This window comes from Aethalodelphis obliquidens, unplaced genomic scaffold (assembly GCF_003676395.1).
Source record: "Aethalodelphis obliquidens isolate GAN/ISIS:26980383/991018 unplaced genomic scaffold, ASM367639v1 scaffold45, whole genome shotgun sequence".
Classification (NCBI taxonomy): Eukaryota; Metazoa; Chordata; class Mammalia; order Artiodactyla; family Delphinidae; genus Aethalodelphis; species Aethalodelphis obliquidens.
The window spans coordinates 4744410-4888588 of NW_020837989.1; the positions used below are offsets into that span (position 1 = coordinate 4744410).

At 43.2% G+C, this 144179-nt stretch overlaps 2 protein-coding genes, 2 long non-coding RNA genes and 1 pseudogene across 5 annotated transcripts; 3 read left to right on the top strand and 2 right to left on the bottom strand.

Moving 5' to 3' along the window:
• Positions 1-14050: 14050 nt before the first annotated feature.
• LOC113606822 (uncharacterized) lies at positions 14051-53661 on the bottom strand. Its single transcript, XR_003427704.1, has 3 exons — positions 53615-53661; positions 44548-44609; positions 14051-14270 (listed from the first exon to the last, which is right to left on the bottom strand). It is a non-coding gene; the product is annotated as an uncharacterized LOC113606822 (long non-coding RNA).
• Positions 53662-58118: 4457 nt separating this feature from the next.
• MFAP3 (microfibril associated protein 3) lies at positions 58119-75776 on the bottom strand. Its single transcript, XM_027081478.1, has 3 exons — positions 75731-75776; positions 64839-65302; positions 58119-61938 (listed from the first exon to the last, which is right to left on the bottom strand). The coding sequence occupies exons 2-3, from the start codon at positions 65131-65133 to the stop codon at positions 61145-61147; spliced, it is 1089 nt and encodes a 362-aa protein (XP_026937279.1). The 5' UTR covers positions 65134-65302; positions 75731-75776; the 3' UTR covers positions 58119-61144.
• On the top strand, positions 67819-68601 carry LOC113606821 (60S ribosomal protein L7 pseudogene; annotated as a pseudogene).
• Positions 75777-75832: 56 nt separating the features above from the next.
• FAM114A2 (family with sequence similarity 114 member A2) lies at positions 75833-114043 on the top strand. 2 transcript variants are annotated; one of them, XM_027081479.1, is made up of 14 exons: positions 75833-75886; positions 79361-79605; positions 79951-80050; positions 80462-80554; positions 83170-83261; positions 84659-84793; positions 85283-85441; positions 86262-86385; positions 89922-90001; positions 97441-97563; positions 98051-98190; positions 101106-101178; positions 110363-110416; positions 112711-114043. In XM_027081479.1, the coding sequence occupies exons 2-14, from the start codon at positions 79375-79377 to the stop codon at positions 112810-112812; spliced, it is 1506 nt and encodes a 501-aa protein (XP_026937280.1). In that variant the 5' UTR covers positions 75833-75886; positions 79361-79374; the 3' UTR covers positions 112813-114043. The 2 variants fall into 2 exon arrangements, with proteins under 2 accessions (XP_026937280.1, XP_026937281.1); XM_027081480.1 differs by lacking the exon at positions 75833-75886 and adding an exon at positions 76056-76211.
• A 12146-nt stretch (positions 114044-126189) lies between these two features.
• On the top strand, positions 126190-131032 carry LOC113606824 (uncharacterized). The gene is made up of 2 exons (XR_003427705.1): positions 126190-126332; positions 130544-131032. It is a non-coding gene; the product is annotated as an uncharacterized LOC113606824 (long non-coding RNA).
• Positions 131033-144179: the final 13147 nt, after the last annotated feature.

Genomic DNA, 144179 nt, shown 5'->3' on the forward strand with positions numbered 1-144179 from the left:
TTAAATTTGCATATGAATGGGTCTTTCTCTGACTTTCCTGTTCTGTTTTATTTTAATTATAGAGGCTTCATAGCATGTTTTAGTATTCAGTAGGGTTAAGCTCCCGCTCTTTGTTCTTCTTTTTCAGGATTTTTCTCACTATTATTTGTTGTTCTTCCAAATGAACTTTATAATCAACTTGTTTAGCTGCAGGAATAATCTGAAGATATTTTTATTGGGACTACCAAATTTTTATACATTAACTTTAGGGAGAATTGTCATCTTTATGACACTGAGTCTTCCCAGTCAAAAACACAGTATCAAGTGACATTTCTGATTACATTTCAGATTAAGGAGTTGATGAAATTCTCTGTATGATCATGTGGCTGGGGACCACTGGGTTTCATAAGTCTTCCTGAGCCCAGCCCATGCCACCTCTTCCAAGAAGCCTGTCTTCTTTTCTAGGGAAATGATCTCTCCATTCTCTACAGATATCTTGTGGTTCACATGAACATTTTCGACTATAGCTCCTACCTTTACATATGTATACCCCATTTCCCCTTCTGGGCTAAGAGCTCTCTGGGAACTGGGTATGTATTATATATTTATTTGTTTTTTTGGCTGTCTTGGGTCTTCGTTTCTGTGCGAGGACTTTCTCTAGTTGCTGCAAGCGGGGGCCACTCTTCATCACGGTGTGCGGGCCTCTCACTATGGCGGCCTCTCTTGTTGCAGAGCACAGGCTCCAGACGCACAGGCTCAGTAGTTGTGGCTCACAGCCCTAGATGCTCCGCGGCATGTGGGATCTTCCCAGACCAGGGCTTGAACCCATGTCCCCTGCATTGGCAGGCAGATTCTCAACCACTGCGCCACCAGGGAAGCCCTGAGTATGTATTATAAATCACAGGTATACTGATAAAAGCTAAGCTAAAGCAAGAGACTCTGAGCTGGCTGCATCACATCAGTTACTTCATAGCCTTTCCCGAGGGGTCACCAGCTAGCATCTAGCAAGCCAAATCTAGCCCATGTGTTTGACCTGCATGGAAATCTTTAAAATCTTGAATTAGTTGCCAACATTGAAAAATTATAAGATTTTCACATAAAAATACAGGTTTTCAGATTTTCTAAAAGTAATGGAAGTTCCTGGCAACAGCCAGCTGGAGCTGAGTATCTGCTGTCCCTTTAGACCAGGCAGGCACACCACAGTTTTCCCCCTACCTCTTCATTTCCATTATCTGTCTAGGCCCTGGAAGCATTTGAGTCAGTAGTTCGTCTCCTTAAAACCACTGGAAAATGGAAAGAGTGAAATCTCTGTCTGGCCCTGGCACACAGTGGGTGCTCAGCAGATATTTGTGGAATGAATGAATCCCTGTTTGCTGATCAGGTTCTGAGAGCTTCCCTGACTTAGCAAAGGTCACATGACCAGAGGGTGGCCAAGGAAGAGATTTAAAAGGAGGATCTACTTTGCTGCATGGCCCAGCGGTGTCTGACAGCCATCCAAGTGCTGGCCCACGCGTTCTTTCTCACCCATTAGCTGGTTAATGGCCGCAGACTTGGTCCCAAGCCCTTAACCAACTTGGTTGTTCTCAGATGGAACGTTAGTTAGTAACTGCCTCATTAACACAGACAGGAGGGAGGGAGGCCTGAAACCTTAGGGGAGAAATGGGCCCTGGTGACCTTTTAGCTTCATAGAGTTAGGTTTGAGACTCTTTCTTTTTCTTTCTCTTTCCACATAGCTCCCCTAGGCCTCATCAAATCTGCTGACAGCGAGCACCCTGGGGGAGAGTTGCAGAAAGGCAGGGCGAGGGGGAGCCTGTGTCCTCTGCTCAGGGGTTTCCTTGCCTCTTTAAAGGGAAGAGCAGAGGGCTTCAAGTTGTTCAGGCCTTAGGTCTCCCAACCCCCCAGGACATGGGAGCTTTACCAGTAAATTGCCTTAAAAAAGAACAGCTAATTATTTTTTTTTCCATTCAACAAACAGGTATTGAGCAGTTTTCTGTACCAGCCACTGTGCTAGCAGTAAAGGCCTTGGAGAACTCAGTAGACATGTTCCTCATTCTAGTAGCAGAAACTGAAAAATAAGCCTGTGAGAAAAATGCATTTTCTTTAAACTTTTTATCTTATACTGGAGTATAGTTGATTAACAATGTTGTGATAGTTTCAGGTGTACCACAAAGTATTTCAGTTACACATATACATGTATCTATTCTTTTTCAGATTCTTTTCCCATTTAGGTTGTCACATAATATTGAGCAGAGCTCCCTGTGCTATACGGTAGGTCCTTGTTGGTTATCCATTTTAAATAGAGCAGTGTGTACATGTCAATCCCACACTCTCTAACTATCCCTTCTCCCCATCCTTCCCCCTGTGCCCCGCCCCCCAACCATAAATTTGTTCTCCAAGTCTGTGAGTCTGTAGTCTGTTTCTGCTTTGTAAATAAGTTTGTTTGTACCATTTCTTTTTAGATTCCTCAAAAAAGCTCTCTTTCTCTGGAAAAAATGCATTCTAACAGGACAGGACGGGTATGGGAATACCTAGTAGGGGTGCCTCATGCAGGGATGGTCAGGAAGGGCTTCCCTGAGGGTGCCACCCTCCAGCTGAGTCCTAACTGACGAGAAGGAGTGAGCTAGGGGAGGAGGGAGAGGGGGTGGAATGTGGGAGGACCCAGAGGCAGGTCTGAAGAGCGGGAGGAAGCTCGGTAGACTGGAGCATGTGGACAAGGGGCCCAGGAGAAGGCAGTCAGAGGAGGGTGGAGCAGCTAACACTGGGATTGAGGTGAGCACTTGCTATCTGCTGCGGTAAACTCTTCTCCGCGTAACAGGATGTTGAGGGAACTTGTCCTTTCCCCCTTGAACTGACGCCTAGAGTTCAGAGTAGAGAAGCCAGAAGTGCTGCTTTCTCCCTGTTCTGATGAGGACTGCCAGCAGCAGTGTCCAGACTCCCACCCCCTAGGGCCCACTGGAAGGCAGCAGATTAGTCCAGCCACCCCCCGCCAGCCCCGTATTCCCCTTCTGGTTTGTAATCGAAAACCAAGGAGTGGGGCAGAATTGCGGCCTCAGCCTCGTGGGGAGCAGTGCTCCCCTGAGAGCTCCCCCGGCTCCCCCTCCCTTGTACCACACACCCCAGAGGCCAGTCAAAGGGCGGAGGGTGGGAGGACTCCCAGGGAATCCCTCCTGCAGTATGGGGGCGGGCCTGCAAGAAGGCAAGAGTGACAGGTCACTCTGATGGACAGAGTTTCACAGGTGGACATTTGCTGAGCGGCAGAGTCTACGCCACCGTGAACGTGGTGAGCCAGTGTGGGTGCACTCAGCCTGGGTCCCTGGATTCTGGGGGCGGTCATGAACGTGGAGACTGGTGCTGAGGAAGGCAGGGAGGACAGGTGGAGCAGCCTGGCCCAACTGAGTGATGAGGGGGGTTCAGGACACCTACCCCCATAGAGAGCACCTTGGCATGCTGAACAGTTTAGGCCGAAGGAGTTTGAGAAGACAGCAGAAGCAGGAAGGTCACTCTGATCCCATCCTCCCTCCCCTGAGATGGGTCACAAGGCACTCATATGAGAGCCCTTCTCCTCTCAGGGTGCCCCGAGCCCCTCACCTGCTGGCTGCAGCCCCTCGCAGAAGTGCTGCTACAGTTTACAACAGACAAGGTGCTGAGTGCTCGTGGCAATTTAGCTGTTTGCCACTGACCTGGTCTCTGCCTGCCTGCACCCTGAGGAAAGGGGCATCCTCATCTCTGAAGACAAAGGATCATGGAGAAGAATCCAAATGCACTGGCCTTGCTAAGTTTCCTCCAGTTCCCTACACTGGCTTCGTACTCCTCGACCTGCCATATTCCTCCACGATGTCCACTCTTTATCAAACCTAGCATGAAAAGATACGGGTTTAGGGCTTCCCTGGTGGCACAGTGGTTGAGAGTCCACCTGCCGATGCAGGGGACACGGGTTTGTGCCCCGGTCCAGGAAGATCCCACATGCCGCGGAGCGGCTGGGCCCGTGAGCCATGGCAGCTGGGTCTGCGCGTCCGGAGCCTGTGCTCCGCAGCGGGAGAGGCCACAACAATGAGAGGCCCGCGTACCGTAAAAAATAAATAAATAAATAAAATTTAAAAAGATGCGGGTTGAATCATTTCCTCAGGTCTTCATTTCCTTTGGAAGGCTTGCGTGTAAAACTTACTTAAATATATATGTATGCTTTTCGCCTGTTAATTTGGCTGTCAGTTTAATTTTCAGACCCAGTCAGGGACCTTAAAAGGGTTGAGGAAAAATTTTCCCTCCCCTACAGTGAGTAGGGAGCTGGTGTGTAGTAGATGCTTAAGGACCCAAAGGCCTGGGTCCTGCAGCTCCATGTGAAGGAGCCCGGAGGCTTCCTTCACATGGCAGGGCCTGAAGCTGGCAAGAGAGGAGAAGGGCCATCATGGACTCCTGGCAGGGCTGAGGAAGAGTAGGCTGCTGCCCTCTGGGGGGTCTGCAGAGCTGCCGTTAAGTGAAGTCAAATACCACCCTAAGAAAAGAAGACGCACCACCAAAACAAGGACCACCACATCTGCAGAGACCACCAGCACCTCGTGGAAAGTCACTGACCCTCTGGGAGGCCAGGGACACTTCCCCCCACCCCCAGGAGGTCAGATGGGTGACACATCAGCTACCCACCTTGGACACTAGATGTCACAGGAGGAAGGAAAGACCCAGACTCAGAGAGGGAGAGAGGTGCAGGGAGGAGGGGGCATGAATGAGCAGGCCAAGCCCCTGCCCACTTCTGGTCCTGTTTCTCGAGCCATCGGTCCAACCCACACTAGGAGGAGGGAAGAAATGGGCTTTAAATGACCAGAATGTTTGGCATCTGCTGAAGTGATCATCATCAAGTGGGTAAGATGATGGATCTGACTGGGTACAACTAGAGGCAGAAATAGAAGGAAAAAAAGCCATTTCGTGTTAATGGCCCAATATGTCAGTTACTTGTCCGTTGTATCAAGGAATTTTCCAAACAATCATATAAGGCAGTTACTGTTATTATTGCAGTTTTTGAGGAGAGGGAACCAAGGATCCGGGAGAGGAAGGAACTTAAAACCACACAGCTAACAGGTAGCTGGGCTGGGAGTTGAACTCTCACTGTTGGGCTCTAAAGCCAATTCTCTAAATAGCACTGTCCCCAGAGGGGAGCCTCAGCCGGCACTCTCAGCTGCTCTCGGAGTGAACCCAGTGAGGGGACCTCAGCACCTGCCCAGACATCTTATCGTATTTTCAGATGGCTGTTGTAATAACAACTTAGGTTTTTAAAGGTTTTTACGGTTAACACGCACTATAGTCATTCCATAAGCATTTATTAGGCTGCTACCACTCACTGTGCTGAGCACTCTCTAGCTTCTCTGAGAGGAGGGCCCAGCAGGCAATTCTTTTCAACTGTCTTCTGCATATGAGGGAAGGGGAACACAGAAAGACTATGACTTGCCTAAGGTCACAGAGACCTGGGACCACCACCGCCACCAAGCATTTCCTGAGCGCTCAGTATGTGTCAGACACTGTGCTAAGTGCTCGACATGGTCCTATGGGGCTTGAGGATTCCTCCTGTCCAGTACTCTTTTCACTGCCCCAGCTGGCTTCCCCCATTCCCACTCCTGATCCCCGCTTTCCTGCATGGAGCCAGTGCTTCTCTGGCCAAAGGACTGATTTCCTGGCTTGGGGAAGGCCCTGTAACAGGGAGTCTGCGAGTCTCAGAGAAAAGCAGAGAATTTGGCTTCCTTCCCCGGTGCCAGCTCATCATACCAACTGACCTGCTGCAGGAGAAGAGAAGGCGCTGGTAGTTCAAAGCATGGGCCCTTGATTAATTTCTCATCCTCTATAAATAAGTGAATAAAGGCACATTCTGCACGCACTGCTTCGACGCCTCCTATGGGCCTTTTATTGCTCTCTACACCTTGTTACTCACTGGCCTTGGGACGTCAGACTTACTTCCAGCCAGACTGTCAAACTCCTTAGCTTGGCAGGTGTGCCCCTTATTCACCCCCTACACCCAACCTAGGCTCCTGCTCACCTGACTTCTCTCTGGACTCACCAGTTGCCTACACTGCCCTGCTTTTCTGGCAGTCCATCATGACAGAGCAGCTAAGCATGTCGGCTTGTATGGGTTCAAATCCCAGCTCTGTCACTTCTTGGCTTTGTGACCATATGGGTAAATTATTTAACTTCTGCAGTCCTCGGTTTCTTGATATATAGAATAGGGATGATGAAAATAGTGTGTATCCTGGAATTAACGTCCTAGTTGGGAATCAGACACTAAATAGGCAGACAGTCACACATACAAGAATTTCAGTTAATGATGAGTAGCGTGATGGAGAGTGAGAGAGTGAGGCCAAGGAGGGCTTCTCTGAAGAGGTGACCTTTGAGCTAACACATTAAGGATGAGAAAGAGCTGATTCAAAGAGGATCTGAGGGCAGTTGGTTCCAGGCAGAGAAGGAACAGGGAGTGTGACTCTGGGCAAGTTCTCTGAGGGCTGGGGAGGGGTTGGCTGGAGGGGTCCCTGGTGCTAGAGGATGGGTGGGAAGGTGGGCCAGGCCTCTCACAAGGCACATATTAAGGGGAGATGGGGTCTGAAAGGCTGGGTTAAGTGGCTAAAGCCCAGGGGTGAGAGAAGAGAAAAGAGACATTGGTGGGGGACTCTGATGCCATCACGAGGCCCATACCCAAGTCTCTAGAGGCTGGCTTTTTGAGCGCCTTCCAGCCTCCTGGGCCAGTGAGGAGTGGAGAGGAGGTGGCAGGTCCTGCTTTTGTCACCACAGGTCCCCCATCTTCTCTTCCCCTTTCCTAAAGTGAAACACTGTCCAGAGAAGGTCTGGTGTCAGCCATGTACACAGCGGTATGTGGGCTCTCCAAACAAGGCAACACAAGAGGCACTGACTTGTTGCTCTGGCCAGTAGTGGGGGTATAAATACTCCCACCACGGCTGATTTTTTTTGTGCTTCCAGCATAATGTGTGATTGTGGAGTTGGGAGGTGAGGCACAAGATCGGCTCCCATGTGCAGGTGGGCACTGGCTCCAGCTCACCCCTGCATTCACACCCAAGGAAAAATGAGCAGGGTTTAGGAAGCACTTACCATGTGTCAGGCCCAGTGGTAAGCCCTTTATATATACTAACCCACAGCAACTCTATGAGGCAGGAGCTGTTAATATTCCCATTACACAGATGAGAAATGCAGTCACAGATGAGCTTGGTAACCTGCCCAAAGTCACACAGGCAACGATGGAGCTGAGATTAAACTGCAGTATAACTTATAGGAAAGTGAGCAAATCCTAAGCACACTGCTCAGTGGAGTTTTAGGTATGTATACATATGTAAGCAGATCATGATAGGGAACATTTCCAGTCCCAGCTGGCTCTTTTTATCACTCTTGTCTTTGATACTCTCCCTCCAGGGTAACCACATTTTTGATTTTTATCACCATAGATTTGCTTTGTCTGTGCTTGAATTTTTTTTTTTCTTTTTCTTTTTCTGGCTGCGCCATGCAGCATGTGCGATCTTAGTATCCCAACCAGGGATCGAACCCGTGCCCCCTGCAGTGGAAGAGCAGAATCCTAACCACTGGACCGCCAGGGAAGTCCCCAGTCTGTGCTTGAATTTTATGCAGCTGGAATCATTCATTACATAATCTTTTTGTGTCTTGGCTTCTTTCTCTCCAATGTCATTGCTTCATCCATGTCGTTGCATGTTTCAGAAGTTTGTTCTTTTGAACTGTCGTATGCTTTTCTGCAGTGTGTGAGTATGTACGATGTATCTATCCATTCTCCTGTGGATGGTCTTTGGGCTTGTTTCTGCAGAGTGTGCTCATAATCACTATGACATACTGCCACTCAAGTATGGATGCACTCCCTGACTCTTCCTGTCTCTGGGGGATTTGCAGGATTAGCATGTGGGTTGAGTGGTATCACAGGATGTATTACTTTCTGATTGCAGCCTATAACAAATCACCACAAACTTAGTGTCTTAATGCAACACAGAGTTATTACTTTACAGTTCTGGACGTCAGGAGTCTAAAATAGGCTGGCAGCTATGGTTCTTCTGGAGGCTGTAGGGGGACAATCCCTTGCTTTGCCTTTTCCAACCTCTGGAGGCTGCCTGGGTCCATCTCTGCTTCTGTCATCACATCTCCTCTTATTCTGACCCTCCTGCCTCCCTCTCGTAAGGACACTTGTGATTACACTGGACCTATCCAGATAACCCAGGATAATCTCCCCATCTCAAGATCCTAACTTAATCACATCTGCAAAGTCTTGCCATGTCAGGTAGCATATTCACAGGTTCTGGGGTTAGGACATGGACGTATTTGGGGGGCCATTATTGTGCCTCACACATTGGACTCTCCTGATGTAACGGTAAGACCCTGGTGTGGGAATCAGGAACCCAGGGTCCTGGTCTGGCCCCTGGGTTGACTTACTGTGGGTAGTAAGTCTGACTTACTGGGCTTTTGGCAGATATATTGAATAAAACGAAGGGCTAGGATGTGATCCATTTCACAGGCGCCTCCCAGCCTCCACGTTCTAGGACTCAATACATAAGCTTTAGGCTTGGGGCTCTATCTAGCCACCCCTTTCATCTGTGTGTGCCGATTTCTTCCCACCCCCAGGGCAAAGGGAGCACACCTTCTGAGAAGACCTGGGAGGCCTGCAGCGGATTCCCCACTGTCCCTCCCTTCCCCTTCCTTTCTATCATGTGACCCCTGGGCCTTTTATCCAGAATGACTCTGAAAGCCTGCTATTGATTTTCCTGTCACTTCAGGTCATACACTCCCACCCGTCATCTTCCTTTAAGTGAAAGTTTGAAAACGCAATTTGGAAAAAAAGAAAAAAAAAAGATCACCCACGTGATTTCAGGGGCTGGGCTGATGGAGCGGCCCTTCCAGGAGGCTGGGTGTGAAGTGCTTGGAGGAAGTAATAGAGACGCCCTTAAAGACTCCGTTCTGACATGAGCTGAGCTGTTCCTTCATTTGCAGTGTCTGACGGCTGTTCTAGTCGTGGGCTCCCAGCAGTTACTGAAAAGAGAAAGTGGGAGAGCAAATCATTTTCATGATTGCCATACAGGAAGCCTACTTTGCTGAAAGTGAACCAGCTGCCTGTTGGGTCTTCATATTCTCTACTAGCCGAGTATTTGATCTTTCCTAGCTGGCACCTTGTGGCTGATCATCTCCTCCATCTCTTCTCTCATTGATACAGTCATTAGTGAGCATCTACTTTTTCTGCTTTGCATGGTAACTAGAGCATATATGCTTTAAAGTCAGATGGTCATTCCTTCAAAAAATGTTTACTGGGCGCCTACTTTATGCTGGGCACTTAACCAGGCACTGGGGACAAAATGACAAGCAAAACGGATATGGGGCCTGTCCCCAAGGAGCTTATACTGATGGAGGAGACAGAAGGGAACTGCATAATCCCACAATATATTGAATTACAAAATGTGGCAAATGCCATGAACCAAAAGTCAGGGAAGCTATGAGAGCAAATTCCAAAAGGGCATGATGTAGTTTAAGGGTTAGGAGAGGCTGCACTGGGTGGAAAATGGGGGCATAATGGAGACAAAGGAATCTGTTCAGATGAAGCCCTGAGGCAGAAGGAAGCTGGGTAAGTTTGAGGACTTTGGAGGAGTGTAGACGGTGAAGGGTGAGGGAAGGAGAGCAACACATAATGGGGAGTTTTGAATTTATTAATGCTATAATAAAGTCTGTAAACTGGTTGACTTTCAGTGTCCTAATCCATAAAATGTGTATAGAAATACCATCCTTGCAGAGTGGCTTCGAAGATTCACTGAGATAAAATATGCCATTTTAAGATAAAGTGCTTAGCCCAGAACTTGGTCTATTGCAATCCTGGAATAAATGGCAGCAACTAGTTTTATGACTGGGCAAGGTGCACCGCTGCTGGGAGCTGGGGACAGAAATGAATCAGCTTTGGTCCTTGCCTTCAAGCAGCTTCTAACATCGCTGAGGGGATCAGCAATATCTAGTCTGCAAGTGTGCCATAGCTTCTCCGCCGACAGGGCTCAGAGGAGGGAAGGCTGACTCCAGCGGGGAGTAAGGGAAGGCTGCTTGAGGGGGAGGCATCTAGATGCCCAGCACATAATTCTGGTCAGGCGGGAAAGCAAAGGAAAGCGAGGACCATCTTCACCTCCCTGGGAGCATCTGGGATGTGGAGAGGGAAACAGCTGCGTTTCCTTCCCTCCTGCCAAAGTGAAGGAACTCAGAGGTGCTGCTTCTCTTATTAATCCAGCTGTGAGCATTTTTTAGACCATCGTGAGCCCCTGAGGAATGAGGTGCAGAGCCTCTGAACAACATCATTAAAATGCTTCCCAAGATGAAACTCAAGCCGAGCAGGTGAGAATCTAACGGCAGAACCAGCACCAAGCGATGTAGCTCGGAATGCGAGGCAGGGAATGGTTCCTGTCTAGCTCTGTGCCAACAGTCTTGGACAAGTCCCCTCACCTATGGGTCTTGGTTTTCTCACCTGTAAAATGAAATGATTGTTGTAGATGATGACATTTGTTCTTCTGACATTCTATGTCTCCAAAAGGCTACATTATTGCTTTGGTAAGATTCTGGGGACGATTTCTATCAAGAACAAAGGGGAAAATGGAGGCAACTCCCCAGTAATTCTCACTGCCTCTCAACACATTTGTACTGGAAAATCCACACATTTGCAACCTAAGTGAGTTTGGGAGCCTAAAATACATCTGGCAAGCTAAATAATTTCCTCACTTCATTTTCCTAATCTAGTCCTAGCATTGATATTTCTAAGCAATATGTGACCACAAGCAAGTCACTTAACCTTTCCAAGTGTCTGTTTCCCCTTCTTAAAATGCAGACCTCCGACTGAATCATCTCCTTGGGCCCCTTCAGCTCTCATTTTCTCTGTCTTTTTCATTCATGGCTTTGATCCTTGTGCAGGTCAGTTATCTCTAGCAACAAGTGAGAGGTGGAAAAAGAAACTCAGGTGGGCTACCATCTCCCTGAACCTCAGTGTTGTGATCTGAATAAAGTTAACATGTTTAAGGGTGTCTTTTCTAGACCAGCAGGGTGGCAAAGTAGTTATAAGCATGGGCTTTCAGGCAGGCAGTCTGGAATCAAATCTGGTCTCTATCACTTACTGCCTGTGTGGCCTTGAGCAAGTGCCAATCAACATGAAGCATGGATAGTTCTATTTAGGCAGAAAAGCAAGAAGTCTCAGTTTCCTTATCTGTAAAATGGGAGTGAAGAGAATGCCTGCTGCTTACAGTCATTGTGAGGAATAAATACACAGTGCTTTCCAAATTTCTATCATACAGTAAGATAACACATAGTTTCTCTGATAAATGGGCAAATGACGCTTGGTCCTGAGATTAGGGACACGTGGAGCAGTGGGGATTGAGGCCAAATGGGTCAGTTTACTGCAGCTGACTGTAACACTGCAGGTCTCAGTGTTGCCAGATCTGATTTTTTTCTTTTTCAAGAGAAACCAGAAATCTGGATTTTTATGTGAGATTGCCTAATCTTAAAATACTGGCTCACATTTATTTTTTTAAACATGCAAATAAGACATGGCTGCTGCCAGGATGTGGCCCACAGTTTTTCAGTTGGTAACCTCAGTTTGTAACCATTAAGTGCTCAATGAATGATGGGGAAAACCCCAGTCATCTTATTTAGCGCTCTCAAGCACTCTCAACCACCCAATTTTACAGGTATGGAAACTGAGGCCAAGGCTAAGAAAAGTGAAATGACTTGCCCAATGTTGCATGGCTTTATTATGTTAAAGATGGGACTCTAACTCAGGTCTTTTGACACTTAGTTTGGTGCCCTTTTGCCAAGTCACAGGAATCCTTCTAGAAACTCACAGCCTGGATGGTGAGCTGCCCTGGAGCCACAATCCTTGCTTTTCCTCCCATGTCTTTTCCTGCAGTGCTTACAGATAACTGTGTTTTGAGATGATGCACAGAACCTCTACCTATGTGCCTGCATAACACCCACAGTCCAACAGTGGCTCAGATCGGGGCAGGGGTGATTCTGAGTGTTCGCAGCTGTTCCCCTCACTCCATGCCTCCCGTCTCTGCCCACTTTCCCTGAGATCAGCTACAAAATGAGTTTTAGTTGGAATGTATCTTTTTAAAAGGTTACAGGACAAAATAATCCTTGATGCAATATAATTATAAAATATAATCTCATTTGTGGTTAAATCCTCGAGCTTCAGCACATTTTAAGCTAAAAATGGATAGTTTTATTTTTAATAAAAACAAGATTAGCAAATGAAAATCTACTATAATTCCTATTAGAAAGCTCTAAAGCATTGCTGCCTCTGATTGAGCTTCCAGACGCCCTCCCCACCATCCACATCCCCTGAGGCATCCTCCTCTCTGGGGAGCCTGATAGATGTACCCACATTGCCTTCTGAAACCTCCCTCTTGGGCCCCAGTTCTCAACCTTCATTTCCTTCACTTTAAATTCTAGTGCAAACCAGCTCAGCCCTCCATCAGCATCCCTCGGCTCTGACAGGCTCTCTGCCCATCGGGAAGTCCGCTCCGCTCCATTCTAAGAGTCTTGTTAGGGGTGACTGGGATGTGTACCATTGGCAAATCGCTTCTGGAAACGAGTGTCCCACTTTGACGGGAGATGGAGCAGGGACAATCCCGCTGGGGGACTGCCATGGTTTATCAGCCTTCGTCCCAACTCTGTGTTCTTAACTGGGGTTTTCATAATCTCCTTTCCCTCAGTTGCTTCCTCTCAAAGGTATTTGCATTTAAACAAGAGTTTGCTCCCCTGCTGATTATTTTCCCCCACTTTGATTCCATTGCAAAAGCAGCCAGAGTTGCCCGGGCATGCTGGTGTCTGGATGGGCTGCATGGTAACAGCTGGGTGTAAACTTCGCCTCTTCCTTTTGCAGGTACGGTTGGCAGAGTAAGCACATTTAGGAGAAATTTCCAGGAAGTGAAAAGGGAACTATTTGTCACCTCTGAGTCTCCTGGGCCTGCTTCAAAAGCCTCTGGTAACATTTCTCAGAGAGAAATATTACCCTCTAGGTAATATTTTAAAATATTACCCTCTAGGTAACATTTTAAAGCCAAGAGCACATGATTCTATCCAGGGAGAATGGTGCAAAGAGCAGGAAAAAAGGGTTCCAGGGTCTCCTTGACACTGACCCATGGCATGACCTTGACCAGACAGGTGATCTCTGGTTAACTTGGGTGCTCTTACACTGTGCTGGGTGGAGGAGAAGCCTCTGAGGCTGAACTCCAGGACCCTCTTCCCTGTGGGGCTTAGCTCACCTTGCATTTAGCAGAGTTCAGCATATTAAACACACAAGCTTTGGTGTCAGACATAGCTGGGTCCAAAACCCAGATGCATTCCACACACACTTGTGGCTTTAGACAAATAGCTTAACTGTTTGAAGCCTCGGCTTCACCATGGGGTAAAGTTGGGCTGTAGTAGATGGGATTGCTGTTCTTGATTCTTCACACCCTTGGTCTTCCATGTGACCTTGCAGGGCACACACGTGCACAGGAATATATTTTCTTACCTTATGGATGTTGGGCTTCGCCATATAACTTGCTTGGGCCAATGGAACGATAAGGACTTGGTGTGAGCAGAGGCCATAAATGTGCTTCCAAGGTTTGGCTTGGTTCTTGCATCTATGACCTACCATGGAAAGAACACGAATATTATAGTGTCTTGTCTAAGGAAAATGAGGACACAAGTGGAAAAGACTAGAGACCATCAACAGCCTGGAGACTACCTATGGCTTGAAGCTGAGCCCCTCCCAAACTGGCCTGTAGACTCAGAAACTAGAGCATGAAATGCTCTTTAATATAAACCGTTGGGTTTTGAGGGGTAGTTTGTTATGCACAAACTACCATGGTTGTGGCCATAGCTGACTGATACAGAGAAGTTACAACACTGAGGATTAACTGAGAATATGCATGTGTTACCTGGCTGCTGGCATCTCCGTATACCACTGCTTTGTTCAGTCTGCACTACTCCCAAGGAACTCAACTTCAAACACATGTGTAAGTGCATACAAACGTATAGATGATCTAAAGAGCAAGTCAGTATTTTTTCTTACCATCATAGTTTTTCCTCCTCTTAATGCAGTGCCAAGTAGACAGCGAGCTTTCAATAAATGGTGACCATGATGAAAATGATGATAACTCTGGCGAGGGCCATCTCTGTGCACTTTAGTGGGGGTGCACTTGGCATTGTACCCCAGGAATCTTCTTGGTAGACTCTTCTAGCTTGTTTCTTAAACACCCGAACTCATGGATATCTGTTTCATTTGCAGCTCTTGGTCTGACCTTAAGAGTAATAAAAATCCATAACTTCTAAGGAGCATTTTAGAGCTTACGAAATGAGTTACAATTCATTCATTCAGCATTCATTTATTGAAATTTTATTTTTAAAATGCCCACTAGATGCCAGGCATTGCCTAAAGTGCTGGGAAAACAGCAGTGACCAAGACTGGGGAAGCCTGTGCCCTCATGGGACTTGTGTTCCAGGCAGGAAGGACCACACAACTGAACGATTAATTAACTTAATATTCTAAACAAATATTTAAAAGTACATATTTTACAAGCAAATAATTAAATAAGAGCTTAATTAAACAGACTGTGGTAAGTGCAACAGAGAAAATAGAACAGGATTGAGTGACAGGGAAGGATTGAGGGCACTTTTTAGATGGGTTATCAGGGCCAGTGACCGCAAAGGGAGTAGGTACCCAGGAGTCCAGGTGTTTAGCTAGAGTATGGAGGTGACATATTTTATCTTGGAATCTTATAACAACCTTGCCAGGTACCTATTCTTATTTCTCTCACCCCTCCTCTCCTTTTTTCCAGTGAGGAACCCATGGCTCAGGGAAATCAGATACCATGCCCCACGTAGCAGAGGAAGGAACTGGGACTTAAAATCAGTGGTTTGGAGGTTACCCAGAAGGCACCGGGCAGCAGAAGTCCTCAGATGAGGATGTCAGGAATCCAGGTGATTGCCTTGCCCACCCTAACCCCCAGCTCCCATGTTGGGGATATGACCTTCTTTAAGGCAGTGTCATTGATGACCCCCGACCCACCTGCCCAGTGTTACCAGCCAATACACCCAGCAGGAGGAAGGCAATCCTCACCAGTCCTTCCCTAAGAGAGACAGCTGGGAGCCTGGAGCAGCACACACTGCCTGGTCCACTGTGGCAGCCAAAGATGCCAGCTGTCACCTGGCAGCCTTTGGATGATGCAGGGATTCAGGGGAGCGCCATTGCTAACTCAATCACACCTCCCTGCCGCAGGTGGCAGCCACAGACCCACAGCATGAGCACTGAGGGAGGGCCTTCACTTCCAGACGCAGAACCAGTGATGCGCGGGGGCGCCAGGCAGTCTGGTTCCCACGTGCAGCCTAGCACACATGCTCTTCTCCGTCTTTGGCTTCTGAGCTCAGGATTCCATAGATATAATGTCTCTGAGTTTACCACCACTCAAAATTAATCAGTAGTACCTGCTGTCTAAAATTTTCCTTATGGAAAAATGGAGGCACAGACCAGGCAATGACTTACTCATAGTCACTTGCAATTATGAGTTCTGGCTAGACTAGGGACCCTTCTAAGTCTTGGTCTTCAACCAAGTGTTGAGTATCTGCTATGTGCCGGGTGCTGTACTAAATGCTGATGAGTTCACGTCTTCTGAGAAAGAAAGAAACATGAATAGTTATGAGTGTTATTTACCTTAGAAAGGATATGATAGGAATAGGTGTGGGTGACCTCTGGGGGTCCCCAAAGTAGGGAATCTACACTTCTGCAGTGGTAGAGAGGGGAGGCCGGTGGGTAGGGTCTTGAAGGGCTAATGCAAAGGTCATGCTTGAGCTTTCTCCTGCTCTTTTCTAGTAAAAGATATTCAAATTTTCCATTTGCATAAACTCATTTTATTAAAAGTAAAAAAATTCACTTATTTATTTTTAGCTTCAGTTTTGTTTAAGTTTGAATATGTAGTTATGAAGAAAGCATTATCATCAAAGCTGTGTGAATTTTAGCAGATCCTCAAGCCTCTCTGTGCCTCAGTTTCTTCAAAGGGGGCTTGGGAAGACTGAATGAGTTTAAATATACACAGTGGTCAGAACGAGGCCTTACACTGTATGCTGTGATTCTTGCCTTCCTTCCCAGAGGACACCATTAGGTGGAAATTGGGTATGAGTGAGCCACGGCAGCAACCCAGACGCCTGCAGTTTCCGAATCCTGCCCCTGAAAGCTGCAGGAGCCACGTCCAGCCTCAGTGAGCTGGGGTCTGTGGACGCAGCCCATGCCATGGTTAATCTGCAGCGCTGCTGTGAGGATTGCTGTGGGATATCGTTTGGGTATAGGAACGTGAGGCTTACTATTTCTCAAAAGACAGCCACATGGCCTGTGGGTTTGTTTTCCAACATTTATTTCGTTTGCTAAAACACGCAAACAAAAAGTCCACACTGCAAAGCACTGAGAGGCGAGACGCATGTTTAGGCAAATCAGGAGACAGTAACAATCCATCACAGCCGGTTTCAAAGCCTGCTGCGCTTGTGACTGGGCTTGGGGAGGCTCTGCACAGAAACTCCATGCTTATTTGGGTCTCAGGTCTTTGGTATTTGCCGGCATCACATGGGAGGGGCTGGCAAAGACAGGAACAATTTAGCTGTGATTGGAAGTTTGGATTTCAGAACGGAGCAGTAGCTGGGAACTTAGAGCTGAAATCTCACTCCCAAGGAGGCTCTGGTGCACTAAAAACCCACCAAGAAACATCTGGGGTGGGAGGATCAACAGGCAGTTGATCCCAGGTATTGGGGGTGGCTGCATACAAGGTGATATGGGAAGCAACCCGTGTTTGTCTGGCACTCGGGATACAGAGCGTCTCCAAGTACTCACAGCCTGAGGGAGGCAGGAGGAAGCTCACTATCTGGGATATGCCAAGGCGAAATGAGCTCGAAACTCAGTTGTGGTACCCACTGGAGCACAGTGGACGCTGCAGCTGCTCTGCTTCTGTGCCTTCAAGGATGTCAATGTTCCTCCTCCCTCCCCAGGATTTTGTCTGCCAGAGGAGTCCCCCACCTACAGCTACCCTTCAAAACCCTGCTTTGGACTTGCTAGATGAATCATGTCACTGCTCAAACACCTTCAACAACTGCCCCAAACACACAGAATAGAGTCCAAACCCTAAACTCAGCACCCAAGGCGGCTTACCCTGATATGGCCCATAAGGGCCACTCCTTCCTCTATTCCATGTTTTAACCACAGCATACATGCTCACTGCAAATGAACCCCTATTTACTATCTCTGGGCCTTCGCTGATGCTATTTCCTCTGCCTGAAGGCCTTCCTTGTTCTTTCCTCATCCTAATCACATCACTTATTAGACAAGAGTTTATTTGCTTGGTGTGTCTGTTATGTGGCAGAGACTATTCTGATGCTGTTTGAAATGGCCAGACTGCAAAAAAGGCCACAAATTCTTCCCCTCCTTGAATCCACGTCCCCTCACCTATAACTCTGCGTGCCCTCCCATTCTGACTCTGGGTTCAGCCATGTGATTTGTTTTGGCCAATGGGATATTACCAAATGGGATGCAAGCAAAGGCCTGAAAAGTGCTTGTACTCTTTTTGTTTCTCTTGGAAACCTTCTGCTTCTGTGTGAATGAGCTGGGGCTAGCCTGCTGGAAGCTGAGAGACCTTGTGAATAAGAAATGATGGCTCAACCAAGGGCCCTAGACCGGTCAGCCCCAAGCAGACCGTGTGTCTGTTCACAGATGCATGAGTGAGCCCAAACTGCCAACCACAAAATCCTGTACTAAATAAATAGTCGTTGTTTTAAGTAACACTTTTCAGGTGGTTTCTTAAACACAATAGATACCTAATGCAGCCATCGATGGGTCTTATCAGTCTAATCTCTTATCCCTTCTGTTGGTGCTAGCAACCTGCTTTTATAGTGATAAACATCCTCCTTCATTCTAAGTTAGATGCTTCTGGTGAAGTTAGTCTACCTGCTCCTCTGACTGCAGGACTGTCAATCAGTGTATCTCTGGCCACCAGGATGGGCACATGGCTCAAATGGTCTAATAAGACTCAGATCTGGGATTTCTGTTGAAATTCCTGAAATAATAATGCTCTTTTTCCAGCAGGGTGGCTAAGCCAGGAGAAGGTCAGCCTCGAGTGCTCACACAGCTCCCACAGAAAAGAGAAGGACCAAGAGACGGAGAGTGAGTCCTGCCGACACGGGTCCCTGGATCAGCCTGTGCCTACAGTTCCATCTCTCCCTGGTTTTTTTTTTGGTTACATAAGCCAGAAAAAAAAAAAATCCTCTACTTCTGTTTAAGCCAGTATGAGTGGGATCTCTGTCATTTACAGCCCCAAATTTCTGACTGATGCATTCCTCAAATGCTACCTTCTCCAAAAAAACTTTACTTCATCTCCTGGCAAGAATGGAGGTTCCTGAAGATTTTTGCACATAGTCAAGAACATTAACTTCAAGTCGGACAGATTTGACCTACAGTGACCACAGGGTTTGCATTAGAGACGGGCACGTGACCCATGACAGACCAGTGGGTGTCATTTCTGGGACTTTTACTAGAACTGTTAAGGAAGAGAAGTTCTTTCTCTATTGACATGTGTCTTTCTCTATTGACATTGCCAGACTAGAAGAATGAAGCCAGGAGTTTGTAGCCTCCATCTTGCAACCAAGAGGAAAATCCTATCTGGGGTGACGGCAACACAGAGGGAAAGGAAAAGCCAAGGCAGGAGATGGACAGTGTCATCTTTGAGCCCCTCTATCCAGCTGAACTTGAAGACCAACTTACCCCTAGACCTTTCAGTTACTTGAGCCAATATCGTCCCTTTTTTATTTAAGCTGGTCATAGTTGGGTTTCTGTCACCGAGAGTCCTAAAGAACCTCTCTCAGCCTCAGGTTTGTCCTCTGCTAAATAAGGTTTAACAGCACCTCTCCCACACGTGTAAGATGTCTAACACAGCGCTGGCCCAGAGTGGGAGCTCCACACTGGTAATGGTCCTCCTTCCTCTGAGCTCTGGGAGTGAGGGTAGTGTCCCCCTCTCTCTGCAAGCAGCAGCTTCTCCTCTGTTGGCCAGCTGATTGGAAACTGCCCAGAAGGCCAACAGCCTTCTTTCCTTGTTGCAAATGGTATCATTTCATCTGGGTGGATGCAGGAGCTCAGTGGAGTGTATATTTGTCCCTGATCTCTGGTTTTCGATGGCCACCCGGCTTGTGCCCAGCAGGCAGCCTGCTGTCTTCTACGTACCACAGCCAGATGATAAATCTTTGATTTTTGCTCTTCTCTGCTTCTTGGGAATAATGGGTCCATAATGAATTGCATCCACAAGAATAGCTGTAATTGTAACAGTGCCACAGAGATGGAGCCGGCAGATCAGCCTGTCCCACGAAATGTGCCTACTTGGTTCCAATCACTTTCTTTGAAATGGCTACCAACTTTGTTTTTCCATCTCAAACTTTTAATAAGCAGTGGGTTTTCTGTGGAAAGAGGAGAATGAAAGCTATATATCTGGGAGGTTTTATTCTTGGTTTGTTTGTTTTATTCCCTTGTCTGTACAATTTCCCTTAGAATTTGGTCTCGGGGGTAGGGGGGAAACCTTTGGCTCCCAAATATCTTAGCCACACTGGCATTGTGTCAAAGAATTGACACCTCCCTGATATCTAGAGATGCGGAATCACTTGTACACCATCCGAGGTGTTGATAACTGGTATTCTTATGGAAGTCTCAGAGGAGATCTCAAAGATTGCAATGTGCACAGATCTCACTCTCAAAGAGATGAGTGGTTGGGGGGTGGGGTGCAGGGCTGCAAAGATTGGTAAAGAGGGGACACACCTGTCTATCCTGGGCTGTTTCCTGACAGCATGTCTTCTTGGAAGCTCACAGCCATCTTGACTCTCTGAGATGCTGGGGTCCAAACGGAACCAAATGATGAGCAGTAAAGAGTCAGGATGGTAAATATGACTTTCTAACGTTCAACTGGAATTGTAGGTAAACATAAGAAGAATCAGTATTAATTATATTTAGCAGCTATTAGTACTGTATACTTGCTATATGCCAGGCCAAGTACTCAGTATCAATTTTATCATTTAATTCTTACAACAACCCAGTAAGTTAGGTACTATTATTGCCCTGATATTTTAGTCAAGAAAACTGGAACTTGAAAAGAAAAATGGCTTGACCCAGGGCAGAGGCTGAGTTTTGACCTCATAATCCACCTTTTAGCTACTATGTTAGGCCTAGTGAACGTGCTCAAGACTGCATTCTAGGGGACTTCCCTGGCGGTCCAGCGGTTAAGGCGCAGCACTTCCACTGTAGGGGGCACGGGTTCGATCCCTGGTCGGGGGGGAGAAAAAAAGACTGCATTCTAGAAGACCCAGGAAGGTCAGCCTCCAGCTCACCGGGTGGCTTAGGGCAAGCAAAACTTCTCATCTGGGTTTTGAATTCTCCAGTTAAATGAGTGGATCGGCTCTAAATCCTCCAATGGGCCAGGTAGCCTTGGTTCAGGGGTCGGCCCCCATCATTGGATGTAAGCTTGAGTCATAGCCAGGGAAGTCCACGGCAACAAAGTCACAGAGGGGATTCAATCACGGGACGGCGAGATGGGTCGCCATGACCTTTACGGTTCTCTCTCCTATGAGAGTCTGATGCCAATATGTTTTTTCAGCTATTTTTAAATCTAAGAGGCCAGTATTTGTGTTCCCTGAAGCTCGGCCGTGCCGATTGCAAGGCAGCTCTATTTGCCTGCTGTATTTTGCTCTGGTGGCTCAGCAGGAGGCGGGGAGGAGGCGCCCATCCACTCAGCCCTCCTCCTGAAGCCTTTGCTTGGCCGAGCATGGGAGACTGGGTGGGAGGGCACCAAGATAATTGCTCAGAATACGTTTGCTGCTGATGCTCCCGTTGTCTCTGCAGGCACCACATTTCCCTATCCCTAGCAGGGTTCTCACTGGGTTGAACGCTGAATGCCCATTAGGGAAGCTTGTCACTTTCTCATTTGCGGGAAATGTCCGACACAGAAAGGCAGGTACCACTTAAGATGTCAAGGCAGCAGTGCAACTGGCAGGTAAATTTCTGCGTAAAAATCCTCTTTCTGCTTTAGAGCAAGGAGATTATGTAAGATTCTTTGACAGCCGTCAGACAGGAGGACTGCCTTCATCCAGAGAGGAAGAGGTAAACAATCTCAGGAATCCAGCCAGTTCTTTCACCAGTTGAAGATTCCAGTGCGGGCTGCCTCCACACTCACGCTTCCAGTCTTCGTACAAGGCACCCTGTTCCCCTCCCAAAGCCCCTTTCCATGTCCACCGTTGATCAACACCTCCACTATCACTACCTCTCTTCCACCTCCACTGCCACGTCCTTTTGGAATAATGTCCTAACTTATCTTCCTCCCTCTAACTTCTCTGTATGACAATCCATTCTGTAGGGAGCTGCCATTTGAAGACTACTGAAGGGGAATTCTGAGCAGCAGCGTCCCAGCATATGAAATTTCCAAGGCTTCTTGAGTGTTTACAGAAAACAAGCAACACCTCTACTGCCCAATCTCCACGCCTAACACTTTTTGTGTGCTTACTACGTGATGCCAGGAGCTATGCTAGGCACTTCGTGCATTAATTTGTCTTTCACAACAGCCCTGTGAGGTGGGTATTAACAGCCTCATGTTACAGCTGAGTAAACTGAGGCTGAGAATTAAACAACCTGCCTAAGATCTCCCAGTTTTTAAGTGCCTAACCCAGATCGAAACTGAAGTGGTCTGCATTTCCCCCCTCTTTTATTACTACTTTTAATAGACTTTACTTTTTCGAGTAGTTTTAGACTTATAGAAAAATGGGAGTGCCAAGTATAGAGCGTTCCCATATGCCCCATTATCTTTGTCCCTCCCCCAACAGTTTCGCCTATTATTAGCATCTTGCATTGGTGTGGTACATTTGATGAGCCAATATTGATACATGGTTACTAACTATAGTCCATAGTTTACCTCAGGGTTCACTCTTGGTGTTGTACATTCTATGGGTTTTGACAAACATATAATGACATGTATCCACTATTACAGTATCAAAAGGATAGTTTCACTGCCCCAAGAATCCCCTGCACTCCACCCACTTATTCTCCCCCACCCAGCTCTTGGCAATTACTGATATTTTTACTGTCTCCAACTGCAGACCCAGCTGCCCAGAGGCCCTCAGTAGTTTCTAGCTTCTTTCACTCCCTGGAACAATCATGCAGGGCAGGATTCAACAAAGCCAGACCCCACCATCGCCAGCATTGGTGGGAAGGGCTTCTTCCCCTGATTAGGCCTGGTTCTCATTGGGCTTGTGGGTAAAAACTCAGGATCTGTTTGCCTGTCTCCACAGACCCGGCAGGTGGCTGGGGGTGGAGAGATGGGACTGAGAGTTTCATCAGCAGAGTCAGAGAATTCAGCACATGGGGCAGGTGATGGAATGTGGCAGCAAAGGGCTGTTGGCTCATGGGCTCGCTCATGCTGTGATGGGGTAGCTAATGCTTATTGTACCTGCCTGTGGCAAACATACCTGTAGCCTGTCCTTCAGAAAAGTGCCCCCCCCAACCAATTATGTAGTGCAGCTTTTCTGAATCTTTAGTATGCATGTGGATTTCCTGGGCATCTTGTTAAAATGCAGATTCTAATTCAGTAGGTCTCAGGCGAGGCCTGATAGTCTGCATTTCTAGCAAGTTCCCAGGTGATGCTGAGAGTAGCAAGGATGTAGGAAACAGAAAATGAATTCATATTGGGCTCATTGCCTGTTTTGTCATTGGGCTTGCTGCCTAATTTCCTTAAAACTCTGATTATTTCTTATGCTTCAGAGAAACACTTGTACCTGGCTGAGTTCGATCCTAAGTTCCACCATTAAATAGGGACATTTACAACCTCAGTGTGCTCAGATGAAGGCACCTGGGATGGATAATGAGGCCAATTATTCAATAACCAATTTAGTCTTTCAGTAAATATCTGTCAAGCTCCTAGAATGTGCTAGACACTGTCCTCTTGGGACTTTGGGCTAGCAGCCAAAGGCACCAAAACTAAGCAAACAATCAAAGTAATTTCAAGTTGTGATAAATTCATGGAAGGACACTAACAAAGGCCTAAGCTGGAGACTAATGAGGGGGAAGGGAGTATTTTAGAATAAGTGGTTGTACGGGTTTCCTGTTGCTGATATAACAAATCAACGCAAACAGTGGCTGAAAACAACACAAATGTATTCTCTTACGGTTATGGATGTGAAGTTCTAAATCAGTCGCACAGAGCTAAGGTCAAGGTGTCTGGGGGCTGCTTCTGGAGGTGCTAGGGGAGAATGTTTCCTTGCCTTACCAGCTTCTAGAGGTTACCCACCTTCCTTGGCTCAGGACCCTTTCCTGGAACCAGGCCAACCTCTGTGTGGGCCCACCAAAATAATCCAGGATAATCTCCCCATCTCAAGATCCTTAATCAGGGAATCCCCTGGTGGTCCACTGGTTAGGACCCTGCGCTTTCACTGCCGAGGGCCCAGGTTCAATCCCTGGTCGGGGAACTAAGACCCTGCAAGCCACTCAGCGTGGCCAAAAAAAAAAAAAAAAAATTCCTTAATCACACCTGCAAAGTCCCTTTTGCCGTGTCAGGTAACGTGTTGACGGGTTCCAGGGATTGGGATGTGGACATCTTGTGTGGGGTGGGGGGAGTAAGGCATTATTCTGCCTACCACGGGGTCAAGAAAGCCTCCCTGGGGAAATAACATTCAAGCTAAAGACTGAGCACAAGTCAGAAATGAGAAGAGTAGAAGGAACAGCTTTCTGGATGGAGCCAACAGCGAGGGCAAAGACCCCGAGGAGAGAGCTTTTTAAGTCCAAGCACTGGAGAGAGCCCTGGGGTGTGGGAGCACAGGGAGTAGACAGGATGAGGGCGTAGCAGATGGCAGGGGTTGGGCCCGTGGGCCCCGCGGGCTATTATGAGGACTTTGGATTTTACTCCAAGTGTGGTCAGGAGCCACTGGAAAGTCGAAGCCTGCTGCTAACGTGATCTTATTCGTGTCCGAAGGGGCGATGGTTTCTCAGCTGCAGCCCACGCTTGCCTTGTAGAAATGTGCCACACAGCCCAGTGTGCCCAGCTCTTCTGACTTCTCAGGCAAAGCTGGAAATCTGGATACTTTTAATGTCAAACTCCCTATTTTATATTACTGACAATATATTGGAAAATTAAAAAAACACACATACAAGTAAGGGTTGGCTGAGACCTGCCAGGCCACCATCTCTGAAGAAGTTCTGCTACCTACTCACTGCATGACCTGGAGTGAAATACGGAAACTTCGGGGCTTCAGGTTCCCAGTCTGTACAGTGGACAGAATACTGGTGGCTATTACAGAGGGTTGAATGGATTCAAAGTCTATTAATGAGAGAATCCATATAAAATACTTAGTACCGTGCCTGGAAGCATTCAGTATAGACGTACCCATGTATGTAAGTTTTTTAATTTGAGGGGATTAGATGAAGGTTTGAAATAGATGACCTTTAAAATTGCTTCTGGCTCTGAGATTCTAGGATGATAAAAGAGTCCTGAGTTGCCTTCCTTCACCTGGATTTAATTTCCTTACCCAGTATGCTTCACACAGAATGCATGGTTGATAAGATGACAGCAGGCTCCAAGACAACTATGCTTGACAGCAAAAACCACTGTGTTCAGGAAAAAGGCCCCTGTTGCTGATTATGCACAATACCAAGGAGTAAGAGCCCCAGCAATCAAGCCCCAGCATCTGCTCAATGTTCTCAAGAGTTTTGGAATTAACACTTCCTGAGCTTCTGAAACTCCAAATGTGGTTCCTTTTTTCTTTTTTTTTAAATTGAAGTATAGTTGATTTACACTATTGTGTTAGTTTTAGGTGTACAGCATAGTGATTCAGTATTTTTCAAATTATATTCCATTAAAATTTATTACAAGATAATGGGTATAATTCCCTGTGCTATATAGTATATCTCTGTTGCTTATCTATTTTATATATAGTAGTTTGTACCTGTTAATCCCATACCCTTAATTTGTCCCCTCCTCCTTCTCTCTCCCCTTTGGTAACCACAAGTTTGTTTTCTATATAGGTGAGTCTGTTTCGGTTTTGCATATACATTCATTTGTATTATTTTTTAGATTCCACATGGAAGTGATATCATACATTATTTGTCTTTCTCTGTCTGACTTATTTCACTAAGCATAATATTCTCTAGGTCCATCCATGTGGCTGTAAATGGCAGTATTTCCTTTTCTATGGCTGAGTAACATTCTATTATATATATATATATATATATATATATATATATATATATATATATGCCATATCGTCTTAATCCAATTGTCTGTTGATGGGCACCTGGGATGCTGGGTGCCCTTCTTTCTACTCAGGGGAGTAAAATCTGGGGAGGGTATAGGCGAGTACAGGTCACTGTCTCTAGACAGGTGAACCTGAAGATTGAAGGCTTTTGCTCAGGAGGGCCTCCTCCCAGGACCACATCAAATATCTCCCCACCCTCAGGACTGTACCCAGAAAGGCACAGAGCAGAGTTAGGGCAAGCCTGATGCCAGGCAGAGCTCCAGGGAGGAGCGCTGGTCACCAGAGGATGTGGCAGGTTTGAATTTTATCAGTAAGATCAATGTTTGTAAATGGCAATGACAAATAAATTGCACAGCTTCTTGGAATACTATCCAAGGACACTTCAGCATACATTTACACACTCACACAGAACTTTAATTTCTTTATCAAGTTTCACCAGCAGCTTGGAGTTGGGAAGATAAATAGCCATGCCTTATCACCAACACATCTCTCTCTAATTGAACTCCCCCAACAGGAGGCTGCAGTCACAGTGGTAGGCTGGGAGGTCTACCTGAATCTCTGAATCACAACTTTTAGTGTCTCTAGGGTGGGTAAAATGCTCCAACTGTGCCACTTTAGGGGGACCATGTGAGGGAACTGCCCAGCACTGTACAGATGGAGGGCACGGATTCTGACACTACTCGGGTCCTGGGCTGCAGTTCTTTTGCCTCAGCCTGGTGTTCAAGGCTGTTTGTTAAGGCTCTTTGTTTGCAAGCCCAGACTGACTCAGGCTAACGGCTAACTCAGGCCCAAAGGGGGCCTAATGGAAGACTGTGGGGCTGACAGAATAAAAAACAAAACAAAACAAAACAAAAAAGGGCTGAGACCTTGGACAGGGCCGGCAAAGGCAGCTCTGAGATCCAGGGCAGAAATGAACATGAACTCACTCCCTGGGGACACCATCTGGTGAGTTGGTGCAATGGTTTTCAGTCTCTGTGTCATTCTGCTCATGGATTGAAATCCCTGAGAGACTCTTATGGTGTAGGTCAGCTCTCTCCTGCCCAGTGTGTGTCGGGACTGACAGGCCCGCCAGTCTGCATGCTATGGGGAAGCAGGTTTCCCCAAAGAAATATTGATGTACTGCTACCAGAAAGAAAAGGATGAAGGCAGGCAGAGACAGCAGCTGTCTGCACAAAGGCCCTGCATGAAGAGGTTCCAGCCACCCTACTGGCCTACTTCCCAAGACTCCCAGCACATGCTGTCCCCTCTTCTTTACCATATTCCCCATTTCTTCTGGTTTGTGTCCTGCTCACTCTGGGATGCCCTTCCTGCCTACCTCTGTATGTTCCCCAAGCCCATATCATGGAAAGGGAACCTCTTCCTGGTCCCTGCCTATTGTGCATCAGGGTTTGGGTTCAACTGGCTGTGGGTTAAGAAACAGGCTTTACTGGGGAAATGGAAAACTTACATAGCTAGTGCTTCCATACCCCACAGAGAGAAGCCACTGAGGGGCCCACAGCTAAGGTGTGATTTCCAGCAGGGAAAAACTGCCCCCTGCTCTTCTCCCATTTATAGGGCAAAAGTGAGAAAACAGCCTTGGTAGAGGAACACACAGGCTACTTTGTGCCATTAGTCCACACGTGGAGTGCCAACCACTTATAGGAATAGTCTGGGATACTAGCTACCCTGCACTTGAACTTGGGGTCCGTAGAAAGTTAGAGTTCTCCTTACCAGATGAAGGAAACCATCAGTTCTGTGGGGAGCTGAGTTTGGGTGCAGCCCCTTTGGTTGTGCGAATGGGGAGTGATCCTGGCCCTAATTAGCTTGTTTCTAGGCAACACATGTACCCAACTCCAAAGCCACTCCTTTTATAGTTCTTTCACAGGTCCACACTCTTAACTTCCAAACCCCACAAACTAGACAGCTCTCATTTCTCTAAACCCTTTGATGAGGTTGCCTTGAGGATTTGTCCTCTTTTTCCTGTTTCCATCTTTACTCATCCCTGCCCAGGCTCACTCCCTTGATTTTATTTTGTTTTATTTTATTTTAATTTTTTTGCAGTACGCGGGCCTCTCACTGTTGCGGCCTCTCCCTTTGCGGAGCACAGGCTCCGGACGCGCAGGCTCAGCGGCCATGGCTCACGGGCCCAGCCCCTCCGCGGCACGTGGGATCTTCCCGGACCGGGGCACGAACCCGTGTCGCCTGCATTGGCAGGCGGACTCTCAACCACTGCGCCACCAGGGAAGCCCTCCCTTGATTTTAAATGTCCATATCCCTGTCTCCTCTACCAAACTGTCATCTCTTCAAGGGCCTCTCCCATATGTCTCTTATCTTTGCATTCCTGTCACTAATTGGAAGCTTGACCCAAAGAATCCCTCCACACAAATATAGGGTTGACAAACAAATGGTTTCAACTGCAAGATAGAAAACTACTCAGATATGAGATGAAGATGGATCATTCAGAGCAGCTCCCTAGAAACACAAGGCAGTGGCATGAATGACACCACCACCAGGAATGGACTAATGGGGAGAAAGCCCGTATGGCATTGGTGGGGGGGCGGGTGGTAGAGCTGGTGTTGGTAAAAATGTTGATTCCTTCGACAAATATTTTTTGAGCATCTACCACACCTCAGGTACCAGGAAAATCTGTGGAATACACCAGTGAATAAGGCATTTAGGGTCCCCACCATGATAGAGGTAAACGTATATTCTTCAACTTCCTCTAAACCCTGAGAGTGAATTTTCTTTGCTTCGCTAAATTCTTAATACTCCAAGATAAACTGGGCTCTACTTAGATCCATATTTACTGGTGCATGGCAGTGAATCAGAGGGAAAACTGGACCCAAAAGTTCCCTGTATCTGTTAAGAATTTAAAAAAGAAAGAAAAGAAAAGAAAAAAGAACTCCCTCCCCCTCTCTCCCTCTCTCTCTCTCCTTTTATCCCCATACGTTCAAATGGTCACAGGCAAGCTGAGTCAAGATTTGGCCTGCTCAGCCCTATTATTATGCCAGAGACACAGCAGGGGGTGGCATTGTTTTGACAAACTTAAATGGCTTCAAAACCCGAATGGCTTAAATGTAAAATGCTGTCTCTGTGAGCTGTCACTCAGAAATCGCTCCAAGCATTGATCTGGGGAGAGTGAGGATGAATCAATGGTTGGATAGGGAGAGGTCTGCCTTTCAAGTCCATGCTTCTCTTTCTTGCTATCTCTGGCCTTGGAGAGGGATGGGGGAGAGAAGGCATTGGGTTATTTTGAAAACCTTGCCTTAATCACAAGGAATAAACCTTAGAGATTTAAAAGTACAGGACCCTCATTCTACAGATACTATGAATGAGGAGCCTTATTACTGACTTTCCTGGTCAGTTCCCCACTCACCTCACCTTTTACGCTCACTGGGATTAAGGAGCCCAGAAGGAGAGGAAGCTCCTTTTCCTCCTGGGTCACTGACATATATAGAGGGGAAAACTGAGGGTTATACAAATGTCTGAAACAACTCAATTGGTTAGTTTAGGAATATGGTTCCTGTGTGACAGACAAATGCACATCGAAGTCACAGCTGTTTGAATGAAGACCAAGAACTGCAATTGATTGAATGATTATACTGTTTAAAAGCCTAGACTTAGGGACTTCCCTGGCGGTCCAGTGGTTAAGACTTCGCCAGGGGGGTGTGGGTTCGATCCCGGGTTGGGGAGCTAAGGTTCCACATGGCTCGGGGCCAAAACATAAAACAGAAGCAATGTTGTAACAAATTCAATAAAGACTTTAAAAATGGACCACATCAAAAAATCTTAAAAAAAAAAAAAAGCCTAGACTTAGTCTTCATGTCTCAGGCTCAGGACCGGCTCCTATAGAATAGCTTTCTGTGCCCCACTCAGCCAGAATTTGGCACTTCGTATATACACCCGCCCCACTTATACTTCTGAAAAAGCACTTGCTGAAGCAGCTGAGGTTGTTTGCAAGCACTGTCCATTGTTTGTTAGTCTATCTCCTTGTGGACAAAGAGACCATCTTATTCTCTTCTATATCCTTAGCACTTAGTAAGTATTCAGTAAATGTCTCAAGAATGAAGGAACAAACACCTGATTACATGCACCCCATATTATGGTAGTTATGAGAGAAAGAGACGGAAAGGGGTTGCCTAGTTCTGAGAGTTAGAAGGGAACAGGAAGATTGAAAACGGGAAAAAGAAAAAGGAGAAGATAATAAAAGAGAGGGACAGGGGCTTCCCTGGTGGCACAGCGGTTGAGAGTCCGCCTGCCGATGCAGGGGACACGGGTTCGTGTCCCGGTCCAGGAAGATCCCACATGCTGCGGAGCGGCTGGGCCCGTGAGCCATGGCCGCTGAGCCTGCGCGTCCAGAGCCTGTGCTCCGCAACGGGAGAGGCCGCAACAGTGAGAGGCCTGCGTACTGAAAAGAAAAAAAAAAAAAAAAAAAAGAGAGGGACAGAAGGTAAGTTTCCAGGAGGGAGACACAAACTTAGAAGGCAGGAGCTCAGTGGCTTTGAGTCAGATTCCAGGAAAACATTGATCAGATCCTGCCGTTCCCTGGGGTTTATGGCTGAGAGTGGATTCCTGTTACCAATTCTCTCTGAAGTGCTAATTAGAAGATTAGCCATTGTTTAGAGCTCTTTCGCCACTCTTTATCTTCCCCAGTTGCACTCTGAAGGGGACAGCTTCAGGAGAAGTAATTTTCTGTACTGCAGCCTAAAAGCCAGAATACTATGGGAGCTGGATGAAACCAGATTTGAGCTGGCTCACGGGGGTCTTCTTTGTCTCTCTGGTTGAAAGCAATGTTTTTTGCATCTACTCTGATCATCCACAGAACTGGATTTCATAACCCCTACCCAACCACATCTGTCACACACACAAAAAAACAAAAAAACAAAAAAGAACTGCAGAGAAAGGCAGAGGATGAGAAAGGGAGTTTTGGGGTCCCTATCTCCCATTTATTGAACTCTGACTGTGTGCCAGGCACCAGCCTCAGCAAGTTACATGAATTGTCTCACTTAATCTTCACCTGTGGGGTAGGGAATTTTATTATTCCCATTTACAGATGAGGGAACTGAAGCTGAGAATAAATAACTTGCCCAAGATCAGATATCTGGTCCCCATTACAGCCCAGATTTGAGACTAGGATGGTCTGACTCCAGAACCCACTCCCTTCACCATGATGTTGCTGAACTCCACCCACCAGAAGGCACACAATCACTGGTGGGTATGGCATGATGGTGGTGGTGGTGATGGTGATGACACATGGAAGCTAAGCTGTTATTACTGAGGGTTTATTTTCTGCCCATCATTGTTACTAAGTGATTGTACATACATGGTCCTATTGAAACCTCCTGACAACCCAGTGAGGTAGGTTTTATGATTTATTTGTAGATGAGAAACTTGAAGCCCATAGAGATTTAGACTCACCCACGGTTGCCCAGTGAACTGTGCAGCGGCAGAGCTCAGAATTGAGACCAGGGCTTCCCTGGTGGCGCAGTGGTTGGGAGTCCGCCTGCCGATGCAGGGGGCGCGGGTTCGTGCCCCGGTCCGGGAGGATCCCGCGTGTCGCGGGGTGGCTGGGCCCGTGGGCCGTGGCCGCTGGGCCTGCGTGCCCGGGGCCTGTGCTCCGCGGCGGGGGAGGCCACAGCGGTGAGAGGCCCGCGTACCGCAAAAAAAAACCAAAAAGAAAACACAAAAAAGAATTGAGACCAAGTCTACCTCGCTCTAACAATGATGCTAAGGCTTGGAAGGATTAAACCAGAGGATTTCTTCACTGACTGGACTTCACTCTGACTCACAGAATCCTCCTGGAGAAAGGGATCTTTTAATTCGCCCCTCTGCCTTTGGGTAGATAAACCACTATTTTCTGCTTCTGATAGTTGCAATGGGGTCAGAGAGTTTTAAGGGGCTCGTTCAAGGTCACAGCTTGTTTGACATCATCTCAAGTCCCCCCCACCCCCGCCTCCACCCCACCAAGACCGTTAGGTGATTAAGGATTGTCTGCACCCTCTCCCTACGTTCTCTTGGCCTCTCCATTTCATTCCCCCACCTGGTGGGGGAACAACAACAGTTTATTTCTTGCATATGCTACATGCTCATTTTGGGTTGGCAAAACCCAAAATGAGCAGGTAGCATATGCAAGAAATAAACCGTTGGCTCTCTGCTATCAGAGAGCCTGTAATCTTGCAGGTACCCAGAATGATGGAGGAGCCACCATCTCAACCTGAAGCTTCAGGGTTCACCTTAGTGACGGAAGAGGGCATGGAGAACGGCACACAAGCTCTTAAATACACTGCTCACCTTTCATGGACCCAATGTCCATTTGATGTTCCTGGGGTCCTGGGCACCTTACTACTCCTCTTGCCTTTGCTGCCTTTTTTGAATCCTTTTATCTCACTAGACTTTATCTCGCTGTGTCCCTCCTGACCCTGCCAGGTGGCTAAAGTCAATTTGATCAAACTCATTTGCACTAAAGCATTAATGGCTCATTATAGCAATCCTTCCGGGTAAGTGCTGCATTTTAACACACCTCATTTAAATCTTGGACCAATGCTGTACACTGCAGCATAGTGGCAGGCATCTGAGAGATGTTTTGGTAAGGTTCTCTTTCTGGTTAGGCAAATCACTTGACCTGCACGCGAAGGCAAGCCCTCCCCAGCATTTACCACTTCAGACAGATCTTTCCTGGCAGAGCTTCAATTGCCAAAATGGGGATGGGGATTTTTTTGCCTGCAAGGAGGCAGTTGGGCCTGTCGCAGCATGAAGATCAGCCTAATTTCAGAAATGTAATCCGGGGAGGCAGAGGCTGTCAGGCAGCCAGCAAAATTAATGAGAAAATTGGAGTAAACACGATGTGTGTCTCATCGACTTGAGTTAGGAGAAGGTGACTTGGTGCCAGTCTGCAGAGTCAGGCTCTCCGAGCTGTGTACATGTGGTCTACGTGCCTCTTTGGAAGTGCTATGTTCTCGGAGCTAATGAATTCAAAGGCACGGATAAGGGCTTAGAAAAGAATGCCTATACCTGGATGGCTTCTGGAGAACCTTTCATTTACTTGAATCACATCTTAGATCTGCCCTCTGTGATCAAATTAATGAGGAGTAGCACACACACAAAGCCTCTCAGTGTCAGATAAAAAAGACATCATGCTCAATAGGAATGGCAAGAGGGAAAAAGCAATAAGAGATTGAAGAGCTTCTGTGATTCCCTGCCTGAGTATAAGCTTCACAAAGTGGGGTTTCTTCTTTTCTCTTCACTGGGAGATGCGAACATCAGGAATGAGAAAAAGTTGCCATTTGATTGAGTCCCTTGTAATGGGGTGATTCTTTTATAAAGGATGTACACAGGAGGAGCTGCCATTACCTGACAACCTGTTTGCTTTAATCGATCAAATATTTTTATTCCTGGCTCATTCCTTTGAGGGGAAATTTGCTTGGCAGAAAGCAGGTACAAGAAGGGTAATGGGGACCTAGTCCATGGGTCTGTGCTCACGGGAGGAGAGAGTCAGGGACAAGGGGAGCTTAGGGTGAGAGTGGTTCAGATTGTCTTAATGACTCTAGGGTTTTTGGTGACCTGGAAGGTCATGTGTTATACTTTTAATATTTATTTTAGAGGAACTATAGCATAGTGCAAGGTTGTAAAAGCAATGCCCACAGGGAGAAAACAGGTAACATAAACAAATAAATTGATTCATGTAGGAAACTCAACAGGCCAAGCCCAAGACAAACAGTACTGACCCTCAATGTCTGGGGTATAACAGGTACTGTGTTGAGTGGCAAAGCACTTGGACTGTCAGGGATCAACCTCTGGAGACTAGTTGAAAGTACACTCTACTGAATCAGAAAAACCTGTATTAGAATTCCAGTTTTCCCTCTTATTTGTTTTGTGACCTTGGGAAAATTATTTAGCCTCATAAATTGAAAATAGGAAGTTAAAAAGCAGCATGAGGGCCTTCCCTGGTGGCACAGAGGTTAAGAATCCACCTGCCAATGCAGGGGATGCTGGTTCAATCCCTGGTCCAGGAAGATCCCACATGCCACGGAGCAACTAAGCCCGTGCTCTGCAACAAGAGAAGCCACCGCAACTAGAGAAAGCCCGCATGCAGCAACGAAGACCCAACGTAGCCAAAAAAAAAAAAAAAAGCACAAGAAGGATGAGCTCTACATTGGTCAGTTTAGGCTAAGATACACTGTTGTAACAAACATCCACTGTTATGGGTTGAATTGTGTCTCCCTAAAAATCATATGTTAAAGTCCTACTCCCTAGTACTCAGAATGTAACCTTATAAGAAAGTAGGGTCATTACATATATAATTAGTTAAGATGAGATCATTATGGTGGGCCCTAATCAAATATGACTGGTGTCCTTATTAAAAGGAAGAAATTTGGACACAGATATGTACACTTGCAGGATGCCAGGTGAAGATGAAGGCAGTAATCACGGAGATGCTTCTATAAGCCAAGGAATGCCCAAGATCAGTAGTAAACCACCAGAATCTAGCAGAGAGGCATGAAACAGATTCTCCTTCACAGGCCTCAGAAGGGACCAGGCCACATCAACAACTTGAACTTGAACCTCTAACCTCCAGAACTATGAGACAGTAAACTCTGGTGTTAAGCCACCCAGTTTGTGGTACTTTGTTACAGCAGCACTAGCAAACTAATATATCCACTGAGTTCCAATGGCTTGAAACAACCGTTTATTTCTTGCATATGCTACATGCCCATTTTGGGTTGGCAGGGGGCTCTGCTATCAGAGAGTCTGTAATCTTGCAGGTACCCAGAATGATGGAGGAGTCACCATCTCAACCTGAAGCTTCAGGGTTCACCTTAGTGACGGAAGAGGGCATGGAGAACGGCACACAAGCTCTTAAATACACTGCTCACATTTCATGGACCAAACCAAGTCATATGACCATGCCTAATATCAAGGGGGGAAGGAAGTATAATTGTCCCATGTATTTAGAAGGAGAAGAGAACCAGGTGATGGGCGTGAGTAATGTCTATCACAATTATTTAAGAATATCTGCATAGAAAAAAACAATTGGGTAGAAATTTACCAAAAAGCACTGATTGATGTTAGTATGCTTGAATTATAATATTTTTCTAAATTTAATAAAAATTTTCACAAAGGATATATGTATATTACCTTAAGAATCAGGAGAAAAAAACCTTTTACTTTTAAAAATAAAATAAAGGTCATACCACTTACCAATGGTTAATAAATGAATGGACAAGTTAATAAGTGGATGGATCAAAACCAAAAACTCAACTCTAAATTTCTCACTTTTACACCTGAAACTAACACAACATTGTAAATCAACTATACTCCAATAAAATTTTTTTAAAAAAGAATATTCAGCTTTTAAAAAAAAGGTAAATTTCTCACTTTTCTTTTCTATAAAAGGAATGGGATGAGGTCACCATTATGTGTAGTGAAATTTCCTTATTGAAAAGGCTTTATATATAAGATGGACATGAACACCACCAAGTTGAGTTTATTGTTGCCTAGAAATCTGCTGATAGAGTAGATAACTTTAACAGTGGCATTCCCATTTACCATGTTTACATTCATGAGACACATTTCCATAAGGGAGACTGATGCAGATGATCATGGGGAGGGAATATTTATTCCAGGGAATATAGTCTGTGGGCCTGGAGGAAAAGAAGGTAGATGAAGGATGAGAGATGGTGTCTTAGGGCAGATGGTGTCTCAGGGCAGGTGATAGTGTGCTTGCATGTGGTTTATTAAGGGAGCGCTCCAAGGTGAGGGAGTGTGGGCAGTAAAACATGATGAGGAAGAGGCCAGGCAAAGGTGTGATTTCAGGCTCAATCCGAGCCTGATCCCAGGGGCATCTCTGGTATGTAATTGACACCTTAGAGTTGGCCCTGACTTGCGGCAAGAGAGCTGGGTTTTTAGGCTCCTGCCCTAGCTGGTCACTGGCTCTCAGGCACTTCTGGCTCTCTGAAAGTGAGGGCAGAGCAAATCCGACAGCCTGAGGCAGGCCTCTGCAGAAAGTAGCGGTGTGATTCATCAGAAACAGAGCACACAGAAGCTGGCCGAGGGATCACAGAAATGGTGAAGGGGATCTGAGGACTCTGGGTGGAACACTGACAGTGCCCACTACGGATGGAGACTCCCTGCAGACAGAGGTCCTGGCACTTCAGATAACTTGGGCTTCACAGACTGTGTATGGATGGGGCTTAAGTAATAGCCCGTGGGAAAGAACTTTAGTCAAGACAGACAACATGGCTCTTAACCTGCTCCTTGCTGGCAGTTGGAGGAGGGACTCATGTGGCTTTTGGCCACAGATACCTCCATCAGCTATCATTGGGAAGAACTGATAGATGGTTTCAAATCTGCATGAGTGGCTGGGGGGAAGTGTGCATTGTACTGACCGTGTAGGAATTTTTGACATACATGAGGAATGAAAAATGACAGTGTTGTTGGGTGGGGTTGGTGCCCTTATGAAGACGTGACCGGAGGGGGAAACCCCCTTGCCCTCTCTTACTATCATCTCCACTGGAATCCAGCCTGCCCGCTTCTCCCTCTCCCTCCCTCTCTCCTGCTAAGGGCTAGAAGGCCATAATTCAAAGTTTCCCGAGGCCTGCATGAGAGGAAGCGCAAGGAACAGACTTGAAGAGAGTCGACCCGGGTTCAAAACCTGACTCTGTCACTTACCCTCAATCTCAAGTTCCTTAAATATAAAATAGGGAGTGATAACACCTATACCGATTAGGACTATACTGAAGTTAGAGGGGATTGCAACCTTTCTGAGTCTTAATTTCTTCATCTATACAATATAATGTAATAAAATGAATGATAAATGATGATGATGACACTGGTGATCACTCTTACCTCTCAGAACTGATGTTGCGGGAGGGAGGAGGGGTGTGTTAAAGTACTAAATATAGCAGTGTGCTGTAAATAGGTTATTGTCCCTGGCCCATCCCGGGTGCCCCTCCACCCCTAAGTCTCCTTAAAGGGAAGAAGGATGGGTCTTTCCACTCTCGCCACTACTGATCAGGATATTTTTCATATAGACTTGGAGCCCATTTGAAGTGCTGCATCTTGTATTTTCTAATAGAAATCCTACTCTTTTCCCTCCAGCCATTGTGAGCTTTGTGACCATGGCTGTCTCTGGGTAAGGAGACACAGAGCCCTCCAGAGGGTGAGAAAGCCCATCAGGCCAGGCCTGCTGGGCCCAGGTGGAATAACTATGAATGAGGTAATGTTGAGGGCTTTCTCTTTCTCCTTGTAAATGCCCTGGACGAAGCTGGACCTGTTTAATTTCTAGGCCAGAAGCACAAATTGAATTCTGTACCATATGCATTTGTTGTCTCTCCCTTTTCTGCAAGAATCTAGATGGGGATTAACGGGCTCACTCTAACAGGGAGAGACGTAAGGAGTGCCATCGAGTCCTCTGTGTTTACAGCGCTTGAAAGGATGGAGCTCTAACAAGGCTAATTTAATCTTGGCTCAAGTGAAGGTATGGTGAATTCCAGGCCAGGAAGAATAAACTGGCATGCCATAGAACATTAGAGATAATTTAATTCAACTCCTTCTCTCAGAAGATAAGGAACCTGAGGCTCAGGGGGTGGAGAAGGGGCACTGGTGTGTCCACAGCCACAAACCAAACTACTGCTGGCTGGGACAGGGGCCAGCGCTCTGGGCGCTGTCATTCATTTCTGTGCTGTTGTCATGATTTTTGTCATATCTACACACCATCTGTACATTTATTAACATTGTTTCTTTAATAATTGAATTGACTCTATTTTTTACTCCTAAATAAATTAATTTTGAAAGGAAACTGGTGCAAAGGGAAAGCAAGGATTGTTTGCCACAAATAAAAGGCAACCATAAAAATAAAGGCTATGAAACAAAGCAATACAAATTTTAGCAAGTTACCGTTATATGTGAAGAGACCACTCATTCTTTCTTTTAAAAGGGAGAGTCACAATGTTAAAGAGAATTTAAAAGGGAATACCTTTTAAATAGGAGAGGACTCTTTTTTTTTTTTTTTGGTTGTGCCGCACCGTGGCTTGCAGGATCTTAGTTCCCTGACCAGGGATTAAACCTGGGGCCTTGGCAGTGAAAGCGCAGGGTCCTAACCACTGGACCACCAGGGAATTCGCAGGAGAGGATGTTTTTTAATGTGCTGTGGACCACTTAAAATCCTCTCTCATATGATGAGTGACTAAGTGTATCAGGAAAGAAAATGGGTGTGAAAGTTTCTAAGGAAGTCTAATACTTTACCTAGGTTAGAATTCCAATTGTCATTTGCCTTGAGCAAGTTACTTAATCTCTTTCTGCCTCAGTTTCCTCACACATAAAACGGGAATGAAAGTATGTGTGTGCCATGGGATTGTTGCAAGTATTAAATTAGACAGTACATATAAAGCCTTAGAACAGTACTTGGCACAGAGCAAGTACGTGATAGCAGCAGGTATTACTGTAATTATCATTATTAAAACTTAAGCGGTATTTACTGTCTAGCAGGATTACAAACTTTATTTGTAAAGGTTTACATAGTAAATACTTTGCCTCTACAGTCTGTGTGGTCTCTGTTGCAACCACTCATCTCTGGCACAGCAGAGAAAAAGCAGCCATAGGTAGTACATAAACAAATGGGCATGGCTGTGCTCCAATAGAACTCTATTTACAAAAATAGTCAGCAGGCTATACAGGTTCTCTTAGAGGCTCATAGGTATGGAAAACAAAAACAGGTCAACTTATTCCATGCAAATAGAAATCAAAAGAAAGCTGGAGCAGCAATTCTCATATCAGACAAAATAGACTTTAAAATAAAGACTATTACAAGAGACAAAGAAGGACACTACATAATGATCAAGGGATCGATCCAAGAAGAAGATATAACAATTGTAAATATTTATGCACCCAACATAGGAGCACCTCAATACATAAGGCAAATGCTAACAGCCATAAAAGGGGAAATTGACAGTAACACAATCATAGTAGGGGACTTTAACACCCCACTTTCACCAATGGACAGAACATCCAAAATGAAAATAAATAAGGAAACACAAGCTTTAAATGATACATTAAACAAGATGGACTTGATTGATATTTATAGGACATTCCATCCCAAAACCAACAGAATACACTTTCTTCTCAAGTGCTCATGAAACATTCTCCAGGATAGATCATATCTTGGGTCACAAATCTAGCCTTAGTAAATTTAAGAAAACTGAAATCGTATCAAGTATCTTTTCCAACCACAATGCTATAAGACTAGATATCAATTACAGGAAAAATCTGTAAAAAATACAAACACATGGAGGCTAAACAATACACTACTAAATAACCAAGAGATCACTGAAGAAATCAAGAGGAAATCAAAAAATACCTAGAAGCAAATGACAATGAAAACACGACAACCCAAAACTTATGGGATGCAGCAAAAGCAGTTCTAAGAGGGAAGTTTATAGAAATACAATCCTACCTCAAGAAACAAGAAACATCTTAAAAAATAAACAACCTAACCTTACACCTAAAGCAATTAGAGAAAGAAGAACACAAAACCCCCAAAGTTAGCAGAAGGAAAGAAATCATAAAGATCAGATGAGAAATAAATGAAAAATAAATGAAGGAAACAATAGCAAAGATCAATAAAACTAAAAGCTGGTTCTTTGAGAAGATAAACAAAATTGATAAACCATTAGCCAGACTCATCAAGAAAAAAAGGGAGAAGACTCAAATCAATAGAATTAGAAATGAAAAAGGAGAAGTAACAACTGACACTGCAGAAATACAAAAGATCATGAGAGATTACTACAAGCAACTCTATGCCAATAAAATGGACAAATTCTTAGAAAAGCACAACCTTCCGAGGCTGAACCAGGAAGACACAGAAAATGTAAACAGATCAATCACAAGCACTGAAATTGAGACTGTGATTAAAAATCTTCCAACAAACAAAAGCCCAGGACCACATGGCTTCAGAGCCAAATTCTATAAAACATTTAGAGAAGAGGTAACACTTATCCTTCTCAAACTCTCCCAAAATATAGCAGGGGGAGGAACGCTCCCAAACTCCTTCTATGAGGCCACCATCACCCTGATACCAAAACCAGACAAAGATGTCACAAAGAAAACCACAGGCCAATATCATTGATGAACATAGATGCAAAAATCCTCAACAAAATACTAGCAAACAGAATCCAACAGCACATTAAAAGGATCATACATCATGATCAAGTGGGGCTTATCCCAGGAATGCAAGGATTCTTCAATATACACAAATCAATGTGATAAACCATATTAACAAATTGAAGTAGAAAAACTATATGATCATCTCAATAGATGCAGAATAACATTTGACAAAATTCAACACCAATTTATGATAAAAAAAAAACCTCCAGAAAGAAGGCATAGAGGGAACTTACCTCAACATAATAAAGGCCATAAATGACAAACCCAGAGCCAACATCACTCTCAATGGTGAAAAACTGAAAGCATTTCCTCTAAGATCAAGAACAAGACAAGGTTGTCCACTCTCACCATTATTATTCAACATAGTTTTGGAATTTTTAACCACAGCAATCAGAGAAGAAAAAGAAATAAAAGGAATCCAAATTAGAAAAGAAGAAGTAAAGCTGTCACTGTTTGCAGATGACATGATACTGTACATAGAGAATCCTAAAGATGCTACCAGAAAACTACTAGATCTAATCAATGAATTTGGTAAAGTAGCAGGATACAAAATTAATGCACAGAAATCTCTTGCATTCCTATACACTAAAGATGAAAAATGTGAAAGAGAAATCAAGGAAACACTCCCATTTACCATTGCAACAAAAAGAATAAAATACCTAGGAATGAACCTACCTAAGGGGACAAAAAGACCTGTATGCAGAAAACTATAAGACAATGATGAAAGAAATTATAGATGATACAAATGGATGGAGTGATATACCATGTTCTTGGATTGGAAGAATCAACACTGTGAAAATGACTATACTACCCAAAGCAATCTACAGATGCAATGCAATCCCTATCAAACTATCACTGGCACTTTTCACAGAACTAGAACAAAAAATTTCACAATTCGTATGCAAACACAAAAGACCCTGAATAGCCAAAGCAATCTTGGGAAAGAAAAACGGAGTTGGAGGAATCAGGCTCCTCGACTTCAGACTATACTACAAAGCTACAGTAATCAAGACAGTATGGTACTGGCACAAAAACAGAAATATAGATCAACGGAACAGGATAGAAAGCCCAGAGATAAACCCATACACATATGGTCACCTTAGTTTTGATAAAGGAGGCAAGAATATACAATAGAGAAAAGACAGTCTCTTCAATAAGTGGTGCTGGGAAAACTGGACAGCTACATGTAAAAGAATGAAATTAGAACATTCCCTAACACCATACACAAAAATAAACTCAAAATGGATTAAAGACCTAAATGTAAGGCCAGAAACTATAATATTCTTAGAGGAAAACATAGGCAGAATGCTGCATGACATAAATCACAGCAATACCCTTTTTGACCCACCTCCTAGAGAAATGGAAATAAAAACAAAAATAAACAAATGGGACCTAATAAAACTTCAAAGCTTTTACACAGCAAAGGAAACCACAAACAAGACGAAAAGACAACCCTCAGAATGGGAGAAAGTATTTGCAAATGAAGCAACTGACAAAGGATTAATCTCCAAAACATACAAGCAGCTCATGCAGCTCAATATTAAAAAACGAACAACCCAATCCAAAAATGGGCAGAAGACCTAAACAGATATTTCTCCAAAGAAGATATACAGATTGCCAACAAACACATGAAAGGATGCTCAACATCACTAATCATTAGAGAAATGCAAATCAAAACTACAATGAGGTATCACCTCACACCAGTCAGAATGGCCTTCATCAAAAAATCCACAAACAAAAAATGCTGGAGAGGGTGTGGAGAAAAGGGAACCCTCTTGCACTGTTGGTGGGAATGTACATTGGTATAGCCACTATGGAGAACAGTATGGAGGTTCCTTAAAAAACTAAAAATAGAACTACCATACGACCCAGCAATCCCACTACTGGGCATATACCCAGAGAAAACCATAATTCAAAGAGTCATGTATCATAATGTTCATTGCAGCACTATTTACAACAGCCAGGACAATGAAAGCAACCTAAGTGTCCATCGACAGATGAATGGGTAAAGAAGATGTGGCACATATATACAATGGAATATTACTCAGCTGTAAAAAACAGAATTGAGTTATTTGTAGTGAGGTGGATGGACCTAGAGTCTGTCATACAGAGTGAAGTAAGTCAGAAAGAGAAAAACAAATACCATATGCTAACACATATATATGGAATCTAAAAAAAAAAATGGTTCTTAAGAATCTAGGGGCAGGACAGGAATAAAGACGCAGACGTAGAGAATGGACTTGAGGACACGGGGTGGGAGAAGGTAAGCTGGGACGAAGTGAGAGAGTGGCAAGGACACATATACACTACCAAATGTAAAATAGATAGCTAGTGGGAAGCAGCCGCATAGCACAGGGAGGTCAGCTCGGTGCTTTGTGACCACCTAGAGGGGTGGGATAGGGAGGGTGGAAGGGAGACACAAGAGGGAGGAGATATGGGGATATATGTATATGTATAGCTGATTCACTTTGTTATAAAGCAGAAACTAACACAGCACTGTAAAGCAATTATACTCCAATAAAGATGTTAAAAACAAAACTCAAAAAACAGGCCAACTGCTTTTGGACGATTTTGAATAAAATATCTACCCACACGAGGTAGCATTCTATCTCATACGATAGCCCAAATCTCAATTTTTGAAGTCATCCTCATACACCTGAAATGTAGGTTTTTTCTTACTACCTGCCATCATCTTAAATGCTCCTCAAACAGCCAGGGGACTGGACAGCCACTGAACTTCAGCTAGGATCAAAGTTAAAAGCAGAGGTTTGGGAGTCAGAATGACTTTAGTTTGTCGCCTACCCTGCAAGGGGTGTCATTTTTTTTTACACAGGAGGAAATTGCAGCTCAGCGTGGTATAGTTATTTGCCCAATGTCACACAGCCAGCAGACTGACATCTATTCCACAAACATGAAATTTGGTTCTAATTCAGAAATCCCAGGGCCAGCTGCATGTCATCATGAGGCTTCCATTTCCTGTTTCGAACCTCCATGATAAGGGAGGGGAGAGCTTGTGAAGGATTAATACAGCATTGGAAATGATGCTGATGGCGTAGGGCATGATTGTAACCTGGGGAGGAGGGAGAATATAGTCCTCAGAGACCATAAGATAGAGTGGAAAGTGCACGGAGCCAGACATGCCCCCTCTCTCACAACCCTAGTTGTGTACGTGGGCAGTTCTTCCTACCTCTCTGTGCCTCACTTCCCCCAAATGTAATAATAAGCAGCAGCATTTACTAGTACACAGGGCACAGTGCTTTCCAATACCTTTATCTCATTTTCTCCTTTCAACAACCCTGAGATTTTTATCCCCATTGCACAGATGAGTAAGGTGAGGCTCAAAAAGTTTGTTTCAATTGCCCAGGGTCACAGAACTAGAAATAGTGCAGCTGGGATTTGAATGCTAGTCTGTCTGGTTGCAAGTTTTTCCAGTGCAAAATATTCCTCACTGGAGTCTACATCCTCTCTGCGGTGAGTCTGCAAATGAGGAGGATGTACATGGATGCTCTATAATTCTAGAATCAGAGCTAACTCAGGTTGCACTCTTAGCATGTGCTCGGCACTGTGCAAAGCCAGTTCTGCCAAATGGCCTTACGAACGGGGGGTGTGGTGGTGGGGGGTGGTGGCTAATAACATCCTCTTTGTGCAGATTTGGAAATTGAGGTTCATAGACTTTACGAAACTTGTCCAAGGTCACTCATCTACTAAGAGGCAAGGGTAGGCTTTGAATTCAGGTCAAACTCACTCCCAAGCCCGTGATCTTAATAGAGTTTATCGTTCAACCCAGGACACTTTGGCCCTATTAATAATTACGCCAGGATAGCAGGCAGAAACAGGGATGTGTGGTCATCCCAGCTCCTGGCCACTGTGTTCTCCGCCTCCCTCAGGACCACCATGAATCATGATGACATGGAGAGGAAATCTACTACAGCTGGCAGCACCACCATTCTAACCATTACAATGAGCACTTACATTGATCTTAGGAAGCATTTTGGGAAAGAGGTCAAGTCCTGTGGAAATAAGGCATTTGGGGTTTGGTGCTTGAGATTTTTGGAAGGGGGGCCTCTAGAGCTGCTACAAGAAGTAGTCAAAGACCAGCTGGCACCGTCCCCTGACAGACCCCCGTTTCCCTTCACTCTCTGACTGCAGGCACTGGGTGAAAAAGAGAGGTTAAAAGAGTGCTGCAAGGAAATGGAGATGATAAACGACTTTAGATTTGCTATGATAAGAAGACCAAGAATTTCTTAGATTCAGAAAAGAGACCAGACCATCATGAGGCTAATGCTTGAAACCACGCATACCTCTAATTCAAGGCTAGTATCACATGGGGTCAGTGCTTGGAGCTGTCTCCACTGGACACTTGGAGGCATGCTGGGGAGAATTTTCTGCATCAGAATTCCCAGAATTCTACCCTAAAGGCCTTACCTCTTTGGGTAAACATTTCATTCCTCTAGGAGCCCAGTTTTAAAAATAAACAACCTTAGAACCATTTGAGTTCATTATCAGTCGTAAACATGGTGGAACTTATTACATATCAGATTTCCTTTTGAATTTGACTGTTGGCTGGGATGTAAGAAAGGTAAGCTGTGATAGAGAAATGGGCATAGGGGAAGCTTTAGGACATGGGATTTTGCCAAAGGAGTTTACCTTAGTGTGGGGTCCTGGGCAGCCAGGAGGCAGCAAAAAAGGTTTTGACTAAGTGGTGCTCAGCAGAGCAAGAGTGTTGGGGGAGAAGATGGCACTAGAGGGGTAAAGTCTGTCACTGCAGCCTTAACCACGCAAAGCTCCAGGGCAATGAATCCACAGAGAATGGAGAGGTCATGGGAGTCAAAGTAAAAGGCAAAGAGGCCAGGGAACTCGGACCCTGGGTGGCTGGGGAGACGGCTAATGTGGGACGCCAGGCAAGTTAGTCACCCTGTGACGCCTCATCTACCAAGCATGAAGCTTGGCTGAAAATGAAATAATCTCTGCGGTCTTTCAGCTTTAATACTAAATGCGATTCTAGACGGCGTGACTAAGTGAATCTTGCTGTGCCTAAGTGGGTGGCTTAGAGCTAAGAGGCTCTTGACTGGAGCGCGGGCACGACCCAAACCACGAATCTCTCCCCTCCGCGTTATCCCTTCTCCTCACCTTAATTCTCCTGATGACCAAGGGAGCTTCTAACTTCTCCTTGTCCTATTCTTCTTTTCAACCTATGGGGAGAGGGCAGAAAAGAAGGGCCAGTAAGAGGGAAGGGTGGCTGGGCAAAGGCTTCTGATGGGCCCTATCCGCCAGGGTCCCACCTTGGCTAAGAGGGAACTGAGAAAAGTCAAGATTCTTGACTACCAACTGCAGCAAAGAGAAAACCTTACCTGGAGATGGCCCAGGGACTGACCACAAAGTCTGGGAAAACACACCGGAAAATGTCAGCTAAGACATTTAGCTTCTCAGTGCTTTGCTTTTTCATCTTTAATGAGGAGTCAGGGGCGGTGTAATGTTTAATGGACATCTACTCTCACAGGGACTGGCTGGGTGCTTTACGTGTTATCCCATTTAATCCTCACAACGACCCTTCAAGGGAAATATTATCTTCATTTTACAGAGGAAGAAACAGCAGCTTAGGGCAGATAAATCATTTGCCCAAGTTTATACAGCTGAGAAGTAGCAAAGCTGGGATGCACACCAGGTCTAAGGTCCAAGGCTGGTCCACCAGGATGATTTCACTGTCCCTTCAGGTCACTGAACAGGCTCTGGTGTAGGAGGGGGAGGGGGCAGACTGCCTGAGCCCAAATCTCATTTACAAGCCTGTCATTTAGGGCAAGTTACTTAACCTCTCTGAGCCTTAGTTTCCTCATCTATATACTGGAAGATTAGGATAGTTCATACCTCTTAGAGTTGTTGTAAGGATTAAATGAGATGAAGTGTGTAATGGGTTTACTGGCCTGAGGCAAATGCTACATAATTTTTAGCTATTATTATTATTAATATTGTCCTTAAATTGTATGCAAACCAACACACAAATAAATCTGTGGTTCACTTGGATTCTACGCTGGGTGGGGTCTTCTGATAAATCCCTGCTGGATTCAAGTGCCATTTGTGAAAGCAGCCCCACCCACACGCAAAAAAAACACAAACATTTTGATGTTTAGATGGTTCGCAGGGAGCTTTCACAATATTTCAACTAATATTTCAGCACAACAAATCCACGAGGTAGGGAACACAGATAAGGTAAGACTTGAGTCACACAGCTGGAGGTGAAACTAAAGCATTTTTTTTTAACTCCTAAGCCCAGAGCTTTTATATGCTATGTCACGGAGAATGCAAACGAATTCTCTTAGAGCCTTCAGGTATATGCATGCATGTACGTCTGGATAGATAGATGGCTATATTGATGAGGAAGGAGGAAAGAGTGAGCCCTGGAACATCCCAGATCCAGGGAGGGATACATTCAAGCTAGGCTCACCTCTCCCCTCTGAGAATTTGGCTTCTGGATTTAAACTTGGAGTGACTACCCCACTCTGTGTAATTCTGCCTCTCGGCTGTGTCTACCTGGACCAGGCCAGGTTCACTCCTTCCTCTCAGCCTTTCCCCAGGACCTGGTATCCATCAAACCCCACTGGGGACTTGTTCAAATGCTTTCACCCTGATATGCCGCCTTCCAAAAGCTTACTGGATATGGGCTGCGGCGGATCTCCGGGAGCAGCTTGTCTTGGTGTTGGGCATGAGGCTTTAGGAGGCAATAACAAACATGTTTCCATGTCCCAGCTGGCCTGCTTGGCCACCCAGGTATTTCCCTCCCAGGGTCTGTGTTAAGCCCTTGGCTGTGGGAGGCAGAGCAGCAGCGAGCCTTCCTGTCCGTTCTGCGGCGCCACAGCGGCCCCTCGTGGCTATCAACAGAACTAAGGCACTCCTGTCTGGTCGGGTTTTCTGCCTTTTTTTCCGTTTAGATGTATTGAGACCTACTGCGTGTCAGCCACGGTTCTAGACACCCTGGACATATCAGTGAACAAAACAAAGTCCTCTCCCTCATAAGGTTTAAGCTTTCTTGTGTGAGTTGGGGGTGGGAGACAGAAAATATATGTGCATATATGTGTAAATGTATGTTGGATGTTCAGAAGAACTATATGAAAAATAAAGCAGGGAGGAGGGTTAGGGAGGGGGAGGAGGATAGCCCTTTTCAATAAGGTACAAAGCCTCACTGACATGGTGACATCTAAGAGGGACCTGAGAGAGATGAGGGAGGGAATCCAGGTACATGCAACATCAAGGATTAAAGGCCTTGAAGTGAGAAAGCACCTGGCCGTTTTAGGAATAACAAGGTGGCCAGTTTGGCTGGAACAGACTGAGTGGGGGAAGAGCAGCAGGAGATGCTGTCTGAGAGGTGTGGGACCAGATCCCACAAGGTACTGGGCCTCCAAGTGTGGCCCCTCCCCATCCCTCCTCCCCCGCCCAGCAGTATCAGCGTCACCTGGGAACTTGCGAGAAATGCAAATCATAGGGCCCCGCCCCAGACCTACTGAGTCAGAAACTCTGGGCATGGGTTCCAGCGGGCTGTGTTTGAACAAGCCTTCTGGCTGAGTCAGATGCTGTCGCAGTGTGAGAACCACTGATGCGAGTCCTCCTGGGCCATCTCAGGAACTCTTTTACTCTGAGATGAGAAGCCATTAGAAGTTTTGGGGCAGAGGAGTGACATGATCTGACATAAAAGAATAAAACCACACTTGTGCCCTCTGGTCCTGCCCCCAGAGGTTCTAATTTGATTAGAGTGATATGGGCTGGGCATTGACATTTCTGAAACTTTTCCAGGTGATTCTAATGTGCAGCCAAGCGTGAGGTCCCTCTGGCTTCTGGGTCGAGAATAGGCTGCAGGGGGTCAAGGGAAGACGCAGGAAGCTAAGCTGGGAGGCTACTGATGTAATACGGCTGAGTTGGGAGGGTATTGCTGTAATACAGGCGAGGAATGAAGGGGGCTTAGACCAGAGCAGCAGCAGTGGAGGAAATAGATCCAGATTCTGGATCTATTCTGAAGGTAGAACTATCAAGACTTTCTCATAGATTTGAGACAGGGTGTAAGAGAAAGTGAAAAGTCAGGATGACTCTCAGGTTTTTACCCTGAGCAACTGGAAGGACGTGGTTTCCATTTGCTGGAAGGACACGGTTTCCATTTGCTAAGGTGGGGCAGACGAAGTGAGGAAGAGGTTTCCCCATGGAGGGGGATCAGGAATCTGATTTTGAACATGCTGACTTGGAAATGTCTATGTGAGATTCAAATGGAGATGCGGACTCGGTTCAGGGGAGATGTCCGGGCTGGACATCTAAGTGTGTGAGCTGTCGGTGATGGTGTTTAAGGTACAAAGGCTGGCTGAGATTACTTAGGGAGGGAGCGTAGATAGAAAAGAGAAGTTCAGAGGAGCCTTAGGGGCGCTCCGATGTCAGAAGGAAGTAGGAAGAGAACCAAGAGCCAGTGGTATCCCAAGAACCCAAGTGGTAAAGTGTTTCAAGAGAAAGGTGCTGCTCAACTGTCACAAACGGCTGACCAGGCAAGTAATGTGAGGATTGAGAATGACCTCCGGGTTTAGCAGCACTGAGGTCACGGGGGACCACACTGACTGAGAACAGTGTCAGTGGAGGGGTTGGGAGAAGGGCAGAGGCCTGTTTGTGGAATGGGAGGAGAGGAACTGGAGACACAGGACCAACAATTCCTTTATGAAATTTTGCTGTAAAGGGAAGGTGTTGGAGGAAGATACAGTCTAGAAAGGTCTTTTTTTTTTAATATGAGAGAAGTAACAACATGTTTCTATCTTTGTTGGGAAAGCTCCCCCAGCTCAGGGAAAGATTAGTAGATATTTTAATAGCAACAACATACATTAAGCACATTTTTATGTTCCTGGCACTGTTTAATGTTGCACATGAATTATTCTCCTCACAACATAACATTTTCTCCTCACCACAATCCTATGAGACGTTTCTATTATTATCCCCAATTTACAGCCAAGGAGTCTGAGCTCTGAGAAACGAACTAATGTTCCCAAAGACACACAGCCAGTAAGAGGGAAGAGCAGAGGTTCCATCCTTGAATTGCCTCCAGAGCTAGAGCCCTTGACCCCTGCTCTGCAAGGCCCAGCTGTTGACCTTCCTGCATGTGGGCCACCCTTTAAAATCCCTGCATTTTGGGTGCTCAACTAGAAGGGAAGAAATGACTCAAAATGGTACCAAAGAAACCAACAATTAATTGGAAGTAATCATGCCTACAGCGCTGTTATAAAGTCTCCCAGGTATAACTGGGAGGAAAGCTTTCAGTTATCGTTCCCTTTACACTGTCACGCCCAACACGATGTTGCTGTTTACTGCCTGGAACGTCCTGGGCGCACAAGCTGGCTTTGCTCGTCCTGTTGTACCTGTCTGCAAGGCACAGTCTCACAGGTTCCATTAAACACGTTTCTGTTCTTTGTGCCAGCCTTGATGCTCAGATATACTGCCTACCTCTTCCTCATAGAGCACCCCTCTGCACTAGGCTGCGTGACCTCCCCAGCTCAGTGTCTGCTGGTGGACACTGCTGTAACAGTCCATACCCTTGGTAGAAGCAAAAGGAAATAGTATCTGTACTGGGTTGAACAGTGTCCCCCCCACCAAAGTGTATGTCTACTTGGAACCTTAGGAACGTGAGTTTATTTGGAAATAGTCTTTGAAGGTGTAACTAGTTGAGTTCATGCTAGATTAGGCTGAGCCCTACTCCACTGACTGTTGTCCTTATAAGAAGAGAAAACAGAGACACAAACCCTCAGGGAGAAGGCCATGTGATGACTGAGGCAGAGATTGCAGTGATGCAGCTACAAGCCCAGGAACACTGAGGATTGCTGGCAACACCAGAAGCTGGGAAGAAGCAAGGAAGGATTCTTCCATAGATCCTTCAGAGACAGCATGGCCCTGATGACCTTGATTTCGGACTTGAGTTTCCAGAACTGTGAGCGAATAAATTCCTGTTGTCTTAAGCACCACATTTGTGGTAATTTGTCATGGCAGCTTGAGGAAACTAATACAGTACCCATTGGTCAAAACTTGGCAGTACTCCTGTGAAGGATTATGTGGTGTCCCCATGTGCTATGCAATTAGTGCAGCACTGCATTGAGATCACCATTAAGAATGCATTAAGGAGAGGCACAGAATGATACATCTGGTAGGATCCTTGGAGACAATGTAGTTCAGCCAGCTTCTTTTAAAGATGTGGAAGATAAAGTCCAAGAAGGGCAAGAGGATTGTCCAAGGTCACATGGCTATTTAATTGCTGGGCTCATATCTGTTTGGTTTACATTGCATCCCCTGTAACCTAGAACCCTGCCTTGTACCTAGCAGGTGCTCAATAAACATTTGTTGAATGAAGGAATGAATGAATGGAACCCAAATGCCTGATCATGTTCTCATGTTCTCAAGATCAAAATCAACACTACTTTGTTTAAATTGGCAATTCTTTTTCCCAAAATGCTAAGAGTAATACCTACCAGCTATGAATTGAGTTTTATTGTTGAAAATGTCAAGTCTTCTTGGAGATCCAGCCAGAGAAAATTTCTAAAACTGAAGCATAATGCCTCATAGGTTTTCCTTTACTACCTAAGAAGGACTTTCCTGTTCCATTGGACATTCATCTTCAGTAAATGGCTGTTTCATAAAAATAGTGCCACCTAAATTTGCTAATATTATACCAACCCATTGACTCTAGTTATGTTTAGCTTCGGGCCTTGGAGATAAATTCCTCACCGGTTGTTCACAAGCATAAAGGCAAGATGACTAAGAGCCACAATTTACAGGTAACTACAGTATGTCAGATATTCGGATATTTGTCAGGCACTCTGCTACATTATCACCTGTCTTCACAGTAAAGATTGATAACATCTTTCAAAGTATTGATTGTACCTGTGTTGTCCAATAAGGCAGCCACCAGCCTTGGAAGGAGCTCTTTTTGGAGGTCTGACGTTAGCAGAGACAGGCTGATGGCTTGGCGAACACACAGGAGGATGCTCTTCTGGGTTTTAAAACTTATAAGAACTTATCTTACAGATAAAGTTTATCAAGTGTGCAAAGAAGTATGTCCAGAGATATTTTTTAGGAAACTGTTTGTGAGAGAAAAAGATTGGAAACATCTAAAATGTCCAACAACAGGGGTTGGTTAAAGGGTACATTCCATTAATAGGATGCCAGAAAGCCACTCAAAAGAATGAGGCAGATCTATAGGTGTTCCTACGGAAAAATGTCTAAGACATAAGGTCTGAACAGTACAGTCCCATTTGTGTAAAATAAGTACAATGATATAAAATACATAGAGAAAGGAAGGTGGGATGTTATTGTCTTATTTGCGTAAGATAAAGATAATTACGTAGAATACATATAGAAAGAGAGGAAAGGAGGGAAAAGATTTCTGGAAGAATGTATAAAATACTGTTCATATATGGGGAGTATAACTAAGGATCAGGGGGCGGGAAGCAAAGAAAAGATTTTTGAACCTAAAACCTTTCTATACTGTTCATATTTTTAAACAATGTGCATATATTAAACTTATTTAAAACCCAGTTGTTTAAAAATAAGAAGAAAAATGGAGGGTGTATGACTTGCTATTAATACCCTTGGGGTCTACAAAGAGACCACAAAGAAACCATGCAAGCTTATTTCCGCATGGATGCTCAGAAAGTAAGGAAATGTTGGCTCTTAGCAGAATTTATACTGATACATGCAAGCTCAGGTTAATAACATGCTCAGAATAGATAGGCTAGGGACAGTGTCACTGGACACATTCAAAACAGAGTCTGGCCAAGCTGTTAGAGGAAAGATATTCCAGAGCACAAATGTTGGACAGATGGATGGTGGAAGATGTTTCCCAAAATGTTGCTAAGTCTCAAAAGGATACAGAAAAATGAAATATGTGGAATGAGTTCTTAATTCATAAGGGGCCACTTTTTTCCTGAAGGAAACATTCATTTCCAAATTCTTTTTCCTGCTTTAGTGGGCTAATATGTGAGCCAGCAGATATTAAGCTGTAAAATTACAGAGTGATCCTAATATTTCCTGACTGCGTTGTCTGTGCCAGGCGTTTTAGCTCTCACAATCATCTGTGAGGTAGGGCATTCACAAATAGGTAAACCGATATTCAAAGAAGTTAAGTAATCTGTCCAAGGTCACTTGGTGAGTAGGTGATGGAGCCCCCCTTTGAGCTTCCTGCCTGCTAAGCTATGTGCATCTCAGCCTTCCAGGCGGAGTGGCTTGCACAGGCATCATCTGATTCTGCAGGAGAGGAAGCTAAGGTCCATGGGGGAAGAGACTTGCTGAAGGCCAGGGTCCATCCTGGTAGTGGCCAAGGCAGGCCTGGAACTCAGGCATCTGCTCCCAGTGCATGTTCATCCACTTAAACTTTTCCTTTAGCTCTTGGGTATATGGCGGGTATTTCAGATAATGTCGAACCGAATTAAATCAGGCTCTTATATATACCGTATTGTAAGAGGCCTCCAATAATGAGGTTCCTTTCTGAAACCCACACTTTCCCAAACTTGAACATCCTCTTCTCGATTTTTGCACTGTCCCTATGGCCCTGAGCATCACCTGTCAATTCCATACTTTGTGGAAGGTTGATAACTGTGGCATCGCTTATCTTAACTTCATTTAAACCAAAAATATGTGTGAAAGCATAGGTTTAGTGGTTATTTTCTTCTAACACATATTTTGAAGGGTAATGCTGATCGTGTTACTCCCCTCTTTAAAAGAAGCATTTAATTTGTTTTTAGAATGAAGTCTCAGATTCCTAGCCTGGGCTTATGGGAGGAGGGGTCTGCAATCTGGTTCCCTGACACTACAGCATCATCAGGAGACTTGCTGGTCTTACTTTTTCTGCTCAAATGCACCTTTGTCTCACCATTCACACCCTCTGAACATGCTTTTCCATCTGCCTGGAACATTCTTCCCCTGAGCAATTTGTAGGAATCAGTTTAAAGGCCATTTCCTTGGGGAGGTGCTTCCCAAGCCCCAGGGTAGGCCTTTGAGATTCTTGTCGCACTTGTACTTCCTTGGTCACTGTAATCTTTCCCAGCAGATTGTGGGCTCCAAGAGGGCAGGAATCACATTTCTCTTGTTTATCACTCTGGGCAGAGTTCTTAGTGGCCAGCCTGCATGTACTGTGTGTCTTACTTGTTGATTAAATAAATGAAAGAAGAGAAAAAAAAAACAAACCTATGCAATATACATAAAAGATCGCAGGAAGTATAAAAGGTCTACACATCTGTGATTTCAGAGTTTATCACTATTTTATACCCAAGTATGTAATGTAAGCTTGTAATGATATTCCAAGTTATTGACAAAAGGCTCTGCTCAGTGTGCTGCCAGAGAAAGTGGCACTGAAACTTATTTGAAAACTATTTCCATTAAAACAGTCAAATTGAAAAAAATCTTCTTACAATGGGAACATTAACTATCTGAAAAAACAAAACACTTAGCAAAATACCTATTGATGCCAGAAAAACAAAGCATTACTCTACTTTGAATTAACAAAAGCTGTATAATGAATTTTTATATTACACATGGGTACATTTCATTTTCCTCCATCTTACTCAGTATCCAGGAGGTTCACAGGTAATAAAACAAATGAATTTCTTCTCCATTAGCCTGTCATCACCACTTTCAAATGGCTCCTTGCCCATACACTCCAATATTTTTCTCATAATAAGTGGTAAAGCCTTCAGCCTTCTCATTTATCTTAACCACGTCCTTTGTGTTCCAGAAAACATAAGTAGTATATTACCTTCCATCTACATCAAGGAAGGAGGTAAATTGAGGCAAAGATTCTAAATTATTTCTTTAAGTTTACACAATTAACCAGTATTCACCCATCCATCTATATCAGTGATGCAACAAATATTTAGTGATTGTCAATTTAGAGGTGCCAAGCTCTGTTTAGTTGCTGATAATATAATAGGAAATAAAGTAATGTCCCTACTTTCATGTAGCTGATACTGTAGGTGGGGGAAATAATATAATAAACAAGTAAATAAATAATAACCAATATCTAATAGAGTGATAGACTGAATTTGTGTTCCCCCAAATTCATATGCTGAAATCTAATCCCCAGTGTTACAGTATTAGGGGGTGGGGGTCTTTGGGAGGTGATTAGGTCATGGGGGTGGGCCCTCATGAATGAGATTAGTGCCCTTATAAAAGAGACCCTGGAGAGCTCTCTCACCCTTTTCCACCACGTGAGGACACAGCAAGAAGACAGCCATCTGCAAGCCAGGATGCTGGTTCTCACCATACACCAAATCTGCTGGCACCTTGATCTTGGACTTCCCAGCCTCTTGAACTGTGAGAGAGAAATTTCCGTTTTTTTTTTTTTTTGAAATTTCCGTTTTTTAATCCACCCAGTCGATGGTATTCTGTTACAGTAGCCCCAGTGGACTAAGACAAATAGTGACAAGTACTATGGTAAAATTAACAGTTATTATTACAGTTATTTAGCCCTGACTCTAACCCCAACCCTGGGGGCACCTACTGTTGTATGGTCAGGGAGGCCTCTCTGAAATGGTGACAGCTTAGCTGAGATCTGAATGCCAAGAAGAAACCAGTGAAGGGAACATCTGGGGGAAGATATTCTAGGCAGGGGGAAGAACAAGACCAAAGGTTTTGAGGTGGGAGCAGGCTTGGTGTGTTTGAGGAACAGCAAGGAGGTCAGGGTGGCTGGGAGGTATAGTGAGGTGGGTGGTAGGTGATGAGCGTGGACACAGGAAGGAGCAGCTCATAGGGAGTCTTATAGGCTATGGTGGGGAGTATGGATTTTCTTCTAGAATTTTCTTCTAGTGACAGGAGACACTATAGAACATTAGCAGGAGATGACATGCTTTTGAAAGTTCACTCTGGTTGCACTGCTGAGAATGGATCACCTGGGGACAATAGTGGGGAACATCAAATACTACAAGCAAGAGATGATGGTGTCTTGAAACAGCATGACATCAATGGAGGAAGAGAGTAGTGGATGGATTAGATATATGGTTTTTGAAGCAAAACAAGAGAACTTGCTGATCTATTGGACACTGAGAGTAAGGTAAATTGAGTCCAGGATGAAACTGATTTTTGTCTTGAGCAAATGACTAGATGGTGGTGCCATTTACTGAGAGAAGATGGTGGAGGTAGAAACTGATATATGCTTTTGTTATCAGGTTAGGGAATCAAAACTTCTGTTTCAGATATATTAATTTTGAGATGCCTTTTAGAGGTGCCTGGCCAAATGGTGATGGCAAGTAGGGAGGTGTTAGATCCACAGGTCTGGAAGAGAGCATTTAGAGCTGGAAATATCAATTTGGAGTCACCAGTGTGAAGATGGTATTTAAAACTTTTTAAAAGTCCTATACTACAGCACAACAGTTTAGTCCCCCCTCCCATCCCATTAAACAAACATTTACTGTCTCTTCTATACAAAAGGTGTTACCCTAAGGAATAAGGGGCTACAAATACAGGTGACTAGTACATGATGCCATCTCTCAAGTTGCTCATAAACTTGTAAGAAAGGAGTAACTATAATGTAAAAGGTAGAATGTTACTGTATTTCCAAGAGAGTGCAGAGGTCTTTAAAAGGTAAACTTGGGAAGATAGGCTGGGAGCAGGTCATGGAGGGTCAAGTAATTGGATTTTTTTTTTTTTTTTTTTTTTTTACTGCTAAGACAGCAGGGCACCATTGAAGATTTCTGAGTTCCATGACCAGATTAACACCTTTCCTTCACTGTCCAAGGCTTATTCATCCTCCTGGCCTGGCTCAAATCTCACCCCATCCACAAGGTATTCCCCACCCTCTGCTACCACTCACTTTTCGTCTTTAACTCCTTAAGCTTTTATTATCTAGTGCTAATCCATTTAGCGCTGATGCCACACTGTCTCTTTCAGATGGTTTATTTGTAGGAACATCTTACTTTTTAAACAGGTCTATAAATTCCTTCTAAGCAGCATTCGATTATGTTTCTGTCTCTGGCTGAGGACAGAAACATAATAAGCCCTCAAGCAATGCCTGCAGCTGCTAGTGTCACTTCTTCAGGGGATTCTTCTCTGACCTCTAATGAGATCAGATTCCTTTGTTCCAAGCTCTCAGAGAATCATTTTCTAGCACACTTCTCAGTTTTTAATTATCTACCCTGCGTGTGACTTTTTGAATAGGATCTGTCTTCCCATAGGCTGTCAGTTCCCAAAGAGCAGACACCACCTCTGATTTTACTCATGATAATGTCCCTAGTTTATGTGTGACAAACATCTGTTGAAAAATTGAATAGGCATAGCCTTAGGTGTTCAAAGGGTCAAGGGACTTGAGCAGAGTAGACTCAGGCATGGTGCAACTGCCTGTAGTTTCTGAAAGAGCAATGAAATTCACATGGCAAAACTACCCCTCAGTGGGAGTTCCTCCTGATAAACTTCCCTTCTGCTTAGGGACAAACTCTTTCCCAGGGGGTGGCTCTTCTATTGTAAGGAGGCCCCCTTGAAGGCTGATTTATCATCACTTAGGACACTTGAGTCCTCCTTCTCACAAGGCTAAGCAGGAGGCAAAGCAGAGTGTTTCCAACTGTCAGGAAGAAGCAGCACGCTGGCAGCAGCCTCGATCATCCAGGCAGATGGAGCAACATATGTATATTTACATATATATTTCCTAATCAATAGGTTCCAGTGAAAACATGAAAACTCGCGGACATGATCGGAATTTAAGGGGCTCTGAAGGAGTTTGATTCCTTAAAGAAAATTAGGACAATCGAGTTGTGTTTTGTTTTTTTTAGCTGCAGATGATTTCAGGACAAAACGAATAGTACTACTGAAAGATCAAACTTCCCTCCCTAAATTGGTAAATCTCCTCTTCCAAATTAGGCACTGCTTCTTCTAGAAGGCATTTCTTCTAAGAAACACATTTCTGGGGACAGCCAAAAAGAGCTTTGAAATCTTTTAACCTTATTCCCGGCCCCTGCCTGCTTCTCTGACATTCTCCCCTCACAGCCACACAGGCTTATTTCTTCTCTTTCTCCAATAGGCCAACCTTGTTGTCCCCTAGGAACTTTGTTATTGCTTGCTCATAGCAGGTGGCCAGTACGTATCTGATAATGAATAAATAGGTTAAGATAAGCCAATTATGCCCCAGCAGAATCCCATAACTTGTCTGTCTGCTGTTTGAGCCACGTGTATGGGAGACTACATAAGTGATGGCTTGAAGATTTAACCTAAGATTTAATGCTTCTGATTCTTGCTTTGTTCATGCATGTGTGGACTGAAAAAAATGCACAACCTAAAAGTTGAGAATTATGTTTTATTCGGCAGACATACTGAGGACTAAGCCTGGGAAGCGGCCTTTCAGATAGTTGAGGGACTGTTCTGAAGAGGTAAGGGAGTAGCCAGGATATACATGAATTTTTGCAACAAAAAACAGGTAGTCAGAACAGCAAAAGATTAGTTAATTAAAGAAAAACCAGACATCTCAAGTTAATGAACTTAATACTTCTCTATGTATGGGAAGATGTAAGAGCCTGGGCTCATCGAAACCATTCCTTTGATGTACACCTTAACTATCTAGGCCGGTATCCTGTTTTTCTCCATCCTGAATCCCCTCAGGGTGCACAGTCAGGGTGGCTGTAGTGGCTGATGGCTTGATGGCTGCAACATCCTTTGTTTACTGATATGGTACACAACATTCTTCATCCATACATGTGAGTATCTTCAAGGAACATGGTTTGCAACTATATCCACCACACAACCACATTTTGCTCCTGTAATTCAAGTGAAGTTGACCTTGTTGCACATTACCAGTTGCCTACAACTTCCATTCTTCACTTTCTTAATAATAAAACACTTTGCTGCAATATGTCCAGTGAAAAAATATACAATTTCATCTTCCCAAGCTTTCTTACAGTTACTGCAGGTAGTCATATAACCTAGTTCTGGAAGCTGTATAGTGGAAGTCAGGTGAGGCTTCTGGAAAGCTATCGCCTTCCTGATAAAAAGGTACAGACTTCGACTGTCAACCGCAAAAAAAAAAAAAAAAAAAAAAAAAGAATGTATCTCTATAGAAGACTTCAGACAAATGAAATACACTCCATTGAACATTTAATACATTAAATTCAAGTACAACTTTTTTTAAAAAAGGACAAAATTATAATGTAAGTATTCATTAACATGGTAACCATTTAAACATCATCTGAACCATATTAAACAACTCATTTACTCTTATGAAATGTGTTGAGAATCTAGGAGTTTATGCATAAGGCTTAGCACTTTTGTGTGTGTGTGTGTGTGGTATGCGGGCCTCTCACTGTTGTGGCCTCTCCCGTTGCGGAGCACAGGCTCTGGACGCACAGGCTCAGCGGCCATGGCTCACGGGTCCAGCCACTCCGCAGCATGTGGGATCTTCCCGGACCGGGGCACGAACCCGTGTCCCCTGCATTGGCAGGCGGACTCTCAACCACTGCGCCACCAGGGAAGCCCAAGGCTTAGCACTTCTAACATTGCTGGCGTAGGGGACAAAAGACTGTGTTCTCTTAATAGTGATTCAGGAAATCTGGTATACTTGTGTTACCATAGCTGGTGTGAGGAGGCAAGGCTAGCACCCATGACTGGCCGGGCCCTGGAAAACAAGCATTCACACTCCCATGCTGCTCTGTGACACAGAATACAAACTCTGATTTAGGTTGAAACTACATGCAGGGCGTGGAGAGGACTGTGCCAAGGGGTTCACTGTGGCTGGAGGACAAAAGGAAAGCTGGGTATTTCGACTTTAAAATACGTGGTAAGTGAGGTGAAGAAGCCGGGAGCCTCCTCAAACCATTCCAGGTCAGCGACTCCCAAGATATTTATATCAAGGTAGTTGGTAGGAAATATAAACGCTCACTGGGCCAGACTCAAGAACTAAACTATCAGAACGGATGCGACTTTGAGGACAGGCTTATCAAACTGCCTATAAACTAATCGCGGTATCAGCTCAAAAGATGCCTGTCTGTCTGATTTCAGCTGGTAAGGAATCTCTAAAAATGTTCACATGTCTATTTTTGGTAAATTTATTTCACAAAGCCACCATTTCATTTCATAAGGACAGTAAGGTTCATTAAATCACAATACAAGACAGAATTTGTAAATGAGATGACATAACTATTTCAAATACAGTTTGTTGAGTAAAGGCATTTTCACTAACCATAAAATCTAGCAAGACAGAAGGATAATTACACTACCACTATTGTCAAAAGACTGTTACTGGAGTTTAAGTTCAAAAGGTTAAGGATTTTACAAAAAGACAGCATGAGTATTAATAATATATGAAGAGTATTTGATTAGCTACAGAAAATGTTAGTGAGTGTGGTTTTCTTCCTCTGAACAACTAGATTTAGAAAGTAATGCCAGCTCCACTTAAATTTTGACCTACTTTAATTCCTTATCAGTGGCACCTTAACCTGGAATATTCAAAGTAATACAGTTACTTTGGCCACCAAATTAAGTCACCGTTACATTTCTAAAGTGATTTATCTAGGATACACTGGAGTAGCCTATACTTGTTATATAGTATTGTGCAAACTTATTTTTTTCCCAATATTTCTTGTATTTTTCCAAAGCCCTGTTTCTCAGGACTTTGATCATTAAATATGTCTACATTAAGGTCCCAAATGCCCATGTCTGTTATGAGAACATGTGGGATAAATCCATTCTCTTTAATGTGACAAGCTACATTCTAAAAATGACCCCAAACCTGCTATATTGGGACAGGTTGCAAGGTGCTATCTAAAGATCTGAGGGACATTCAGGGGACAGACCTCAGACAAGGGATTTAAAAATTTTTTACATTTTCAAGAGAAACATTCTGGGAAGGGAAAAAGTGTTCTATAATCTAGGGCATGTTCAAGAGCCCTTGCTCTCATAGCCAAATGTATGAAAACAGTGTTCTTTAAAGAAATACAGGTCTATGAGCCAAGACAAGCTTTGGCTAAATGACGGGTAGCTTTTGTTTGGCTCTGGAGGTTTCCATGGAAACAGCCTGAGAGACAGAAAAGGCAGCATTATCATTATCTGTAATGCCATCTGATAAAACTGCACATCGATTCATTCATGCTATCGAGAGCAGATGTATTACTTCTGATAAGCCTTCACAAAGGAGAAAGGAGTTCAATCTGGTCACACTTCGAATTTCCTGCCTTCCTCCATTTGAAATTAAAATCCTGATAAAAACCTCCCCCAAACATTTCTCTCAGGAACCTCTGTTCAAGTGATGCTTCAGTAATCAGAAGCCAAATGAAGAAACGTGAAGCACATGGAGCTCCACTGCCAAGTTCTTAAAATTATATGACGCCAAGCTTACTGTAGCTGAAGAAATTATTCTGAAGAGTATGTACAATTCCATTACATCAGATCTCAGCCAGGCAAGAAATACTGTCCTAAGTGTTTATTATACACAGTTGAATCAGGTGGCATCCCTCATAAGTTTTCTCCCTCTTTATGTCTAGATCATCTGTATGTGTGTATATATATATCCATCTGTATTAGTATCTATATATTTAATATAGTAACATACACCACACACCATTATCTAATCTTATTTCAGGTTAGTGCTTCTCGGAAAGGCCACAAAAGCAGCCCTAGCTCAAAATTCTACACCTGAAGTACACAAAAATAAAAACCTCAACAATAAAATATAAACAAGATGAACAAGATAAGGAGGCATGCAACCTTTAGCACCATATTAAAGACCACGGAGGGCAAGAGTGTTGACAGAGGTCTAAAGAGGAATTCAGCTGTGGGTTTTCTCCTGGAATGGGATCCCAAACACAGAACTATCTCATAGAGTCCAGTACTTTTAAACAGGGAAAGCCTGAGAAATTCTATGAACAGAAATGTCAAAATCCATTAATTTACCAGACACAGATGATTTGACATTGTTTCTTATTCTAAAAACAATGAAGACATTATTCTTTAGGAACAAACTGTTCACTTTTGGAGAACAGTTGGGAAATCACTGCCGGCTCAATGAGCTAAATGATGCCTCAGTAAGTTAAAAAGACATGATACACCCCCACAAGTTCCAATTTACTCATGGAAAGTAGCTTACTAATGAGCAGTTAGCTCCCCGGTATCTGTATAACGATACAGACATGGGCTACACTGGAGGCATTCAACCTAGCATATACAACTGTATGCTCCACCAGCAAGACATCTGAAAAACACCCACACCTCTATGCATAGCATTGGTGTGGGAATCCAAATCACAAAGTTTCAGCTTGGTCCTTTCCATAAAAAGGGACTCAAAGTCTAGGGAACTGTTTATTCAGAAATGGGCTGAAGATTCTTTTGGTTTAAAGGTGGCAGGTAAGAAGTTAGAGGGCCAGAAATGTCTTTATATATCATCCAGTGCAAATCCCTCATCTTGTTAGTGGGAAAACTGAGGCCTAAAGATAAGTGTCAGCCCTAACAATGGAAGAACCATGACCAGAAGAGAAGCCATGTAATTCTGGGTGTGGTACTTTCCCCATTAGGCTGATGTCTCAGGCCCCTTTAAATCTCAACATGTGTCATTTAATCAAGCTCACGGTAAATGACTGAGAAAGATCAGATAGGGAAAACACTGAATTTTTAGAAAGATTTTGGTAACAATTCATGTCCTGATGTGCTTAATATGAGCAAGGGGAAAGTCCTACTTATCTTTTGGTAAAAATGTTATTTCCTGCATGAAACAGGTTCCTTTTCTGAGAGCCATTTTTGTAGGTACTGGGGTAGCTCACAGCTGGCAGCTTTCATATGCCCCATCTTTGTAGTTAGAGTTCAATTCAGCAGGTCCTGTATCATCAGGCGGGCTGAAATGATTGCTGTCTTGAGAATCTGTATCAATACTTTTGGTCTCTGACTGAAGGTGGACAGAAACCTGAACTGCTATCTCCTGGCCTTGTTCACTCAGGGAACCATCATCCGAATCTCCTCCTGGTGAATTACTCCGGCCCATCTCTGGGTTAATGACAAAGATGCCATCCTGAGCATTCAAGGCAGGTCTCTCTTTAATTCTTTCTCCCATGTCATCAGGGTCATCCACTCGCACAGCCTCAAACATCTCCTCTACAAAGGCCCGACAGTTTAGAATAAGAGGTGGCAGAGGGACGCTTCTTGCCAGTTCTTCAATATAACGAGCAAACTCCATGGTTTTAAACTGTGTGACTTTGGCGAGCTCCAGAGTCTTGGCTGAGGTGATGATGGGGATGCGTTTTGCGATCTCAAAGGCCTTCTGAAGTTTCTCTGCCCCTTCAGTTCGGAAGAATTCATTGATGGCTTTCTCAGTTTTACGAAGATGGCTGCTCATCATGCACAGCCGTGTGACATTCAAGATGAGAGTGATTGTAAAGGCAATCAGGCAAACAACCATGTAGTAGACACTCATGTCTCCCGAGGTGAAGATAACACGCAGGGTGACCGAGTAGGAGGCACGGATCGGAGACGTGATAAAACATGTATAGAGCCCACGGTCAGCAAAGGCTATGTTCGTGATATTCAGGAAGTTATCAGAAACCAACCATTTTCCACCTGATAACCCAACAGAAATAAAAAATTACAGCATAAAGAATACTATTGCTAAATATGCCAACTGCCTTATCAATATTCCACCTCTTCATGAGAGTACTTTAAATCAACTCTTCTATTAGGCTCTGCTATTTCCTTAAAAGATGTAAGAAAGGGCAGACTTTTTATGTTCAGAGTCAGAATTTAAACAGCCTGGAACTTAAAAAAGGGAATCAAGATCTTCCTGACACTAATGATTATCATAACTACCTTTTCACTGCCAGATGTAAGAAGCCTTTCAGGGAGACAGGTGTGTCGACATAATGCTAAATGACTAAACTTAAAAAGAAATATTTACGTGTGTGTGTGTGTCTATATCACAGTCTCTACCTAGACTTTCTCATAAATAGAAGGATGTGCCTCAGAAATATAAAACAATGGTTATTTATAATGGGTTATGAGTAATTTTTACTTCCTTTTAAACTGTTTACTTTCAATAATGAACTTATTTATTTAAGACAAAAACTATTTTTAAAAAACCCTACCAATTTAATGCATTTCTTCAATTACTAAGTGGCTCATCCGGCATGCCTTGCACATGTTAATTTGTCTTGTTAGAAAAGGTTGGTTGATGATAGTATCTTGTTTTTCTGGCAGGAGTAAATGAAGCACAAGCCAAAAGATATGTTTCACAAGCGAGGCGAAATGACCAGCTTGGGAGAGAGAAAAAAGTTGCCCTTAAGATGCCGAGGCTTGTTTTAAACCTAAAACATGCTGCCTCTCTTCCATACGTGAAGGTATCTTCATTCAGGGAACGCGTATACAAAAGCACATGAGTATGAAAAACAAAGCACACTGACCACCCACCGTGATTCAACATCCTTTAATAACTTGGGAAAAAAAAACAACTTGGCTCTGCCTGCACAATTCTCACCTTTGTGGTAAGTTCTCAGTGTACTCTGTGCTTTAACTATGAAAGCCATTCAAAGATGGGATAGATGTGCAGTGTAGGTATGAGTCCCAATGCCTAGAGGTGGTGTCCCAGAGGAGGCTGGGTGACTGCTTGTTAAGCACCATTTCAAGGTCTAATCTTCCAGATCTCTTTCATCCCTGAGATTCTATGGTTCAGGCTTATTTGGGTGGCACATCAATTAGTAAGTACTGTGGATTGTGCCCATTCTTATCATCATCAAAATTTATCTAAATTCTAGTTATATTTTTACTAAAGTAAAAAGAGGAAAACATGTAGTTATGAATATAGTTATTATTTTATAAACTTCTGTTCTATAAACTTGGAGCTATGAAAAGGATACCCTGTGAATCCACGGTATGATGAACTACATAGACTCCATTCATCAACCACTATAACCACAATCTGAACTCTCTAGCTCACTTGCTGATAATAGCTCAAGATTTATGAACCTTATACTAGACTAATATGCTCTTTAAACTCTTCTCACTTGAGATTCATAAAATTTAATATAATTGTCCAGAGCTGCTGCTGAAAGCATCAATGACAGATGTTAGTGGTTTTCAAAGTAAGGGCAAAATAGGAAAATAAAACTGTCATTCCACTTGGCTGGTCTCATCCTGACCGAAGCTTTGTCTATACAGTCAGTCTGTAATAATCATATTGATTAACCCACATCTTAAACGGGTTTGTTAGGACCCTAGAGCCAAACGAGGTAAGAGTCTAGTTCAGTGGATCCAAAGAGGGAACTCCAAATCATGTTCAAAATACCACTCTAGAGATTCTGATTTCTGGGCACCACTGTAGAGATTCTGATTTAATAGGTCTATATTCTTAAGAAGCTCTGTTCTTTCTAACATTCCAACTCTTCGATCCCTTGGTGGCCAGTTACTCAGTTTGCAGAAGGTTAAAATGTTTAGCATATACTTTAGAAGGAAGCACCATCTGTCTCCTTTTCTGTTTTCCACTCTAATATGAATAGCCAAATAGCCTTATATTCCAAGAGATTAGACTATCTTTCTAGCAAAAAATATAAAGGGGCCTTTTCCGAAAAGTGTAGCTTGTGAGGATCCCAGAATTTAATCTTTATCCCATTGATATTTCATGGAGATTTCTTCCTAAGGTGTTTTAACACAAGTAGTCTTCAAAAAAAAAATCTTTCTAACAGAACACTAATTAAAGGAAATAGTATTCTGATTAAGATGTGTTTACGGGTTCATAAACAGCATAATCAAATAAAAACCTGTCAAAAAGTAGACCTTGGTCACATTATTATGATGTTTGTGTGATTTTTTAAGACTGACAGACAAAAAAAAAAATACAAGGGAAACTCTCCTGTTTTGAAGTAAATTAAGGTATAGAATAGAAAGGGCTTATAGAGTTCCTCCTCAGTGCCCTTCTGATTCCGAGGGACTTAAAGTTTTATGCACAGATCTTTATAACTACTTTTAAAAACATCCTGGATTTCCTCCAACATTTTTAGTAACTCATTTCTGAGCAAAACATTTTTATTTATGACTCTAAGTCTAACCCAAATCCTTCTTGCTGTATTCACACAGGGCCAGCACTCTGTACTACTCACATTACAGTCTAGGTGAATGGTGCCCCTGGAGTTGTGCAGCGCATAGCCTGCACAGCTGTATGCAGCAACCCTGATGGAGTCTACCTTGAATGAAGAAGGAAACCAGCTCACCAAGAGGAGAGAAAATAGCTCACCATCATTATGTGAACACCTTTTAAATTTATAACTATTCTCTATTTATTTTCTTCTGGTTAAGTAATTACCATTATTTTGCTTTTTCTGATAGGTATAATACTCCAAGCTTTCCAAAGTTTTAACTATTTACTGTAGTACCTCATCTTAGAGATTTCTTGTTGAATATGCCTTAAAACCAAGAAGAAAGAAGTAATAGGAAATGAGTAACCTTGATTAATTATACTCTGGCATAGTTACCTCTGCCTCTGTTATCCAGCTGCTGTCCTTTTGAGTTGTACCAATAGACACCTTCATAGTGGTCGACTGTGAGAAGACACTCAATTGAAACACTAGTTCCCTCTCTGGCTATGATGACATCATCACCTGAGTGGGAATCTGCTGAGAGTTCAAAACTTGGGAGAAATGATGCATTGGAAGAACTATGATTTGCTCCCAGAGGGGTCATTTGGTTGAAGCCTACATCTTCCAAAGCAAAAGCAGCTGGCACAGTAACACTCACCACTAAAGTGAATAAACAACAATGTGGCTTCATGGGAAAATGGGAGAAAATCTTGTTTAGAGTTGGAGAACTGAAAAGCTTCTATATTATAACAAGAGCACGGTGGGTCATTGATTGCTTGGTATTGGAGTTTTCAAAAAAAATGGTAGATCCAGGTATATTTTGAAGTCTTCAAGATTAAAAGAGATGAGTGGAGACCAACCTAAAAGAAAGCCAGATATAAAGTTTAACCAGGAAAGACTCATAATGGGGTGAAACTCTATGTCCTAAAAATAAACAGATGTGAAACTGATTAGAATAATTGGCATCAACATTAGGGAGTGAAACAGAGAGACCACCACCTAAAAATCCCAACTGAATCGGTTGAAAGAGCACTGAATTGGGAAACAGCAGACCTAGGTTCTGGTATTAGCTTTGCTACTAACTAGCTGTAGGTCCTTGGCAAGTAGCTGGGCTTGTTCTCTCATGTGTCAAATGAGGGACTGGATGAGACAATCTCTAAGGGCCCTTCTAGTTCTGAAATGCTGTGATTCTATTTCACTCTGACAAACTCCAAGCAACAGGGAGCCAATGAAGGTTAAAATATTTAGCTTAATGATCTTTTATTCCAACCTGCACCATTACCAAATGCTGTTATATCAATAATTTAAATCAACTGGTACATTATAATCATAACCATGGAGCTCAAAATTTGAGTAATTCAAGTACACAGACATATAAGATATAAATAATACAGGGCTACCTGAAGTAGTTTTTTTGTTTTAACATCAGAAAGAAAACTGCACTACTACATGTACATAAATAGTTACTGACTTCTGAGGCTATAGAACCTCCCTCTTGGGCAAGAATGTTAGACAAAAGAATTTTCCTTTAATAATTTCTTCAATATCAAGAAACAAAATTCAGTATATTTAAGTTTGTAAGAATACCAGATTTCTAGCTCAAAGTCTATAAAATTAGCTAAGGGAGGAACTGACACCTTAAATGTCTAGTTGGTAGAAATACAGATGTAAACTACAGGGAAAGATTGTCAGACACATTTAAAAGAAGAGTAAAATATCATAAATAAAAGCAAAATGATATCCCAGTCTAAGAATCTATGTGATTATGATGAACTTCCTGGTAATTTGATTCCTCTTTTAAAATCAGACTCTTTTTTTAAAAATTTAGTTATTTAATTTATTTACTTTTGGCTGCGTTTGGTCTTCGTTGCTGCACGCGGGCTTTCTCTAGTTGCAGTGAGTGGCAGCTACTTTCCATTGCAGTGCGCGGCTTCAGTAGTTGTGGCACGTGGGCTCAGTAGTTGTGTCTCATGGGCTCCAGAGTGCAGGCTCAGTAGTTGTGGCACACGGGCTTAGTTGCTCTGCGGCATGTGGGATCTTCCCAGACCAGGGCTCGAACCTGTGTCCCCTGCGTTGGCAGGAGGATTCTTAACCCCTGTGCCACCAGGGAAGCCCCTAAAATCACTGACTCTTTTTTTTTTTTTTTTTGCGATACGCAGGCCTCTCACGTTGCGCAGCACAGGCTCTGGACGCGCAGGCTCAGCGGCCATGGTTCACGGGCCCAGCCACTCCGCGGCATGTGGGATCTTCCTGGACCGGGGCACGAACCCGTGTCCCTGCATCGGCAGGCGGACTCTCAACCACTGCGCCACCAGGGAAGCCCCCAAATCACTGACTCTTAAAGAAATATTTCAAATTCTATTTCTATAAAATATGGGATGAAACACCTAGCTTTATTTCTTATGAGGGCCCAAAATAATTAGTTTTGGAAATGACATTTACTCCCCTGTATACTCACGTGAAAGCTGCTTGATCATACAACATAAAAATCAATTGATCATTGTATTTTGCCATTAAACTACTCAAAGTCTAAATTACATTAAGTTGTAAATATCACTTAATCTTCATTAGACCTTGAAAGGATGGTTGGATGATGACAATAATTTTCTCTTTCAAATTTAAGTATGGACTATTTAGGGTAAAACAAAGAACTTCAGAGTTTGCTATACATAAATAGATAAACACATGTGCTTGTTTCCATTTCTTTCCAAAACCCCACTAATATGACACTAAAGGAAACAAAGCACTTAGGCACTGCAGGGGATTATAGAAGTGATCTGGTCTAACCTCTTCACTGTGACTTGCTCTTTAAGAGCATACTATAAGTTAGCAGGAGAATCCTGGTCTCTATTAGGAGGGAGTGGAGGGTAGAAACAATGGAAATAACATTTATTAAATGACTGAAGTAAGCCAGGCACTGTGCTAGGGCTTGATATATGTAAGTTCCCAACTTTTTCACTACAATTGGCAGATGTGATTTTTGTCCTTTATTCTAGACTCGTGGTTCTCAACAGTGACAGGAAATGAGTGTGCTGAAAAAGCGCTCCAAGTTTTCCCCAGGACTTCCATAACGAGTACCTGTGGTTTCATCCAAGTTGGCATTTCCCAAAATTCATTCATTTCTTCTACCGTTATGATTTTTTTTTTTGCTATATCCATGAACCAAATTATTATTAGTTATGCTTTTCTTTAAAAAACTCATTTTTCTTTCATACGTTTATGTTAAAAGGAAAGTCTGTATCACATCTGTAGATAAAAGTAACTGTACGGATAAGCACAATGCAAACAAAGTCATGTTATTAACTTCTAGAGATACTGCCATCTGTTGAAGGCTCTGAGCTAGAGGCCTACTCTCTTTGTGGAGAAAACAAAAACAAAACAAAACAGCTCTTTCCTGGCTGGAACCATGGAGAGTGCAGAAGAGAAGAAAAAGAAGGTTCCTGCTGTGCCAGAAACCCTTAAGAAAAAGTGAATTTCACAGAGCTTAAGATCAAGTGCCTGAGGAAGAAATTTGCCCAAAAGATGCTTCGAAAGGCACGGAGGAAGTTGATCTATGAAAAAGCTAAGCACTATCACAGGGAACACCGGCAGATGTACAGAACTGAAATTCGAACGGCTGGGATGGCAAGAAAAGCTGGCAACTTCCACGTACCCGCGGAACCCAAATTGGCATTTGTCATCAGGATCAGAGGTATCAATGGTGTGAGCCCAAAGGTTCGAAAGGTGTTGCAGCTTCTTCGCCTCCGTCAGATTTTCAATGGCACCTTTGTGAAGCACGAGGAGGCTTCAATTAACATGCTGAGAATCGTGGAACCATATATTGATTGCATGGGGGTACCCAAACCTGAAGTCAGTAAATGAACTGATCTACAAGCGTGGTTATGTCAAAAGCAACAAGAAGCGAATTGCCCTGATGGATAACGTGTTGATTGCTCGATCTCTTGGCAAATATGGTATTATCTGCATGGAGGATCTGATTCATGAGATCTATACTGTTGGAAAACGTTTCAAAGAAGCAAACAACTTCCTGTGGCCCTTCAAATTGTCTTCTCCACGAGGTGGAATGAAGAAAAAGACCACCCATTTTGGAGATGCTGGCAACAGGGAAGACCAGATCAACAGGCTTATTAGAAGGATGAACTAAGGTATCTACCACGATTATTTTTGTAATCTGGTCAGTTAATAAACAGTGACTGCTTTCAAACTGAAAACAAAACAAAACAAAACAAATCTCCCAGAACTCCACTTTATTCTAATACCACCTCATTTCTTATTCTGCCACTCCTTTGCTCCCCACCGCTTCTTACTACAGAGTTTAGAACCTACTATTTTAGACCAGAGGTATACATTTTAATCTATTCAACTGTGTCTACTGTGCACCTATTTTGTGCCAACCTACTCTACCACAGACACCGTCTCTGCCTTCATGGAGCTCAGTCAGGTAGAGGACATAGACACTAAGTACATACAAAATACACTAAATGCTACCCAAGGGAAAGTACAGGATGCTACAGGAGCACCCAACATGGAGAGCTAACCATGTCGCAGAAAGCCTCCCTGAGAAAGTAAGGTGTGCAATAGGACCTGAGGATAAATGGGAATCGAGAATGCAAGAGAGCCATCTAGGTAAAGGGATGGGGGCAGGGAAAAAGCAGAGGGGTCACTGGTTAGAAGGTGTTCAGGAAAAAGAGCTACAGGTTGTGGCCAGAGAGTAATGGGTCTGATTCCTGATTCTGGAGGGGAGCAGTTTCGACCAACAGCAAAACTGGAGGTAGACTTTCGGAACTAGAGTGGCAGGTTGAAGTGAGTGAAAGAGATAATTGTCCAAAGTGAAGCACTCAAAGAACTGAGAGGCTCAAAAGTGGGGTACCTCATGTAAGGGGGTGTTAATGTCCCCCCAGGATCAAGGCAGCTAAGGCAGAAGACACTGGAAATAGAAGAAATGGACTCACTCTCCCTGCTCTGAGATCAGGAGCTTCGGGGGAATGAACAGCTTCCACGTGACAGCCTCCACGTGACAGGGCTGTAGGGCAATAGTGTCCTGGCAGTGTTACTGCTGTATGGAATCCCTTCTTCATGCAGCTTCCCTGAGCCTCCTCTCAAGGCCTGGCTCTTCCTCCCATATGGATCCAGAGTATACCTGGATGCAGGATGGCTATTCCCTGACCCCTGTAGCCCTCACCATTACACTATTCACCTGGCTCTAGTATATGCTGCTCTGTACTACCAGGCAGTCTACACCATCTCACCTATGAGCCCTTTAAGCACAGGGACTGTATTTTTTTGATGCTATGTTTCGTAACTCGCACATGTTCAATAAATACTTACTGATAGAGAATAGTTTGAATATAACCAAGTATGTTATGGATCTTTGTAAATTGAAGAATGGTATACGACAGGGATCATAATTATTCAGGCCCACATGCATTTACTAGCACTTGTTATATTCTCTGAGACAAAAAGAACCAATGTTGTAATCTCGAAAGATCCTAAAGGCATAATGCCTAAATGCATTCCTTGAACCAACCACTAACCCTCAAAGTCTTCATTTACCATCTAGTCCTAGGAGATAATGGTGGCAATAAAAGATTACCAAGTCCAGAGTTTCCAAGCCAGGCTGAATATCACAATCACCTAGAGAACTTGTTAAAAATACAGATTACTGGGTTCCACCCCAGACCTACTGACCTGATGAATAAGAACCTCTGCGTTTGGACCTTGGAATTCATGGTTTTTAATTAGCTCCCTGGGTGATTCTGAGGCAGAGGGTCCATGGACTAGCAATCACTAATATACTTCCTCATTTCCTCTACAACAGCCCTGCTCCAGACTGTCTGAACACTTCCAATACGAGAGAACTATTACTCAGACTACATTCTGGATTGTTTACCCTGGAACATCATACTTGCTGGCCTCTGATAAAGGCAGGGTAGCAGAGAAGTTCAGAGTACAGATTCTGGAACCAGGTTTCCTGGGCTCGAATCCTGGCTCTGACTCTAACCAGCCTTATGACTTTTGTTAATGATTTAATCTCTCTGTGCCTCAGTCCCCCCATCTTTAAAACAGGGAAAATAATAGCATCTATTTTCACAGGACTATTGCAAGGTCTGAATGAGACAGTATATAAAAAACACAGAGTCTGGTAATAGTAATCACTGAATAAGCTCTAGATATTATTATTGTTGATGGTCCTTTCAGGTGCTAAAATCTACTCCTTACAGCAAAGCCATTATTTAAGATAAATAAAACACTTTTACTTGGAATACGATGCAACCATTTAAAAACCATGGAGGGGGGAGGGGAAACACCACTAGGTAATTTCAGTCTTTAAATTTCACACTCCTCTTTTTCTCATTGCAAATAAATATTTTACAATGATATGGATCAAACAGGAATTGTAAACTGACCTTGGAGCCCAACCATTATATTACATTGTTTTTAATGTGTCCTGAGCTTGTGGTAGAGAGCTTTTGTTGTGATCTACCTAGCCCGTGTTTCCCTTTTTGGAGCCCTGCCTTCTTGGGCCCAGGAGGAAGTCAACCCACTGGCTAAGAAGAATCTTGTTCTTGGAATTTGGATTGAGACACTGTGGGTTAGGGCCATCTGAGGAAGAGAAGCCTTATAGGGAGCTGAGGCAATCAGGTTAGAGAAAGGACAACAGGGGTGGAGAAGGGAAAGAGAGACGAGACAGGAGATAGGGGCTGCTGGTGGTGGAAAGAGCTGCAGAGGGGAAGAGAAAGAGCGACTCACACATGCTGCTCCGGCTCCTGATAGAATTCTACTTCCTGGCTTCAATATGACTTTTTTTTTTTCCCGCAGTACGCGGGCCTCTCACTGCTGTGGCATCTCCCATTGCGGAGCATAGGCTCCGGACGCGCAGGCCCAGTGGCCATGGCTCACGGGCCCAGCCACTCTGCGGCATGTGGGATCCTCCCGGACCGGGGCACGAACCCGTGTCCCCTGCATCGGCAGGCAGACTCTCAACCACTGCACCACCAGGGAAGCCCTTTTTTTTTTTTTTGAGAAATAAACATCTTGGAGATATGGGGATATATGTATAGTTGATTCACTTTGTTATACAGCAGAGACTAACACACTATTGTAAAGCAATTATACTCCAATAAAGAGTTAAAAGAAATAAGCATCTTTATCTAATTTTATTCAAAATTAAAACCACAAAAATGAAGGCTGACTGTGCAAACAATGAAGGAAATGGAGAAACGGTCAGGTGGGAGAAAAAAGACTGAGTTCAGCAAAACCTGGAAGGCAGGGGCAGAGACAGCTAACTATATACAAGAGAAGTACTGAAGAGAAGTGTAACTGTGCTGTGAAAACAAAAGAGAAAGGAGGACTTCATGAATTTTAGAAATGCAACTCACTTAAAAGTTTGGGACTTTGCATAATATCATGCCTGCTATTCTCAATGGAGTAGCTGACATTTGGAGGCTAAGAAGAAAGAGTTCAAAAAGGAAAATCAAAGTGCCACCTTCCTGTAAACAGTTAAAAGGGGCTATGCTATGCTTGTGGATGAAGTTACTTGGTAGAATGTTTTATTACCTTTCTTCAGCATGAATAGGATAACTGAAAAGTGTGATATTTAAGTTTAATCTAACTCCTTTTTCATCTTTCAGGTACACTAAAACAATAGCTTTTCTAGGATCATGAATAATCAGAAATGTAGATGATTTTACCCTCCAGAATCATTCTGGATATTGGCTATATCATTAAAAAAGAAAAAGAAAGAAAAGCGCCTAAGCTATCATCCCTAACAGATTGCCTTGTCGCTGTTCCTGCCAAATTCTGAGAGAAGAAATATTTCCATTCTCTTCCAATTTTCAACAGAAGTAAATAAGGAAGTAATGTGGCTAACTTCCATTCTTGTGGCTCAATATTAAGTTGGCTGAGGAAACAGCTGTTTGCAGAAATAGTTCTGGGATAATTCAAAGGAAGGAAAAACACTGATGCCCAGATGGTATTGGTTTTTGCTCCAAGTATACTGGGATATTAACGGTTCATTCTCCATAGCTAACTGTGTTCAAGGCTGTATTTACAGCTTATCCACTCTCCTCAGCCTGCACTGTTACACTTGAAAAATGGAGAAGCTCCTTACACGAGGCACACAAATGGTCAGAGTGGCATTTTGAATTGGCAAAGGGGATAAAAAAAAAAATGAAGAGCAGGCTGTTAGCACTCCTCTATGCTTTCAGAGAACAAATGTAAAGCTGTTGTGCTTATACTCGACCACTGCTATAGACAACATTAAAAGGTTAGTAATACGCAAACAGAAATCATCATTTTGAGGGTCATTTTCCAAAAAGTTTCTGAATAGCCCTTATGCTCCCAACAGCATCTTAGCGCCATCACACACCTCATCACTGGCCTTTGGGCACTTGGCTCAAATGTCAGCCTATTTTCTGGTACACTGAGGAACACCCTCTGTATTTGCTGAAGCTGTGCTTCAAACCATGGTTAGTTGTTATGCCCTTGACTTTGATCATTTTTGCCATAAGCATTTGCTTATGAAGCTAAACAAAGACATAGATATGACAAGCTTAGACTTATGATCTGCTTGCCCATTTTTTTCTCTATAGTCTGAACCTCCCCCTGCCCCCGCACCCTCCCAGTATCTCAAACTCAGTATAACTAAAAAAGAACTCCTCACTCTCATGCTCAGATCTACCTGTCCAGTATATACATAGTTCAAACGATAGCCACACAATACAATTCTTCCAGTTTTTTTTTTTTTAAATTTATTTATTTATTTATTTATTTATGGCTGTGTTGGGTCTTTGTTTCTGTGTGAGGGCTTTCTCCAGTTGCGGCGAGCGGGGGCCCCTCTTCATCGCGGTGCGCGGCCTCTCTTGTTGCGGAGCACAGGCTCCAGACGCGCAGGCTCAGTAGTTGTGGCTCACGGGCCTAGTTGCTCCGCGGCATGTGGGATCTTCCCAGACCAGGGCTCGAACCCGTGTCCCCTGCATTGGCAGGCAGATTCTCAACCACTGCGCCACCAGGGAAGCCCCAATTCTTCCAGTTTTGCAAGATCAAAGTTACAGTGTCATCATGGCTATGTGGTCAGGAACATGGACTCTGACGTTAGAGTACCTGATGTGGGACTTCCCTGGTGGTGCAGTGGTTAAGAATCCGCTTGCCAATGCAGGGGACACCGGTTCGAGCCCAGGTCCGGGAGGATATCATGTGCCTCGGAGCAACTAAGCCCGTGCACCGCAACTACTGAGCCTGCACTCCAGAGCCTGCGAGCCACAACTACTGAAGCCTGCGCGCCTAGAGCCCATGCTCCGCAACAAGAGAAGCCACCGCAATGAGAAGCCCGTGCACTGCAACAAAGAGTAGCCCCGCTCACTGCAACTACAGAAAGCCCGCGCGCAGCAACGAAGACCCAACACAGCCAAAAATAAATAAATAAAATAAATTTATTAAAAAAATAAAGATGCAGATTTCTTGGGCATCTGCATCTTTGCCGTGCATGTAGTTTTAATGACTTACAAATCAAGCCCATGTATCTTTTGATTTTCAAAACCTTACTGTAATTCAGCAATTCTCAAAGTGTGGTGCAGGCACCTCTGGGGGTCCCTGAGATTTTTTCAAAATGAGTTTCGTATTAATACTAGAAAATTATTTGCTCTTTTCTCTCTCATTCTCACACAATATGGTGCAGTTTTCCAGAGGCTACATAATGAATGCTATCACAAGAGAGTGAATGCAGAAGGAGATATGAGAATCTAGTTGTCTTCTATTAAGCCAGATACTAAAAAAAAACTTGTAACAATGTAAAACAATGCCATTCTTTCCAATAATTTTTTTTTGGAAAATATTCTTCATAGAAATCCTATTTACGTTAACATGTAATGAATGTATCATTTTAAATAAATTAACAATTTTTGAAAAGCTGTTTTGATATATAAAATGGCATACTGAGGAACTCTGGGAGAGGGAGGGTGTCAGGGAGTGCTGGGTGAGGGTGGGTATGAGGGAACTCTGGGCGAGGGAAGGGGTGAGGGGGAAAAATGGCATATTGATAGTTATAAGCACACAAACAAAAACTCTCTGATGTTCTCAATAAGTTTTAAAAGTGTCAAGGGATACTAAGACCAAAAAGTTTGAACATTTTCTATTATAATTATCATCAGCAGTATTTTAAGGATAAGACAGTTAAGTGGTTTGCCAAGATTCTATTCTTAAACCTCCAATTTTATGCATTTTCATTACAACAGAAAATCAGAGGAAAACATGTTCTATCTTATACTTAAAGTGTTCTTGTTTTTTTTGGGAATAGGCATTTTTAACATGCTCCCAGGTGATACTGATGCCCCTAAATTTAGAGAAGCACCATCAAAGCAAAGGAAACCATCTGAAGAGTTTTAGGAAGTGACAATATGTATAGACATTAAAATGGTCATTCTGAAAGCATTAAATGGAGTTGGAAGACGTCGGTTCTTAGAAGGCCAGGTGCCTTCACCTCTCTGGGACTTAGTTTTTCACATCTCTACAGGGAGGGTGTCTCTAATGCTTTCCTGGCCGTCATTTTGGGTTTCATGCATTCCACTGTCCAAGGGCAAGTGAAGAGGTGCATCTTTCTGATGAAGGGTCAGGAGTAACCTAAAGTCATAAATCACAGCATGTCACTCTTGGGCACAGAAACCTTCAGTGCTTTTCCACTGCTTTCCAAATAAAAGTCAAAATCCTTCTCCTGGCTCACAGCCCCTACAAGGGTTGGCCAGTTTAAGTCTCTGGTCTCATCTTCCTCTTTTTGCTCCACGCAGAGTAGCCTTTTTCCTCTTCCTTGGCCTGGCTCGGTTTGTTCCCACAAGAAGGCGTTTGCACTTGCTATTCCTTCTGCTTCTAATACTCTTCACCAGATCTTCAAAAGGTTTACTCCCTCGCTTCGTTCCGTCACTTTATTCTGCTTAATTTTCTTTAAAGCACTCACTATCGTCTTAGATAATCGTGTTTGTTTGTTGACCTGTTTATAGTCGGTCTCCTCCGCTAGGCTGTCAACTACTTGTGAGCAAAGCCACAGTCGCTCGTAAACCAGTATGTCCCAAACGCCCAAAGAAGTGCCTGGCAGGTATGTGGAGCTCCGTAAATATCCGACGGCCGAACTCCTGCAGCCCAGGCCAGGCTTGCAAAAGGGCAGCGGATACCCCACCCTCCTTCACGTTGTACCCCAACCCACCGCTCAAACCCACGCCTCGACACCGCTAGTAACCCACCCCCACCCCCACCCCGCCCCAGCCCTAGACAACGACCGCGGACTATCCCTCACTCACCAGACCCTCGCCAAGCTCCTTCCGGCTGGACCGGCTGCTTGACCCGGAAGTTCTCTCAGGTAGGCAAGGCCTTCTCCGTCCTGAAGGAGGACTTCCGGGGCAGTAGGGAGTGGCTTCTCTGCGGCTGTGGTGGCGGTGCGGATGGCGGCGGGCTGGGTACGGGGCTTTCTGGGAGGAGGCAGGCCGGGTGCGGGGTCTCGGGGTCGCCGCGGAAGGGGAGGAAGCGGCCTGGGGCTGGGGGGAGGGCGCCTCGCGGTGGACGCTGAGGCTGCGGAAGTGCTCTGGTTATTGAAGCGCTCCGCTTGCGTGAGGAATTCTCGTCGTTGTCAGCGTCGGAGAACTTAGGAGCACAGGTTTACACCAGAACTCCGGTTTGGCACCTGTTCTTGTAATTAGGAAGAAGGGAGAACGGATTTTGTACATCTCGAGACAAATCATTATATTAGTGAAAATAGTAATGCTCCCTCCAGACAACCATCAGGTACTAACAGCAGCTTTTACCCGTGAGGGGTTACGTGCCAGGCTCCGTTCCGAACCCCTCACATGCACCGGGTCGTTTCGTCTTTCCAGGAATCCTGGCAAGTAGGTAGTACTCTCCTCGTTTTACAGATGAAGAAACGGAGACGCAGATAGGTGAACTGACTTCTCACAGTCACTCAAGTACAGAGTTGGAAGAGTGTCAGCCTAACTACATATTATATATAGTATATAATGTGTATGTTACATGCATATTACCGTGTGTTGTAACTTGGAGACAGCATAAGGAGAGCAAAAAAATATTCCATCAATGTTTCAGCTACACGAAACATCGATGGAACTTTGTGCAGGAACTGTGTAGCCTTTCCTATTTGGCCTCTGGAGTAAGTAGGGCAGAAATAGTGTCTTAAATTAGTTCTCAGTCTCCAGAGCTTGGCATGCAACAGGTAGTCAAAAAAAATGTTTGCAAGTAAATGAATGAGTGTTTCACAGTTGGTTTTTATGTTTATGGATAGTTGTATCTAGATTGTTTTTTTCTATGTGTTTCGGAAACGTATGTATATCATATACCATATGGTCTAGGATCCAGGATGTTATATAAATCTACCTTTCTAGCCTTACGCCTCCCCATCATTCTCTTTGCCGTATTAACTACTCCTGGTATCTATCTGTATTCCACGCTGTCATACCTCAGACCTTTGAGATTTCCCGTGTTGTTTACACACCCTTGAATTCTCTCATTGGCATCTTCATCTGTCAGAATCCTAAGTGCCCTTTAAGGCAGGTATTACAAGTTCAGATGCCTACAGGGGCTAATCAGGTAACATAAACGAGTCAAGTGAATTTGGGTGGAGATTACGGGGAACTAGAGAGCACTACTCTACCCTGTCTAAAAGATCCCCAGCAAATATTTGGCATGAGCTAGTTATTAACAAGTCGAATGTGGGCCCAGTGTCGCCAGATCTTTCAGTTTTACAAGGGAAGTTAGAAATTTCTATTTGTAAACAAACTCTGATTTTTAAATGTTACCAATTAGTATAGAAAAAAGTTTAAGCACTGTGCAGGCCAAACAAAAAAAATCTGTAGGCTGGATTTGGGACTCAAAATCCCAGTTTGTGATCACTATTTTATGCTTTTTTCAAGTATTTAAAGTTCATGAGTGTTATTTCCTGATCCTAGCTTACTTTTCCTTGCTCTCTGTTCTTTTAACATTTTGTGTGTACCTCAGTTATAGTGCTACTTCCAGGCTGCCTTGGTTGTTAGTATGTCTCTTTTTTAGTATGTTAGAAATGTTTTGATGGCATTGATGGATTGGGTCTAATTTTCTGGTTAGTATATATTGGTAAAAACATGTGCTTATACATACCGAGGTCTGGGTGTATGTGTGTGTCTATGTATGTGTGGGATACGTTTATTTCTCCCCTGGTAATACTTGGTTATCCTGGAAACCAGCATCTCCTCCTTGTAAAAACACCAATAATATCTTGACTTTAATTGTCAAAGAGCTGTACTTCTGGAAGGAATTGAATTTGTTAACATTGCTGTTCAAAAGCTGGTCTGATGTAAATCTTATTCTGGTAGCTTAATTTCATAATCTTCTCTCTGAAAAATTGAGGTAGGAATGATTAATGAGTAATAAGGTTTTTTTTAAATGTCAAAAAAGGAAAAGTTGATAAATTGAAATTAACTTTTGCTCTGTGAAAAGCTCTATGAAGAGGATGAAAAGATAAGCTACAAACTGGGATAAAATGTTTACAAACCACATATCTGACAAAGGACTTGAATCTAGAATATAAAAAGAGCTCTCAAAACTTAACAGTAGGGCTTCCCTGGTGGCGCAGTGGTTGAGAGTCCGCCTGCCGATACAGGGGACACGGGTTCGTGCCCCGGTCCGGGAGGATCCCACATGCCGCGGAGTGGCTGGGCCCGAGAGCCATGGCTGCTGAGCCTGCGCATCCAGAGCCTGTGCTCTGCAACGGGAGAGGCCACAACAGTGAGAGGCCCGCGTACTGCAAACAAAACAAAGCAAAACAAAACTTACCAGTAAAAAAAAAAATCCAATTAGAAAATGAGCAAAAGATAAAAATAGCTGTTTCACTGAAGAGGATATACAGATGGCAAATAAACACATGAAAAGATGTTCAATATCATTAGCCATTAGAGAAATGCAGCTTAAAGCTTAAAGCCATATTAAGCTGTCATAGTGCACCTATATCAGAATGGTTTACATGAAAAATAATACTGCCAGATGCTGGTGAGAATGAAGAGAAACTTGATTACTCATACATTGCTGGTGGGAATGTAAAATGGTACGGCTACTTTGGAAAAGAGTATGGCAGCTTCTCATAAAATTAAGCAAGTACTATCGATTGCACTCTGGTCATTTATTCCAGGGAAATGAAAGCTTATATTCCCATAAAAACCTGTATACAAATGTTCATAGCCATTTTATTCGTAATAGCCCTAAACTGGAAACAGCCCAGACATCCTTCAACAGGTAAATGGTGAAACAACTGAGATACATCCATACCAAAGAACACTACTCAGCAATAAAAAGGGAGAAACTAGTGGTACAACAACTTGGATGAATCTTGAGGGACTTATGCTGAGTGAAAAAAGTAAATCTCAATAGGTTACATACTGTGTGATTGCATTTATATAACATGTTGAAATGACAAAATTATAGAGATGGAGAATATCAGTGGTTGCTGTGGGTTAGGAGGAGGGTGGGACATGGCTAAAAATAGATAACACAAGGGATCCTTGTAACTGAATTATTCTGTATCCTGACTTTGGTAATTGAATTATTCTGTATCCTGACTGTGGTAATCCTATTCTGTATCACATGAATTTGTGCATGTGATAAAATTTCATAGAACTAATTACACGCACACAAATGAGTGCATGTAAAACTGGTGAAATCTGAGTAATGTTGGGGGATTGTATCTTATCAGCATCCTGGTTGTGATATGCTATAGTTACACAAATTGTTCCCTTGGGGGAAACTAGGTGAAGGGTATATTAGATCTCTCTGTACTGTTTCTTACACCTGCATGTGACTCGATAATCTCAAAAAGTTTATTCAAGTAACTTTTACCAAAAACAAGCTTATATAATTCATTTTTTGGGGTTGGGGGGCTTTTATTTTACCAGGCAATGATCTAATCATGTCGGATAAAGATGATATTGAGACTGAAGTGATAACTGAAGCAACTTCCATCCTTGAAGATGAGAACTGTGAGCCAACCAAGCATTTTGAGTCAGTTGACCAAAGTGCCAAGTCAGAGAGTAAATCAGAACCTGTAGCTTCTACTCGGAAAAGACCAGAGTCCAAACCTTCCAGTGACCTTGAGACTTCAGACGTTCTCCCTGTTCAGACATCACAGGCTGCAGGCAAAGTAAAGTATCTATTAAAGCATTGAGATTAAAAAAGTATTAGGGTTAAAAGGAATACGGAATCAGTACCAAATTGGGATTGCACCTATCTCTTTCTTTTTATAACCATAAAACAGTTTTCTCAGTTCTATAAATGCTTTTATGAGTGGTTGCCTTTGCTATGTGGTGCTTACATTGAAGGTAACATACATCTGTCAGCCAAGCAATACGCTTTTTGAGCCAACTAATACGTATCTGTTCACCCATACTTTTGGCCAATAATTAGCTACCTTGTATATACACTCTTATTTTCCTCTAATTTTTCCATTTTTCTTTGCCTTTGTTTTTTTGGCTACTGGGAAAAATAGGAGACTGTTTCCAAAGATGTACCCCAGACCGGATGGGGCTATTGGGGAAGTTGGGGCAAGTCCTTGCTCTCCTCAGCCTCAGCTACAGTAGCCACAGTAGGTAAGGTCATCAGTCATTTTATTCATTTTTGTGTGCATTTTGCTACAGATCTGTGTTCAAAACGACTTTGTTAATCATTCTTCTTCCATGATTACTCAAAGGCTTTATAGTTTGAAGATACATTAGTAATGATGGGCTGATTTATACTGCCACTAGAATTGGTAACGTATTTCATTAGAAGGTTGACATTTAGGAATTAATATAAAACTATTCATTGGTGATAATGAATCAATTTTTTTTTCCTTTAGTAAGGATACACTCCCAAAGATGAGTTATATATGGTCAAAATAACATGTCTTCTGGTTGTAATGAATTTTAAAATCTGTGGTTTTAATTTTCAGCTTGTTTCTTCAGTTTTGGTGACTAGTAGCAAATAAATTCAAATATAAAAATGTTATTTTTTCTCATTAGGACAAGGTATTTCAAATGTCATTGAGAAGGCAGAGACTTCCCTTGGAATCCCTAGTCCCAGTGAAATTTCATCTGAAGTCCAGTATGCAACAGGTCAGTATATGGAAACATTAAGGCCTAGAATTATAAACTGAAATGGAATAGTTAAGCTCATTTTTTTCAGTAGATGTTTTTTGACTGTCTGATATTCAGGGCATCATGGGACTGATGAGAAATGGGATTTGGAATCTTTGGCTTTAACCACTCAGGTGTCTCTTTACTTTCCTCATCTATGAAATTGGGTGATATTTTATATTGCAGAGGACTGTTACAAACATTAAATAAGTAAAGCCATGAATGTAGATTGTAAAAATTGCCTTGCTTTGTGCTTGGCACAACTGAGTAAGAGCCCAGTAAGAGTTAGCTGAATTTGAATCTACTGTGGCATGAAAAAATGTTTTAATGTGTTAGTTTTGGTGCTGTTCCATGGTTCATTTTTTTAAGCCTTTTTTCTCTGTGCTTCGGTTTAGATAGTTTTTGTTGTGGCTTTAGGTTTACTGATCTTTTCTTCTGCTGTGTCTAATGCTGTTAAGTCCATTCAGTGACTTTTAAATTTTAGATATATTTTTCAACTCTAAAAATTCCATTTGTTTCTTTTTTTGTCTTCCATTTCTCACCTCCTCATGTATATATTTTAGTGTCCCTGACTGTCATCTCTGTCATTTGAATCTGTTTCTGTTGACCATTTTTTTTCTTGCTTAGAGATAACATTTTCATTTCATTGATTGGATGCTGCACATTAGAAATGTTACCTTGCTGAGTGGATTTTGTAGTCCTTTAAAGGGTGTGAGTTTTGTTTGGAAGGCAGTTAAGATATTTGTAGCTTAGATTGATCTTTTGGTCTCGATTTTAAACTTCTTGAGGGTGATTTCTAGAGTAGCCGTTATTGTTAAGTGCTAGTCTAGATCAACTACCAAGTCTCTGACCCTTCTGAGATCTCTACCTAATTTCCAGGTGTTTAACTAGGTCTCTCTACTTGATTGGTTGGAAGTCAAATGTCTCTCAGCCTAGCATGAGCTTTGGGCATTGTTTAGTTTACAGCTCCATGGCAGTTCTTTGCCCAGTATCGTGGAATTTTCCAGTGCAGGAACAGCTTAGTATTCAGCCAAAGACTCAAGGGCACTCCTGTGTAGATAGTTGGAACTCTTTACCTCTGTATCTCCCTCCTCTCCAGTACAGGCATACCTTGGAGATATTGTGGATTCAGTTTCAGACCACTGCAATAAAGTGAATATCGCAAAAACCGAGTCTCACAAATTCTTTTTTGGGTTTTCCAGTGCATATAAAAATTTATACTATATTGTAGGCTATTAAACGTACAGTAACATTATGTCAAAAAGAATAATGTACATACCTTAATTAAAAAATACCTCACTGCTGAAAAATACTAACCATTATCTGACAGCGGAGGATTGCACAAACCTTCAGTTTGTAAAAAAAAAAAAAAAAAAGCAATATCTGCAGAGCACAATAAAGTGCTTGTGCTTCATACACAAGGTATGAGGTATGCTTGTACTCTGACCTGCAAATTCCAGGTGCTTCAGCTTTCCTAGATTCCAGTCTCTGTCTCTTCTACTTAATAAGACTGCCATGCTCTGCTTGGGTTTCCCCTCCCTGTGCTGTGGTCTGGAAAGCAAGCCAATCATAGAGTTCTCATCATTTGTTTCTCTTCTCTCCTGAACCATAGTACAGTACGGTCTGTAGTTCAATGTCTGGAGGTAATTGTTTCTTATATTTGTCCAGTTTTCTAGATGCTATGGTAGAAGGGCAAGTCTGACACCAGATAATCCATCATAGTTGGAAGCAGAAGTCCTCCCTACAATAGATTATTTGTTGATCTCCTGTAAGAGATTTTAGTGTTAATAAAATAGAACAGATTTTAAACAAATCTTTGTAATGCATGTCTGAATCCTGTGAAGAAGCATAATTTTCCAGGATAAAGTTTAAAGTAGACTGGATTTTTAAAAAGTCACATTTATTGAGTTATAATTTACATAAAGTTCACTCTTTTTAGATACAATGATCCCTTGATATCCGTGGGGGGATTGGTTCCCGGAGCCCCCCCATGGATACCAAAATCCTCAGATGCTCAAGTTCTTTATGTAAAATGAGTATTCACGGGTTCAGCATCCATAGAACAGAGGGCCAACTGTGTATAGTTTTACATATTTTAACAAACATACTGTCCTGTTTATGCTATGTAATCACAGTCCATTGTGATTATACAGATATAGAATATTTCTTATATTTGTATAGACAAGACTTGAGAATATTTTCATTCCTCCCCCCCCCCAAAAAAAATCCCCTCATGCCCCTTTGTAGTCACTCCCCTCCACCTATTCTTAGCTCTTGGCAACCACTGATCTGTTTTCTGACCCTGTGGTTTTACCCGTGCAGAAGATCATATGAATGGAATCGCACAGTATATAGTCTGTTATATATGTCATAGGTTGTTCAAAAGACTGGATTTTGTTTTTGAAATGAAAATGAAAAACTGCCTTAACTTTTATTTTAAAATAGGCAAATGGTTTAAAATAATAAAACAAAAAGTACTAAGGCCTTGTGTGTTGGAAATAAAGTCTAATTTTTAAAAATTCATATAGATGCTAATAAAGCAAAACTATTTACGGACTGTCTCTTCATATTTACACATCCCTTCCCCACTATAGGAGAGACAAATGCCAAAGAGAATGAAAACTCCTCTCCAATGAGTGGGCCATTTGGGGTATTCTCTACCATCTCTACTGCTGTTCAGAGCACAGTGAGTAAAAATTGCAAGGTGGCCTGCTTCCTTCCATGATTATAAAGGGTTTTTGTCTCTTTCTCTTTCTTTTCCTTGAAAAGTCATGGGGACTGATTCCTCTTATGGGAATTCAAATTGCTGAAGATCATTCACTTTGATCTTAGGGTAGAGTGAGAGCTAACTTGAAAACTTAAAAGAAGTAAAAGAGGGAGCAGGAAATGCAGAGTAATAGAGAGGCAATGTACCTAATATTTTATGGACTAAGAATTCTTAGTTTGGTGGCCCTAGAAAAACATCTCTGCTTTACAAAAATATTTTTGTCATAATTATATCTTTTAGGCAAAGGGAAAATGAGATGTTTATGATAAATACTTATAAAACTATAGATGATTAGAAACATTTTTGAAAGGATTAAATAGGAAGCTTAATATCTTTCCTACATGAGGATAGATAGCTAGTACTTTTTTATTTTAACTTTTTTGTGTATTTTTTTTTTTTTTTTGCGGTACACGGGCCTCTCACTGCCGTGGCCTCTCCCCTTGCGGAGCACAGCTCCGGACGCGCAGGCCCAGTGGCCATGGCTCACGGGCCCAGCCGCTCTGCGGCATGTGGGATCCTCCCGGACCGGGGCACGAACCTGCGTCCCCTGCATCGGCAGACGGACTCCCAACCACTGCACCACCAGGGAAGCCCTTAATTTTAACTTTTTATTGAAGTATAATCTGTATACAGACGAGTGAAATCATAAGTGTTCAGTTTTAATTTTCACGACATGAGCACATTCAGACTAAGAAACAGCAGGGTGGTATATCAGATGTCTCCCCTGTGCTGTCTCCCAGTCTTCTGTGCCTCCCCCTCTTGCCGTCTAAGATAACCACAATCCAGTCTTCTGCCATCATAGATTAATTTTCCCTGCTATATGAACAGAATCATACAGAATGTACTCTAGTGTATCTAGTTTCTTTCACTCATTATGTTTATATAATTTATCCACGGTATAGTTTGTGTGGTGTATTCCATTTTCTTTGTTGTATTCCATCGAGTGACTATGTAACATTTACTCATTCCAGGGTTGGTAAGTATTGGGGTAGTTTCCAGCTTTTACGTTTTATAATAGTACTGCTATGGGTGTTCTTATATGACTTTTGATGAAGCTTTACACACTTTTTTGAATATTTAACCATGCGTGGAGTTGCTGGGTCATAGGATATTCACATGTTCAGCTGTAGTAGATACTGACAAATAATATTCCAAAGTGGGTATACTGCTTTACATTTCCACAAGCACTGTATGATTGTTTTAGTTGCTCCTTGTTCTTGCCAGTGGTTGCTATTGTTAGCCACTATTTTATGAAATGAAAACATGCAGGTATCTTTTTTCAGTATTATTGTAATGAGGTTGCGTGTGTTTCCTAGGGAAAGAGTGTTATCAGTGGGGGTTTGGATGCCTTAGAATTCATTGGGAAAAAGACAATGGATGTAATAGCAGAAGGGGATCCTGGATTTAAAAGAACCAAGGGTCTGATGAACCGGACTTCCACACTGTCTCAGGTACTGTTTGCATTCCTGTCTGTATTTTGATCTGTATTTTTGCCTTTGGTAATTTGGGACCTTCTTATTATTTCCTTTTGAGGACTTTTCAGTGTTTTTTGTTTTGTTTTGTTTTGTTTTGTTTTTGGTAAGGGGATGCACAGCTCTAATGCTTAGAAAAATGCCCAGTTCTTTTTTTTTTCCTCTTTCCTTTCTACAGGAGCCTCTTGTCAGTGCAATATAAGATGCCAAGCCCTTTCAGGGTTGTTATTAGATTAATGGTTAAACCACTGTCAGAGAAACACCTGGTTCCTGGGGTGTTATTTACCCTGTCTAGGAGCAAATTATGTGATTATATTTTCCCTGCAGCTCCTGAGCCTATCCGATTTGAATCACAATTCCAAGAATGAAAGGGCAGTGTTACCCGTCTCAGTTTGCTTCCCTTGACTTTCAGAACTCACCCTTAAGCTCTTGTTACTTGTTGCAGTGTAATGCCTTGATCTCTTTCAGGTTTTAAGAGAGGCGAAGGAGGAAGAAGAGCTATGGACCACCAATGAGGTTACCATGGAAACGGACAAGAAAACTCATTATGGGCTACTCTTTGATGAATTTCAAGGCCTTTCACATCTAGAAGCTCTGGAGATGCTCTCCCGAGAAAGTGAAATAAAGGTAATTCCAAACCAAAAATTTCAACTGGAGTAGTCTTTAAGCAGAAGCACACTGCATAGTTTCTTTTCCTTTTGTGCAGTTGGAGGATGAAATGTATGTCAGGTAGAGGCTTGAGACTCTCTGAAAATACTGTACCAAAATAAACAAAAAAACTAATTTTTGAACTAATTGCTAGAAATAGAATGAGTCAAGTGTTGTTTCTCTAAATTTAAACAAAAATGGACAGATTGGGCTTCCCTGGTGGCGCAGTGGATGGGAGTCCGCCTGATGATGCAGGGGACACATGTTCGTGCCCCGGTCCGGGAAGATCCCACATGCCGCAGAGCGGCTGGGCCTGTGAGCCATGGTCGCTGAGAGCCTGTGCTCTGCAACGGGAGAGGCCACGGCAGTGAGAGGCCCGCGTACCGCAAAAAAAAAAAAAAAAAAAAAAGGACAGGTTAACAAAGAGGTCTTAATAGCATATCTATTATTTTTCCTTCATCTTGTTCTTTTTTTTTTCTTTTTATAAGTTTCTTTGGCTTAAGCTGCCAGTTTGGATACCGTTACCTGTTAGCATTTAATTGATTCAAGACTATTCCATTTCCTCCTAATTTCTAAGCTGTTGTTAAGCACTAATAATTTCCAGACATTTCTGGCTTATATTATTTTTGGAAGCACAATTCTCCGTACCTTTCTTTGATGACCTGCCTCTTGTATTAAGGTTCTTGAGGAAGAGCTTGTGAACTCATACTTTTAATTTTAATATGATCCATAGCCTCTTCATTTGAGAATGTTTTTCTTTTTCTCTCATACTCCCACTTACTATTTTATATCAATTCAGGTGAAATCTATTCTTAATTCTCTAAGTGGAGAAGAATTGGAGACTCTGAAATGTGAATTGGAGCAACTCAAAGAAGCATTTTCCCTAGCAGAGTTCTGTGAGGAAGAGGAGGAAGAGAAGAAAGGTAACATGGAAATCCAGCATCTGAGTGGGAGGGATGTAGTGTGTTTATATGCAGTGATTGTCCTTGAAATAAATCTCTCCAATTACATTAACTCTTTTTTAAAAATTGAAGTGTAGTTGATTCACAGTATTGTGTTAGTTTCAGGTGTATAGCAAAGTAATTTAATTATATACATATATTTTTCAGATTGTTTTCCATTATACGTTATTACAAGATATTGAATATAATTCCCTGTGCTATACAGTAAATCCTTGTTGCTTATCTGTTTTATGTATACTAGTTTGTATCTGTTAATCCCATATTCCTAATTTATCCCCCCTTCCCCTTTCCCCTTTGGTAACCATAAGTTTGTTTTGTGTGTCTGTGAGTCTGTTTCTGTTTTGTATATAGATTCATTTGTACTATTTTTTTTAAGATTCCACATAAAAGTGCTATCATACAGTATTTGTGTTTGCCTCTCTGACTTCACTTAGTATGATAATCTCTAGGTCCATCCATGTTGGTGCAAATGGCAATATTTCATTCTTTTTATGGCTGAGTAGTAGTCCCTTCTGTGTATATATACCACATCTTCTGAAACCAATTGTCTGGTTATGTAATATCTTGCTAAATGGTATCTTACTCTATGTAAAAGAGTCCTGATATGAAATGGTCTTTGAATATGAGTTTTTAAAGCTGTCTTGAGGTATTGAGAAGGCAATAAGCATGGTGGATAAAAGGATGGGTTTTGGAGTTAGACCTGAGTTCTAAATCAAGATCTGCCATTTATTAAGCCATGCAACTTTGTGAAATTACTTAACCCTGAGTGTCTGGTTCCTCAACTGTGAGTAGAGGTAGCTAATTCCTCTCAGTTTGTTATAAGGACTAAATAAAATATTATGTTTAATGTGTGGCTCATAGTAAACACTCAACAAATGGTGGCTATTCTTTTCATTATTAGGATGGCATAAGTAAATAAATAAAGATCTGCATTTTCAAAGTCTCACTTAGCAGGAAACCTATAAATTAATTTTGATGTGCTTAAGTTGCTCCATTGTTCTTAACTAAGCCCTGGTGTGACAATCCCTGGTTATTTATGAACTTAATTAAGGTTATTTGTACATAGTGCCTAACAGGATTTGTTTAATTTAGTTGACATCTGGCTTCACATAGTGATCAGAAATCCTGATCTTTAAATACCATTCAGAGGACTCTAAGGGAATTTCTAAACAGATGTATTTGTGTCTATAATATTTTTATTCCCTGTTTGCCTGAGATCAGGATTCTGCAAAGATAGCACTGGAGTGCTGCATGCCACCCTTCCCAATGGCCCTCCGCAGTGATTTTGGTTGAGAATGCAACACTGACCTTGGTATTTAATTATATCTCAATGAAGTTTTTTTTAAAAAAGTGGTAGCAGAGGGGAGAGAAAACCACAGAACCTAGTTCTGGTGATGTTGATTATCTTCAGTTTCTATCAGCATCCTTAGCCCTTGTCCCTCTATCTTATATACTCAATGCCTTCACTTTTTTAGGAGACTTCCTGCTTGAGGTGCCAGCCTCTCTCCTGAGTCCCTCCAAAGCACTAACCCTGTCTCCCTTCCATCCTTACATGCTTTATTCTAATGCAGCAACTGCTTTTTATGCTCAAGTCTCTGGGGAGTACACGACAAGGATCTCCATTTTTTCCCCCTGTATTTTATTTTACCTTATTATTTTTTAAATATTAATTTGTTTTGTTTTTTAGATTCCACATATAAGTGATAACATAGTTTTTGTCTTTCTCTATCTGACTTATTTCTCTAAGCATAATACCCTCCAGGTCTATACATGTTGCAAATGCAAACATTTTTTGATCAACGCTTAGCAGTAAAAGGTTTTTGAGCACTTAGACCCAATATGTGTATATTTGAATGTGTATAAATTATACACATATACTACCATAGTAATATATTATTTACATTCTAAAGTACATCCTAAAAAAGTACTTCTTGAAGAATGAGATAAATGACTACAAGTAAAAGTTGCATTTTTTTCCTCCTGCACTCAGTTTTTTGTGAACCCTTTGAGGTGCTTGCATCCCACTTGGATTCAGATCCATCCCTTCTCTCACATAATTTAGAGCTTAACTGGGAAAGCAAAATGCCTTCCTGAGAGTCAGGTTTTTAGTAGAATATGATTTAGGAGTTGTTTACATGAGTTATATAGGTCACAGTTGTATCATTTAGTGAGATCGGCTTTTCCCAAACTATGTTATACCTGGGATCACTAAACCCTTTGAATTCTCTGCCTTGAATGCCAAGAGAGGACAGAAGAGCAGATGGAGAGAGAAGAACCAAGACAGATTTTTTTTCCTAAGGATTCTGGGGAGAAAGCATGTATGAAGCAGTAGTAATTTGCCTTGGTAACCATGAACTGGTGTCTAAGAAATACTCACATAGATTGTAAGTGCTAAGAGATTTCTGTGTACAGGATTTCTCTCTGTAGTCTTTGGTGGAGAGAAAACTTGGGCTGGGCTTCAAAGAGGAGATTGGATAGGATTTAGATGAATAGAGAGGAAAAGAGCCATTTCCTGTCATTTGTTTGGATGTGTTGATTGTTTTTGATCTTGACTCACCTGTTTGTTTGCATGTTTCTCAGGTATTAAGTATTCCATGTTCCACATCATGCTCATCAAGCTTATTCCAAAGCTTCCTTACTATCCTTCCAACATTCTGGAATCCTCTTCCTTTCTTATTACCTACCCTTATTCTTATCTGGATCCTGGAATATTGCCTCAGGCTTCCTGCCTCCCTTCATGTTTCTCTTTTTATTTCATTCCCACCAGGAGCTAAAGTGATCTTTCTAAAATTTTAATTGGACTTACCTGTCTCTGTATAAAACTATTCAGCAGCTCCTCATTCTCTTAATAAAAGTTTGAATTCTTCACCATGGTTTATGATGCCCTTTATTACCTGGATCCTGCTTACTTTCCTAGCTTCATTCTACCCCTCTTCTCTTTCTTCCATTAGGACACTCCCAACCATGTTAAACTTCTTGCCACGCTTTCTTTCACCTCTGGATCTTTGTACTTGTTTTCTCTGTCTGAAGCTCTTCCATTCTCCTGGCTAACTTGTACTTGTTTTTTATGTCCCAGCTTAAATTCCATTTCTTTGGAAGCACATGCCTCTTACCCACTTAGTACTCTGCTTTCATCACTTTTCCATTCATACTTCTAGGATGTAATCCAAAGAGCATAGGCTGTGGACTGGGGGTGGGAAGCCCAAGGTTTGACTCCTTATTTGTTATGAGATTTGGGGATATAAATTAACCTCTTCAAGCCCTAGTTTCTTCATCTCGAAAATGGGATAATGACGCATTTTTTTTAGAAGCCTATTGGAAGAATTCATCAGTAAAATATACATAAAAGGATTCTGTAAGCACTAAAGCACCTTGCTCATATAATTTGCTTCTGCTGTTTTTACTGCTACAGCTGCTACTATCATTCCTCTTCTCTTTCCCTGCAATGATCCTCACCAGTCTTTCTGCAGTGTTTTATGTGGGACTTGTTTTTCTAGGGGATGAAGACTTTACCAAAGAGATAACAGAGGTATTTTCCCAGCTGCATGTCTCCTCCAAACCAGAGAAGCTTACTAGGGTAAGTTTTCCTTCTTGCTGATTTTCAATTTTTTACATATATATTTAGTGGATAAAGAATGTAAGGTTGTAAATTCCTGGCAAGGATGTCACCAAAACCGAGGGTATATTCTGAGTTCCATACCTCCTGTCTCCCTCTTGGTCTCGCAGGTTAGTGTGCTAAACTCACACTGCACCCCCTTACCCCCAGCCCCCCAACACATCTGCCATCCTCACCTGTTTCCATTTGGAATGCTTTGCTTGTCTGAAAGCTTAAGTTAGGCCATAGCATTGGTCAGTTAAAGTTGGCAGCACTCATCAGCCATCATGATACCAATGGGCTAGTGCTCTTTTGAGGGCTCACTGTTCTCAGGGCTCTGAGTGATTCTGAGATGATGGGATGTGGCCCCTGCCTTTAGGTAGCTGGAGTTTGCCATTTCCCAGAGCCCAGTAACTCAGATAATGACCACTTAGCTTGTGGAAATGAGAGAGTCCATGGCCTGAACCTTGGTCTTTGGTAGTGACGCCTGAGCTGTCTTCAGTCAAAGCTCAGAGTGGGTCGGGAGATACTGTTTCCAGGGTAGTAACCGCCTAGCATATACACCAGTGCCAGCTCTTGGGACAGTATTCTTTGGGTCTTGGGCTGCTTGCTGCCTCTTCACCCTCTTCTCGAGAAATATCTTAGGATCGGTTAGCAGCAGCACACATTGCTTCCTGGCCAGGGAGAGCTGATAGCCATTGTATAGTCATCAGAGTCACCTCTTGCGTACCCCACGGTAAGGAATAGGATGCTTCAGGGAAGTTACCCTGCTCTCCCATGCCCATTAAAAACACTGCATTCTCCAAGAAAGGTTTTCAGAACCTTGCGTCAGCAGCTCCTCTCCCTCATCTTGTCTGTAGCACTTTATGGCACTTTCTAGCTTGTGTTATAGTGTTTTTTGTTTTGGAAGTAATAGCAAACTTAGAAAAAAGTTGCAAGAAAAGTACAAACAACATTCATATAGCTTTTATGCAGATACACCTATTAGCATTTCACTGCATTTGCTTCATCATTTGTGCTTGCAAATATGTTCTCTTTCCCTCTTCCTATCCCTTCCTCTCCACCTCCCCCATAGACACACACACACGTTATTACTATTATTGGGACTTTTTTTTTTTTTTTTTTGGCCATACCGTGTGGCATGCGGGATCTTCAGTTCCCCAACCACGGATAGAACCCATGCCCTCCCGCACTGGAAGTGTGGTGTCTTAACCACTGGACTACCAGGGAAGTCCCTGGGACTATTTTTTGAGAGTAAAATGTAAGCATTATAGCCCTGTACTCCTAAATATTTCAATATGTATCTCCTAAGAATATGGATATTCCCTTCTATAACCACACAAATTATCAACTGCAATAAATTTAACATTGATACCATACTTTATTTAATCTGTTGTCCACATTCCAGTTTTGTCAATTGATCTGATAATGTCCTTCATATCCAACTTTTTCCTCTAATGTTGGAGCCAGTACATGATTGCGAATTGTATTTAGTTGTCACGTACTTTGTCTCTTTTAATCTATATTTGCTTTGTTTTGTTTTTTTGTTTGTTTTAGTCTCTTTTAATCTGGAAGAGTTCCTTAGCTTTTCTTTGTCTTTTATGATTTTGACATTTTTGAGAAATACAAGCCCCTTCCCCCTTTATAAAGGTAGAGTATTCCTCATTTGAGTGTTGTCTGGTGTTTTCTCATGATTAAAATCAGGTTATGCATTCTTGTAAGTGATGTTGTATCCTGCACAGGGTACCATATCTAGAGGCACACGATGTCCATTTGTCCCTTATTGGTGATGTGTTGTCTGATTTCTCACTGTATAGTTATGATTTTGTTCCTTTGCTGCTAATGAGCTTTCTGTGGGGAGACATTTTAAGACCATACAAATATCCTGCTCCTCATGATTTAGCATCCTAGATTTAGCAACTATTCATAATTCTTGCTGCACCAGTCTTTACTGTGATGGTTGCTGAATGATGATTTGTTTCAATCCCAGTACATGCTCCACATTTACCAGTGAGCTCTCGGCATTCTACTTAGAATTAAGAGCTCTCCCTTCTCCCCTTATCTCTTTATTATCTGTTTGTTATTGATATGGTCTCATGGGTTTCTATTTTTTCCCCCATTGGTTTGTAATTCATTACTGTCCTTAATTATTTTGCTGTTCAAATTGTCCTTCAAGCTGACTCCTGTGTGACATGCCCCCGCTATTTGAATATTTCCTTATTTTCTGGCATAACGAGATCTTGTACCTTCCGTATTTCTCTCCAGAATGAACCTTTTCTTCAAGGAGCCATGGTTCCTTTTTGATATTACAGGACAAAACCTGGATGCTAGGTGTGCTCATCGCTTGGGGTATCTTTGCTTCTAGGCCCTGTTGGCCTAGGAAATGTATTCAAGTACACATACGTGCACCTGTGTGTGTGTGTGTGTGTGTGTGTGTGTGTGTGTGTGTGTGTCCATGTATATGCTCACATACATATTTTAGAGATCATGAGTTCACACTGATAAGTCCAGTTTCAGTCCATTCTTACGGGTTCTTCCTTGCCTCTCCCCATTATACATTTGTATCTCTTTTTCATAGTAAGAACTCTGTCTCCCAACAACATTACTGCATTTCCTAATTTCCCTAGTCCTGTAATGCATCTGAAATGTTTCCCTTGCTTTGCCCATACTACTATAAAACCAAACTATAAAAAAATTTATGATATATTTATTGTCTCCCCATGTTAATTTAATTTCATCTTTGAATATATAGAGTATTAATATGTTTTCAAAAGTCAAAACTGTACAAAAAATATATTCAGAAGTGTCACTTCCTCTCAATTCCCACCCACTTCACTCTCCCCTCTCCTTTTAGATATTAAACTTTCTTGTTTTCCAGCATATCCTTCCTGTGTTTCTTTTTTAGATAAGCAGATATATTTTAAAGACAAGCAGATATATTTTCTTATCTCCTTCTTATATAAAAGTTAACATACTATTAATATATGTATTCTTCAGCACTTTATTCACTTAACTGTATGCAAATGTATTTTCATAAAATTATCATTGCTTTTTGTTTGTTTGTTTTGTTTTGTTTTGCGGTACGCGGGCCTCTCACTGTTGTGGCCTCTCCCGTTGCAGAGCACAGGCTCTGGACGCGCAGGCTCAGCAGCCATGGCTCACGGGCCCAGCTGCTCTGCAGCATGTGGGACCTTCCCGGACCGGGGCACGAACCCGCGTCCCCTGCATTGGCAGGCGGACTGTCAACCACTGCGCCACCAGGGAAGCCCCTGTTTGTTTTTAAATGTGTGTCTCTTACCTCCCATTCTAAAACTTAAATTTCTTCAAGGCTGACTCTGTGCTTTATCAGTTCTTAAAATCCCAGCTTTGCCATCTTTTACTTTCTGTATGGTCTTAAGCAAGTTGCTTAACCTCTCTGTGCCTCAGTTCTCTGTCTGTGAGGTAGGGATAATGTAGGGTTCCTGTGAGGATTTAATGTGTTAATACACACAGAGCTCTTAAAAGTGCCAGGCCCGTAGTAAATACTCACTGTTTATGGTCCTAAAGAAGCTAGCTCAGTATGTTATACATTTAGATGTTCAATAAACATATATACAATAAACCTTTATTTTGCTAGGTGCTAGGGAAACAGTAATGAAAGAGACATAGTTTCTCTGCTCAAATAGATCATCATAATAAATAAATTGTTTTTAAAAAGTAACCCCTTACCTATCTGGTAGTCCTAGTCATTCTCTAAAAGCAATCTTTGTATTGTTTATATTTTGGGTGTTGAGACTTAAGATGTAGAATGATTAAGGATCAGGGCCTGATTATTTCCAGGAATTTATATGAGAGTCTGTATGATGCAGGGGAAAAGCAGTGAAGCAAAAGTCTGAGAACACAGTTCTGATTCTTATTGTGACTCTCACATGTGATGTAGGCAAATCTCATTTGTTCTCCAGGCCTCATTTTTTTCAGCTGGAAAGAAAAATAAGTTGTTGGAGAAGCTAAGCTCAAAGGTGCCTTTTAATTCCAAAGTCTCTAGATCTCATCAGTGGGACGTTCCAGACTGAATTCTGGGTGTGGAGGGTGGCTAGCATTGGTTTTGTTTTGTTTTGTTTGGTTTGGTTTTTTGTTTTTGCGGGTACGCGGGCCTCTCACTGTTGTGGCCTCTCCCGTTGTGGAGCACAGGCTCCGGACGCTCAGGCTCAGCTGCCATGGCTCACGGGCCCAGCCGCTCCGCGGCATGTGGGATCCTCCCGGACCGGGGCACGAACCCGCCTCCCCTGAATCAGCAGGCAGACTCTCAACCACTGCGCCACCCGGGAAGCCCTTGGTTTGGTTATTTTTAAATTTATTTTATTTATTTATTTTTGGCTGCGTTGGGTCTTTGTCACTGTGTGTAGGCTTTCTCTAGTTGCGGCGAGCAGGGGCTCATCTTCATTGCAGTGTGTGGGCTTCTCATTGCAGTGGCTTCTCTTATATGGAGCACAGGCTCTAGGTGCGTGGGCTTCAGTAGTTGTGGCACGCAGGCTCAGTAGTTGTGGCTCGTGGGCTGTAGAGCGCAGGCTCAGTAGTTGGGGCGCACGGGCTTAGTTGTTCCGCGTCATGTGTGATCTTCCCAGACCAGGGATCGAACCTGTGTCCCCTGCATTGGCAGGCAAATTCTTAACCATTGCGCCACCAGGGAAGTCCCAAGCATTGGTATATTTTGAAAGGGATATAAATTACATTGAGTTGGCACAATAGATTATAATAACTTAATATATTTATTAGAGAGGTTATTTTGAGTATGTATTATGCCTACTAAAATATCTCCAAGTAAGTTAAATTTATAGTATCAGATTTCTTTTTGTTTTATGTGGCCTTATATCTCTCTAATTTTCTTCTTTTTTCCATCTCACATAAATCAGTGTCTGTTTTTTGTCTGGGTTCATAGGTTGTGCTCTAGCTCATTCATGTTGTACCCTTGGGTGTAGCCCCACTTATTGATCCTTAAAGGCTCAGCCCCAATACTATGTCTGTGATAAAGCCTGTGATTCTCTCAGTTTTCAGTTGGAATGACTCTCAACGTCTTCTCTGGATTCCTATTGCCTGGTTACAGCTCTGAACACATTCTTGTACATAAAGTTACTCAAGTGGATGACTTAATTTAATGACAGTAAACATTTCATTAGAAACCAGGACTCTTCTCAGTTGCAAATGACAGAAACTCAAGTCAGACTGGCTTAAGAAAAAGGCACATTTATTAGCTCATGGAACTAGAAAACTAAGGGGCAACACTGGCTTCAGGCATGGCTCTCCACCCAGAAACTTGTCCCTTCTCCATCTCTTGACTCTGCTTTCTTCTGTTCATTCTTAGGGATGCTTTTCCACATGATGGTAAGATGATTACTGGCAGCTTCAGGAGACTTTTTCCAGTTGAGTAACTCCAACAGAAAGAGGACTTCCCTTTCCCAGTAATTTTATGAGATGTCCTGAGGCTGATGCCCATTGACCTAGCTTGGGTCACTTTTCCATCCATGAACTAATTACTGTATAGACAGGGGGATTAATTTCTTGGTAGCTAAACCTGAATCATTTGCCAACCCTTGGAGTCAGAGGATGAAAGTAACCCCATCCAAACCACATGAACTGAGAAAAATCTAGAACTTACTACCAAAAGAAAGGAGATATATATGCCAACTAGGTAAAAACAGTAGATATCTCTCAACGCTATAGGGAACATCTGGGTGCACTAATCCAAATAAGATACTACCACTGTTCTGTAATAATGTAGTTTATTTAGGAGATAACACATAGTTAATTCCAGTGTATTTTGGTAAGTACTAAGTTGAAGGTGTACTTAGGGGACTGTGGACGTACAGAAAAGGGTTGTTGGAGTGCCCAATCTCCTGTGATGCCTTTGAAAGTTACTTGGAGCAGACAGTGTTTGGGTGGAGGATTGAAAAAAAATTGAGTTGCCTTGATTTAGGGAAAAAAAAAAATGGAAATGACACTTTGGACTAAGGGAATACCATGAACAAAGAACAGGCATATTACAGGTCATTATTACCAGATCATAAAGTGGGAAGTGGTAAGAGATGAAGCTAGAGAAGTAGGTAGAGTAGGTCATGGGCATTTTTTAGATCATGTCAAAGAGCATGATCTAGTGGATGGAGAGCCATTGAAGAAAAGCAGAGTGATCAGCTATGGGCTTAGATAGATCACTGGTACCATTATGGAAGATGGATTTAAGAGGAGCCATATCAGAAGCAGGGAGACCAATCAGAGTGCTCTTGCCATAGAGTAGATTTGAACTTAAGTGGTGGTAATAGAGAGGAAGAGCAAAGTGGAGAAATACGTACGGTAAAATCAGACTATCTTGGTGATTGGAAAGGAAGAATCTAGGATGGCTCGTGTATTTTGGCTTGGATGACTGGTATATGGTGGTTCTTCTAAAGCTCAAGGGAATAAGAGAGGATGAAAAATTTAGGGACAGGGAGAGAAAGATGATGAATTTAAATTTTGCACATGTTATTTGTGAGACAGATGCCTATAAGATATCCTGATGCGTATGTCCAGAAGGGAGTTGGAATATGTTGTTTTCAGAAGTTAGTGCTGGGAATAAGGATTCAGGAGTCAGCAGCAGGTAGGGAATAGTTAAAATTACTGAAATAGGATCGATGGAGAGGGGAGGGAGTAGGGTGAGATAAGTAGAGAGCCAAGGCTGCTATTTGGGACTAAGAAGGGGTATGGGGGACTTCCTAGAGTGATGGGAAAGTTCTGTATCCTGATCTGGGTCACAGTTACACAGGCATATACACATGTAACCTGTCATGCTCTGAACATTTGCACACTTTACTGTGTGTAAGGTACACCTCAGTTTAAAAAAAGCCAAAGGATTAGAGGGAATGTGTGGTCACAAATGTTAAGTGTTGTAAGGAGATCTAGTAAGTTAAGTACTGAAAAGCTAGATGGTATGTTTGTTTGGGTGAGAACAAGAACACTGACTTCCATGATGCTAAAATGTTCCTGGTGGGTGCACAGTAATCTTGGTGAGCTGAATCGAATTGCTGATGGACTGTACAGTCATCCCTTGATATCCTCAGAGGTATCCTGGTTCCAGGGCCCCCTGTTGATACCAAAATTGAGGGATGCTCAAGTCCCTGATATAAAATGGTGTGGTATTTGCATATAACCTACATACATCCTCTGGTATATGTTAAATCACCTCTTGATTGCTTATAATACCTAATACAGTGTAAATGCTGTGCAAATAGTTGTACATACAATGTAAATGCTATTTAAGTTGCCAGTACTTGGCAAATTTAGGTTTTGCTTTTTGGAACTTTTTGGATTTTTTTTTTTTTTCCCGAATATTTTCAAACTGTGGTTGGTTGAATCTGAAGATGTGGAAGCTGTGTAGATGGAGGGCCAACTATAATCTTTTTCTTATTTAGGCAAGAAATACAGCCTGTGAATGGATCAGGACATCTCTGGCCAAACCATTAGAAGAGAAGGAAGAAGGAAAAAAACAGTTGGAAGCAGAAAAAATTGAGCAAATCAATAACAATTCAATAGAGGTAATGAAAACAACTAAGGCTTTTTTTTTTTTTAATGTGGTATCGCAATTAGGGACGTAAGCACCTATTTTGTTGTACTGCTATCCATAATTTCTACCTTGTGATCCAAGATCGCAACATCTTAGTTCTAGACTATAGGATGCAAGGAGTGAAGAAAAGGAGACAAAGGGTGCATGTATGTGGCGTCATGAGAAGGTTCCCAGAAGCTGCACATGACACTTTTTATTCAAATCTTTTGGCTAAAACTTAGTCACATGGTCACACCTGATTTCAGGGGAGCCTCTGTTTTTATAGCTATGAGCCCAGTTATAAAATTATATAGCTACTATGGAAGAAGAGGAGGTTTATTGAAGGGCAGCTATTAGTCTCTGTTGCTTTTAAGATATTGTATACTTCAGTATGGGAGAAGCAGGGTGGTGTCATTTCCTCTTGTATTAAAAAAAACAATGCTCTGTGTTGTTATGCTTTGTTTTGTTTTTCCGTCCAGGATATCCATGCATTTGCAATCAGGAGCCTAGCAGAACTGACTGCCTGCTCAATTGAACTGTTTCACAAAACAGCGGCTCTGGTTCTGCATGGCAGGAAGCAGGAAGTAACAGCCATAGAAAGGAGCAGAGCCCTTTCCCAGTAAGTGTAATGAGTATCCCTCTAAATGACAGTTTGCTGAAAGAGCTTTCTCAGTTTCTTTCCAAAGTTTTAGAAACTTTCCTCTCAGTAAGATGCTGTTCACATTGCACCATTCACATCTTAGAGGTTTGTTCATTTTGGGTTTTACTTAATAAGTAGCCAAGGGTGTTGTTTATTTTCATTGAGCCATAAATCTATATTATAAATCTGCCCTTTTTTATTAACCAACTCATACTCGGAAAACTAGTTTTTTTTTTTTCAGATCACTGACCTTAATTGAAGTAGAATTTTGCTTAAGTGAAAACAGAAAATAGTTCTAATAACCTCAGTTCTTAATAACAGTTGTTGGTTATTGAGTGCTAATTATATGCCAGGTGCCATGCTAAGGGATTTATGTGTATCATTTCTAATCTTTAAAAACAACCCTCAAGATAAATAATCAGTCCAGCTTTAAAAATGAGGAAACACAAACATAAGAGAAGTTAAGTGAATTATGCCCCGGTTGTGCAGACTGGGATTTAAACCCAGGTCTATCTAAGTTTCAAACCGTATTTTTCCAGTATATTGCTGGTTTTGAACAAAAATTTGAAAAATGATAGAATGTAGGTAGTCACAGGAGGAAAAAAACCCTTACTGTTTTCTAAATAAATCTCCTAATTAAATAATGAGAATTTTCATTGGAGGAAAAAACATGAGTGAGAGTGTCTAGTGTGTTAGGATTGGAAGGGACCCTTGATGTTCTCTCGGCCATTTCTTCACCTACGGTTTCACTGCCCCTCTACAACATCCCGTAAGGAGGGGCCTAGTTTTGTCTTAAACATCCTTAGGATGAGGGATTCACAATCCCAAAGCAGACTATTCTTTAGAAAACTAGCTATTTCCACTGCATGGAATGCTCTTCCAGTCATGGCTCTTTCCTTCACTGAATTTCCTTTACTTCTTAGAGAGTCCTTTTTCACCACCCTAATACTATCTTCTACCATTTTCTCATTCTTTTTTTCTTTTCTCTAACTCTAATTCACTATTACATTGATCAGTTTAACCTCCTCAAGGGTAGGATTTTTATTTTGTTTTATTTTTTAATTTATTTTTTAATAAAAAAAGTCTTATAAAATTTTTGAAGGTTACCTTCCATTCACAGTTATTACAAAATATTGGTTATATTCCCCATGTTGTTATTACAAAATATTGGCTATATTCCCCATCCTTGAGCTTGTCTTACACCCAGTAGTTTGTACCTCCCACTTCCCCACCCCTATATTGCCCCTCCCTCCCTCTCCGCACTGGTAACCACTAGTTTGTTCTCCATATCTGTGAGTCTGCTTCTTTTTTGGTATACTCACTAGTTTGTTGTATTTTTTAGATTCCTCATATAAGTGATTTCATACAGTATTTGTCTTTCTCTGTCTGACTTATTTCACTTAGCATAAATGCCCTCCAAGTCCGTCCATGTTGCTGCAGATGGCAAAATTTCGTTCTCTTTTATGGCTGAGTAGTATTCCATTGTGTATATATACCACATCTTCTTTATCCATTCATCTGTTGATGGACACTTAGGTTACTTCCATATCTTGGCGATTGTGAATAATGCTGCTGTGAACATTGGAGCGCATGTATCTTTTCGAATTAGTGTTTTTGTTTTTTTGATATATACCCAGGAGTGGAATTCCTGGGTCATATGGTAGTTCTATTTTTAGTTTTTTGAGAAACCTCCATAGTACTTTTCACAATGGCTGCACCAATTTACATTCCCACCAACAGTGTACAAGGGTTCCCTTTTTTCCATGTCCTCACCAACATTTGTTATTTGTGTTCTTTTTGTTGATAGCCATTCTGACAGGTGTGAGATGGTATCTCGTGTGTTTTTTTGTTTGTTTTTTAAATTTTTATTGGTGTATAGTTGATTTACAATGTTGTGCTAGTTTCAGCTGTACAGCACAGTAAATCAGTTGTACATATACATACATCCATTCTTTTTTTTGGAGATTATTTTCCCATGTAGGCTATTGCAGAGCATTGAGTAGAGTTCCCTGTGCCATACAGCAGGTTATTATTAGTTATCTATTTTATATATAGTAGTGTGTATTCACCAGTCCCAACCTCCCAGTTTATCGCTCCACCCCCACCACCCCCCTGCTCCACATCCCCTGGTAGCCATAAGTTTGTTTTCTACATCCATGACTCTACTTCCGTTTTGTAAATAAGTTCATTTTTACTCTTTTTTTTTTTTAAGATTCCACATATAAGCGATATTATATGATATTTGTCATTCTGTGTCTGACTTACTTCACTCAGTATGACGATCTGTAGGTCCATCCATGTTGCTGCCTCATGTGGCTTTGATTTGCATTTCCCTGTTACATTTTCGAATTCTTTACTTGCTTTCATATCACCATCTAGTACATATTATATATATAAATATATGTATACTTTTGTGTGTGTATAAATGTATACATATATAACTATAAACATATACAAACATCCATCTCTTTCTATATTTATAGTATCCCTGTCAATCAGCAACTAAGTTAGTATTCATGAAAACTGGTGCTTTGCTTGTTTACTAATATATCCCCAGTGCTCAGAAGTACCTGGTACATAGAAGCCTTTCAGTAAGTATTTGTCTAATGAATGAATAAATATTTAATTTAACTATATTTCTAAATGGAATGTAGGATCTTTTAAGTATGACCTTGTCTCCTTAAAATGTATCTTAGTTATTTCCTTTGATTTAATTTGAAAGCATAGTATTTTCTAGAGAATTTTGTAGAAAAGTATTTCTCTAAGGACTGAACCTTCTCCTCCTATAACATGGGTCCCCATATATGTAGTTGAACATATATGGGGACCTAGGACCTGTTGGAACATATATGGGGACCTAGGACCTGTTTCTCCTTTTTTCCCTTCTTTCCTAGGATGACAGTTGTGTTGTGTAAAGAGTTGTCCTCTCTGTCTAAAGAGTTCACCACCTGCCTAACAACTGCTGGGGTAAGAATTCATGATTTTTATTGGGCTAATGTCTGTTTTGTTTTGTTTTTAGAACAGCTTTATTAAGATATAGTTTACATATCATAAAATTTTTCCCATTTAAGTGTACGTTTCAATGGTTTTTAATATATTTACAGAGCCATGCAACAGTCACCAAAATCTAATTTTAGATCGTTTTCATCATCTCCCAGAAAACCTCATACCATTGGCAGTCACTTACCATTCCCTTCCCCTCCACATTCTTCTAGCCTTAAGCAACACTAATCTACTTTCTGTCTATAGATTTGCCTATTCTGGGCATCTAATATAAATGGGATCATACAATATTATGGTATTTTGTGTCTGTTTTCTTTCACTTAGCATAATGTTTTTGACGTTCATCCACATTGTATCAGTATTTCCTTTTATTACCTAATAACATTCTATCATATGGATGATATAGATATGGATACATAGATGATTTATCTATTCATCAGTTGATAGGCATTTGGATTGTTTACTCTTCTTGGTTGTAATGAATAATATTACTATGAGCATGCATGTATGTTTTTATTTCTCTTGGGTGGATAGCTAGGAGTGGAATTTCTGGGTCATATGGGTAATATGGACCATTAAGGAACTGTCAGACTGTTTTCCAAAGTAGTTGCACCATTTTACACCCCTGCCAGCAATGTATGAGAGTTCCAGTTTCTCCACATCCTTGTTGACACTTGCTATTGTCTGGTTTTGTGTCTTTGTTTTTGTTTTTTAAACTTTTACCAGACCTAGTAGGTATGAAGTGTTATCTCATTATGGGTTTTATTTGCATTTCCCTGGTGGCTGATGATGTTGAGCATCTTTTCACATGCTTGTTAGCCATTTGTATGTCTTCTGTAGAGAAGTGTCTTTTCCAGTCCTTTGCCTATTTTTAAATTGGGTTGTCTTTTTATTATTATTTTATAATTTGGGTTTTTTATTTTATAATTTATTCTGATTTTAATTATTTGTCTTTTTCTTATTTACTATTTATTATTGAGTTATAGAAGTTCTTTATTTTCTCTGGATACAAGTTCCTTACCAGACATATGATATGCACATATTTTCTCCCAGTCCATGGGCGGTCCTTTCACTTTCTTGATAGTGAATAGTGATAGAGTCCAACTTGTCAATATTCTCTTTTATCTTTTATCTTCTTTTGGTATTGTATCTAAAGAATCATTGCCTCACCCAAGATCATGAGGATTTATTCATGTTTTTTTCTAAGAGTCTTATGTTGCAGCTCTTATGTTTACGTCTATTATATATTTTGAGTTAATTTTTGTGTATGGTGTGAGGTAGGGGCCCAACATTTTTTTTTTCATGTGGATATCCAGTTGTCCCAGCACCATTTGTTGAAAAGTTTCTCCTTGTTGAATTGTCTTGGCCCTTTTTGTCTAAAATCAATTGACCATAGTCATAGGGATTTGTTTCTGGGCTCTTATTTCAGTTCCATTGATCTGTGGTATCCTATGCCAGTGCCATACTGTCTTGATTTCTGTAGCTTTGTAGTAAGTTTTGAAATCAAGAAGTGTAAGTCTTCCAACTTTCTTCTTCTTTTTCAAGATTTTTTTGTCTATTGGGGGCCCTATGCATTTCCATATGAATTTTAGAATCAGTTTGTCTATGTCTAACTGAATTTTGCAACTCGTTGTTCTTTTTTATACAGTCTTCAGTATATTTTGTGCTGCTTGCTCTCAAGACCTGTACTGAGAATGTAGACCTTGATAAGATAAAAATCCCAAAGTTGGATTCTAGTTTAAAGGGGCAGCGCCTTACTTAGACTATGGCAACTCTCACATTTTACAGTTGCCAGCCAGTAGGAGAGTTGTAATTAAAGCTAAAGTTTTTTTGTTTTGTTTTAAGGAATTGTAAAAATTTACTGAAGGTGTGTGAACTATGGAAGATGATTCAGACATCAGTAATCATGAATTGGCATAAAATCAAGGGCATTTTAAATGGACAGATAAAAATCACTTTGTAGTACACCAAACTCATACATACAGAGAACAGATAGGTGGTTGCCAGAGGCAAAGGTGAGGGCTGGGTGAAATGGGTGAAGGGGATCAAAAGGTACAAACTTCCATTTATAAAATAAATAACGTACAGCATGTACAGCATTGGGGATGTCATGTACGTCATGATACCTATAGTTAATAATACTGTATTGCATATTTGAAAGTTGCTAAGACAGTAGATCTTAAAAGTTGTCATCACGAGAAAAAAAATTACTTCACTGTGTATAGTGATGGATGTTGACTGGTCTTATTATCATCATTTTGCCATGTATGCAGATAGTAAATCATTAGTTTGTACATATGCAATTAGTATAGTGTTGTATGTCAATTATACCTCAATTAAAAAAAATCAGCATGTAGTTAAGGGTATAAGGGTCAGTGTGGCAGCAAAGTTATTCTGGGCCCTTAAATTTATTTTAGGTAAAAGCATGGCCCAAATTAATTCTTCTCACTTTGAGTTTAGATTTTTCCTATAAGGGATAATTCTGTGATATAGTTTCTCTTTTCCTCTTAGTATTTTCTTTAAAAGAGCTTCTGGGTTTCCTGAAGTTAATCTTCTGAGGCTAAAGTTTTCCATGTGTTTCATAAAGATACTTTAACCCAGCAAGTCAACTCTAAGATGCTAACACATGCAAGTATTAAATTTGCATTATTTGTCTCCACATTTTCCAAACAGCCCATCTTAAAAACGAGTTGAGTATTTTGAGCGCGTGTTTCATATCTGTATATTTTGTTTTAAAATTTTTCTAAAGTTTTTGTGGTCAAATATACCATTTCTATCTCCCTTCCAAAATGAATATACTTTTTAAAGTTAGTAAAAACTACAAAGGCAGGGCTTCCCTGGTGGCACAGTGGTTGAGAGTCTGCCTGCCAATGCAGGGGACATGGGTTCATGCCCCGGTCCGGGAAGATCCCACATGCCACAGAGCGGCTGGGCCCGTGAGCCATGGCTGCTGAGCCTGCACGTCCAGAGCCTGTGCTCCGCAACGGGAGAGGCCACAACAGTGAGAGGCCCGCGTACCGAAAAACAAAAACAAACAAACAAAAAACTACAAAGGCATACACTCTCAATTTGGATAGAAGGAAATTTAAAGCCCTTCTTGAGTCTGATCCAGACTTTCTCTATGCTTATATTTATTTTTGGGTATGTGTGGGTGTGTTTCAAAGTGGAGTCATACTTTATTTATTTTTGAATTTTTGAATTCTATTTAATGTATTTTTTTATACAGCAGGTTCTTATTAGTTATCCATTTTATACATATTAGTGTATACACGTCAATCTCAATCTCCCAGTTCATCACACCACCACCACCACCGCCCACGTCTTTCCCCCCTTGGTGTCCATACATTTGTTGTCTACATCTGTGTCTCAGTTTCTGCCCTACAAACCGGTTCATCTGTACCATTTTTCTAGGTTCCACATATATGCATTAATATACGATATTTGTTTTTCTCTTCCTGACTTACTTCACTCTGTATGACAGTCTCTAGATTCATCCACGTCTCTACAAATGACCCAATTTCGTTCCTTTTTTGGCTGAGTATTATTCCATTGTATATATATATATATACCACATCTTCTTTATCCATTCGTCTGTCAATGGGCATTTAGGTTGCTTCCATGACCTGGCTATTGTAAATAGTGCTGCAATGAACATTGGGGTGCATGACTCTTTTTGAATTATGGTTTTCCTGGATATATGCCCAGTAGCGGGATTGCTGGGTCATATGGTAATTCTATTTTTAGTTTTTTAAGGAACCTCCATACTGTTCTCCATAGTGGCTGTATCAATTTACATTCCCACCAACAGTGCAAGAGGGTTCCCTTTTCTCCACACCCTCTAGCATTTGTTGTTTGTAGATTTTCTGATGATGCCCATTCTGACTGGTGTGAGGTGATACATCATTGTAGTTTTGATTTGCATTTCTCTAATAATCAGTGATATTGAGCAGCTTTTCATGTGCTTCTTTGCTATCTGTATGTCTTCTTTGGAGAAATGTCTATTTAGGTCTTCTGCCCATTTTTGGATTGGGTTTTTTTTTTTTTTAATATTGACCTACATGAGCTGTTTATATATTTGGGAGATTAATCCTTTGTCCATTGATTCATTTGCAAATATTTTCTCCCATTCTGAGGGCTGTCTTTTCGTCTTGTTTGTAGTTTTCTTTGCAAAAGCTTTTAAGTTTCATTAGGTCCCATTTGTTTATTTTTGTTTTTATTTCCATTACTCTAGGAGGTGGATCAAAAAGGATCTTGCTGTGATTTATGTCAAAGAGTGTTCTTCCTATGTTTTCCTCTAAGAGTTTTATAGTGTCTGGTCTTACATTTAGGTCTCTAATCCATTTTGAGTTTATTTTTATGTATGGTGTTTAAGGAGTGTTCTAATTTCATTCTTTAACATGTAGCTGTCCAGTTTTCCCACCACCACTTACTGAAGAGACTGTCTTTTCTCCATTGTATATCCTTGCCTCCTTTGTCATAGATTAGTTGACCATAGGTGCATGGGTTTATCTCTGGGCTGTCTATCCTGTTCCATTGATCTATATTTCTGTTTTTGTGTCAGTACCATATAGTCTTGATGACTGTAGCTTTGTAGTATAGTCTGAAGTCAGGGAGTCTGATTCCCCCAGCTCTGATTTTTTTCCCTCAAGAGTGCTTTGGCTATTCAGGGTCTTTTGTGTCTCCATACAAATTTTAAGATTTTTTGTTCTACTTCTGTAAAAAATGCCATTGCTAATTTGATAAGGATTGCATTGAATCAGTAAATTGTTTTGGGTAGTATAGGCATTTTCACAATATTGATTCTTCCAGTCCAAGAACATGGTATACCTCTCCATCTGTTTGTATCATCTTTAATTTCTTACATCAGTGTCTTATAGTTTTCTGCACACAGGTCTTTTGTCTCCCTAGGTAGGTTTATTCCTAGGTATTTTATTCTTTCTGTTGCAGTGGTAAATGGGAGTGTTTCCTTAATTTTCTTTCAGATTTTTCATCATTAGTGTATAGAAATGCAAGAGATTTCTGTGCATTAATTTTGTATCCTGCAACTTTACCAAATTGATTGATTAGCTCTAATAGTTTTCTGGTGGCATCTTTAGGATTCTCTATGTATAGTATCACGTCATCTGCAAACAGTGACAGTTTTACTTCCTCTTTTCCAATTTATATTCCTTTTATTTCTTTTTCTTCTCTGATTGCCATGGCTAGGACTTCCAAAACTATGTTGAATAATAGAGGTGAGTGTGGACATTCTTGTCTTGTTCCTAATCTTAGAGGAAATGCTTTCAGTTTTTCACCATTGAGGATGATGTTTGCTGTTGGTTTGTCATATATGGCCTTTATTATGTTGAGGTAGGTTCTCTCTATGCCCGCTTTCTGGAGAGCTTTTGTCATAAATGGGTGTTGAATTTTGTGAAAAGCTTTTTCTACATCTATTGAGATGATCATATGGTTTTTATTCTTCAGTTTGTTAATATAGTGTATTGCATTGATCTGTTTGCATATATTGAAGAATCTTTGCATCCCTGGGATAAATCCCACTTGATCATGGTGTATGATATTTTTAATATGTTGTTGGTTTCTGTTTACTAGTATTTTGTTGAGGGTTTTTGCATCTATATTCATCAGTGATATTGGTCTGTAATTTTCTTGTTTTGTAGTATCTTTGTCTGGTTTTGGTATCAGGGTGATGGTGGCCTCATAGAATGAGTTTAGGAGTGTTCCTTCCTCTGCAATTTTTTGGAATAGGTTGAGAAGGATGGGTGGTAGCTCTTCTCTAAATGTTTGATAGAATTCACCTGTGAAGCCATCTGGTCCTGGATTTTTGTTTGTTGGAAGATTTTTAATCACATTTTCAATTTCATTACTTGTGATTGGTCTGTTCATATTTTCTATTTCCTCCTGGTTCAGTCTTGGAAGGTTATACCTTTCTAAGAATTTGTCCATTTCTTCCAGGTTGCCCATTTTATTGGCATAGAGTTGCTTGTAGTAGTCTCTTAGGGTGCTTTGTATTTCTGCGGTGTCTGTTGTAACTTCTCCTTTTTCATTTCTAAGTTTACGGATTTGAGTCCTCTCCCTCTCTTTCTTGATGAGTCTGGCTAATGTTTATCAATTTTGTTTATCTTCTCAAAGAACCAGCTTTTAGTTTTATTGATCTTTGCTATTGTTTTCTTTGTTTCTATTTCATTTATTTCTACTCTGATCTTTATGATTTCTTTCCTTCTGTTAACTTTGGGTTTTGTTTGTTCTTCTTTCTCTAGTTCCTTTAGGTGTAAGGTTAGATTATTTACTTGAGATTTTTCTTGTTTCTTGAGGCTTGTATTGCTGTAAACTTCCCTCTTAGAACTACTTTTGCTGCATGCTATATAGGTTTTGGATTGTCATGTTTTCATTGTCACTTGTCTCTAGGTATTTTTTGATTTCCTCTTTGATTTCTCCAGTGATCTCTTGGTTGTTTAGTAATGTATTGTTCAGCCTCCATGTGTTTGTGTTTTTTACGTTTTTTCCCTGTAATTGATTTCTAATCTCATAGCATTGTGGTCAGAAAAGATGCTTGATATGATTTAAATTTTCTTAAATTTACTGAGGCTTGATTTCTGACCCAAGATGTGATCTATCCTGGAGAATGTTCTGTGCATACTTGAGAAGAAAGTGTAATCTGCTGTTTTAGGAATGAATGTCCTATAAATATCAATTAAATCTATTTGGTTTCTTGTATCATTTAAAGCTTCTGTTTCCTTATTAATTTTCTGTTTGGATGATCTGTCCATTGGTGTAAGTGAGGTGTTAAAAGTCCCCCACTATTACTGTGTTACTGTTGATTTCCTCTTTTATAGCTGTTAGAAGTTGCCTTATGTATTGAGGTGCTCCTATGTTGGGTGCATATATATTTATAATTGTTATATCTTCTTCTTGAATTGATCCCTTGATCATTATGTAGTGTCCTTCCTTGTCTCTTGTAACATTCTTTATTTTAAAGTCTATTTTATCTGATATGAATATCGCTACTCCAGCTTTCTTTTGATTTCCATTTGCATGGAATATCTTTTTCCATCCCCTCACTTTCAGTCTGTATGTGTCCCTAGGTCTGAAGTGGGTCTCTTGTAGACAGCATATACATGGGTTTTGTTTTTGTATCCATTCAGCGAGCCTGTGTCTTTTGGTTGGAGCATTTAATCCATTCACACATTTAAGGTAATTATTGATATGTATGTTCCTATTACCATTTTCTTAATTGTTTTGGGTTTGTTTTTGTAGGTCCTTTTCTTCTCTTTTGTTTCCCACCTAGAGAAGTTCCTTTAGCATTTGTTGCAGAGCTGGTTTGATGGTGCTGAATTCTCTTAGCTTTTGCTTGTCTGTTCAGCTTTTGATTTCTCCGTCGAATCTGAATGAGATCTTTGCCGGGTAGAGTAATCTTGGTTGTATGTTCTTCCCTTTCATCACTTTCAAGATCTCATGCCACTCCCTTCTGGCTTGTAGAGTTTCTGCTGAGAAATCAGCTGTTAACCTTATGGGAGTTCCCTTGTATGTTATTTGTCATTTTTCCCTTGCTGCTTTCAATAATTTTTCTTTGTCTTTATTTTTTGCCCATTTGATTACTATGTGTCTCGGCATGTTTCTTCTTGGATTTATCCTGTATGGGACTCTCTGCACTTCCTGGACTTGGGTAGCTATTTCCTTTCCCATGTTAGGGAAGTTTTCAACTATAATCTCTTAAAATATTTTCTTGGGTCCTTTCTCTCTCTCTTCTACTTCTGGGACCCCTATAATGTGAGTGTTGTTGCTTTTAATGTTGTCCCAGAGGTCTCTTAGGCTGTCTTCATTCCTTTTCATTCTTTTTTCTTTATTCTGTTCCACAGCAGTGAATTCCACCATTCTGTCTTCCTGGTCACTTATTCATTCTTCTGCCTCAGTTATTCTGCTATTGATTCCTTCTAGTGTATTTTTCATTTGTTATTATATTGTTCACCTCTGTTTGTTCTTTAATTCTTCTAGGTCTTTGTTAAACATTTCTTGAATCTTCTGTATCTTTGTCTGCATTCTTTTTCTGAGGTCCTGGATCATCTTCACTATCATTATTCTGAATGTTTTTTTCTGGAAGGTTGCCTATCTCCACTTCATTTAGTTGTTCTTCTGGGGTTTTTTCTTGTTCCTTCATCTGGTACATAGCCCTCTGACTTTTCATCTCGTCTATCTTTCTGTGAATGTGGTTTTAGTTCCACGGGCTGCAGGATTGTAGTTCTTCTTGCTTCTGCTGTCTGCCCTCTGGTGGATGAGGCTATCTAAGAGGCTTGTGCAAGTTTCCTCATGGGAGGGACTGGTGGTGGGTAGAGCTGGCTGTTGCTCGGGTGGGCAGAGCTCAGTAAAACTTTCATCCGCTTGTCTGCTGATGGGTGGGGCTGGGTTCCCTCCCTGTTGGTTGTTTGGCCTGAGGCGACCCAACACTGGAGCCTATCCGGGCTCTTTGGTGGGGCTAATGGCGGGTTCTGGGATGGCTCACGCCAAGGAGTACGTCCCAGAACTTCTGCTGCCAGTGTCTTTGTCCTCACAGTGAGACACAGCCACCCCCGTCTCTGCAGGAGACCCTCCAACACTAGCAGGTAGGTCTGGTTCAGTCTCCCCTGGGGTCACTGCTCCTTCCCCTGGGTACTGATGCACACACTACTTTGTGTCTGCCCTCCAGGAGTGGAGTCTCTGTTTCCCCCAGTTCTGTCGAAGTCCTGCAGTCAAATCCCGCTAACCTTCAATGTGTGATTCTCTAGGAATTCCTCTTCCCGTTGCCGGACTCCCAGGTTGGGAAGGCTGACGTGGGGCTCAGAACCTTCACTCCAGTGGGTGGACTTCTGTGGTTACATGTTCTCTGGTTTGTGAGTCACCCACCCAGCAGTTATGGGATTTGATTTTATTGTGATGTGCCCCTCCTACCATCTCATTGTGGCTTCTCCTTCGTCTTTGGATGTAGGGTATCTTTTTTGGTGAGCTCCAGTGTCTTCCTGTCGATGATTGTTCAGCAGTTAGTTGTGATTCCGGTGCTCTCGCAGGAGGGAGTGAGAGCATGTCCTTCTACTCCGCCATCTTGAACCAATCATCATATTTTACCTATTGTTTTTTAATGTGCTATGCTCGCTTAACACATTATCCTTTGTTCTAGGTCAAGGAAAAGGCAGACGTCCTTAATCCGTTAATCACTGCAGTATTTCTAGAGGTTAGTAGTACTAATTGTTTTTTAAGTCTCTAACTTCTAGGGCATTATGTATTAATAACTCTTTAAGTTTTCATTTTTTGTTTTTTTCACTAGTTTAGCGTGTTGATGCAGATATGACCAAAATGGTGTATATTTTATCGTATTTCCTGTTCATTAATTATAAACCATAAAGATGAAGGTGCCAGGTAAAGTGCAGTGGAAGAAGCGGTAGGCTGTCATTACTTAGTACTACCCCTTTGTAATTAATGGACAATTCTCATTAATGAAACATCTTCTGGAGACTAGCTAGTAAACATGATGCGCTGAAAATTACAAATAGGCTAGCACTGCTCCTTAAAGGAGTAAGGTTTATGCAGAGGAGATTAGTTACAAAACAAAACAAAAGAAAACAAAACATTTTGTCATTTTCTTGCGCAGAAATTTGCTTTATTATGTCAAAAAGCTACCTGTGTTTACATAATCCGTGTCAGTTCATTAGATTTAAGAAGGTAGGTGGTTTAAGTCCATGGATGGATTATATTGCTGCCATGTATGATGCTTTCTGGATTCCATGATTTAAGAACTCTATCTTAGGACTTCCTTGGTGGCACAGTGGTTAAGAATCCACCTGCCAATGCAGGGGACACAGGTCTGAGCCCTGGTCCAATGCAGGGGACGTGGGTTCGAGCCCTGGTCCGGGAAGCAGAGCAACTAATAAGCCTGTGCACCACAATTACTGAGCTGTGATCTAGAGCCCGCAAGCCACAACTACTAAGCCTGTGTGCCGCAACTACTGAAGCCTGCATGCCTAGAACCCATGTTACACAACAAGAAAAGCCACCGCAATGAGAAGCCCGCACACCGCAATGAAGAGTAGCCCCTGCTCGCCGCAACTAGAGAAAGCCCGCGTGCAGCAATGAAGACCCAACGCAGCCAAAAATAAATAAATAAATTTATATTGATAAAAAGAGAAAATCACAGAAGACAGAAAAAGTGAAAGATAAAAAAAAAAACGAACTATCTTGTAAATTAATTGTGCAGAAATTTAGATGTTTGATGATTTGTTTAAAACATATTTATCTAAGTCTGAGGGGAGAAAATATATTTGATAATCAGTTAGGTTTTAAATATGAATTGAAAAAAAATTTTTGCCACCAGAGTGTTACTTCTTTAGTTTTAGATTCTTTTAAAATTACCGATGAAGAAATGCCTTTCATTCCTTAACTGCATAGTTTTCCTTTAATAGTCAGGGAAATTATTCTGATCACTTAAGCAATTTTAAAAAAATAAGTGTATGATTTAGTAGATGGCAGAGTGGTAGAGATGAAAGAAGTTTGCAAACCAGGAGCCCAGTCCTGTCCTAGGTCTCCCCTGATTTGCACTATGACCATGGACCAGGGGTTTACCTTCTTGGCAATCTTGTTATCTTTATATACAAAATAAGAGATTTAACTAGATGTGCTGTGAGGTCTCTTTTGGCTGCAAAACTTGGTATCAAACGTCACACTGAAGTTTAAACAGGGGTTCTTGCCATTGATAAATCAAAACAAGGTAAGCTCATTTGATATGGTTACCCTTTTGTTATTAGTTGGTTGTTCTTGCTTACAGATTTGAAACACTCTTGTCCTTGAAATTATACATTTTTATTTTAAGGTAATGAACTCTTACGCTTCTGGAAAGTCAGAACTTGTCAGATATAAATGAAGTCTGGCAAACTCTGAGCATAATGATTCCAAGTTTTTCATATGTCTCTTGTAGTACACAGAAACATATCTGTACTTTATCATCTTTAAAAGCAGTATTCCTTCTTTATCTTTTGTGAGCACCTGTCGCATGTTCACTGATTACGTTGAGTCCATGGAAGAAGAACAATCACAATGGACTAGAAATCCTATTGATGTAGGATTCATAGCCTTCTGAAATCCTCTTTGAGTAATTGACTAAAATGCTCTGATAGGATCTACCCATTCAATCAAGGAATAAATAAGCTTTGAATGCCGTATTTGAGCAAGATGCCAAAGAATGGCTATCATTCTAATGGGCAAGTTGGACAAAAATGGTGACATTCTTTTTTGGTGCTGTCATATCATTTTAAGAGCTAGATCAAAACAAACAAACAAACAAACAAAGAGCTAGATCATTCTTTCCCCTATAAGTTTAGTGAAATGGTTAAGTATGTATTCTTATTTGCCAGGCTACAGATATAGTTAGATTGTAAAAATTAATTTGTTTTTTTTGTTGTCTTATAATATATTTTCTCTTTTAAGTGACTGCAGTATTTTCTTTTTCTTATTTTTCAATCCTTATCCTTATAGGCATCAAACAGTGCTTCCTACATTCAGGATGCCTTTCAGCTACTTCTACCTGTGCTGGAGATCTCTCTTATTGAGAACAAGACTGAATTACCAGAGGCATGAGCTACAGGTCCAGAGGCCTTTGTCAGGACACTGAAGAACAGAGAAGATTCTAGCTGAGACTTGTGATGGCCAACAAATGCCACTCTTTTCTGGGTACCCCTGGAGAAGTGAGGGAGAAAGGTTATTTTAATATATAAAAATCCAGGCAGAAGAGCATGTTTAAGGAAGTTTGTTGCCTTCAGTGCTTGGTTGAAGTATTCAGGTCCTCACACTGCTCTTCCCAGTTGTTATAATTAATAAATTATTTGAAAAGAAGTTTTATACAAAGTTAAAAAATAATAGCTCATAAGGTTAAGGGGACACTCAGGCAAAAATATTCGTCTTTCTTTGACAAGATGCAAAACACTAAAAATTTTGCAGTGGCTGTAATTTTGCATTCCATGGATGTAATTGGTTGTTAAGCAAGAGGAAAAGGAATTCAGTATTCTGGAATTCATGTGCTTGATCTATTAATGCCATTTTCTTTCTCCTCTCTATAATAAAATCTATGGCTTTAAGAAAATCGAGTATATATAAACTCTGTAATGATTACCCTTTATTACATGAATTCTTAGAATTGGTTAGAAAGTTTCATCTCCTCTTTAATTCTCAGTAGATATTTGGCATTGAAGAGAAGCTTATAGAATATACTTAGAGCCACATGAATGAACTATAGCAAGGTGCCCTTTGGCTTCAAATTGCTTTCCCACCACAAGATGACAAGCTTCAAGTTGTAGTTGACCCCCCTTTACGGGATTCATGACCAATAAATGCAATTTAGAGAAACAGTTTCATGTTTGCAGATATTCTGAGTCTCCAGGATGTTTTTCATGCATACTCGATATGCAGGATAAATTCTGTAATAGCCAACTCCAAAGGAGTGTTGAAGCTCTTTCAATGATGGGGATTTTGTTGTTTGAATATTGTTGAAGTGGACTGTAGAGTCCCATAGAAATGATGTTTATGTATAACAGGATTAAGACAGTTTATTTTTCCTCATTCTTTTTTGTTTCTTTTAATGTATTCTTTAGCATGTTTATAAATATAACTTTTATCTTTCATATCTTAAGCCTTCTTTTGCTTTGTTCAACAATCTAAAAGACTTATAGGTTATCTTCTTCCTGAAAGCTATTTTGGTATCCACTCTTTTAAAAAAAAATTCTCCAACTTTGTGGGTTTTAATGATTCAGGTAACTTTTGTGAGCTCTGCCCCTTATCTTTTAAAACCTTTAAATAAAATATAATAATCGTGTCAGTTGATCCTTTTATTTAGTTTTGCAAATGTGAGCCCCAATATCTTCTCAGACCACAGAAATAGCAAAGCGAACCTATAACAGGTTGATATCAAGACTATTTCTATGTGATCACCTTATGTGGGGTAGGGGGCAGTTTGTTAGCAAGGAGGAAAATAAGTAGATTTGGACTAAAAAGATACACCAACATCACTAAAATGTTACTCTGCTTATATTCTGTTCTAACATGATGAGAAAAGGTTTTGAATATTTCTTTTTATAGAAGCATTTAACCCTTCCCAAAGTGAGTAATTCTGTAATTTCAGAAAAACAGTTGTGTTGTGGTAAGTAAAGCTGGTGTCCCCAGCCCTAATTTGTGCCTCAGGCCCAGTTGCTGTGTCTGAACCTGGATCCCTGAGGGTGGTATTTCTTGAGTAAGGTTTAGAAACTGGCCACACTACCTACTACCTGTTCAGATTCTCATATAAGGGCAGTTTGCAGTTTTTACTCTTTGATCTGGAAACACATCTAAGGTTTTTCTTTTAAGAAGAGGGGTATAGATGTGGGGGATAGAACAGTGACTTTTTATGCCTGTCCAGATTGCAGCCCTCAGTTTCACCTGTTTTAGATTAGACCTTACAAAAGGCCATTGTGAGTCACTGTCTCTTCTTTCTCTCTCATCCCTCTCATCAGGTTTGCCCACCCACTCACATGTGTTTTAGTGGATTTAGGAGACCACCAATGAAATGATGAAAGGACCGATGAATTCTGAGTAACAGTTACCTACCTTTCACCTAGCATATAATGAAAAAGAATGAAAGTTCTTTGATTCAGTAGAGTAAGGGAAGTAAGAGCATAAACATTCATTGATAGGTGGAATAGGTAGATTCAGGGGACTCATTGGAACCTGTTGGATTATGGTGATGGTTTTTGGATGGTGCATGCTTCATTATTCCATTTGGGGTGAGTACATGATGTAGTTTCTTGATGATACCTACTCTTCTGGTGCTACTTCCTTTAAATTTTTTGGTACCTAAGATTTACTGCTGTGTCATAGTATGTGCTACCTCCCCTTCCCAATTCACTTAACACCTTGATAGGTTAAATGTTCAGGTTTTACTGGATTAAATGTTTCTCTTCCTACTGTTGGGATCTTTAAAGGCTATGATTAAAAGAGACTTTATTAATTTGATCTAAAAGAAATAGAAATTTCCATGAACTAATTCTTGTTCCTTTTTCCTTTATACAGTACCTTGGAAACATGTTAAGGACAAGCTATTTTTTCCTTACTTAATTTTGATAGGTGGTTCTTTTTTTTTTTTAAGGTTAGACACGTAGATTGACAGGTCTCTGAAATGTGAATTTGTAATTCATATGGGTGGCATTACCACAAATCTGAAATCAGGACTGATGCGCAGATGTAAATTTTCCAGTCCTACAATCAGGAAACAAGATTTTGTGGGTTCCTTTGCTTGAATGAGGACCCTCTCTTTTGAATTTGTTTTTATATAAAGACCTATTTCAGGGAGAGATGTTTTATAAGTAGTTGCTATTGATGCCATCAGTTGAGAAATAGACATTTTTCTACACTTTTAGATGTTTTCCGAATTTAAAGGCGAGTATACTCTTCAGGTTGGAAAAACCCAGATAAAATTGTACCCACAGTGGGCTCTCAGTAAGCATAATATTTCTTCATAAATGTCAAAGGTTGAAATCGCTTATTATGTCTTTGCAATGTGAAGTTCATTTTCATAAATGATTTAGAATGAAGCATTTGAGAAATGAGGAAGTTCTAAAAATAACAAACCTCTTAATTAATATGTCATCGAGTTCTCTGGCTAATACATGAGGAGAATTTGGAAAACTCGCCCATTAGTGTCACTTTTCAACCGCAACCTGTTCCTCACGTACCAACCAGTCACTCGTTCCTCCTTGTTTTACTTGTGACCCTTGTTATTACATCCTTTCTTGTCACTACATCATCTGGCCAAATCCCAAAGTCCCTTCATGTCTATCACTTCCCCAATCAACTCTTCAGGGAAATTGTTTTATAAATCAGAATATTGTCTGAACTAACATGTCCTTTAGGCTAAAGGTAAAGGAAGGCTGCAGTGACAGATCAACTTCACCCTCACGCATGAATGTTGAATTTTCTAGACGTCTAAGTTTCTGACTGGCTGACTCTTGTAAGGGAGAGATACAGAGACTACAAATAGCACTGAATCATCATCTGTGTCTTCTTGTCAGCCCCACATTTTTTTCCTTCTGTGCACACGGGCCATTGCTACGCTCTTAAGCTAGTTCTAAAGAGGAAGTCATTTTCCCCATCACAACTGTGCATGCACCAGTATGCTTAATATTTTAAAACATGTTTTTAAAGTTGGAATGGGAGTAGTTTTTCACAGTGTCTACCAGCCAGTCTCAGTTGGGTAACTGGTGCACTGACTCGGCAATTTCAGCCAAACCTGTTTTAAGCCTGAATTGTCTACATAGTAATTGTAGCTGTTTATGTCAGAACTGAAGGCCTTCTCTTAAGTGTTTAGTACAACCTGATCTTCCTTTCCTTCTTCCAGGCATATCATTGAGAGTAACGAGAACTGCATGTTTAGCATGTATGTCGAAGCAAAAGTTTCAAAGTAAGAATTGAATATTCTTAGGCATTTAGTGCATTCAGTAAATCAGCAAATATTAAGTACCTTTTTTCTGTATTTGTCTTGCTCACTGTTGAGTTCCCAGCTTTTGGCACTGGGTCTGGCACATGGCAGGAAATACTTGTTGTCTGGCTGAAAGAAAGAAGGAAGAAAAAGGAGGGGAGTGGGAGGGAAAAAGAAAAGTAAAAGAGGAAAGTTTGCTTAGTGCTTTGCTGCTAGTAGAGGATATGGAGCTGGAAGGGATTTCAAGCATGTAAGGTGAAAAACCCTCATTTCACAGCTGGGGACATTGAGGCCTCATAGGAAAAAGTGACCCCCAAAGTCACATGGCTGATAGCAAGCTCAGGGTAGACCTGAATCTGGGTCTTTGAATCCCGGCCTAGTCTCTCCATTGCACCAGAGCCTCCCTGGGGTTCTGCACACATTTACTGAGAGGTTATGCCAGACACTGGGTTAAGGGCTGGGGGAACAGACTGCAGAATGTGTGGCCTCTGTCCTGTAGGAGCTCACGTGGGTGCCACTGTCTGAGCAATCTCTGCATGGTAGCTGCAAAGCCCTCCGAGAAAGGAAGTGAGGCAGCTGCTCTCTTGTAATGGATTGTGGCTGAGCTGGATGGACTCGTCCCAAATCTGATTGTGATTGTTGGGCAGGTCACATTGCAAATGTTTGCAGATGCATCCTCAAAACCCTCAAATTGCTACTTCTGTTTTGGTGCTTTGTGTCTTGAGAGGCCAATTTCTGCTGTGTATAGAACTATAGAATGATCTGTTGTTCATCAGCTACCAATAGTTACAAGAGGACACTAACACATGTGGAGCCCACTGACTACCAGGCACCACGGAAGACACATAACTTTGTAAATTCTCATAACTGCTCTGCCAGGCAGGGCGCTGCCTCCCCCAGTTCATGGGCCTGCAGGATGGTGTAGAAGTGAGAAGCAAAGACAGACTCAAAATTGAATCTGACTTCCCTCATTTTCCAGACCTGTGATCATGAGCAAGTGACTTTAATCCCTTAAATTGTAGTTTGGTAATCTGTAAAATTGATCTCATAATAGCACTCGTATATTATAAAGTCATTGATAGGATTAAGTAAAATAATCTGTGTAAAGTGCTTAGAATAGTGCCTGCCACATAGCAGTGGGAACTAATGCTTAGTAAATACTGTGTGCCAGGTGCTGTTCTGAACATTTTGTGTGTATTCATTTAATCCTCACGAGATAGGAACTATTAGTATGCCTATCTACAGATGGAAAAACTGAGGCACAGGAAGGTCACAAATAACTTGCCCGAGGTCACATACCCAACAAGTGGTAGAGTCAGGATTCAAACCCAGGCAGCTTGGTACCAGACTTCCTGTTTTTAACCATTACATTACACTGCCACCACAGGTTGTTGATAAAGAAACCTTAACTATCAGCTGTTTTATTATGATTATGAAACAGATTCTGAGTTAAGTAACTTGCATGAGACTTCACCACTGTAAAAGGCAGAGCCCCTGCAGTGTGAGCTCACGTTGTCTGGCTCCCAAACTCACATTTGTTCTATTTTATTTCTTTTAGGAGAAAGGCTTGAAGTTGCCTGTCTAGTGATAAGTGTCTGTAGGGGAGCATCTGGGCAGATTATCCAAAGCTACTAGGAGTTGGCATAGAAAGGATGGTGTAGTGACAAGTCATGTTTGCAGCAGGAGGAACAAAGATCTTGGTGAATCTGCATCAATTAGTGATCAAAGAGGAAAGAGGAGTATATGAATGTTCACAGCAGCTTTATTTGTAACATCCCCAAACTGGAAACTACGAAGATGTCCTTCAGTGGGTGAATGCATCCACACCATGGGTTACTACTCAGCAATTAAAAGGAACAAACTGTTGATACATGTAAGAACTTGGATGAATCTCAAAGGAATCATGCTGAGTGAAAAAAATCCAATCCCCCAAAACTGCATAAGGTATATAATTCCATTTATATAACATGGAAATGACAAAATTACAGAAATGGAGAACAGATGAATAGTTGCCAGGGGTTAGGAATGGGGATGGGAGAGGAGGTAGCTAGGTAGGTGTGGGTTTTTTTTTAAGCTTTTATTATTATTATTTTAAAATTATTTTTGGCTGCATTGGGTCTTCTTTGCTGCACGCAGGCTTTCTCTCGTTGTGGCGAGCCGGGGCTACTCTTCATTGCAGTGTGCAGGCTTCTCATTGCAGTGGCTTCTCTTGTTGCGGAGCATAGACTCTAGGCATGCGGGTTGTGGCACATGGACTCAGTAGTTGTAGCACATGGGCTCAGTAGTTGTGGCTCGAGGGCTCTAGGGCACAGGTTCAGTAGTGTGGCACATGGGCTTAGTTGCTCCACTGCATGTGGGATCCAACCCGTGTCCCCTGCATTGGCAGGCATATTCTTAACCACTGCACCACCAGGGAAGTCTGGTAGGTGTGGTTTTAAAAGAACAGCACATCATCCTTGTGGTGATGGAGTAACTTGGCTGCGCTGGTGGCCACAAAGACCTACTCATGTGATAAAGTGTATAGAACTAAATGCACACACACACACACACACACACACACAATGAGTACAAGGAAAACTGAGGACTCTGAATGACAGGTGGATTGTATCAATGTCAATATCCTTGTGAAATTTTATTTTAGTTTTGTAAGATGTTACCATTGGGGGAAACGGGTAAAGGGAACACAGAATCTCTGTTTCTTATAATTGCATGTGAATCTATAATTATCTCAATACCTATTTAAGTTAAAAAAAAAAAAAAGTAAGGAAGAGGGCTTCGGGCCAAGGGAGCCAAAGAGTCAAGAAATGTTGCCCACTTCCTGGGTTTAACAAAGGCCTAAGGGGCCTCTCTTTCAGGTGACCGTCCCTATCACAGGTGTTCGGAAGCAGGAATGGTGGCAAGTGCAGCTCCGTCTGGCTCCTCTTCATAAACAGGTACTTGGGGAGCAGGTTCCAAAGTGGAAGGGGTTTGAGAAATTTTCTTGGGTGATTCTAATCCATTGTTGTTCACTGAAATCCACCAACTCAATGGAAAAGATGTTTATGGAATTCTTTTCCCAGCATCATTAAAGCCAAATTCTGCATTAAACAGGTGAAAGAAGCATTATAAATTAAATAAAAGCCATTTCTAAATAAAGGTTTTGACAGGACCTACCCAGGACAACTGGGTTCTAATGCTGGTTTAGTCTCTAACTCACAGGATTTATACGGAGACACTTTCAATGCATTAATCTTGCTAATGATAATAGCTACTGTTAACTGAGTGGTTACTATGTGCCAGGCCAGTGTGCCGAAGGTTTTAAGTACATCATCCCATTTATTTTCACAACAGCCTAACAAAGCTGGAACTGCTCTGATGGCCTGCAGAGGTTAAGACATTAACCTGAGGTCACATGGTGTGTGGTGGGAGAGCAGACTCACCACCACCCTCGGCCTGCCTTCATAGCCACTGTACTGACTGCTGCTTGGTTCTCGGCTGTGGAAAGAGGAGATTGGACCATTGGGTGTGGATTCTCCATGCCTCCAGTGGATGCTGAGCCAATTAGCTAATTCTGACCTGAGCTTATCAGGGGGCAATAAAGACATAATTTAAGAAGTGCCAATCTTGCCTTACAGGGAAGAAGATAAGCCTGGGCAGGTTGAGGGACAGAGAGGGTAACAGGATTTTTCATCCTTCAAAGGGATGAGACTTACTTAGGACTTCCTGTTATATCCCAATTGAATGTGAAAAATAAGCCCTTTCTCTCCAATAGACTTAGGGTCTCTAAAGAGTCCTGATGGTTGAATGCATATTATAGCCTGTCTCCTTTGATTACCTAAAAGACAGGCAATGGGAAGATAAAATATCTGTGTGCTGGCTCATTCAAGTTCACATTACGCCCTCCCAGAAAAGCAACTGCTGCTGTTAATGCACTGTAGGAAGGGAATCAGGACAGGATGGCTGTCGGCCAAGGTGAAAGAGAGATACCAAGATCCAATGGGAGAGAAGAGACAATACACAATAGCGCAAACAAGCTGAGGGGTTTTCTTCTGCATCTTGAAGTTCCTTGGGGTTTAAGGAGACCACCTTTGGGTGGTTTTTGGTTCTCCTATATCTTCAGGGTTGGCATTAAAAAGGGGGCCGCTCAAATGGAATTGGGGTGAGAGAACACTGCTACCTAGAGTGGGCGGACCCATCAGCTGTCAGCAGCCGTTTAAAATCCACTTAGGCTTGCAATCCTTACCCCGCTCACTTCCCCTGCGGAGGCAGAACAGCAAGATGTTTAAGAGCCAGGGTGAGCTCTGGAACCAGACAGCCAGAAAATGTGCTCCCTGTGGGTTTTTTCTGGGGCCCACTCAGCTTCCCCAGGAGAGAGAAGAATCTCATACAGCCAGATGAGATCAGGCCAGACTATCTCAGCTGATGAAGATTATTCTGAGGTGTGAAGGCTTTCCTAATCCTCTCACAGCCCCCAGGTGGGCTCTGCCTTCTCCGTCCAGGTAAAGACGCTGCCCCTGGTGTGAATCGTGACAGCCTTGATTGTGGTTGGAGGGCATCAGGGGCTACTGCTCTGGAGGGACTCCCCACCAGTGCAGTCACCTGACTGCCTGCAGCGCAGTGGTTAGACTACAGGCTCTGGGCTCAAATTGACCTGGGTTCAAATTCTGTCTAAGCTACTTCCAGCTATGTTTCCTTAGGCATCATAAACTAACCACAACTTCCTTGCCTGTGAAATGAAATAAAATGAGCACATTCCTTATGTTTAGATTTGCCCAGGGTAACTTAATTTGTGGGCTCCAGTGCAAAATGAAAATGTAGGGTTCCTTGTTCAAAAAGCAAGAATGAGCTTTTTACCTTCCTCCGTGGTTCCTCTGTCCGCCTGCCATGGAGTTTTTTATTTACTATTGAATGTTGTGCTCTCTCAGGCACAAAGATACTTGGCAGGCTAACGCAGACCCTCACAGGAGCCTGGGGCCCAACACCGAGAAAAAGCGAGCTGGGCCATGCGTCGGCCGAGGCTCCAAGCTCCCAGCACATGTTCCACTGTCTATCTAACTTTGTTAACAAGAGCTAAATTCAAATATAAAATTATTAAGCATTTCACGATGGTAACCCCAGAGCATTAAACCCCCAAGCATAGGCCCTTGTGAGTGTAGGCCTTGTGTGATTGTACTGGTTACACACCCGTGAAGCTGGCCCTGTATGTGCTTTAGCCTGGTCTCTGGTCTTTAGTAAGGCCTCAGTAAGTGGTCAGGAGAGAGAGCCCAGCTTTGTCCACAGCTTACCTTAGGAATCCCTGAACTTAAGCCCTCACTTGAGCTTTGCATTTCCTGGTTCATGGGAGAGTCAGGGAAGGTGTTATTACCACCTTTGTACAAATGGGGAAACTGAGGCCCAGAGAAAGGATAGGACTTGGCCATGTTCACCATGCAGGTGGTAACAGAATCAGAAGTGAATGGTGATCTCCAAATTGTCAGTCAGTGTTGAGCCTCTCAGGTTCAGCTCCCCCTCTGGCCTCTTACCTGGGATTGTGAGTGGCAACAGCTCACGCAGCTTCCTTCAGGAGCACAACCCCTGACCCAGCTCCTACTAGCTTTCTGCACAAACCCTAGCTCAATGCCAGCCCACTCCAGAAAGATTTCCCTGCCAAGGACCTAACCATGGTATGTTTTTTTTTCCTATGCACATTCACCCCAAATTCAGTTATATGTAGTTTTATTTCCTGTGCTTTTTATATTACCAAACGAGCATATTTGTGGCTTATTAAATATTTTTAACCTTATTTATAATAGCTTCATAATATTCTATTTTAGGGAAACTCCATAATTTATTTGACAAATCCCCTATTGTTAGACACTCAGATTGTTTCAAATTATTTTTCAATTACTGAGGGGATGTACAAGTTCTAAACGGGGGATAATCACAGTACTGGTTCGTGGTTCATTGTGCTGATTAAATAAATTAATATAGGAATAGCATTTAGGAAATGAAACAAATAAGTATTGTATATGTGTTAGCTAAGGTTATTCTGTTAGGTCTATTATTTTGATAATACTGTAGTTGCTACCACTTTAAACACATAAGTGACTATTTCCTGGGTCAGAGGGGAGAGAATTGTGAAGGCTATCATAAAATATGTCCACAATTTATGGAGGGTATGCCTTGCCACTGACAAGGGAGATCAAGGGGGGCAAGAGGTGGGGTGGGATTGAGCCCCAGGCTTTGGCTGGAAACATCTGTCATGATCTGACTGTGATGCCTTAGGATGTTTGGATGAGTTTGTTCACCTCAGGGCTGAAAAGAGGAAGCATAGAAAGTGTGAAGACTTTTGAGAAGCTCCAGGAAGTATCTGTTAGCCCTGCCCAGAGACCAGTTTGCCCTCCAGCTCCAAATTGGTAAGTGGATATTTCCTCTGTTCTCTTGGCTCCTGCTATGACTAGTGAATTTGGGCCTTGGATACAAAGGCGTTGAGATAAAATTGGGTGGGACCATTGAGTCTTAGATAGCCAAAGATCTGCAATATTAGGCTGTCACTTCAGGTCAGCACTGGGTAGAGGAGCAGGGAATTAACAGCTGCCTTTATGGTTAGCCTGCCCCCATGCACCTCCTTTGCCTGCTGTCTTCCATCATGGAGCTGTGACTTTGTAACTTAAAAATAATTTGTCTTGGGCTTCCCTGGTGGCACAGTGGTTGAGAGTCCGCCTGCCAATGCAGGGGACACGGGTTCATGCCCCGGTTCGGGAGGATCCCATGTGCCGCGGAGCGGCTGGGCCCGTGAGCCATGGCCGCTGAGCCTGCGCGTCTGGAGCCTGTGCTCCGCAACGGGAGAGGCCACAACAGTGAGAGGCCCGCGTACCGCAAAAAAAAAAATAAAAAAAAATAAATTTGTCTTTTAGGATGTCCCTTATACAACACAAATAACCAGGGGAGTTATGTATTTCATAGAAGGATAGAATCATAGAATTTCAGAGGTGAAAGGGAGCAAATTCCATCTGGTATTCTTCTAGAGCAGGAATTCTCAAACATTCAGTTGTCAGAATCCTACCTCAGAATTACCTGGGAGTTTGTTAAAAAGGTAGATTCCTGGGCCCACACTCAAGAGTCTGATTTAGTGGGTGTTGAGTGGGTCCCAGGAATTTTCCCCTTTAAGAATAACCCCAAATAATTCATGCTGATACAGGTGGGCTACACTCTGAGGAACTCTATTCTATAATATCCCTAGCAGGTTGGTTGCCTCTAGTGTTGGGGAGCTCACCACCTCAGAAGACAGACTATTCCATTTTAGAACAGTTCTGACCATAGAAAGTTCTGTCTTATGTGGAACTGGAATCTGCCTCTGTGTAAATTCCACGCATGGGTTCTAATTCTGTCCATTAGAGCCATGCAGAAAAACTCCAATTCCTCTAGCCTTCTATGGGCAGGGGGACTTGAGAAATATGCACCCATAAGAGCTTGTGAGTCAAAGGTACATTGTAAGGGAGCCCCTAGGTCTCTAAGCCGGCTGGGCTTTGAGAAACTCATTTCCCCTTCTGACTGGGGTGGATGTCTCCTTCCAAACCCAGGTGGAGGTGTCCCCAAATCAGAGGGCAGACTCCCTGGGGAGGAGGAAAGGTGACCTTGGGCAGCTCAGGGGCTGCAAAAATCAGTTCCTGTGATCTCAGGGGATGGTGGAGGTGGGGCGCATGCCTGGCCAGGTGCACTCGTGGGGAGTTCCACAACCTGGGCTTCAGCCCAGCTCTGCCTCTAAGCCCCCAACAGATTCTCAGCAAGTCCCTGCCCCCTTGGGCCTCAGTTTTCACATCTACACAACCATCCTTTCCAGTCCTCTGCAGTCAGAAATCCCATCTTTAAAGCCCGGTGCTCTCTGATCTGGCCTTTTCTTTGCTACTCTGGCAGGTTGTCTGGTGAGGGTGTCAGGAGGGGAGGTGTCAGCGTTCTCAGGAGAGAATCTCGAGACCAAGTCTGAGAAGGGGCACAGTCGCCATCCAGCAGAGTGGCTCTCGTGGGTGCAGGGTGGGGATGAGTCATGAAAAACAGAGGGGTGGACCTTAGTGGCCATTGTCTCTGGAGCCTGTGCTCCCAGGTCTGGAGGCCCCCTCCCTGTGGGGCTCTGAGGAGGGGAGCCCTCCAGGCTTCTGGGCTGCTGGAGGCTGGCTCGGGAAGACAGAGAATAGGAAAACAAGGAGGGTCAAAGGGTCCTTATTCTACACCCCACCCTACCTCTCCGCCTGACCCACCTCCTTCCTTTGTTGGGAGATAACCTGAGGTTTTAGGCAAAGAGAACTCTGTGGGAGCACTGTCTCTCCGTGGGTTCTTGGGAAGGTCCTCTCACCTCCCTGGGCCTCTGTTTCCTCATCTGTCCAATGGGCTAGCAGTGCTGACCTCATAGGGCTGCCCATCGTAGAAGACAACATCCATAAACCCCCTCTGTAAACTGGTACATGCCAGGAAGATGCCAGCTGCTGTCAGTCTATTTGTTCTCAGCTTGGTATGCACAAAAGCAAGAAATCTCACTTAAGATGGATTTTGTCCTGCTCACCTGGGATTTTTTTCTCTGTATCCTGGGCATGACCTTCCGGGGAGCTGGTGGCAGAAGGGGCCATCTCAACAGGAAACTCTCCCCAGAGCTGCCGAGGTCTGACTAGGATTTAGAGAAAAACAATGGCTATCAAGAAATTTGGAGCCCCAAACCAACAACTCTGGGGTGAGAGGCCATGGCAGCCATGAGCAGAAACGGCCACTGGGGAACATGCATGTGTAGGTTGTTAAAGTGTGAATGGCCGAGCTCGGGCGTGCTACGTGCACACATATCATCCGTGGACACTCACTTGTCATTACGTACACCAGGTGCCTAGTATCCCTTCCCACAGCCCACACAGACCCAAAGGCTGACCCCAAAGGGTCCCCCAAAGGCAGAGGCTGCAGGTCATTCCTGGGGAGGCACTTGACTAGGGCCACCAGTCAACGCTGATGGGGGGAGCTGGGCTGTTTCCCTCAACTGTCATGTTCTACTTGGTCGGGGAAGAACCCCTGGACCGGGAGGGAGAAATCCGAGATTCTAGTTCACCCATGGCACCAATTTCCTTACTGTTTTTAGAGATGCCACTTACCTTCTCTGGATCTCAGTTAACTTCTCTGTGAAATGGGTCCACAGTCCCTTCTGAAAATGGCAGTAGGGCTCAAATGGAATATTCAATATGAAAGTGCTTTGAGAAAGCTGAAAAACCTGTGCACATGCAAGGAGGAGGGGAAGGGGAGAGGTGGGCAAGGGAGGAACAGACCCTGATGATTTCAGGTCACACCGTCAAGCCAGCCTCTCACCTGAGCATGTTTTCTCTTCACCACCCTCTCCAGGGTTTGGCAGAGATGATGACAAGGAGAAGGAGCAGGGCTTTCCTGGTGGTGCAGTGGTTGAGAGTCTGCCTGCCGATGCAGGGGACGCGGGTTCGTGCCCCGGTCCGGGAAGATCCCACACGCCGCAGAGCGGCTGGGCCCGTGAGCCATGGCCGCTGAGCCTGCGCGTCCATAGCCTGTGCTCCGCAACGGGAGAGGCCACAGCAGTGAGAGGCCTGCGTACCACAAAAAAAAAAAAAAAAAAGAGAAGGAGCTGCAGAAAGAGAAGGGGAAGCTGAAGCGTACACCCTGTGAGGAGCAGCAGAAGAAGGCTGAGCAGGTGGTGAGGCTCCTGTGCCCTCTCTGTGTCAGAACAGTTAGGAAATGAGATTTGCCAGGGTCACAGCTCATGTGGAGACTCTCTGGGGTGACTGTGCTGTCCCGGTTTGAGCTGCTCCTGGCAGGCAGATATCCTGGGATGAGGGAGGCTGGTTCTGCTCAGGCATAGAGGACCCAGGAAGGAAGCTGTTGGCCAACTGGAAAGTGACTTCAGCACTTGGTGAATGGACCGATCAATGTCACATGGCTGTAATCATGGATTCAAAGACCTCATACAAATTACTGAGTAGGGCTGAGAGGCTGGGGAAAAGGGGCTGTGGGCTTCATAGGGCATGCTTAGAGGATGCTGGCGCTGTGCCTAGACTGAGGAACTCTGCTCCTGATTCCTCTCCAGCCTCACCTTGGCTGGTCAGGGGAATGGCCCCAGCTGCATCTAAGGGTCATTTGTCTAAGTCCCGTGTCCAAGGAACAGCATTCCCAGATAACATTCTCCTTCTCCTCTGGCAATTTACCTTCCGAACAAACTTCTCTTTGAAGCCTGTGTAGAAGCAGATTAATGGATGCAGCTGCCTTCTGCCTTGGGCAGTTCCTGGAAAAGTTTTAAAGTAGGAACAGTTTGATGCTGCCCCATCATTTTTCTCTGGTTGCTTCTTCCTCCTCTTTCCTCCCCATGAAGCCTCTCAGTGATGGGGTGGTGGTGGTGGTAGGGGTGGGAGTGGAGGTTCTCCTTCCTTACACCTTTACCATACTCTCTGGAAAGAATCTGATAGCAGCCATTCATAGTTTAAGGTCAGAGACTTTGAGAAGCTAGTGTCAGAATTTGGACTAACATCTATATCTCTCTGTTGTGTGTACCCTCCCCTGGTCTTTACTGCCCCAGGATGTCTTTTTTCCCCCTACTATGCCACGGGCATAGTGCTTAGAGCTGTTCTCAATTTTTTAATGTCATCCTCCAAACAACGCAGTAGGTCTGTAGTATCATTCTAAATTACAGATGAGAAAACACGTTTAAGGAGCTCAAGAGACTTGCCCAAAGTTAACACAGCTGTGGGGTGGGGGATGTGGGGAGGATAGCTTCACATATGACTGTGTTTGACCATATTGCCTATCCACACATGAAACGTGAAAGCCCGACCCCATCCATTTAAAGGTTCACTGTCTCTCCCTCAGGATCTCCCCAGTCCCATCAACCTAACACAAATGAGCTACAATTATGTCAGGGCATCTTGGAATGAACTTGGCTGGACCAGAATCCTGTGGCATAAGCAGAGAGGAGGGGAGGGTAGAAGGATCCTTGCTGGCCCCAGGGGCAGGAGAGAGGGGCTTTGTTTCCAGCCCTGCCACTAAGCAGGTGGGGTACCTTGAGTACATCTCTTACTGTGTTTATGGTTTAGTTTCTGCAACTGTAGCTCTAGAAATAAAAACTCACAGGAAGTAAAACTTAGGTTTCCAGGATATTTGGCTCCATCTTCTGGACAGTACCAATCACTGCGACTTTTGCAGTGTGGTCATCCACTGTGGACATCAGGTAATGTTGAGTCTTCTGGGAAACTTCTGGTCACTGTGGGGATTAGGGGTGCCTGGGGCAGAGCCAGAGCTGACCTGAAAGTCCAGGGAATTTCTGTGGCCTCTGGGTCACACTGGCCCTCTGCTGCTAGGGGCTGGGCAGAAATTCAGGGAGGGAGAAGCCCCAGTGCCAGACTAGGAGGGACACTGGAGGCCACGGAGTCTAGCCCCACCAAAGGACAGGCAGGGACAGTGAGGCCTGGGGAGAAGTAGGGCCTCACTCCAGGCTACACACATAGGTCTCCTGATACCCAAATCTAGCCTGCTGTCTGCCTAGCTCCCTAGCAGCCCCCTTCTCCAAGGATTCCATCCCAGCTGGTCACTTCTTCTCATCCTCCTGAGACAGGAACATCTGCTTAATAAGCACGCTGCTCCATCCACTTGCTCCCATGACAGCCCACCCTCTCCTGGTCCCAGCTCCAGCCCTGACTGGGTGGGGCGTCCTTCTACCTCTCCAAGCCAGGGCTTTCCTGGAGGAGTTGGGGGCATGGAAGGAAGAGGGAGGCAGAGACCTGCTTCTCCTCCAGCTCTGCCTCTCCTCCACTTCCAGCCCAGCCTCTCTCAACCTCAGTTTCCCCATCTGACACACAACCAACCACTACACCAGATTCCTGAGAAGATTAAGTGGATAGTTGGTGTGAAGGTGCTTTGTGAATTCTTGAGCCCTCTAAGAAAGTATTAAATTTCCAGACCTATGAGTCCTCCCTAAGCCACACAGGACCCCAGGTGCTAATTGGAACCCAATTAGCCCACAGGCTATGGGAGCCTCCTCAGAGGAGGGAGATGCGCCGTTCTTCTAATCTCATGGCTTCAGGATCTGGGGCTTCCTTGCAGAGTCTAGGGTTGAACTCCCCCCTCCCACCCAGATTCTGCTTATTTCTGGAAGATGAGTGAGTCCCAGTCTAAGAGAGTTTCTTAGAGGCACTTCCACTGACCTGGAAGCTAGCCTTTGAAAGCCCAGGAGCTGTAATGGGAGAGGCAGAGGAGGATCAGTTTGCCCGGTGTCTTCCTTTCCCTTGTCTGGACATAAGGTCCATGGCCTCTAGTTTAGATGAGTGAGGGCCAGAGAAGCAGCTGAGGAAGAGGGGAAACCTTTCCCCGCTTGAGTCTTGAGCTCCCACTGCAGTCTTGATTTCGTTTGAACTTCAGAGTAATGGAGAAACTGGAGGCAAGAAGGGATGGTTGAGGTCATCCAGAGCAGCCCTGCCTTTCTTGCATACTCCCAAAGGTGGGGGGATCACTACCTTTCCTAGGAAGCCCAGTTCCTCCTAAGGCAGCTCTAACCCTTTGAAAAGTCCCGCTCAATAATGCTAGAGGGAAGTTCTGAGACCACTTGTACCACAGTCCCCTGGAGTGACTTGCTAAATTAAACCATCTGGGACAGGCCTGGAATCTGCATCTGTGAGCTCCAGGAGACATTGGTCCACCTCTGTTGCCCCGGGAATGACAGCCCCCCACTCTCAGCACCTGCCCTGGACACAGTTCTGCCAACCCTTTCTGACAGGACATGATTTTCTCTTTTCTCAGCATTCTGCTCTGTCACTTCTTAGGTTCTTCTCTCTTTTTCCTGGTCTCCATGCCTGTTTTGTAAATAGAACATCATAGAATTTGGGGGCTAGAAGTGTTCTTAACAGAACACCTTATCCAACTCCTCATTTTATAGATGGGGTATTTGAGACCCAGAGAGGGCAGAGTCTTGCCCCAGGTCACACAGCTGTTCCATGGGAGCTAATAGGAGACACAATCCCATGACTCCTAGTGAGTGCCCTTCCTACGGTGCAGTTCTGTCCTGCTGTAAAAGCTGCGTTGTAGGGCGATGCCCATCCCAGACTCCTTCTTAGATGAAGCCATCGTGGTGTCATCACAGGACCCTCCCTGGCCAAAACTGACTGGACTGGGAGTGGTCGTCTGAACTCTGAGCTGGGCCAGTCAGATTTTCTCTTGAAATAGAGTTGTTGCTGAGGGTCACAGATGCTATTGAGCCCTGGGGCTCAGAGGCCAAGCAGAGTCCAGTGTTGGGGGCTGGGGTGGCAATTTGTGTGCCATGCATGCTGAGGAGCAGGTAGATAAAGAGGGCCTGCGGAGAGAGACGGACCGGAGATGGGAGACGGTGCGATGCGAGAGAGAGGGAGAGGGAGAGGGAGGCCCTTAGAGGGCGAAAGAGATTGCAATAAACATCAGATAGAGACAGAGACACACATACAGATGGAGAGAGACAGAGAGATAAACACAGAGAGACACAGAGGGAGAGACTGGAATAGAGATGTGTGCGTGTGCGTGTGCGTGTGTGTGTGTGTGTGTGAGAGAGGGAGGGAGGGAGGGAGAGAGATATTAACTTAGAGAGACAGAGACAATGAAAGAGAAAAAGTCAAAGAGACAAAGACAGAGGCCCTGGCACTCGGTATTTTTCTGTTTTTTTCCCAAGGTCCAGCTGCCTCCCTGCCCTTGCTTGCCTTCCGTGAGATGCCCCGGAATCTCTCTCCAACCACCTTTACACTTGAGCGAGCTTCAGTGGGTTTCTGCCTCTGGCCATGATGCAATTCCCAACCAACCGGGCCCTGGAGGGGTTACTGGGTAGGGGTGGGGCTCACAGGAAGCAAAGGCTACATTCTGCTCATCAGACCAGCTGTCATTTCTCCTTACCTCCAGGACCTGGGCATGACTCTACTCCTCAGCAGATGCAGCAGAGCCACCGGCTCCCATGGTGGGCTGGTCTCCCGTCAGCAGCGGTCTTCCTGGGAGCAGACTCCCTGCCTGTCCACAGCTGAGTTAACGAGGCCCACGCTGTGCTCATTGTCACCTCCAGGCCCATGTTCACTTGCTGTCCTTCCTTTCCCAGGACTGTCCTCTCAGCCCAGGCCACGCCCCACTCACCTTTCCACTCCTCCAGGAAGCCTTCCTAACAGCCCATCTTGTGGCACACACGAATCCTTCCCTTTCTAAATGTTCACTGTACCTCTTCTCTCTCTTTTGTTCTTTAGTGCGTATCGCTCCAAAATTATGTCACATAAAGGGCTATTACGCTAAGTTATAAGCCCATCAAACTTACCACGTGAGTGGAAAAGGAAATCATTGAATTTGTATGTTTGGGACAATAAGAGCTATTCATAATATAGAAGGTTATTTGGATGCTGTGAATCTTCTAGCACTTGTTACTGAGTAACTCATTTGATCCTCATGACTGTTTACAAAACAGGAACTGGGGGCACAGAAAAGTCACTTGTTAAAAGGTCATGTCTATAGTCAAGGACAGAGGGCAAAGGAGATTTCATGATAGATTCCTCCCCCTTCCCACTTGGCTAGCCGCCACCTAACAGTCCACCACTGGGATTTTGTCCTTTTGTTTTAAAGCTGTAATGCCTGTCAAATACAGATTTTTTTTTTTTTTTTTTAACAGAGGAAGAAAACATTTCCAGACCATCAAAAATTGCCTCCTTGAGAGACAGACATCTGAATAACCAGCACCCTCCTGTTTTCTGAGTGTGTCCTATGCAATGCTAGTTCCTTGGGATGTTAAGTAGGTTTTACTAAAAAAAAATTTTAAAAAAACAAAGGCAATTCAGTGTGGGAAGCACCAGATTAAACTGCTGTCTTTGCAGCACGACTGCTCAGTGCCTTAGTGTGCTGCAGGGGCCGGGGGAGGGGGGCACTGCAGGTCTGTAAGAAGGGGAGAAATGTGCTATAGTCACTAAACAAATTTGACCGTGACCTCTGTTCTTACAGATCACTTCTCAAATTAAGCTTCCATGGACCCTTTGTAGAAATGCTGCCTGAACTCACCACTGACCACAGTTTCTAGTTTTTTAATGCTTCCTGTGGACACCTACCTGGCTGCCCTTCGTTTGCATTTGGTGGTGCTGCCTGCCAGGTGGCTTCTCAGGTAGACAAGGTTAACCCAAACTACTCACATTCTTCTGCCTGGATTCCCTGTCATCAATCAGGTTCCTTCACAGGGTCAGGACTGTGGAACAGCTGGCCCCTTCTGTTCTTGCCTGACCGCATGCACTCACTCACTCTTTTAGAAAATGGTTTTAGCACCTCCAAGACCCTGGAGAGGTCCCTGAGGGGATCAGAGCCTGCTCCTGGCCTGGGCTCTGTTTGGGTGGATCAGATGGACACACAGGGAAGGGGGAGGGACACAGGATGGAAGGAGAGCTCACTTCCAGCTGGGGGGTGGGGTGGGGAAGCTGGGATTCTGGGAAGTTACCCAGGGAAGGTCCCCTCAGAGCTGGGCCTGGAAGGGCAACAAGAGGTAGAGTTTGTGGCCAAGAGCGGGCAGGACTCTTGGGGTATCTTGACAGGTACCTTGACCCCTCCCCCTCTCTGGCTGTGGAGAGTGGTAGAGCCCACAGTAGCTGCTAAGAAGGGGCTCCAGGAGGGTGGGACCACCAGGGTCCCCGGGTAGGAGGTGCCCTCCTGTGCTCTCCTCTTCCATGGCTAACTTGAGAAGGAGGAAGCTTCTGTGTCTGGGACTCCGGGGGCCATGGCCAGGTTTGTCTTGTTTTCACTGTACCCCCAACACCAGCAGAGGGACCCTCAGACCTTGCTGGGTGAATGGACGTGCACCCTTTCTCCAGTCTTTTTCTCCCTGTGGTGCTTTCTGTTTGTCCAGGGACTTGTTCTGGCACCGGGCCATGAATCTACTGAGGAGCGAGCCCCTCCAGAAACTCGCTCATTTTCATGAAGACCTGAAGGTTCACAAGTGCGTTTACACAGGATCAAGTGTGTTGGAGCGTCAGAGTCGACTGAGCATCAGGAGGGTGTCCGGGTAGCCAGGATGGCAGCAGGTCAGGACTGTGGCCATGAGCCAGCCCATCAGCAGAGGGGCCTTCTACGTAAATATTTCTGAGTAACTTTGTAAATAATATATCAGTCGTGGACAGCAGTCCCGCCTTATCCTCAGTTTCACTTTCAGCAGTTTCCGTTACCCATGGTCAACTGAGCTCCAAAAATATTAAAAGGAAAATTCCAGAAGTAAATAACTCATAGGTTTTAAATTGCACGCTGTTCTGAGCAATGTGGTGAAATCTTGTGTTGTCCCGCTTCGCCCCACCCAGGACATGAACCATCCCTCTGTCTAGCTATACTGTCCATTAGTCACTCAGTAGCCAACTTCGTTATCAGATCACTTGTTGAGGTATCACGGTGCTTGTGTTCAAGTCACCCTTATTTTACTTACTAATGGCTGGAGCAGTGATGCTAGCAATTCGGATATGCCAAAGTGAAGCTGTGAAATGCTTCATCTAAGGGAAGAGGGGAAAGTTCTCAACTTATTAAGAAAAGATGAAATTGTATGCTGAGGTTGCTAAGATCTGTGGTAAGAATGAATCTTCTATCTGTGCAATGGTAAAGAAGGAAAAAGAAATTCATGCTAGTTTTGCTGTGCACCTCAAATTGCGAAAGTTATGACCACAGTGCATGATAAGTGCTTAGCTAAAACGGAAAAGTCACTAAATCTGTCCAATAAGATATTTTGAAAGAGTGAGGCCACATTGACATAACTTTTATTACAGTATATTGTTATAATAATTGTATTTTATTATTAGTTATTGTTGTTAATCTCTTACTGTGCCTAATTTATAAGTTAAACTTTATCATAGGTATGTATGTATAGGAAAAAACAGTATATACAGGGTTCGGTACTATCCGTGGTTTCAGGCATCCACGGGGGGTCTTGGAATGGACCCCACGGGGATAAGGAGGGACCCCTGTATCAGACAGCACACAGATTCTGGAATCCAGCTTGCCTCAAGTCCCAGGCCCACTATGGCCAGGGTGAACCTATTTATCCAGCCTTTAACTCCTTCTACGTAGAATGAGGAGACTGTCTTTCTAAAAAGATGATTGTACTGAGTGAGACCAGGCTTGTCCAAGTCCTGTGCTAGTTAACCAGCTGCTGTCACCCAAGGAAAATGACCACCCTAAGGCCTTTCTGGACCCTGGGCCCTGTGACCACAGGTCCTCATGGGGTTTTAGTTCCACATTCTTTTTATGTTGCTCTGAAACCTGCTTCCCTATAACACTGTCCCCTCTTCACACCGGGTTTTAATATCTCCCCCTGAGCCTTTCTCTGCAGGATGACAGCTTCTCAAATAACCTCAAGTGCATCATGTCAGCAACTTGAGGCTTGGTTCCCACATCTGTAAGATGGCCATATTGTCAGAGCTTTCGGGGATTAGTCAAGGAATGTGTATACAAGTGTACGATGCACATGGACACGATATGTATAATACAGGTACATGCATTTCCGAGCACAGGGCCTGGCTCATGTGCTCATTAATTGAATGGCTGGCGTTTCGGATCCCATTGCCCTGGTCCACACCAAATTGATAAAATTCCTCACCAGGGGGATCAGAGGAGGCTTCCTGGAGCAGGTGGGACTTGAGCTGGGCTTTGAAGGACCGGAGAATTTCCAAAAATATGCAACAGTGGGCATGAGATTGGATGCGGTGGAGGGAGGTTTGGAATAGAGAAAAACAATCGGAAAGTTTTGAGGTTTGCTCAGAGGACAGAGAGGAGGCCTGAGTTGTTGGTTTGTTGAGAGAACTAGAGGGAGATAAACCTGAAAGAACAGGGTATAGCCCTGGGATCATAAAAGGTAGAACTGGAGGAGGCCTGGAGGTCACCTGGCCCAGTGTCTTACCTGCAGTGGGAATACAACAGGTGACTTGGTAGTAAGAAGAGAGCCTGGTCTGAGGCTCAGCTCTGCTGTGGGTTCTTGGATAAATTACGTATCTACATCTCTGATCTGGATTTCTCCTCTTTGTGATGGAAATATCAATACTAATCCTTGCCCTGCCTACTCTGTAATTGTTAGGAGGATTTCGTGAGCCTTGGGCTAAGGATTTACTAAGAGATTCTGGGCAAGTGGCGCTCATCTCCTCTGTGGGCCTTGATTTTACTGTTTGCAAAATGAAGACCCCGTCTGCCTCCAGGGTGCCGGAAGGCTGTGAGTCCAGCCAGGAGATCAGCACCCCAGAGGGGAGAGGAAGGTGACCTGGGAGGGCATGGGGGAGTGGAGGGGCTGCTGCTCTAGAAATAACCTGGGTTCTTCCCCTTTTTCCCACCCTCTTCTCAGAAAGGACCAGCCTATTTTGGTGGCTGCTGTGGGTCCCAAAGCTGGAATTCTGTCTCCTCCCCGTGGCATGGGTTACATAGCTTGCAGGTGACAAGCTCTGTGAGGGTTGAGAATCAGGCTTATCTGCCCTGCACACCTAGCCCCTGGCCATCCTGGCCCTTCCCGGAAGGAGGGGCTGGGGAGCCGTGCCTGTTCCTCCTCTCCCCCATCACCTCTCCATACCCTGCTGTTCTGACCACCCCTACTTCTTCTGTTAGCACTGGCACAACAGTTTCCAGAATGCATCCTCCCCGCCCCCCCACTGTGAGGCACACCGGCCAGGACTCTTGGCCACATTTCATGGGCAGGGACACAGAAACTGAGCAAGGCCAAAGGACATGCCCTTCTGGTAGAACTAGAACTCCTACCTTGGTGCTCTCTGCACTGTGCTGGTGACTCTAAAAGTTTGAGTATAAGAATCACATGGGGGCTTCCCTGGTGGCGCAGTGGTTAAGAGTCCGCCTGCCGATGCAGGGGACACGGGTTTGTGCCCTGGTCTGGGAAGATCCCACATGCCATGGAGCAGCTGGGCCCGTGAGCCATGGCCGCTGAGCCTGCGCGTCCGGAGCCTGTGCTCCGCAACGGGAGAGGCCACAACAGTGAGAGGCCCACATACCTCAAAAAAAAGAAAAAAAAAGGAAAAAAAAGAATCACATGGGACTTAGCTAAAATGCAGACTCCTAGACCATCATCCCTGGAGAGCAGATCTGGAGCAACTTCAGTAGTGCCTGAGCATCTGTATTTTTTTTTTAATTGAAGTAGAGTTGATTTACAATGTTGTGTTAATTACTGTTGTATAACAAAGTGATTCAGTTATACATACATATATGTTCTTTTTTTAAATATTCTTTTCCATTACGGTTTATCATAGGATATTGAACATAGTTCTCTGTTCCATACAGTAGGACCTTGCTGCTTATCCATTCCATATAAAAGCCTACATCTGCTAACTCCAACCTCCCACTCCATCCCTCCCCCAAGCCCCTCCCCCTTGGCAAGCACCAGTCTGTTCTCTATGTCCGTGATTCTGTTTCTCTTTCACAGATAGGTTCATTTGTATCATATTTTAGATTCCACATTTAAGGATGTCTTGTGGTATTTGTCTTTCTCCTTCTGACTTACTTCACTTAGTATGATCATCTCTAGTTTCATCCATGTTGCGGCAAATGGCATTATTTCATTCTTTTTTATGGCTGAGTGTAAGTACTCCATTGTGTATATGTGCCACATCTTCTTTATCCATTCATCTGTTGATGGACATTTAGGTTTTTTCCATGTCTTGACTATTGTGAATAGTGCTGTTATGAACATAGGGGTGCACGTATCTTTTTGAATTATAGCTTTGTCTGGATATATGCTCAGGAGTGGGATCACTGGATCATATGGTAGTTCTATTTTTAGTTTTCTGAGGAACCTCCACACTGTTTTCTACAGTGACTGCACCAACTTACATTCCCACCAACAGTGTGGCAGGGTTCCTTTTTCTCACACCCTCTCCAGCATTTGTTATTTGTAGACTTTTTAATGATGGCCATTCTGACTGGTGTGAGGTGGTACCTCACTGTAGTTTTGATTTGCATTTCTCTAATAATTAGCACAGCATCTTTATTTTTGACAAGCACTCAGGGATGATGGTACACCCCAGAACTTGACCCCTGCACTGTACCTCACCTTCTAAACCCTAGAGGTGCAGTGTGGTGAGAGGAGAGGTCCAGAGGGAAAAACCCTTTATTGAGTTCTCACCGTGTCAGGTACTTTGCATGTATTATCCCCCTAGAAGGAGACCTTGTTATTCCCATTTCACAGATGAGAAAATTTAGGCGTGGGGAGGTTAAATAGTTTACCCAAAGTCTGACAGCTGATAAATAGAAAATCCAGGCTTTGGACTTGAGTCTTATAGCTCCAGAGCTCAAATCTCTTCCACCCACAACTTTCCAATGGAATTAGCTGCATGCTGCCCCACCCCATTTCTAGTGTTCCCACTCCGTCTTTTCCAGCTGGGATTAAAGATACCCAGCCAGTGGGAAAGGTGTCTTTTCCTGCAAACCTCCAGCAGGTGGCAGTGCTGGACTGAGTATGTGGGTAAGGGGCTGGAGAAGCTAATTGGAGGACTATCCTCGATTGTTTTCTTCAAATGGTTTTGCAGCCTCTTTCCCTCCCACATTCTAGGCTATCCGGTTTCAATTTGCTGAGCTGGTGCTGTTTGTTACCTCAGGTCTGATCTTCGTGGCTGGGCTGCCCCAGGAATTCTGAATCTCCCCGAGCCGGTGGAAGAAACCAAGCTGCAGCTGTGGTTTACATTTGCCCAGTATACGTTTGGCGCCCTTTCTATGCATTACCTTGTTTAATACTCGCTACCCCCCAAACCCTCTCGAGTTAGGTGCTATCACGTCACCCATTTGTTCAGAGGAGGAAACTGGAGCTCCGAGAAGCTAAGCCACCTGGTGGAGGTAAAGATGCTGGTTCAGTGACAGAGCCAGGCTTGGACCTGCAAGTTTCTGTCTTCAGAGCTGTGCCCATAATCATTACGCTCTCATTTGTACTGATGGGGAAACTGACCTGTGGAGAAGGAAGAGACCTGTTCCTGGGAATTAGTGGCAGTGCTGGCACGAGAGTCCGGGCCATCTCATAATTCTGGGCCTCCTCTTACTCTTGTGCTCCCACAGCTGTGGGTGAGGGCCTGGACAGCGAAGACTCCCCACCCCTACCCTCTTCAGGCACAGGATGCTTGGCTGGTGCTGTGTTCAGAGCCGGGCTGGGGTGGCCGGGAGCATGGCATTGTGGGGCAGCGACTTTGTCAGTCCTGTCACCATGTGTCCCCAGCTCCTAGCATGGTCTGGCATACAGTCGGTGCTCAATTAATATTTATGGAGGGAATGGACATTCTCCCTCTTTGTCTTCTCAGGCCATCTTCCCTGGCTGCTCAGCTCTCAGCCCACAGGTGTTCCTCCTCCACGGGGTCCTCTAGCCCTGCAGGGGGTGTGCATTTTGTTTCTTAGCACAGACTGTCTCCTTGTTCTTCAACTTTCCAGATCAGTCCTTTATCTGTCCTGCCTCCACTCCAGATGGAAAGACCCTAGGGAACAGTCTCTCATATTCCTGTGTGTATGCTTCGCAGTGTCTAGCCCCAGGTTGAATATAAAATTAGCTGTATATGAAAACAACAGTCTCTGTTTTATCCAAGCAGTGCATATTCACTGTTGCCAAAGAGAAAACAAGCCAAAGGAAGAAAATTAAAATCACCCGCACGATAACAGAGTCCTTCTTTTCAATGGTATTTTAGTGGAACTGTTTTTCTCTTTCTCTTTTTATTACGCAAGAAATACATATTTATTGTACAAACATAAAAAATACAGATAAGCAGAAACAAATATTTTAATTCGCTTGAAATACCACTTCATAAGCTTGTCAACAATTCTATTAACAATCATAATGGCAATAACCACCTCTATATGCTGAGGGTCTGCTGTGTACTAGCCACTTCATATAATTTTTAAGAACTTTATTGAGGTATGATTTATATAAAATCATAAAATCCACCCATTTTAATTAATGAGTCATTTTAATGAAGAGACTTTTAAGTAAATTTGCAGAGTTGTGCAGCCATCAGCATAGTCCAGTTTTAGAATACTTTCATTGCCCCAATAAAATCCCTCAGGCCCGGTTACACTTAATCCCCATTGCCAACCCTCAGCCCCAGGCAACCACTAATCTATTTGCTGGTTCCATAGTTTTGCCTTTTCTGGACATTTCATATAAATGGAACAATGCGCTGGGTGGTCTTTTGTGTTTCATCCATATAGGGATGATGTTAGATGCAGCCTTTCATTTACAAATGAGGAAACTGAGGTCTGGAGAGGGTAAGTGACTTGTTGGAAGTCACCACTGGAGGAGAGAGTGGAGTAGCCAGGACTCAGCTGAGGTCTGTCTGGCCCACCATCTTCCAACACCTTGTCATTGGGACATGACTTTTCACGTTCTAGCCTGTGCAACTGCATGTTCATATATATTTATTTCTCCCAAAGGGTTGCCACTTTCTTTTTCACTTCATAATAGGTTGTGAGCATGTTTCCATGTGAATAAGCATACATTTACAAGTGCCCCAGTAGATTCTTGACAAGTACGGGGCAGCGTTAAGGCTTTGGAGCCTCCAGTGGCTGGGGTTCAATACCAATTCTGCCACTTCTTAGCCATATGACTTTGGGAAAGTTACTTAAAAGCTTTGTGCCTCAGTTTCCTAGTTTGTAGAAGGAGATAGTAGTGTCGGCTGACTTCATCCAGCTGCCATGAGGACTGAATGAGCTAATACAGCCCACATGGTACCAGGCACGGCTCAGTCCCTGCCAGCATGTTTGCTGCAGTTTTTGAACTAATGAATGAACCCCTGCTTTTGCACATCGATTTCAGCCTGGAAGCTGGCGTTGGGGATGGGGTATCTCCTCACTCCACTGACCAGCCAGAGAAGGTCACGCTGCCTCCTCCACAGCTGGAATCTCGACTGTCTCTCTGTGGATTAGTGGAGGAATGGCCTGAAGAGGTTGGGAAATGGACAAACTAATTCCAGCTGGAAATCCCTTCCTGGGGAGTTTAGGAACTGAGCTCCAGAGCTGGGAAAAGTGTTGGGATCTGCTCCAAATTATGAGGGAGACAGACCCCAGGGCTCATGGGGTTGGGAAGGGGTCAGCTCCCTGCCCTGGCCCACTTGAGTCCAGGCAGTACCTTCCTGAGGCTTCTGCTTGCTGGTATGCAGGAGCCAGAATACTGTTCTAGCACCATCCGTCAGCCTGCAATTAGTGAAGCAGAGGCACACATGCTGGTTTGCAGATTGTGGATGGGAGGGCAGGATGTGGTAGGAAACAGCTCACCAACTTGAGATGTGGGGATGGCATTTGTCTGTGTTCCCCGGTGATTTGGCACCGACGCTGCTGGGCACTCATATGGGGTTGGCAGCCTTGGAAAAACCCTGTAGGGCCCTTTCCTTCAGTTGGGTCAGAGGTGAGGTCACCGGCTTTGCCTTCTGGGCAGTAGGGTCAGCGAGGCCAGAGCAGGACACCAGGTATACCCTGGGGGTGGGGCATGGAGCTGAGGATAGTGGCCAGAGGAAGTGAGGAACCAGGAGATTGGCAAGGGGCCTGAGCCCCGGGGAAAGCTCGGGCTGCAGTGGTGGAGCTCAACCCCAGGGACTCAGAGGAGAACCTGCTGGTTCTGTGGCAGCGCATGAAACGGACAGAAACAATCTAAAGAGTTCCCATGGAAATCCAGGTTTCTGAATCTTCTTGGAAAACTAGAAATTCAGCAGCACAGCCTACATTTCTGCAAGGCCCCACCCGCGACTGAGGCTGTGTGCTGGCTGCCCCTTTTGGAGAAGGTATCCACTCTCCGGTCTGCTACCATCCCCATTATTCCCCATCTTCGTCCAGCCCAGAAGCCCAGTGCCATAGCCATTCATCCACCTGCACTGGACCAGTTTCATCTTTTTGAGTTGGTGACCTTTGGCCTGAGGATGCTGTGCTGAGGACCTGGATCCCAACTTAGGGAGGTCAGGGGGCTCTGGAGGCGATGACTCCAAGCTGAGACCTGAAGATCCGCCTGTCCTAAGGTGAGTGCTCCAGGCAGAAGGTACAGCAAGTGCAAAGGCCTTGAGGCAGGAAAAGGCTTTCTGTGCTCTTGGAACTCCTGAGGTGGAGTGCTCAAGACAGACTACATGGGCTTCCCTGGTGGTACAGTGGTTGAGAGTCCGCCTGCCGGTGCAGGGGGTACGGGTTCATGCCCCGTTCTGAGAGGATCCCGCATGCCGTGGAGTGGTTGGGCCCGTGGGCCATGGCTGCTGAGCCTGCGCGTCCGGAGCCTGTGCTCTGCGGCAGGAGAGGCCACGGCAGTGAGAGGCCCGCATACCGCAAAAATAATAATAATAATAATAATAAGACAGACTACACATCAGGAGGAGAAGAGAGAACCTCCTGGAACAAGTTAGAAAGCTATCCCAGCTGGGATAAGATAGGGCAAACAAGAAGAGCCCACTGTGGATGCTACAAGAGGACAGAGCTGTCAGAGGCTGAATGGGATGGGTGGCCAAAGGGCTCCTAAAGTGTCTCTGCCCTGAGGCTGACCTGGTTCTCAGGGATGGGTGAAAATTGCTGGGTTCTGCCCACACCTATTTCTGACCATCAGAGGAATTTCTGCCTTCCCCTCTCACTGGGGCTTTTAGTAAGCCATTCCCACTCAGTGGAATCTGAACCTCCCTTACCAGTCCTGGTCTCCTTGGTGGGATCCGACGTCAAGGCCAGAGCTGGGCTGCCCCCCAGCCCTGAGTCTGGGAGGGCAGCTCCTGCACAGCCAAGCCTTCTGCAGCCTGACAGGCCCCAGGAGCCCGCCCACCTAGTGTGCGAGTGGATTCAGGACATGGGGTCTGGCGAGTAGGGGGAAGCAGAGTCAGGGTGCAGTGGAGCTGCCCTTTGGGGTCCCTTTTGGACTCTCTAAATGGGAGAGGAGAAGGCAACTCAGCTGACCTCTGTGTCTATGTGGCTTTCTCCCCTGGGCCCCAAAGAAGCAGCTAGACCCAGTCCTGCTGGGCAAGGAGCAGGGTCCTGAGCCTGCAGGGGTTGGGGATGGGGCGTGCTGTGGGAGGACTTGCCCTCCCTTGGGGCTGTTCTGAGTTTTGGGTACTTCCTGGGATCTCAGGGAACACAGAGGCCCTTTTTATCCCCTGTTTTAAATATAACTTAATTTTCTCTAATTATGAAAGGAAGGCATGTTTATTACAGAAAATATGGACAAGAACAGAGAAAAATTACTACCAAGGTTAGACTAAGTCCTGGTCTCCTTGGTGGGATCTGAAATCTTTTAGTCCATATGTTTCTGCAGGGTGCACTCACACGGGTGTGACATGGGCTGTGCGAGCTGTGGACGGTGAGGGGCACTTCAGAGTTGGACAACCTGGGTTCAAAACCTGGTTCTGACACTTGGTAGTTGCATGGCCTTCAGGGAGCTGCTTGATTTCCTTGTGCCTCAGTTTCCTGATCTGTGAAATGGGGAAAATGGCATCACCTTCCTCATGGGATGATGCAGGTCACACCATTTTATGACTTGTTTTTTTCACTTTGCAACTATAGTCAATATGGATTTTATTCCATAAATCTAGGCATGTAAGAAGAGGCAGATTAGCTCTTTAAGGCAAATCTTTTCTCCTTCTGCCTATCCACCCTGCCCCACTGGTGGGCTCCCCATGTCCGTACCTTGGGTCTCCCTAGAACTGGCCTGGAAATCGTGAGTCTTGTCCCAGGTCCTTTGCATGTGCTGGACTGTGGGCTCATTGCCAGATGTTCCTTGATGGTGGGCCTGCTGCAGTTTCTGTGCTTGGTTTGCCAAGGGGACCTTGGTCAAGACGAGGCAGGGCTGGGGCTGGAACTGGGGGAGAGCCCCCTGGGGCAGGCTGCCGCCACGCCTCTGGGGCCACCATCGGCCTGTGGTGCAGTCAGGGGATGGGAGACAGGGAAAGGGAGGAGGGGCAGAGATCCCGCAAACCTTTCTCGCCCTCTCTCCTCTCACCTCTTTCTCTCCCTATCAACAGCTTCTCCCTTTCCCCTGCAGATTGCCCCAGTGACTCTAGAATTTAGAACGAAAACCCGGAAGGGAGGCTGCGTTGCATCACCAATCTCCCCTGAGGCCAGTGAGCAGCACAGCCTTGGCCTGTGTGGGCGAGGAAGATATGTAGGGAGAACAAGCTACAATAGTTCCTCTTCTTCCTGATTTTTCTTCAGAGTGGCAATGAGCACCAGTGAATATCTCAATTTATTATTCTACTGTGACTGTTTTCTAAATGTAATTAAGAATTCTTTTGTACAAGGTAACCTTTATTAGCTTCAAGATATTCCAATATGTAGGTATTTTCAGTTTCCCCAATGCTTTCCTATTACATGTAACTAGAATGAACATTCTTATACCTAAAATGCAAATGGATCTCTGATGTTTTCTCATAATTCCTGGCAGTAGGATTACTGGGTCAAAGAACTATCTTAAAAAAATTATTTTATTTATTTATTTTAAAAAATTGTGGTTAGAACAGATAACATGAGACCTACCCTCTTAACAAACTTTTAAGTGTACATACAGTATAGTAAACTATAGGTACAGGTTGTACAGCAGATCTCTAGAACCTACTCATCTTGCATAACCGAAACTTTTTTTTTTTAAACTGCTGTGGAGATAGGCAATCTATGGGAGCATAACCAAAGCTTTACACTTGCTGGACAGCACCCACTATGTCCTTCTCCCTTCAGCCCCTCATCTGGCTTGTTTTTAGGTATTTGGTGTTTTGGGTTTTTTTTGTCCTCCAGACAGTTGTGTGATTTCCAGGTCAGCCAGCAATACACAAGTGTCCTAAGTTCTTCTCAGGTATCAGAGGGGACTTTTTGCCTAGCTCCAGGGACTTCACAGGCTTGACTCTTGGGGTGCAGTGGCTTCTTTCTTTGAGGTGTCCTGAAAGCTTCATGGAGCCCAGCAGTGAAATCCCCCTGGTCAATAGCACCGTCCCTGGCTGTCTTCCCCCACAATAGCACCTGGAGCTCACCTCACCTGGGCCTAGTGATGGGGAAGAGAACACATTAGGTCCTTAGGAAGCAGATGCTGTTGGCATAACCCTGGGGTGGCCCCTGGTGAGGGAGAAGCTCTTGAAGGATGCACGCGTCTGCTTCATGGCAGGGAAAGGGCACAGTTAGGCTGATGGCCTGGAGTTCTGATGGCTAGTTTGGGACATTGTGGGGAGGGAAGGCTCCCTGAACAACAAATGCTCATTCCTTCATTCTTAGAATTGAGTAGCTTTGTAGCTGAAACTCGGCCTCTGTACATCGGTACTGAATTGAACCTCGGAGACAGAGTTTTGGGTGAAGTAGAAAAGAATAGCTTTATTGTTTTGCCAGGCAAAGGGGACCACAGGGGGCTTAATGCCCTCAAAACTGTGTGTCCCGACCTGGAGGGGGTAGTGAGGAGTTTGATAGTAATGGCTCAAAGAGGGCGTGATCAGCTCGTGGACATTCTTCTGATTGGTTGGTGGTGAGGTACACGGGAGTCAGCATCACCAACCTTCTGGTTCCAAAGGGTCTGGGGTTTACGGGCTTGTGGGAAGTATGCGGTTAACTTCTTCCACCTGGTGAAGGTTTCAGTAGCTGC

Excerpts from the sequence above, each read along its gene's own strand:
- FAM114A2 (XM_027081479.1), top strand. The coding sequence starts at position 79,375 with ATGTCGGATAAAGATGATATTGAGACTGAAGTGATAACTGAAGCAACT. Across the intron at positions 83,262-84,658 it reads CTACTGCTGTTCAGAGCACA|GGAAAGAGTGTTATCAGTGG; the intron begins GTGAGTAAAAAT and ends TGTGTTTCCTAG. Across the intron at positions 85,442-86,261 it reads CCCGAGAAAGTGAAATAAAG|GTGAAATCTATTCTTAATTC; the intron begins GTAATTCCAAAC and ends ATATCAATTCAG.
- MFAP3 (XM_027081478.1), bottom strand. The coding sequence starts at position 65,133 with ATGAAGCCACATTGTTGTTTATTCACTTTAGTGGTGAGTGTTACTGTG. Across the intron at positions 61,939-64,838 it reads GCTGGATAACAGAGGCAGAG|GTGGAAAATGGTTGGTTTCT; the intron begins GTAACTATGCCA and ends TTGGGTTATCAG.